This window comes from Gastrolobium bilobum, unplaced genomic scaffold (assembly GCF_033153095.1).
Source record: "Gastrolobium bilobum isolate Gb01-03AN ecotype WA unplaced genomic scaffold, APGP_CSIRO_Gbil_v1 utg27505, whole genome shotgun sequence".
Classification (NCBI taxonomy): Eukaryota; Viridiplantae; Streptophyta; class Magnoliopsida; order Fabales; family Fabaceae; genus Gastrolobium; species Gastrolobium bilobum.
Window position 1 is genome coordinate 275,965 of NW_026898864.1, and position 144,179 is coordinate 420,143.

The 144,179-nt window shown below is 34.5% G+C and overlaps 10 protein-coding genes and 1 pseudogene across 37 annotated transcripts in view; 3 read left to right on the plus strand and 8 right to left on the minus strand.

The window, feature by feature from the left end:
* LOC133284792 (respiratory burst oxidase homolog protein A) overlaps positions 1 to 839 on the plus strand; it is an 8,710-nt gene extending 7,871 nt beyond the window's left edge. For all 19 annotated transcript variants that reach the window (XM_061481885.1, XM_061481891.1, XM_061481878.1 and 16 more), the window contains one exon: positions 41 to 839. In XM_061481885.1, the coding sequence (XP_061337869.1) occupies positions 41 to 150 (110 nt within the window). In that variant the 3' untranslated portion in view covers positions 151 to 839. The remainder of the gene's footprint in view (positions 1 to 40) is intronic.
* A 17,618-nt stretch (positions 840 to 18,457) lies between these two features.
* Positions 18,458 to 19,478, plus strand: LOC133284806 (late embryogenesis abundant protein At1g64065-like). Its single transcript, XM_061481910.1, has one exon. The coding sequence runs from the start codon at positions 18,525 to 18,527 to the stop codon at positions 19,194 to 19,196; it is 672 nt and encodes a 223-aa protein (XP_061337894.1). The 5' UTR covers positions 18,458 to 18,524; the 3' UTR covers positions 19,197 to 19,478.
* Positions 19,479 to 25,477: 5,999 nt separating this feature from the next.
* Positions 25,478 to 26,909, minus strand: LOC133284777 (probable membrane-associated kinase regulator 2). Its single transcript, XM_061481855.1, has 2 exons — positions 25,799 to 26,909; positions 25,478 to 25,668 (listed from the first exon to the last, which is right to left on the minus strand). The coding sequence occupies exons 1-2, from the start codon at positions 26,907 to 26,909 to the stop codon at positions 25,559 to 25,561; spliced, it is 1,221 nt and encodes a 406-aa protein (XP_061337839.1). The 3' UTR covers positions 25,478 to 25,558.
* Positions 26,910 to 41,183: 14,274 nt separating this feature from the next.
* LOC133284760 (reticulon-like protein B2) lies at positions 41,184 to 43,625 on the plus strand. The gene is made up of 5 exons (XM_061481826.1): positions 41,184 to 41,825; positions 42,399 to 42,579; positions 42,666 to 42,807; positions 43,048 to 43,117; positions 43,220 to 43,625. The coding sequence occupies exons 1-5, from the start codon at positions 41,624 to 41,626 to the stop codon at positions 43,387 to 43,389; spliced, it is 765 nt and encodes a 254-aa protein (XP_061337810.1). The 5' UTR covers positions 41,184 to 41,623; the 3' UTR covers positions 43,390 to 43,625.
* Positions 43,626 to 55,087: 11,462 nt separating this feature from the next.
* LOC133284778 (uncharacterized) lies at positions 55,088 to 60,516 on the minus strand. Its single transcript, XM_061481856.1, has 17 exons — positions 60,293 to 60,516; positions 59,866 to 59,987; positions 59,659 to 59,747; positions 59,535 to 59,570; positions 59,276 to 59,369; positions 58,857 to 58,899; positions 58,654 to 58,754; positions 58,063 to 58,127; positions 57,434 to 57,933; positions 57,270 to 57,357; positions 57,028 to 57,168; positions 56,206 to 56,774; positions 55,837 to 55,975; positions 55,645 to 55,713; positions 55,516 to 55,554; positions 55,387 to 55,479; positions 55,088 to 55,201 (listed from the first exon to the last, which is right to left on the minus strand). Exons 1-17 carry the CDS (start codon positions 60,514 to 60,516, stop codon positions 55,088 to 55,090), a joined length of 2,526 nt encoding a protein of 841 aa, XP_061337840.1.
* An 8,276-nt stretch (positions 60,517 to 68,792) lies between these two features.
* On the minus strand, positions 68,793 to 73,934 carry LOC133284795 (uncharacterized). Its single transcript, XM_061481898.1, has 4 exons — positions 73,638 to 73,934; positions 72,844 to 72,996; positions 69,963 to 70,034; positions 68,793 to 69,851 (listed from the first exon to the last, which is right to left on the minus strand). Exons 1-4 carry the CDS (start codon positions 73,767 to 73,769, stop codon positions 69,183 to 69,185), a joined length of 1,026 nt encoding a protein of 341 aa, XP_061337882.1. The 5' UTR covers positions 73,770 to 73,934; the 3' UTR covers positions 68,793 to 69,182.
* A 1,118-nt stretch (positions 73,935 to 75,052) lies between these two features.
* LOC133284770 (potassium transporter 3) lies at positions 75,053 to 85,155 on the minus strand. Its single transcript, XM_061481848.1, has 9 exons — positions 84,931 to 85,155; positions 83,939 to 84,182; positions 83,580 to 83,828; positions 83,396 to 83,446; positions 80,720 to 80,980; positions 80,588 to 80,640; positions 79,803 to 79,917; positions 77,275 to 77,529; positions 75,053 to 76,688 (listed from the first exon to the last, which is right to left on the minus strand). The coding sequence occupies exons 1-9, from the start codon at positions 84,973 to 84,975 to the stop codon at positions 75,586 to 75,588; spliced, it is 2,376 nt and encodes a 791-aa protein (XP_061337832.1). The 5' UTR covers positions 84,976 to 85,155; the 3' UTR covers positions 75,053 to 75,585.
* A 1,951-nt stretch (positions 85,156 to 87,106) lies between these two features.
* Positions 87,107 to 92,167, minus strand: LOC133284769 (calcium-dependent protein kinase 1-like). 3 transcript variants are annotated; one of them, XM_061481846.1, is made up of 8 exons: positions 91,344 to 92,167; positions 91,079 to 91,242; positions 90,539 to 90,691; positions 89,713 to 89,828; positions 89,158 to 89,325; positions 88,260 to 88,387; positions 88,055 to 88,154; positions 87,107 to 87,627 (listed from the first exon to the last, which is right to left on the minus strand). In XM_061481846.1, exons 1-8 carry the CDS (start codon positions 91,985 to 91,987, stop codon positions 87,547 to 87,549), a joined length of 1,554 nt encoding a protein of 517 aa, XP_061337830.1. In that variant the 5' UTR covers positions 91,988 to 92,167; the 3' UTR covers positions 87,107 to 87,546. The 3 variants fall into 3 exon arrangements, with proteins under 3 accessions (XP_061337830.1, XP_061337828.1, XP_061337829.1); XM_061481844.1 differs by having other exon boundaries at positions 91,079 to 91,222; positions 91,330 to 92,167; XM_061481845.1 differs by having other exon boundaries at positions 90,539 to 90,679; positions 91,049 to 91,222; positions 91,330 to 92,167.
* Positions 92,168 to 96,867: 4,700 nt separating this feature from the next.
* On the minus strand, positions 96,868 to 102,060 carry LOC133284764 (uncharacterized). Of its 8 annotated transcripts, none has more exons than XM_061481837.1 (3): positions 101,871 to 102,060; positions 100,537 to 100,620; positions 96,868 to 99,511 (listed from the first exon to the last, which is right to left on the minus strand). In XM_061481837.1, the coding sequence occupies exon 3, from the start codon at positions 99,238 to 99,240 to the stop codon at positions 97,204 to 97,206; it is 2,037 nt and encodes a 678-aa protein (XP_061337821.1). In that variant the 5' UTR covers positions 99,241 to 99,511; positions 100,537 to 100,620; positions 101,871 to 102,060; the 3' UTR covers positions 96,868 to 97,203. The 8 variants fall into 8 exon arrangements, with proteins under 8 accessions (XP_061337821.1, XP_061337820.1, XP_061337819.1 ...); XM_061481836.1 differs by having other exon boundaries at positions 96,868 to 99,548; XM_061481835.1 differs by having other exon boundaries at positions 96,868 to 99,592.
* Positions 102,061 to 122,441: 20,381 nt separating this feature from the next.
* Positions 122,442 to 123,009, minus strand: LOC133284804 (dirigent protein-like). The gene has a single exon (XM_061481908.1). It carries the CDS (start codon positions 123,000 to 123,002, stop codon positions 122,442 to 122,444), a length of 561 nt encoding a protein of 186 aa, XP_061337892.1. The 5' UTR covers positions 123,003 to 123,009.
* Positions 123,010 to 142,280: 19,271 nt separating this feature from the next.
* The window catches only part of LOC133284809 (uncharacterized), a 3,517-nt pseudogene continuing 1,618 nt past the window's right edge, over positions 142,281 to 144,179 (minus strand).

A 144,179-nucleotide genomic window follows, 5' to 3' on the forward strand; every position in this document is an offset into this window, starting at 1 on the left:
TTTCTTGTACTAATACTATGGCTATCTTAATTGGGATCAGGGGTATTTTATTGTGGCGCACCAGTTTTGGCCAAAGAACTTAGCAAGCTCTGCTACGAGTTCAATGAAAAAGGTCCAACAAAATTCGAGTTCCACAAGGAGCATTTCTAAGGAATTTGGACGTAGCTCTCCCATCTGTACTTAAGAGTTAACACAGTAACATCACAACTTAAACCATTTTAGCAACTTGGCGTGGCCAGATTATATGATTATGTTCAATAAGCTAAAACCTTTTGTATAGAATGTGAAGCATTGTACATACCGGCCAGCAAGATTGCTTGGCATTTATGAAACATGTGGCCGCAGAGCTAAAGAGATTAAGCGCAGCTGATATACCGTGCACCACCTTAGTGTGACAGAGCTAAGTTGGAGACGTTGACCTGATTGGGGAGCCACGTGGATTATTGGCAGAGATTTGAAAAAGATAAAGGAGGTAAGGAGACTAAGGAATGGGATTTTGTGCTTTTTTAAAAGTAACTCTCTCATTTTCCTTCGAGTAGATTTCAGGAATTCTACTAGGAAATTGAGGGTGAAACAGGTGACTCACCTTTGCTCCTGCTTGGATTTCTTACCCGGGTAGGGGTCTACATATCTGTAAATGAGACTGGTATAGTGTTTTCATTTTTCTTATTCTTTTTCCAAAGTGACAACTAGTTTTAACTTCACTTCTTTTTTTTGGTCATATATACATTAGAGAAAACTAGTGGTGAACACGAACTAAACAAATGAGCTGATGGAATGTTAATGTCTCATCTGGTCAATTCCTGCGTTAAAACTATCTGCACATCGTTTAAGATTTACAAGCCAGATCAAAAGTGCATTCAGAATTGGGTTTTGCAATGGCCTTCATTATTATTTTTATTATTTCATTGGCAAAAACTTTGAATATGGTTTAAACCCATTCTCAGTGAATACGTTTTGAAAGGGATGTGCAAGAAAGAAAAAAAGCCCAAATGCATAGCATAATGGAGTATGTGTTAGTTAATTGACAACTGAAGTGAAGTTGTAAAGAACACATGTAATTGATTATTATCAAAGTGAAATTTATATTACACTATTTAAAGTAATATAAAATTGATGTGCAAATTAAATCTAGTATACAAGAATTGAATTAAAAAAAAAAAAAAAAATTACTGAAGAGCACCCATTGTACTTTACAAAGTTACGCGGTTCGCGCCAATATGCAATATACGAAGTCTAGGAAAAACATTACTCAATTACGAAATAAGGCACGCACTTTTTCAATGAAAAAGGTATTTGGATTTTGTTTTTAATTTTTAATTTTTTTTACAGGACATGGGCCATTTCAATATATAAAGTGTTGAAAAGTTGTTTTTAAGAAAAGCTTTAATTTTCTTCGTCATATATTTGTTGGTTTATATATGGGAAATACTATTCTCATTTTACATGCGGTAGTTATCTCATTTTCTCTCACTTTGAAAATCGTGCTCCTTTTTTTTCTTTTTCTTTTTTGCTTTTAAATAGCGGGCCCTACTTGGATTCTCTCTGTAACATGAGAGAACTACTCTCATATTACATGAGAGTAATATTACCCTTTATATATATACTAGTTATTTACCCGTGCGTTGCACGGAGGGAAAAAAAATTCAGTCGGTTGTCGACCGAATCTTGTCGCATCCTTCTAAATGAATTGATGTTTAATAAAAATTATTAACTTATATAACTATAGGTATGAGAATTGTTATCACATAAACAATCAGCCAACATACCACACATATATAAGATGTTCGACAAAATATGAAATGACTACTTAAAAATTATCAGTTTCAATTATGTAGTATAACAAACATTAAAAATCAGAAAATTTCGTTGGACAAAATAACTCACTTTGGTTGGTCATCACTCCAATGTTTGAAAAAAAGAAAAAAAAAATATATAACATTAACGACATTTAAAAATATATAAAAATAATTAAAAAATATAGCATAACTTTATCCCAATCATAACTAAAAAAAATTAGAAGGACATGCACAAAATTAAAAAATAAAAAGATTTTTTCATCATAAATGCATTCAAGTTTGTGAACTGCAAAAAGAAATCAAATCAACTACACTAACCTTTGAAATACTTCTTTATAGACAATGTTATAGGTACTATTTGCAACACAACCATTATCATCAAATATAAGAATCTTCAATCCTTGTTTGCTCTTTACTCTTGATAGCGCCACATATAATTGTCCATGAGTAAAAACAGGTCTAGGAAGATAAATTCCAACATGAGAAAGTGATTGTCCTTGACTCTTGTTGATAGTCATTGCAAATGAAACCACCAAGGGAAATTGTCTTCTTTGGAAATTTATAGGAAACGTATGAGAAGACGGGCTGACAGTGAGCCTAGGGATTAAGACAGTTTCTCCTATATTGCTTCCTGTAAGAACAGTTGCCTCAACAACATGGTTGCCTAATATGGAAATAAGCAGTCTTGTGCCGTTACATAACCCCTTTGATTGATCAATGTTTCTCAAAAGCATAACCGGCACATTAACCTTTAAAGTTAATTTATGATCAGGAAGTTCGGAACATGAGAAGGTATTTAAAATCTCAGGAGAGAATTCAACATCCTCTAGCTCAGAATTTCCATCTTGCTTCAAAACACTATCTGAACTCAAATATGTTCGTTCTTCACCCGGAATAAAACTCATAAGCCGCTCGTTTAAGATAGCAACATCTGCCAATTTAGGAGTCAAAATGGCACGTTCTTTGAAAAAAAAAGGATAAAAAATATGATTCAACATATTCAGATACACAAAATCAACCAACTTGAAAGTGGATCTTCCGATTCTTTGATCAATAGTGCATCTGGAATTGTTATAATAGATTCCATGTCCACATCATCTCCAAGATCACATCTCCTATTTTAAGAAGCCATTTAGAGAATTCTTTTTTTTCATCAAATTTTGATTACTATTTCCTGAAGTTAGACGCATGTTTTTGGTCAGAGTCAATAGATTACAATGCAGCCAAAGATGAGATGAATTAATAGTGGCATGAACTATATCCTGTCTGCTACCATGAGGAATCACAGGTAAAATCTGCCGGAAATCACCTCCTAAAACAACAACTTTTACACCAAATGGATTATCACAGAAACTCGGATTAGAAAATCTAAGAACATCTCTAAGTGTTCTATCAAGAGCCTCAAAGCAAAATCTGTGTACCATTGGGGCCTCATCCCAAATAATTAAGCTTGTTTTCGACAACAACTCAGAAAGAGTAGAATTTTGACTTATGTTACACGTTGAATCTTCGTTGATCTGAATAGGAATACGAAATCTGGAATGTGTTGTACGTCCTCCAGGCAACAGAAGGGAAGCAATTCCGCTCGAAGCAACATTTAGTACAATTTTTCCATTTGATCTAACAGATGCAGACAAAGTATTCCAAATAAATGTTTTTCCTGTGCCTCCAAACCCATAAAGAAAGAAAAACCCCCCTGTGCCTCGGGAAACCGCTGAAATAATCTTCTCGTAGACATCTTTCTGCTCATCAGTTAGGGAATGTAATAATCTCTTATGTTCTTCTATAAAAAATAACCTTGCATACGATAACTCATCAAGCACCAATCTATGTTGTATATCCAGCAATGATTCCATCATTATGCGAGGCATTAACGGGTAATCTGATATAGATCTACCATTGCTCTGCAGTACTTTGTCTATTTCAGCAAGTGTAGAATTCATTATACAATCTTCTGGAAGAGATGCATTTAAACAAAGAATAAAACAGAATACTAAGAAATTGAATTATTAACAAAAAAAAATTAAAAAAAAATTAACTTCAAGATGCGTTAGAATATATATGAAATTCAAAATGACTTATTCTATTAACAGACTTTTTATAATGAATTAAAAAAAAGAGGAGGTTAATATTTTTGAATTTAAGAAAGTATAATTAATTTTTAAAATGACAAATAAAACTCTCTCACCATTGAGATCCGAGAAACAACAATGCTATACTGTAAGGAGCCTAAAAAAAGTTAAATTTTTTTATAATAAATTTAATTCAATGTGAAGTAACAGACTTAAACAGTAACATCAGTAATAAAAAATAATGTTTTCTTTACAAAGGTTATAATATTTTTAAGATTAACATTTATTTCAACTTAAAGTAACAACTTATTTTCAGTATCAACAATAATAACTGAAAATGTTTTAAATTTTTAATAAAAAAGAAAGGTGAAATAATTTATAAAATTTTAATTTTTTTGAACTCAAAGCAAACAGATAATAATGTTGGACTTTATACATATAGTAACATGAAAGTATATGTCATTCTTGAAGTAATCAACATGAAAAACATATCTAACATATTGAAATTGTCGACATTTCTCTTGTTGCAGTAAAACACTGGTCTTTAGAAATAATGCATGAAAATTGTTATAAGCACATACCTGAACATCCGATATTTTTCCTATGTAGATAAAAGATATCGTCAGAGAGGAATTTCCAAGACTTTTCCCAAACAAATTCAGGTCTAGTCATTGAATTGCTAAATAAAAGAAGAGCAAACAGATTACGAAGATAAGAAGCTGACCCCCATGAACTTGCCTCTTTAATAGCATTGATATACTCTCCGTCATCATCGAAAAGACCCAGAAAATAGCATGCATCCTTAAACGAAGGAAAAAGCACACCATTAATTGTTCTCAAATCATAATAGCTCGTACAACCTTTCTGAAAAGTAAGAAGCATCCGAAGATATGAATCTTCTCCATTATTAGCTGAGAAACGATTTATTCTACCGATTGAAAATCCTTTTTTCTAGGGTGTCATTCTTGGGTATCTTCTTTATAAAAAAAATGGGTTGGATACTCAGCATAAGTTAGATATCTTCCTTCTAGATATTTTTTGTTTGCTTCCATCCAAGCCTCAAAAATTGACCTCCTGGACTCAGCTCTTGTCTTCACATCAGATATTGACGCATTATCCCGGAAAACAACATTCTTTGCATTAGGTAAGTGAAATGACAATCTCTGAACAGGAGGATATCTAAAATGAATATCAAAGCCAAAAATTCTCCAAGCAGCCTCGCATGCAGACACATACCTATAATAAAAGAAGAAATTTATTCCAAAGAAAGGAAAAAAAATCGTAATTCAGTTCAAATAAGCGAAAAAAATCACACATTCATATATTTGAAATTCACTACCTGCAATCATAAAACATTTGAATTTCATCATTTTTTCGAGATGCGTCAAGAGTTGGATCTGAATGTTTTATAGCAGCTGTCACGCGATCATTTCCTTTATGGATGTATTTAAAAAGATATTTAATAGCACTGCTCTGACAGGTGTATTCCACATTTATATGAGCTTGATATTTTAAAAGAAGGTTTGCATTGTAAGGCACAACGGAACGATTATCTAGCTCCACACCGTTCCTAATAACAAATCTCCCATTTTTTCTTCTTTTATAATGAGGGAATCCATCATCGTCAATAATTGTACGGGAGTTGAATTTTTTGGGCACTTTCCCTCTTTCATGCAAGGAGACTTGTAATTATTAGGACCACATGGACCGTGCATCATATAACTTGTTACAGCTGAAAATAATGAAGGATCAGAATCTTTATCAGGAATCTTCGTAGAAATCAATTTGTCAATATCGAGAGCACTTTCTGACTTGTTAGAGGAATGCAAGAACAATAGAATATGAGCATGAGGCAACCCACGTTTTTGAAACTCAATTGTACAAACATCTGTTAATTTCAAGCAAAACAAACGACAATAATTTGTATTAAAAAACGTAAAAAAAATAAAAAAATAAAAAAGATACGTACATGCAAAATTAGGAAATATAAAGATATGGTTTTGATTTTAATAAAAAATGCAAAAAAGTTATTCCAAAACAATAACAAATAAAAAAAATACGTACATGCATTAATTTTGCCAAGAATATGTCCGTTTCTTAAATCCTGTAACAACTGGTCCAATTTGAACTTGAATACTCTGCAAAGAATATTTGGACGATCTTCAGCGTTCAGCATTCTAGCCTTAAGAAACCGTGAAATTTCTGGCCACTTAGGATTGCAGGTAATTGTTATGAAAAGATGAGGATATCCAGCCCAACGGCAAATTGCAAATGCATCCTTACAATTTTCTGCCATATATCTTGGGCCGCCCGTGAAAGAAGAAGGTATAATAATACGCCTGCCTGTTTTGACCGCTGTATCTTCTCCTCTGTCAAACGCGTGTACTACATTTTCATACAAATCAGCTCTGAGATTAGCCTGATTGTAACGAATGAAATTAAGACATTCGTGCTCAATCATTGTATAAGCATCAACCAAGAACTGTTGGAAAAGTTTTCTAGATTGATAGTTGATCTTGGGTTTGTCCTACCAGTAGAAATTGAATTACGATGGACATCATCGCGATAACCATCTTCACCGTAAGGAAATAACAAAGAATACTGCAAACCCAAATATAATGGATGTTTAACATCAATGCGCTTTAAAACTCCATCTTGTGTCTCAACAATGATGTCCCTATCACCCATCGCGGTGTCTATATCTCCAACAATTAAAACAGTTACTTCAGATGCGGAAGGAAGATTATAAAGTCTTCCATCATTGCCACGCTTTCGAATAAGCCTCAATCTCACGCCTTTGAGTTGATCTTCGTTATAACGGTCTCTAGCATAGCGAAAATATTGGACAATACTGTTGTGTTTATCTAACATCTCCTTCAATGATAGGACAATGCTTTGATCGAGCAAATCTTCATTATTGTTTGATCTGTAAATTGTATTAAACAATTAAATAACAGATATTTGCTTAAATTCAGGAATTATAATATGATTCATAAATGAATATTTAAAAAATTACATCAACTTATATACCTTAGGAATCCCAATCTGTTTACAACTTCATTTTCAGTATCATATATATAAAGTTGAGCAAATTTTGGAGTATGAAAATCAAGGGGAAGAAGGCTGCCCATTGCATGATAAACTTGTCCTCCAACTCTAAAACAGTAAGGAAATGGTTTGGCTTCGATTACCCACTCTAACGGACCATCATCAAACTTTTCAAAGAAGACACTTTCGTATACATCATCAGATTCTGCAAGTTCGAGGAAGTCCTTGCATGTTAGCTTCATGCTAGTCATGTCTTCCAAAGAACGGGATGCAATCTTCCGAAATATTACTAATATCACTTCGGATGGGAGGCTTGACAGCGACACAGCATTGATCATCTCCATTTTAAGCGCTTGTTTGAGGATGAAGGAGCCATGCAACTTGGCGGTGGCGGTACATTGTAATTATGGGTTATCATTATCCATGTGCAGATAACTTGGAAAATGAAACGCCGCCCTTTTTCATTTTTCAGATATCGGTTTAGAAATACGAAGCATTGGTGGAGTATATAATACCCCAAACTTAAGCATTTAATTGATTAATTTTAATTAAATAATCAAGCATGTTTTAGTGAGTAAAATTAAGTATAGGGCTTAATTAAATGAATTTGAGTCACTTTGGAGTTAAAAAGTGTACTCAGTGGAAATTAAGGGGTATAAATGGGTACTGGCGAAAATGCCCAAAATATAAAAATAAAAATAAAAATATTCCTAGAATAATATTCCAGACTTTTGGGTAAAGTTTGGTAATTAATGGAGTTGAATAGATAGATGAACTAATACCCACATGTTACCACTTAACTTATGTTAAGTGATAAAACAAGAAAGAAACCCAAACCCCCCCCCCCCAAGAAACCGTCGACAGAAAGAAAAGAAGGGGAAAGGAGAAGAAGGAGAAAGGAGGGAGAAGGAAGGGAGGAAGATAGAGAGCTATTCTCAACCGATTGGAGCGATTCAAAAGCCTAAATCACTTAGAATCTCGCCCTCATCATTAATCCTAGCTTAGTTCTTAGTGGGGAGCTTTGTGTGGAGGGATATTGCCCCTCAAAAATCCGCCCCTTTGTGAGAGTTTGGGGTTTTGGGAGCTTCAACCTCCATTGGAGCTTGAGGAGCCATCAATCCTTGGTTGTGTGACCATTGGTGGTAAGATTTTAACCCTTGAACCTTGTTTTCTTGGAAAATTTCATGGTTAGGGTTTAATGAATAGTGTTTTAGGGTTTTTATGAAATGTTGAGTAAATTAGCTATGTTCAAGGAAGAATGAGGCTTAGAGTATGTTGTGAAAAATGCTAGGAATGACATTTAATCGGTAGAAATGAGTTTATAGTGTTATTTTAGTATGCTTTGATGTTTGGAGAAATCTAGGCTTGGAACTATGGATTTCCTTGCATTGTTTGCATTGTTTGATTGTATTCCTTGTGTTGATAGGATTGAGGCAAGAGGACCAAGTGGAGTGACCAACCCTTGGGGTTGTGTGCAATTGAGGAAAGCTCAAGAGCAAGGTAAACCTTTGGACCTTGGGGTTGATCCCATTGAGTGTTCCACCATACTCCGTTGAGGAGAAATGGTTTATGAGATGTGATATGTAATTATGATAGTAATTGTATGCTCATGCATTGATTCATGCATTGATACATGTTATGATTGATTGATGATTATTGGTTGATGTTTGATTGTTTAAGAGTAATTGAGGAATGGTTATAGAAGTAGCAATAATGAATGAGGTAATGGTTGAGGATTGTGATTGAGGTTATGAGTGATAGTATTATGATGAGGATGATTGGTAGGAACTTCCCTTGGAAACAGCCCTATGTGGATCTCCATGTGGTTAGAGCCTAAGAGGAACAGCCCTATGTGGATCCCTCTTGGAGGTTCCTAGATTGAGGAAAGGACTTCCCTTGGAAACAGCCCTAGGTGGATCTCCATGTGGTAAGAGCCTAAGAGAAACAGCCCTTTGAGGATCTCTCTTGGAATAGATTGAGGAAAGGACTTCCCTTGGAAATAGCCCTATGTGGATCTCCATGTGGTAAGAGCCTAAGAGAAACAGCCCTTAGTGGATCTCTCTTGGAAGTCCATGTGATGCTTGTGGATAAGAATGTGTTAAGCTATTATGATTATGTGTACATCGAAGTGGACCTTAGGGTGGAGTGATCTCCAAGGACCTCTGGTTTACTGTGATATATTCGTATATCTCACCCCGTGTTGTGGGGCATCATTTCAGGTACTGATAGAGGTGAGGTTGATCGAGGCAAGAAGCATGAGTAGACTGTACCTGATAGCTGGACATGTTGAGTTGCATGCCATTTAGCATTGCTATATGTATATTTTGATGTCACATGATGTATTTTGGAGGACTTAGTGCATGATCATTGTAGTAGTAATGGGTATCTGATACATGGTTACTTGCTTTGATCATGTTCATTTTGTAGCTAAGTCCTTTGGCATGTATATGAGATTTGTAATTAAGACATGATGTAATATTGTAAGTAATGAAGATATTTGTGTATGATGCTTACTGTAAGTTAAATGCATGAATGTATTTTTATGTATTGGATATGTTGAGCTGGAAAGTCAATTAGGTACCTTGTGCTAAGTTGGGAAACGTTGAGAAAACAAAGATTATGCTGCCCAATTTCCGTTAAATCAATGATGAGAGGATGAGAGTTAAGCAATGATATAGGGATATCACAAGCTTGTTAAATAGGTTGTAAAATGTGTAGGATTGATTCCCCAAGAAAGATGCATGAAAAATATGAGTATAGGAAATTGCCCAGAAGAGGGGGCTTAAGCCTGCAAATGGAGGCTTAAGCCTGCTCAGGGGGCTTAAGCGCCCATGAGGGGGCTTAAGCGCCCATGAGGGGGCTTAAGCGCCCTGATGCACCTGTGAAGACCAAAAGCTTTCTGCCGCCTGGGGCTTTAGCGCCCAAAATGGGGGCTTAAGCGCCCAGGTAGCGCGCTTAAGCTCCCTGGAGCGAGCTTAAGCGCCCTTGGTGGCTAAAAAATGTAAATTCCCTCTGTCTGTGGGCGCTTAAGCGCCCTGGAGAGCGCTTAAGCGCCCTGCCCGCGTAGTTTTTCAGCATACACCTGAGTTAGTAAAATTGTCATAACTTGAGCTACAGAGCTCCAAATGAGGAGCGGTTTGAAACCACGCGTAGCTAACGAAGAAATCTACAATATAGTAGAAGTTGGGAAATAAATAAGAATTAAATTAATGTTTTAAAAATGGAATAAGAACATGATATTAAGCTTGATTTATCTGATTCCGCAAAGTAATATGGTTATGATCACGCAATTGGGCATTATAAATTCGGCATGTTTTAAAATGAAAAATTTAACCGGATTTTAATTGAACCCATGTGATTGTAACTGCGCTTAATATCATAATGCGATGTTAACAAACCGGTTCTAGAACGGGGTGTTACAGAGTAGGTAATCAGTCAAATGGGGTTATCAGAAAAGAAAAAAAAATCAATAAATATACAATCTGAATGAGACAGATGGATGATGGAACGTCATCTTCTTCCTTCCAGGTTCTTCTTCCACATTATTTTTTGTTTTTTATTTTTATTTTTTCAAACAACATATATAGCCATAATTAATTAAACATTACTTACAACTGTTACAATGTTATCTGATACATTATGAATCTTTATTTTTTGAAAAAAATATTTGTTAATGCATAAAATTTTGTATTTTGTTTATTTTTTGAATCAAAATTAATCAAATTTATATAAAAATTCAGACACGGAAGTGGTATAAAAATAAATCTTATATTTTTTGTTTATTTTAAATAGCCAAAAAATCAGTATTATTAATAGCATTTAGAGAAAAAAAAAGCAATTATTTAATGAAATAAGCATATTCATCATTTGTTGGGAAACCAACTTTTTGAAAAAAATACCATATTTAACGCTCTTTAAAAAAAATTGTATTTAATTTTGTTGGTAACAGGACTTTAATGAGTGGTATAAAAATAAATCTTTTATTTTTTTTAATTTAAGTAGCTAATAATTCAGTATTATTAATACCATTTTGAAAAAAAAAAGTAATTACTTAATGAAATAAGCATATTCATCATTTGTTGGGAAACCAATTTTTTGAAAAAAATACCATATCCAATGCTGATTGTTTAATTTATTCCAATAAATCGATATTTGAATTTAAAAAAAAAATGTATTTATTTTTGTTGGTAACAGAAGTTTAATGGTATAATTAATATTTTTAATTAGGTTATATAATTTTTTTATTTAATTTATTTATTATACAGAACCTTAAATATATACACACATGAGGTGTATAAAATCATTAGTTGAATTTAAATTCAAAATGTATTTGTTTTTGTTGGTAACAGAAGTTTAATGGTATAATTAATATTTTTAATTAGGTTATATAATTTTTTTATTTAATTTATTTATTATACAGAACCTTAAATATATACACACATGAGGTGTATAAAATCATTAGTTGAATTTAAATTCAAAATGTATTTGTTTTTGTTGGTAACAGAAGTTTAATGGTATAATTAATATTTTTAATTTGGTTATATAATTTTTTTATTTAATTTATTTATTATAAAGAACCTTAAATATATACATGAGGTGTATAAAATCATTAGTTGAATTTAAATTCAAAAATGTATTTATACAATATTACAATAAGGAATGATTTTCTACAATAAAAGGTCATATAACGATAAGTCACAAATGCAGGGTTCATGAAGTTTCATTTGTTGTGAAAACTCAAGAGTAATTATGGTGAATTTCCAAACGCACATAATAATATATATTAATATGCATACGGAAATTGTAATCAGAGAAATATTAGCAAAAAAAAATTGGATTAAACAATTCAAAATATTTCAGAAATATAAGATGTTCACCAAAATATGAAATGCATACTTCAAAATTAAATCGTCCAAGATGAAAAAAACCAAACAGCCAAATAAATTAAAAGACAAAACATAACAATGATAATAACACCAGCAAAGTCTAAAGGCAAATACAAAAGACTTGTTCGAAAATAATCTGTCCAAAAATGAAATTTGCCCCTTTCAAAAAATGACTTCATTAATCTGCCAAGTTGTCTTCATTCGCTGCATCAAAACTTACACAATAACAAAAAAAAAATGGTAATATATCAGTAAAGTGCATTACAAAAATTATTATACATTGTTTGGCATGAATACTAACAATTTCTCCAATTTAATTTTTTTAATTGTATGGACAACAGAGCATTCACCAATTTCGTCTATAAATTCACTAGAATTGACCGACGATGTCATCATAGACAGAGAATCATTAACAGGATCTGCACTTTCACATGTTTGACTCGCAAAATCCTGACGGAAAAAAAAATATTATGGGATGATGAAAATCAAGATTGATAAGAATGCATAAAAATATTTAAAGTTAATTTATTTTAACTCACCGCAGCTCTTCCATTTTCAGCAGCAACAATGTCATTGTCGAAAGCTTGATCAAACAGAGTTTCATCCTGTGATTGTTTGGTAGAAGAAAAGGAAGATATAAAAGAAAAATGTATGCAAGGCAACTATATGAAAGAAGCGACAAACACAAAACAAAACAAAAGTACATTTAATTCTGTTGCAGACTTAATGAAGGAAGACATAATAGTTTCATCGGTGCAAACTTTAGAAACTTGATACTTAGACTCACTGTATGAGTCAAAATTGTTTTTTCTAACATTAATCTTGTTGTCAATAAGAACATCAAATTCTTTTGGATAATGTTCCAAATCAGCACCCTAGAAAAAACGAAAAAAAAAGATTCCAACCAATAAAAATATCAGAATTTAGAACTGATTAATATTACAACAGTTGATGAACACAGCGTTGGGCAAAAATAGAATACCAACCCTCTTGTATTGCAATTCACGCAAATCAGAAGCACTCATACCCAACAAAGTAACACAATCTCTATCAAAGAGAATGAACGATGCAGAATCGGTGTTATCAACAACTCTGACTTGAACACTGAATCTATAATAGAATAATTATTATTATCAGCGTCAATTACGTAGTATAAGAAAACATTAAAAATCAAAATAATTTGTTCGACAAAATATCTCACCTTGGTTGATAATCACTCCAACGTTTTTGGCAATTTTTACAAAACCATTTCTCAAAATCTTCACAAACAGAATACGAGCATTTATTTCAGGATTTGTACCACCAGTTGTATTTACTCTTAATTGCTTTGATAGTTCCGTAAGCAATACACGTCATAACCTGAAAAAAAATATATATAACATTAACGACAATTAAAAACAAATAAAAATAATTTAAAAAAGATAGCATAACTTTATCCCAATCACAAATATTCACCTCGGTAGAAATTTTAATATCAGTAATACACTTTTTCTGTATTTTTAAGAAAATCATTCTCAAAGGAATATGTCGATTGAGTAGACAACTGGGACAGTCCACGAATACAATCCGCTGAAACATTTCCAAGCCTAAAAGAAAACAAACGCAACATATAAATTATGAATCCAAACATACACAAATTTCATAACAAAACTTATACTAAATAATAGAGTTGCAACCGTCATAAAAAATATTTCTTACTGTTTCTTGAATTCAATAATTTCTGTTACATTTGAATCCATAATGAGACGCGTTGTATATCTTGTATTAGTTATTGACTTTTGACCTACACAATTAGAAGAGAGAAAAAACGGAAAGAGCTACCGTTAAAATAAAAGTAATAGAAGGAGACAGACAAAATAAATATTTATTGAAATTTTTAATAAAGAATAAAATTAAATATGAAGTCAAATACCTCTGAAATCCTTCATCTTTGCAAGATGAACTATTATAACATTCTGAGATGCCTGATTATTTGCCAAAAAACTCTGCACTTCATCAACATAATGCTCCCACAATGTGCATTCAAGTTTATGACCTCTCTTTTTTCGCAGAGGTTTTTTAAAAAATATACACAACTCATTACGGACATCAATTTACCACACATAAAATAAATTACACATACGTTATTCAAAATTGTTACAACAAAAAATACCTGAGGTTGTCAAGCTCCAACACAATTTTTTTTGCTTTCCTACCAAACACATCATGCTCTTCAACTTCGCTAGTTCCAGTCAGTAAACCGATGACATCTACAGAAAAAATAATTCAGATTAAAGAAAATAATTTTTTCCAAGTAAATAAATTATTTAAAGAAATAACAAAAGAATACATTACCCAATAAATAAGGAGAGATCGTTTTTTGCTGTATAATAAAATCAAACTCGACAAAATTGAAACAATTGACAGGTATGGTAGCATCAACAATGGCCTTAACATCTGTCCTCAAGTTGAAAGAAATTTTGTAAACATGCCTAGTTGCCTTGAAACCTTCACCATTCAATACAACTCCAAAATTTCTAATAAAGTACGCTTGCTTCCCCTTTTATAATTTTTTTTCTAACTTGCAAAGTCCCTCTGACAGTAGCATGGATCGTAGAACCCTACATAATTCAAACATAAATTAGCAAGAAGAATTAGAAAAAAGAGAGAGCAAAATATAAAAATAAGTTTGCAACATAAAAAAATAAATACATGTTCATCTGCCAGAATCATCTTCAGATTGTCATCAAATCCCTTTTTCTCATAATTACGGACCTTCCAAGTCCTAATGGCCCTAACCTTAATCCTCCGATCATCCTTAGAGGAATTTAGATCTTTTATAAAATCGTATTTTGAAAACATGACTAAAGCAGGAAGTAGAAGAAGGGAATAACATCGAATGATAATAAGAAGGAAAAAAAATGCAAGATACTGAAGAAGATGAATGATTCGACCAGAGAAAAATGGAGGGTTCATGTAAAAAACGATAACAATGGGGAGAGAAGGCATTAGAAGTCTGAGAGAGACATTGGGACATTCAAAACATTGAATAATTACTTTCAGTTTCCAATGGGGTACAACAGTAGTAATTATTACGTTCATCAATTACCAATGAAAGAAATAGGAGGGATTTAAATTAGATGTCTGCCACTAATATATTTTCGGACTTACAAATATTTTTATTTTGTATTTATTTATTTAATGTTCGAAATTCAAATTTCAAATGTCTACCAAAACAGGAAACTTTTTAAATTGTTGTAGGTGTGAACACAAACCTCAGATTCAAGGAGAATGCGATACATCATCAAAGTTTCCAAAAAACGGTTTTACTTTAGAATAATATAGATAGATATGGAAGAAGAAGAACAGTGTGGAGTTTAATGGTCAATCAGATTCTCCCCATAAAGTCAGTTTTGCTGCTTTTCAATTTGCTCTTAAGGCTCAGCATGCAGAGAACACTCTTGTTCAAGCGGGTCTAGCAACGAGACCGCGGAATGAAGCTTTCATTAAGTGGATTTTCCCTGATCTTGGTTGGGTTCAGGTTAATACTGATGGTGCTTGTAGTGATAATGGTAGAATATTAGGATGTGGTGGCGTTGTTAGGAATAGTCAAGGGGGCTGGTTGGTTGGGTTCACAATTATGGCTGAGCTTTGGGGAATCATGCAGGGTTTGGAGTTGGCGCGGGGCAGAGGCTTCAGATGTGTTAGGATGGAGTTTGATTCAAGTGCTGCCATAGGAGTGATTAGGAAAGGCTGTGAGGACCATCATCCGTTCGCGAGTCTTGTTGTTAGGATCCAAGATCTTTGTAGCACGAGTTGGTCTGTGAAAATTTCACTTACTTATAGGGAAGCAAATGAGGTTGTTGATTGGTAGGCTTCTAACCTTGTTACGAATGACTAGAATGCCCAAATTTTTTATGTTCCCCCTCAGGGTTGTAGACTTCTGTTAGATAAAGATAGAATGGGGGCGTTGTACCCCAGGATGATTAGTAGTTAGGTTGTTTGCTATTTACTTTCCTTTATGTTTCCCAAAATAAAAATAAAAAATTGAAGCAATGAAAAATGGATGGTGCGGGTGCACCCACATGATAAAGGATATGGGTATGCTAAAGTAAATATACAGCCGAACAACCTATTTACTATAATAAAAAGAAACTCATAATGAAAATTTCTCATATACTATCCCCCTAATGTAATAAGTCTGGTAGGTTTGAGAATGCCACAATGTTATATATAAATAAATTGTATATAGCCATGTGGGACTAGTCTGGCATGAATTGTGTGCGGTGCTTATCAGTAGAGGTGGCAAAGTGGGCGGCCCGTTCCGCCCCGCCAAAAAATGAGTCGGCCCGCCACGACTCGCTTTTGAAAGTGGGCCGAAAAACTTGACCTGCCCAGCCCCGTTTGGTGGGTTGGGCGGGTTAGCCCGCCAGCCCGGACCTATTTTACACTGACCCGCCTATGCCCACCATCAACCCGCCAAAAAATGAGCCCGCCTCGCTTCGTCCCGCTTTTGAGATGGGTTGAAAAACTCAGACCGCCCCGCCCCGTTTGGTGGGCGGGGCGGGTTGGCCTCCAAAACGTATGATAAAGTGGGAACCTCCACCACATGGGTGGGTCAAATTAAATATAGATAGGTCAAGATCTAATAATGGGAGCAGTTCTTCTTGTGGAGGAGTTATAAGGAACAGTGTTGGATCATGGCAGGTTGGATTCACTAAAAGATTGGGGTATGGAAATATTCTTAGAGCTGAAATCTGGGGTGCCTATGTGGGACTCCAGTTGGCTTGGGATCAAGGTTATAAAAACGTTTATCTTGAAGGAGACTCTACAGATGCTTTGCAACTATTTCAGAATTGTGAGGAAGGGCATCCGTTATTTCATTTAGTCCAGAAGATTAGGGAGCTCCTTAGTTGGCCTTGGGTGGTTAGAGTTCAACATGTTCTGAGAGAAGGAAAACAAGTAGCTGATTGGCTTGCAAAACAGAGAATTGCTTGTGGGAGTGCCCAAGGCCACATTAGTTTCCTATACAACTTGTAAATAACCAATTCACCTAAAAGTCTAAGCGATTAGGTGAGGGCCTTTTTAATGGTTTAAATTATTCTCTAACATGTTTCCTCATAGGAGAGTTCATTGTGCTTGAAATGTGAATGATGCATCAGGTCCAACCTACATTAATTGCCTATATAACTAATGTGGAACTACATTGATGCTAAGGGTGAGCTTAGGGGCCGTGGAAAAGAGGAGATAGATTATTTGTCAAACAAGAATTTTAATCCAATTATAGCCACTATGTATTTGCATAATGAAATAATATAATACATGTCTAGATCATAATGTAAATGGCTACGATAATAACAATGTTTATAATAATAAGCACAATTACATGTATGATGTCTTAGAACAAGAAAACCCCTAATAAGACAAAGTAGATATGCACTTGTGAGCAGTAACTCCTGTTGACATTATTCTTATTGAACATTTGGTAGAAAAGAAAAAAAAATTATCCTAGAATCACGATTCCCGAGAATATGATAAAAAAATGAGTTTTCTAATAATATTATCAAAAAATTATTTGGTAGGCTAAAATATTACCGTAAATATTGGCTTAAGTTTAGTCTATATTTTTTATTTTTCTGGAAAAGTGAGAATACCAATATTATTGAAAATATTGGTTTAAGTTTAGTTTATATATTTATTTTTATTTTTCTTGGGTGGAATTTGTTTAAATTTTGCTCACAAAATAAAATTTCAGGAAAATCACAGTTTCGGAAATTTATTTTAGAAATCTTCTACTAAACATTAATAAATTGGATTACCACCTCACTTTTCCTGAAATCTGAAAATAAACCCTCTACCAAATATCCCCTCGTACTGTTATAAATGACCATAATGACAGTCTAAAATTCTCGTCTTTAGATTATAGCCATCTAGATCATTCATCAATGGAACCGCAACCAAACTCTATTAAATGGCCTCGTGCCATAAAGCATTGGTCTTGCCCGTGATTGGTGCACCTTTGTGGACAAACCAAGTATGGCTGCGGAATCCTCAAATGGTGCAGTCTTCCTATGATAACTGCTAACATTAGAATTCTGCTGTCTGAATTTGGTCACTTGAATTCGACTTCCATCTCTTCCGCAGTGTTAAAATCTTATTTTTCGAAAGCCCGGTCTTTCATGACCAAATCAAATAAATATATTTAATTGTGAGAATCACAACCGGTGAAATTCAATAAGATAGTGGGATAGACATGGCCCCTAATTTAATATCGTTAATAACAATATTTGCTAATATCTTATTCTAAACTTCATATTCATATATTGTAATGATGAGGCCGGATAAATCGTTTCCAGCACGACTATTTCTTGATTCATTCCACATTCACTTGTCTTAAATTATTATCTCCATTGTAAAAGACAATCTAAACATAATTTAATCATTCCATTCCCGTTAATTCAAGCAATGTAACCAATTTATTCAACAGTCAAGCCGTGCCATTAGTGGAAACGCGTAAAGGAAAACATCAAACATAGACCGCTGACTCCATGATTAAAGTTGAAGGTCAAGCAAGACACTGAGCTGTCATTATCAGCGTGCAGAATCAACCATTTCGAAACATTAATAAGGAAATGGACCTAAGTACCCAATAACTAATAAACCATAATGTATAGAAGCAGAAGAAGACCACCAAAGTAAACTAGATTCATTCCCCACAACGTTACCACCACAAATCAGGTATGGCTCAGAGTCAGAGGGAGCAGGTCAAGCCCTTAGCTCCATTCATACCATCCTCTCACTTCAGCATCCAAGAACATCAACAAAACATTAACTCCGAGCATCAAATCATTCGCATAAGAAAGTTCGTACGGTGCTGTGGATGTGTCACTGCCCTTGTTTTAATATTTGTAGTCATAATAATAGTCCTTGCCTTCACCGTCTACAATGTCCAAGATCCCGAGGTGAGAATGAACGGGGTTACCCTTCTCAACGGAACTCTCGCAAACGGTGCTACCAATAACATTACACTTGTTGCTGATGTCTCTGTGAAGAATAAAAACGCCTTCACGTTCAGGTTTGGAAACACCACCACATCTGTTTACTATGATGGAACAGGAATAGGTGAGGGTACAACACCACCGGGTAAGGCAAAGGCAAGAAGGACGATGAGGTTCAACGTGACGATGGAGATTATGGCGAAGAAGCTTTTGGCTAACCCAAGCTTGAAGAGCGACCTGATCATCGATCAAGCTTTGAATATAAGCAGCTATACTATGATAGATGGTAAGGTCAAAATACTTAATATGTTTAAGAGGAAGGTTGTGGTTGAGTTGAATTGCACAATTCAATACAACATCACCACTGGTTTAGTCACACATGGTGACAATTGCCTAGGAATCGTTGACATTTAGGTTTCATCTAATTAAGGATTCATTTCTTGCAATATTCCTTGTGAAACCTGATAGTATAGTTTTGTATCGTAGAGCAAATCTCTACACCCCAAAAAAAAACACACACACACACACAACAATAGTGAATATATTAGAGTTTGTTTCATAAAAACTCAATGGAAATGTTTCACCTACACTGAACAATTCGCTCTTTGATTATATTTGGTCATGGATGATTTAAATTTTATGTTAGCAACATTTGTTAACTAAGATTTTACTCAGCGTTAATCAGTTAAAAATTCTCCTACCAAATTACATATCTTTAGTACAATCGGAGTGTGTACTGCTTAAATAAAAATAGAAAGAAAAAAAAAAGTTGATTCATATGACTTCAATCGTAATGGGTAGAATAAATATAATTTTTTCCCCTATCTTTAGTCATTGATATGCCTAATCTCCTGTGTTACCGAAATAGCAAAGATATTTTGTTAGCAAATATTGGAAAAGATGTGCTAACTACTATCTTAAATTATTATTTTTTGAAATATATGTATTGATTGCGTATTTTTGATCCGGATACGGTAAAGGATATAAAACTCTCTCCTAGAGTATTTCTTCCATAATCAAACTTTCGACCTTAAAATTCAAACAATCACTTTTAACCACCAACACCCATTGGATCTTAAATTAATTTCCAAGCAAGTCAACTTGCATACTTTCTCCCCAACTCAAGCTCGAAGGAGCACGATTCATTCGCTTTTTTACATTAATTATTGAACGGGTTGTTGTTCCTCCTTCTCTCTATAAAGAAGTAATATTGCTCTAATTAAGTAACTGGGATCATCTGTATACTTTAGGACTTGTTTGGTGTTATGTATAAGACCTTATTCTATAAGTTTATATTATACGTTATGAGATTTTTAATTTTTTAGTGTGATCATTATATAGTATAAGTTTATACTGCGGGATCTCTTTATATATTAAAATGATGTATAAATTAATCAGGCCTATAGAGATGAGATTAGGCCTGATGAGAGGTTGATGTATAAATCAGTGCAATTTTCAAAAATTAATATATTATTTTAATATTAATATATTAAAATAAAAAATAATTTTTCAATATATAATTTTTTAAAATATTGAAGATTTTTATTTTTATAAAAATTAACATATTTTTTGAACACACTGATCAATAGATTTCTATAAAAATTAATATCATACGACATATTTGGAATAATTATATAAATTTTTTATTAAAAGTTATTTTTGTCAAAAATATTTATTTTTATCCTATATAGTATTATATAGTGCATTACCATACATTGGATGATATTATCTTATATAATATGTTATCTTATACAATACTATGTCAAATGTCGGATAATATTAAAATTTAATCAGATCTTATACTATTAATATCATATACAATATAATCACACTTTCAATTTCCAAAGCAGTTACGTGGCCCGTGATTTATTTCGAACAAAAACAATAGTGGCAAAGGAACAGAGGTAATTAATAGTGGGGTGTGCCATTTATGCATAATGTTTGCATTCAGCTGAGATTTGATCGATAACAAATAATCCATATAACTACGAACTTTAACGAGATGCGAAGAAGACGAGCATAAAGGCGATAATGATCAAATTGTTACTGTTTATACAATTTATTACCAGAATGTCATGATACTGAAAATTTTTACCAAAGTATCACGTCAGCAATCTTGCTGCACTGCGTAGCGTTTTACGGTTTACCACGTGACAGGACCTCGTTGGCCACATAACTAACTGCGTAGTGCAGCGAGTTTACGTGTTAGAAAAGTTCCACATAGACTAGCTATGCAGCACAGCGCGTTAATGAGGTGTCAGAAATTTTTCACGTAGACTAGCTATGAAGCATAGCTAGTTTAACACGTGTCAGAAAAGTTACACGTAGACTAGCTATGCAGCATAGCGCCTTACAGACGTGTCAACCACGGTGGCAGCGGTTGGCAGCCACGTAGACTCGCTGCACTGCGCAGCTAGTTACGTGGCCAACGATGTCCTGCCACGTGGCAAAACGTAAAACGCCATGCACTGCAGTAAGATTGCTGACGTGGCACTTTGGTAAAAAATTTCAAGGTCTGACATTCTGGTAATAAATTGTATAAACAGTGACAATTTGGTCGTTGTCTCAGCATAAGGGTCAAGGGAGACCACGTGGAAAGATTTGGGCACAACTTAGGGGTAGAGGAGAAAAAAAAATTAATCCGAAAATCCTGATTTCCAAGATTATGCTGGGGAAGTCAGTTTACTAAAAATGTTATCAAAAAATTATTTGGTTGCTAAAAATATTTCTCGGTAAAAAAGTCAGTTTTGACCAAGAAAGTCCCAAAAAATAAGTTAAATTTGTCCAAGAAACCGGATTCAGCAAATACCACCTACTTTGTGGTATTTTTTTATGGTACTTTGACTTTATTTTGTATTACAATGAAAATGCTGGACAAACTGAAATTATGGAGAAATTTTTGCAACACGTCTACCAAATGCAGGTTAATTGGAATTCAAAATGAATTTTTTCAGGATTCTAAAAAATATACACCTACCAAACACCCCCTTTACTTCAAAATTCAAATTGAATCCCAGCCTATGTAAATTAGGAAATTTTTTCCAATAAATTTTGTACCTTAGTTTGAGGATGGGACTTTACCATTGAACAGGAAAATGTTCAGAAAAATATCTCCACTAAAATTATGTACAAAAACTACAATTTTAAGGAGAATCTGAAAATAAGGAATAACATAAAATAGTGCAGGTATGATGTATCTTCATTTAACAACTACTTTTGAAAGAGTTGGATGCATTATATGATATTTGTTTCAATAAAACAAAACAAAGGTCGCGTTTCCAAGCTCAAAGTATCCTCGGTGAGAGGGAACTTACTAATAAATCTCTTGCCCCCAAGCTATTAGAAGAATTGGTTGCGTGACATTAGGGTATGTTTGATTGTGTTCTGATTTTTTTTTTTAAATTGTTTTATAAAATAGTTATGGAAACAGTTATTTTATATATTTTTTAATTTTTGAAAGTTAAAAATCAAAACAGAAAACAAAACTCAGACATGTTCCCTAAATTTGATTCTAAAAAAAAAAAAAAGCAGTTATAGTTTTCAAAACAGTTTTTATAAAACAGGCCTTACCAAACGAGTTTTTTTGTTTTTTTGTTCTGAAAACCTAAAAAACTGTTTAAAAACAACAATCAAACACAGTCATGATCACTTTTTTTTGTTCTTTCCATATCCATATTTTCAACCGGAAATTTCTTGTTGTAGTTCCTCCTCAGGTTTTTTTTTTTTTTTTAGAGTAGAATCAATTACTCTTTCGGTTTTAAAATAATTATTAATTTAAGATTTTGTACAAAACTTAAGAAAATCATTAAAAATATTAATTTATAAATTTATAAATATATCTAACTATATCACTCTCTTATTTCATTTATCATATCTCATCTCATTTAATAAAAATATCAAAAGATGAAGATAAATTTTTTAAAAAAAATAAACTGACGGATAATTTAAAATACACTACAACTTTTAAAATCACAATTATTCGAAAGCTCCTTTTCCCCAATAGAACCTTCGGGAAAATACATGTAAACATCATGAGAATTTCTTTACTTTAGAAACAAGTTAACCGTCGAAAGTCAGATTATATACACATATTCTCTTCTTCGCCATCCACAAGACTTGAAACCGGCTAAAACACGTTGCTTTGATTAAACTCTATGAAATAACCAGTTTTGGATTTATTATAATCTAATCTAATCTAGATTGTTGTTAAGTTGTCCCCCTCATAGGAAATTGAAGACAAACTTCAATTGCATTCACAACCTACAAGCTGTAGGAGAAATGTGGGGAAACAATTGGGTTCTCTTGTAAATCAAGATCATGGGCCCCGAAAAACCAAACAAGAAGATCCACGCAAATGTAAACTTGTGGGGCCACTGGGAGATAGAAAAGGATGCATTTTCGAAGGACAAGTAGAGTTATTTTGTGGGGGCAAAAAATGTGGCACAAAAGGACAAATTGAATCTTCCCCCACACTTTGATTCATGACACACAAACCCGATGCACCAACATTAAACAAAACAGTCGGCATCGTTTTCAATACTCCAAAAAATTCATGGTGGAGTATCGATTCTGAATGTTACATGCATACACAGTATGCTCGGTGTGAAAATAAATTAACCTGAGTAATAGCATAATGAAAAACATAATAATAACATAATCTGTTGCCACATGTTATTACAGGTACACAAAACATTGTTTGGAGTATGCCAAACACTTTATTTATTTATTTTTAATAAATCATATGTATCCTTTGCGGGAGGTAATTCTATTCGAGACGGATCCACAATTAAATTTTAAAATCCCTTTCAAAGATGATAGGATCGAATACATGCTTTTATTCCTAAATGCTCAGCTACCATACGCTAAGTGAACTACCATGGTTTGGCATATGTAACACCTTCAAAACAGCCACAAGCTTCACCAAATCTTTTGGAGAGCCAAACCGCACACAGAATTGCAGAAAGGGAAAATATGGCTCTTGCATTTTGCACCTCCAACCCTTCCCTAACCCCTTATCTTTACTCGCTTGTCCTTTTTTCTTAAATTTGGGGTTACAACTTACAAGAACTCACTTGTTGTCTTAGTCAAATATGCAATTTTCCTCTCTTTTCCCAAAAGAAAATCTTACTTTCACTGCTCATGTCCCTATCTTTCCCACATCTCTGACCGCATTTTCCGTTCTCCCGAGTAACTATGATACTCCAAATTATTAAAAGCTTCAAACTTTATCAAATCTACATCAATGATTATAAATTGAAACAAATACTTTTTGTTTCTTTTTTAAAAAAATAAAATAAAATCAACAAGCACCGGATTCCCGAGGAAAACACTGCAAGAGCAAAAAAAAAAAACAATCAATTAGACAAAAATAGAGGATTAATGAAACCTAATCTCACTAGCACTGCTACTAAAGCAATTTTCACATAAGGATCACGAACCTTTTTTTAAAATAAAATGTTAAAAGTTTTTATACATGGGTAATATTAATTAATTAATTTTTTATTTTAAAATTAGTTAGGTTAATGGGTATTTCAAATCTGTTATTTTGATTAGTTCACTGTGATCATGTTGACTGAAACTTATAACAATATAGGCTTTAGTATAACCTGATTTTGATGATGGATAAACCTTGTAAACACACTCTTTTTGATATCTGGTTTAGTCTCCTCTTTAACCTAGTTATATTAAGATTAAGGGCTTATCTAGTCTCATGTTGTATGAGAGAAGAAATCTCATATTATAGATACATAATGGTAGGACCCACCATCTAAAAAATAAAAAAGAAAGAAAAGAAAAACATTGCATGGTTATCGAAGGGTGTGTAGAAAAAAAAACTTACCTCATGTATGACACGAGAATAGTTTTTCCCTAAGATTAAACCTCATAAACAATCATGCTCTCGTTGCACTGAGACTATCACTCTCGAAATAAGTCATAGAAAGAAAAACTTAAGTGCATCAAGTTGCTTCCGCTTTATGATAGTCTAAGGTATCCACATTTACACATTTAATTATAGAAAAATAGTAGTCTCCGTCGTAGGAGAGTACTATCTTATATCATAAACACTTCAATAATTGTGATGTCTTTTTTCTATTTTATTATTTTTTTGCAGTCATCCCTACCACTTTATTTTTTAGGAAATATTTTTCTAATTTTGTTGGAAATTTAGAGATAGTTATCTCATGTTATACACTCATCGAATTTTGTGACAACTTTTTTTATTTCTTTTTTCTTTTGTTTTAAAGTATAGATCCCACATATTTATCTTACACACGTAAGAGAAGTATCTCAAGATTAGTATTTTGCATAAAACATATTCTCTCTTGCAACAGTAGAAAAGCCGTTAATCATACACAATAAATTTTAGATCTTTCAACTCTCACAAGTACTGCTACTAAAGCAATTTTCACAGAAGGATCACGGACCTGTTTGTTCAAAAGTGGTGCCACCCCGATACACAGAAAATATCTGATACTTCTTTCACTTTCTCGGAAAGAAGAGCTTTACAATATAGATAAAAACTCAGTACAAGGAAAAAAGAGCCACAGGCAGAGAGCTAAATGCCAAACGAGCTTCATTCATTCCTCCTAAAACAACCATTATAACTTTGCACCTACCTTCCTTCCAAAATCTAAAATCCTGCTAATGACTCTAAAGCATTAACATTTTCCTTTGTACAGAATGCACATGTGACGTTTGAAAATAGAACTCATTTGTTGCGTTTTTCACAGTAATGCAAGGGGTTATAATTTATTTAAATTAAAAGACAACGAAAATCATATCTCAAAGGCGTCTTTGCTTTCATTTGTAGATTTTCTTGACAATTGAGGGGATATCTCGTGCAATGGATCACTCACAGACCGCGGCAGCTGCGAAGACTGGCATTCTGATTCAATTTCAACAGAACAAATAAATTAAAGTAAAATTCTTCAACCAACACGATTTAATATTACCTGATAAAAAAAAAAATTCAAAAGTATAATAAATAAATAATAACAATAATAATCAAAACTAACCTCTGGAGGCATTGAAGGACCTCTTGCAGTGCAAAATGGCACCTTGAATCCCATCCTGTTGCTGCAGCAGCGAATCATCACGCCGCCGCGAAGATACTAACGGCGCCGTCGACGACGCCGAACGGCTCTTGCCCAAATGCTTGCACACATCTCGTAGCCCCGCAGGCAGAGGCAGAGGCAGATTCCCCTGTTTCTGATTCTGATTCTGATTCTGATTCTGACCCTTCACTTCTGCTTCCGTCTGAGCCTTCTCCGCCACCGCTTTCGCCGGCGACGGAGCAGATTTACCTGACCCGGTAGAGGCTATGTTGAGCTGGCCAGAAAACCTTAGCTTCTCCGCATACCTCCGAGAAACCTTTACGTAGAGAGGCTTAACCTTTTTCAAGTACTTTTGCATCACTTCCTTTGAGAAACGTTTCTCTTCAGAAGGTGACTGAGACTGTGACTGTGATTCCTCTGTGTTCTGGTTGTGGGGGGCTTTGTTAGCTGAAACACTTGTTCCACCTCCTCCTCCTCCTCTTGAGCTGTTATCTCTGGTGAACAAGGACACAATGGGGACTTCTTCAACCTTGAATTTCACCGTGAAAAGCTTTCTCTGTTGCTGCTTCGGATTTGAAGAAACAGAGTCAGAGCCGTTTGACTTGGATTTCTTAAGTCCCAACCTGAAAACACGGAACTTGGTGGCAGATTTCAACAATGACGCAGCTTTGGAGTTTGGTTCGGAGGAATTGAGAACAGGTTCCAACTGCACCACCTTTCCTTTGAAGAAAAGATCATCCGAAGGTGAGAGCGAGAGGTTAGGGTCGCTACGGTCATTGCTTGAAGGGGAAAGCGTAAACTTGAACTCGTCGTCGTCTTCTTCATGATCTTCATCTTCACTGTGGTTGGCGTTTGGATTTTCATTTACATGAGAATCATTAGCTGCTGCTGCTTCTTCTTCTTCTTCTTCGTCGGGTACAGTAAATTCTAAGTCGAAGAAAGGGCCTTCATCATCGTCGGTTTCAACCTCGGCGGAGAGGATAGAGGTGGAGGTGGCATCTGGGGCGGGGGCGGAGGGAGGTGGGAGTGGACCACCCCCTTTCCAGTATTTGAGCAAGCTAAAAGCTTCCATGGTTGGGAGAGCCAGTGAGTATAGAATAGTATAATAATATACAATGAAAACAAAAACTGAAATGCTTTTTAGAGAAAGAGAAGCAAGTTTTTGAGGGCAAAGTAATGGGCTTTGGTGTTTGGTCAATGGAGGTAGCAGTAACTGTAAGTAAGTGAGTAAAGATGAGAGAGAGAGAGAGAGAGATGTGTTTTTGGGTATGCTATTATTTTGTCAGTTTCCTTGGTTGCAGGTTAGTCATGTGAGACCAGTCAGATTAAAAAGCCAACACAGTAAGCAATATAGTAAATTCTATCTCATCTTTTTTCACATAAAAAATTTCATTTTTTTTTTTTACTTTTTAATATTAGGTTTTACCTGACTTTTTTATATAATATAAGATAATTATTTTTATGTAAATGAAAGTAATATTCCTCTTCATTAATGGGAAAAGCTTCTCTCCCGACGATCAAGGACAAAATTATCTATTAAGCCCAAAATCAAAGTTATATTATTTTCGGATTAAAAATTAATATAATTTTAAAATAAATTAAAATTATAGCGATACAATTTTTTAATCCAAAATAATATTATTTTAGACTCATTAAAAATAAAGTATCTTTGTTGATTAGAAATAAATTATCTCCATTTACCATAAATATACTAAACCCATATTCAAGTGATCATTTTAATTGAACATTTGAAAATTACTGTATAAATTATTTATAAAAAATAAAAGGAGGTAAATTTAAGATTATTAATATAAATTCTTACAAGGCTCACATTTTTTTATATTTAGGCTGCAGAGTGCAGACCTACCTACCTGCTACTAAATGGGGTCTGTCTTCCATTGCTCCATTGCATTGTACTATAATATACACACTATGGTGGTGTTACTGTTAACCCTCAATATCCAGAATTATATTTCTTGAGTTCACATGTGAAGAAAACTGCTTAGAGAAAATGGGGACCCTCGAGAGTGCAGGTGTCAAGAATAGAAAATGGGGATCCTCGAGAGTGCAGGTGTGAAGAATAGCAGAGGGGGGGAAAAGTGGAGCCCTTTACATAAGATGAGAGTTGAGAATTGAGATACCGGCGCAGCATTGAAGCATCTATACCAATTACGAAGCCAGTAGTGCAAAGTTCTAATCGAGAAACAAAACAATTTAAACAACCAAAATGTTATATTTATAAAAAAATTTACTTACAAATTATACTATCTTCTTTGAGAAAATATTATTTTCTCACAATAAAAAATAATATAATTTATAAAAAATTATTACAAAAAATTTGTAAAATATCCTGCGATATCATGCAACACGCCCTATCTTCTTTTTATTTATTTTTTATTGTGTGCTACTGATAGGAAATTGACCACATTTTGATATTGCTCCATTTTAGTTCAATAGTACTATGTGCTCTTGAACTAGAAAACAACATATAAGGATGTTGAGCTACTGAACCGGCATTTTTCTGGCACTGGTTTTCGTAATATATTAATGAAAGAAAGTTCGAGTACAATAATATATGTTTGAAAAAACATTATTTGAAAATTTTAAATTTTCCAAAATAGAAGTTATTCGAATAGTGTTGATTAAAATTAGTTTTAACCGTATAATTATAAAAAAAGGCATAACCTAATTTTTGAATTAGATTGTTAATAAATTAATATTATTTCAACCAAAAAAATAAACTAATATTATTTCAACCAAAAAAATAAATTAATATTAAAAATAAATATAAACAAATTGATAGTAAAATAATTGCTTCTCAATTTTAAATATATTTGGGTATTTCCTACATGATTATAATAATATTTTAAACTCTTGGTACTTTAATACGAAAAATTCTTTTTTCAACCCATTATTTTTAAATATCAATTTTCTCTGTTTCGAAAAAATAAGTATACCTTTAAAACATTTTAACTAAGATATTTATTTATTTTTATTTCTTCACTGGTTATCAACTATTTAATTAATTCCGTTCAAGTTCGCTTGGACCGATATAACTCCCAATTATTTGTCAATAGGGGTGTTAACGAGCTGAGCCGAGCCGAACTTTAGTCTTAACGGGTAGAGCTTGTGTTTAAATGTGCCAGACTGCCCTTAGCATGTTACTTGTTACGAATATAATATCAGTCTGTGGTCTGGCTCATTTACAAAAAGTAAAAGTCTTATTTAGCCGGTTTTAAAAAAATAAGACAATAAAAATTTATCCAAACAAAATATACAATCAACAGCACTAGTAATTCCATAAATTTAATATATATCCAAATAGCATAATATAAAATAAAATCATTTAAAAAGTCTGTTTAATTAATAAAATGGGATGAAATGAATTGAGAAGAGAGAGAAGGCTATCACAAGTAGTATAAAAAATAAAAAATAATATATTAGGCAAGTCTGAGAAGCTCTAAGGCCGAGCTTTTGAATTGAAGTCTGATGTCTTTTTATTAAACGAGTTTTTATACAAGTCCAAGCCTGGGTCCAACAATTAATTTTAGACATGTAAGCTCAGGTCTTCACGAGCCGAGCCAAAGACCCCTGTAAAACCCCTGGCTTGTTTAGCACCCCTATTTGCCAATAAATTTTTCACTCAAGCTTTATTTAATCTTTTATATTGGATGTTTTCTTTTCGGTTTTGAAAATTTTATATATTTTTACAAAGGGTTCATTTTTTATACGATCAATGTAAATAACTTATCTACATTCAGCTCAAAATGATGTCATTTTAAGGTAAAAATTAAGGTATTTTTATAATTATAATTTATTTATAATTTTTTAATTTTTCAATTCAAAACGACGTCATTTTAAGAGCAAATATAGATAAATTATTTAGTAGAAACATTAAAGCCTTTTACAAATGTTGCATATACTCCGTTATTCGTATATTTTAATAAGAGAAAAGTATTTGTCATTTTAAATGACAGAATTTTATGTTATTTTATATAAAATATTGTCCTTTTGGTACATAATTTATGATTTACTGATTTTTTACATTATATTTCTTTCATAAAATTAGAAAGAGAGAAAAGTGAAGGAGGAAGAAAATAAAAATCATCAATTATACAATAAAACAATGTCATTTCATTTATGATGACATAAAATTGTGTCATTTATAATCACAAACACTTTATCCTTTTAATTATCATTAGTCAATGTTATATTTAAAGAAGTTATCAAGTATTTAATTATTTTGAAATTTTCTAAAACTGCAATTGTGGTTCTCACACAGTTTCCAACAGACAACTCGTTCTTGTTTTATGATCCGGCGATCCGCTACCTCAACGCAGTAGTTTATTCCTTGATTCTCACAACCCTGTTAAAAAGTAGAGCAATAAACAGGGACAAGAAGTAAAAAAAATTAATAGCTCATTTGGATGCATAAGAGTTAGGTAAATGGGATAAAAATATGTGTTTAATATTTTTCAGTATTATATTTGTGTAGGATTTAAAATTTTAATTCTGTATTCGCTATAAAAAATATGTGATTTATAGAAAAATAAAAATGAAAATAAATTGACTCAGAAAAATCATTAATGATATTGATCTATATATTGTACCCAAAAAATACTCATTAATTCACTATTATAGGTTAAAATAACTTGATCACTTTTTATATGCGGTTACTTTAAGGTGGATCACTTTCTCAACTAGGAAAGAGACGACGTAGCGGCCGCAAGTGAAGTTGAACCTAAAATTAAAAATGGACATCACGTGCCACGCACATTGGTGAGTGGCCTTCGGCCAAACCTGAAATTCCAAAACCCAAATGCTTTTTCCAAATGAAGTTATTGTGTCCCCCTCATTGCTTTGACCTTTTTTTTTCTTTTTTTCTTTTTCCCCCGATTTCAAGTTTTCAACGCAAAGTTGTGTAATCTAAGCCATTGGTTAGTGTCAAGCAAAACAAGGAAGTATCCAACATATGATGCATCGATACCCTGGAAAAAGAAAATGACTGATTGCATGCTTTTGGTTTTTGGGGAACTGATGAAGGGAACTACTCGCCTTCTAATCTTAAATGTTAATCATGAGATGGGGTCATCCGTGTAAACTTCATGTGAATTTCATTTTGCTTCCCCTCCACTTATTCATTCGTATTAATCATAAGACGTAATTTTCATTGTTATTAGGTAAAAAATACATTGATAATTTTATATTTTATTTTTTTAATATATTTCCTCATACATGAGTCTTTTATGTTCTTATAATTTTATATTTTATTTCTCTATAACCTTTTATTTTATTTTAATTTATTATAAATTATTATATCGCTCTCAAGTCTCAAGAGGTTCAGATCCTAACAAGGAATATAATGTTAAGATATTTGCATTTGTTAAATACTATGTAGCACCGATACTGACACGGGACACGTGACACGATACGACACGACACGACACTCCGACACGTTAATTCTAAAAAATATTAGATTTCGACACGTTAGGATACGTTTTGATATTAAATAATATTTTTAATTTATGTAATATATATTATATTTAATACTCAATAATTTAACAAAAAAATGAATCTAAACTTATAATATTCATAAATTTTGCAAAGAAACATAAGATTTCCCAAATATTTATATTAAACTCAATAAAATGGTAATAGTAATCTAACGAATCTAATAGTTGGAACTAAAAACTCAATCCAATGTAATCTTTGAATCTTTTTTGAATTTCTATAATGCGTGTTGGAGTGTCGAGGAGTGTCGGAGTGTCCGAGAGTGTCGGACACGATACGTCAGAATTTTTGAAGTGTCGGTGCTTCATATATGGGTTAAGCAACTTTCAGAATTGAATTACAATGATGCAAAGAATATAAATTGTACAATCGGAACAAGAAATTTATTTAATTAGAATATATCAGGCTTGAATTTAAAATTTAGTATTCTTGCTACGAATTATTTCTGATTACCAAAAAAAAAAAAACTATTTCTACATTATATATATATATATATATATATATATATATATGAAAATGTTATATTTATAAATTTTTGTTTACAAACTACATTGTCTGACCGATCATACTTTAATCAAGAGTGTATGACCGGTTATGCTTAATGTAATTTGCAAAAAAAAATTATAAATGGATCCTTTCTCTCTCTATATATATATTATAATAATAATAATTACGATCATTTCTCAATTTTAGTCGTCAATACTATTCATATTTAAGGGCTCCGACTTATTAAATATTTAAGTCATTGAATCCAAATAAAATAATCATTAGGATTTTGTGTAAAATGTCTTATTGTTACACCAATATAAAAATAATATGTTATATATATTAACCCAAAATAACATCATTTTAGGATTTAAAAAATATTTTAATAAAATTTATAATAAAAAGTAAAGTATAATTTCGTGTTGCAGGGGCAAAATTAGTTAAACAAAAACAAAAACTTTTAGCATGTCATATCAACTATCAAGGATGTTTATCACGATGTAACCAAAAAAAAAAAAAAAGGATGTTTATCACGACCATATGGTGCAGACTATGGTAGTCATTAAACGAATTTATAATTTTTTCTCCTTCTCATCTATTCCCATATAACAAATCAGAAAAGGTTGGCAAATAATAAAAACAAAAAAGCAGACTTTCTAGTAACCATAAAAGACCACTATTTCCCCACCCAACAAACTATCAAACATGTAACGGATCCTAGTGAAAATGGGGATTTGTACAGAAAAACATCGTTTTCTTTAAGCATGAAACAAGTAAAAAGAATAATATTTTCATTGATTTCCACATACTGTGTTCTTTTTAAAGAATGAGCTTCATTGGGCATTGATATGTAAAAGGGCGATGGTCCTGCATGCTATGTCTCCTAACTTTTCTAAAGTTTCTTACTATTTCAAAAGCAAATCCCTTTTTATTCCATCCATTTTTAATTTAGCTAATTATAATTGGAAATTCAAATGCCAGTCAAACACCCTACAGTAGTCTACCGCATCCCAAAATGTAATAGGCTTAGAGTGCTTTAAAGTCGAGTCAAAAGAACAAGTAAATGTATGTGAAAAATTGCAACTTAAATAGTTCTATATAATTAAAAAAAAATGATTTGGCTATGCCTATATTAATCAGTGTTTTTAAAATTGAATCGGCAGACCGATTTGCTCGAAAATTGATCCAATTCTAATAATGGACCGGATATATCATTGACTTTTTATCGACATAGTAGTGAATCGCGATTCAACCGCATTAATTGGTACCAATTTTTATACTTAAACCGATTTTGAAAAAAATATTTCTTATGTTGCATCCACTTGGATTCAATTTTGTGTCTCATGAGGATGTTAATCAACTACTTACCAGTGGGCTATAATTGATTGTTGGTTAATGTGCATCATTTAATATATTTATCAAATCATTTAATAGAATTTTTTCAAAAGTTGCATCTAGTGGGGGATTGAACCATTGTTATGAAGATATAAATCATAGTATTTACCATTAGGTTACATTTGGTTCTTGATTCACTTGCACCAATTAAAATAATTATTATATAATTCAACAAAAATATAAATTTATATACATATTCGAGTTATGTGGCTGAACCATTGATCCACTAACCCAGTACTCTGCCCGAGTTGATGACCAATCCGAGTTTAATAATATTGATATTAAACTCAAACTATAATTTTTATATAATATTTTAAGACACATAGAAGTTATTTTTATCATTATTATTTTTTTGGTCTATAAATGATAGACAATAAATCTTAACCTCTAAAACCAAGTCGTGATTAAGAAAAGCTATAAAGGTGGTTTATTGGAATTCAAATACATATTTGTCAGATTATGTGATGTTAGTTTATGTTGATGATATTGTGTTATAGGGCAATTCATCTTCAGAAATCCAACGAGCATAGACCTTTATGCATGCTCAATTTCACATAAAAGACCTTGGTCCCCTTCGTTTCTTTTTGGGACTAGAAGTTTCCCGAATCAAGAAAGGTATCTTACCCAACTAGTGTATGCTCTTGAAATCCTTTTAGACATGGGCTTCCTAGCTGCAAAACCTTCTTTCACTCTTATAAACTCTTCTTCAAGACTTAGTTGAACACAAGGGACTCCCATGTTAGATCCCTCTTTGTACAGACAATTGGTGGACGTCTTTTGCACCTCACCACGACAAGTCTAGACCTTTGCATCAATTAAGTCAACTTCTGGCTAATCCTGTTGATTCTCATCTTTGAGCTGCTCACCGTAACTTGCGCTACATCAAAGGTTCCCTTGTTGCTGGTTTATTCTTCCCAACTTCTCCTAATATTAGCATTCGAGCCTTTACTGATTCTGATTGGGCATGTTTCCCTCACACTAGGAGATCAATTACAGCTACAGGGCTTTGTGTTTTCATTGGTTCATCTCTTATTGCCTGGAAGTCCAAGAAGCAACCCACAATGTTTCATTCATCTTTTGGAGTTGTGATAACCATTCGGCCATATATTTGACTCACAACCTTATATTTCACGAGCGCTCAAAGCACATTGAGCTGGATTGTCATGTTACTCATGAAAAGATCCAAATTGATCTTCTTTGTCTGCTCCATGGCTGCTCATATGCTCAGCTCGTCGACGCCTTCACCAAGTAGCTTTCAACTTTTGAGATTCTCAGAGCATTTTTTCAAGTTGGACCTTCTTAATGTACATGGTCTAACTTGTGAAGGGGTGTTGTGCTCACGGCAAGTATACAAGTCGATTAAGTAATAAAGTTATCGATCCCACGAGGATTAGGGACTCCAAACACTACTTTACTATTTCTACTTAATTTGGACATCTCAGAAGTGGTTTGGGAAAAGTGATTTTTACTTGTTGGAAAGACAGTTATAAAAGAGAATAAGGAACAATTATCCAGTATGATTAAATGCAAGACTAGAAATCGAACAATTCAAAGATAAATTTAAAATCAAGAATGGGAAGATGCAGTTAAGGTTTACTTCACCTCCGATCCCCTTAATTGATTTAACTCAATTCAATAACTTCTCATCCCTATTGATTCAAATAATTCATCACCTGAAAATTAGTTGGTTGAATTCTAATGTCTTAGTTCTTTAACCCTTTTACCTAATTGGGAATCTAATGTCTTAGAAACCCCCTTTTAGATTAAACCTTACGCGCAATTAATTTCACAAATTCACAATTCCTACATGTCTATGTCTAGAACATAAAAGGGTTGGTGTCTACCACTGTCTAGATTAATATCTCAATATGTCTATTATGAACTATAACCGTCTTTATTCCTCCTATATAGTTGAACAGGTCATACAAGAATTTTAACATGCATATCAAGATAAACACAAGTAATTTGAGACTAATTACTATTGAAAAGAAATTAAATCAGAACATAAAGATTCACTTTGGATCTACATTCCTAACTACAAAGAAAATTAGCCAAACATAACTGACTTAAACAAAGCAAAAGAAGAAAAGAGAACTAGATGAAATCCTGAAGGAGGAATGTCGGTTGATCTCTATGGCTACGCTTCGACCTTCCTTCAATCTTCGTCTTGATCTTTGAAAAACTCTTCATTTTGTGGTCTCCTTCATTTCTTTCCAACGTCCAGCTGAATGTTCGAATTGTTTCCCAAAAGCCTCTTTTTTATATTGAGAAATCAATATCTTTAAGGCCCGTAAAATCTCCAATCAGATCCTTGATCATATCCTTACTTATTTGGTTTACAATTTAAATTTTCAAACTTTAAAAGCTGCACTTAGCATGCTAGCGCTACTAGCGCGGGAAAAATATATAGATTTTGAAGACTTGACGCTAGTGGTGTGAGCTTAGTGCTAGTGGCGCGAGAAGATGATAACCTTGGCGCTTATAGCGCTATTATGGCGCTAACAACGTGGTGATACAAAGGGCAACGCAATTGATGGCGCCAGTAGCGTCAGCTTGCTGACAATTTTGGTACTTTTCCTTGCTTCTTCGTGAATTTTCTCTTGTGCTTTTCCAACTTGACCTTCTTTCAATGGGCCAAAATCTCTATAGAAACACAAGAATTTCATGAAAATACTCCTTAGAGTTAATTAACAATTTAATCATAATTCTTATGTCTTTTGGTTACGTTTAGATTAATTACATACTCAATTTGACCCTTAACACGTAGCAAGTTGGAAGTTCATTAGGGGGTAACGCAGTTCAGTAATGAAAAGTAACTCAACAATAAAAAGCCCAATAATGCAAAGCAGCCTAGCACTGAAAAAGATGACTCATGATACTGATAAAACTCCACAAAGGTGACAGTAAAGCTAGTGACAAAATATTTGTTGGTTCAATTGCCATATACCCAACAAATCATGACAGATCAACATGTAGTCAGTTAGATAAATTGTTATTTTGTTACACACATTTAGTTATAATTTCTTCTTCTTCTGCTAATGTAATTTTTCCTTTTCTCTTCTCCTTCGTTTGATTTATATTCATGTGCAGAGTTCATTCATCAATACTACAATTCATTCTTTCTCAACAATCTTATAAGAACTTTCATCTTTTCTCTGTTTATCAAGAGTCATCTTAAACTAAACATTAATGATTTGTTTTTATTTGTTAATATAATTTATAAGACATTAAATAGATTCTTAATTATCCTATAAAAAAGCACATTTAATTTCTCTTTATTTCCCACACCTAAATCCATTACAAATTAAAACATGATTGAGTATTATAAAAACAGATATTAAGATGGTAGAAATTTTGTTCGGGTCGGGGGGAGGACTGAAGGGTGAAAAAGTTGTGATCCTCACTTATTGCGTGATATTATAAAGGAAAAAAAAGAGAGGCTAAATAAACAGTCCAAAAATAATAATACCACGGTACAGTGAAAAATAGTCAAAGAAAGCAGAGAAGGGTTGTTCAGAACAAAAGAAAAAGAAAAAACGAGAAGACCGATAGATCCCTTTCGGCCCTTTTAAGTTTTAACATAATATCAGCCAACGCGTTATTACATTGGTTTCGTGATTTGGGCTTATGAAACTTGGGCAAGTCTATAAATTAGATGGGTTGGTTTGTGCTTTTGGGCCCATTATGGTGAGTCTATATGAACTTGTAGTGTTGCTCAGTTCCACCGTGCAATAAATAGCTTAGGGTATAGCCAACGCATATTCGTTAAATGTTCGTTCTCAATTTGACGGAAGAATCTGACACCTAACAAGTTCAACTAAATGACCATAATACCCGATTTCCAATGAAGCAATCATTTACAAATCCTTATGGCATTTGTGTCAAGCTACTCAACACAAATACTAAAATATCATCATCGTCGTCCGTGAATGGATCCAGGTTGTTCATCTCTATAGACGACTATAGCAGAAGACCACACAGCATATGCAAGTCATAAAATATGGGTCAGCAACTCCACCCTTTTGCTTCTCTGTCTCTGCTGCATTCTCTGCCTTTTGAGACTAAATAAGGTAATCCTTTTCTACCCCACCATTACTCTCTTGAGCTTTTACATCACTCCTTTAAATCCCTGCATTTTACCTTAATCTCCTTTAGTTTTACGATCTAATACAATTTTAGTGCTATATTTATGGGTATCAATCAAATATTTCATTTTCTTTTTGCTCCTCTTTGAAATTAGAAACATAATATATCAAATTATAATATGATTATAAAGAACAGGCATAGAGGATGATGTTTATTGTTCGTTTTAGCTTGACAAATATTTTTCCTTGATGCCTCTATATTCTACGTTTCTTAGTAATGATAAAACGCATTCGTATTTCGCATTCATCCACATATCTGGCATCTCGGTCTCACACACGCTAGTATAGTCGATGATAGAAATCCTTCACCTTTGTCACACTCTCTGGCTCACCTTCCCCAGTAGTATATACCTCCGATAAATGGTAGCTATTATTGTCCTTATGTTCTTTAGCTAATTTGTTGTTAGCAATATGTTGTACTCGGTAATTTCGCCTCAGTTCAAATATTTGTGGCTTTCTTTCACTTGCATAAATAACTTCCAGTTGATATCATCCCCTTAATCCGCTTTAGGTGGCGTTCTTCTTTGTTTTATCTACAAGTGTTGTTGGGTTGCAAATATTTGACATGCCAACCACTGCAAAAATTTACACACCCATTTGGGGTTTTTTCTCTTGGAGCTGTCGTGTTGATGAATTGGATTGAGTGTAAAACAATAATCAAAGTGACATGCCAACTAATTAATTAAAAACCGTTTTTCTTAGTCGATACCTGAGGCAGACTTTGACATTGTTTTTCTCTGTAGTCTCGGTTGCTCTCTTGTCCGTTCTTGTTGGCTTATATGTTATCTTTATTTCGTCTTTTCTTATGCTCTTATCCTGTGTCCACTGCAATGCTCGATGGGGAAAAGCTAATTGAATACTGGAGAGACTTTGTCAACTCAAGTTTGTAGTCTCTCTGGGTCCAAAAATGTTTATTTGTTTACTCGGTGTTTGGAATCTATTAAATGGAATCATTCGTACATTTATAAAGTGTTCTAAAACATACTAGAAATAATTGGTTAAATTATTTCTTAACTGTTTATAATTTTAATAAATCTTTGAATAGACCTTTATATTTAAAAAAATTTCAATTTATTGAGTTTATATTGTGAATTTTTTTTTAATAAGTTCATACCTACTAACGATTGTTAATGTTTGTTAAATTATGAAGATTTATTTGAAAATTATTTATTCAATAGTTTGCTACAATTTATTTAAGTTTTCAAAAAGGTCTTCGTAATTTAGCAAAATTTAATAGAATTTTAAAAATTATTAGCAAATATTTTTTAATTAACTTTTTTTAAAAAAATAAATAGAAATTTCATTAAAAACTTTTTAAGGTATGCGGACTTATTTAAAAATTTAATAAAATTATAAGAACTTATGGCCGAATAATTTAACTTTTAATAATTTCATCTCTTTCTACTAAAAATTATAATAACAATAATAAATTCATCCTTGTCTAGCTCGATCGATGTATAGTTGTTCGACTCTCTTAAGGTAGAGGAGTGCTTTATAGTTTATACTATCTGTGTATCGGATCTATCTTCCTACGGTAACCTTATTAATTTCGTACTATTATTACAAAAGCTTTATAAGTTAGGAGAAGGGTCAACAAGGATATATATATATATATATATATATATATATATAGACAGGATCCTTTGACACCGGTGTCAAAAAAAAGTTTGACACCTCATCTGAGAGCCGTTAGATTAAAAAAAATCAACGATTCTGATTTGTAAGCATGTGACACCATTGATTTTTTTAAATCTAACGGCTCTAAGATGAGGTGTCAAACTTTTCCTTTGACACCGGTGTCAAAGGATCCTGCCTCATATATATATATATATTTGACACCTCATCTAAGAGCTGTTAGATCCAAAAAGATCAACGACTCTGTGACACCATTGATCTTTTAGGATCTAATGGCTCTCAGATAAGATGTCAAACTTAAAAATTGACACCGGTGTCAAAAGATCCTACCTTATATATATATATAGATATATATATATATATATGAGGTAGGATCCGACACCAGTGTCAAATTTGAAATTTGACACCTCATCTGAGAGCCGTTAGATCAAAAAAGATCAACGATTCTGATTTGTAAGCATGTGACACCATTGATTTTTTTTGATCTAACGACTCTCATATGAGGTGTCGAATTTCAAATTTGACACTGGTGTCAAAGGATCGTACCTCTCTATATATATATATATATAATATTCTAATTGGGACTCTTTCCTGGCGATGATTTACCTAGATTGGATAATTGTTGCATTATATCCCGTAATGTTCTTTCCTCGGGTCTTAAGTTTGTAATTTTTCATTGCGGAAGTGCTGAAATGATTGTTTTCTGCTTTTGGTGCTTTACTTTGTCTTGCTTTCCATACACAATGCTTATTTCTTCTCAAAGAACCTGTGCAAGTTTGATCTTTTTGGTCGTGCACGTACAAGATCTATTAGAAACAAGTTGGACATGGGGTCATGAATTCCTTTTAGGTTTGTGTTGGAGTCTGTAAAGGTTGAGTCCAGAGCTAAGGTGGTAGAAGTGTGTTGTGGGGGTTGACCCTTTCCAGCTTTCGTTATTAGGCTTGCATCTGTTGCTAATGATGGAACTTTTTTCTTGAACATATTGATTATTTGTTCCGGTATTGTCCAAGAATCATTGCCCTTTTTTGGTGTGTCAATGATTTATTATCCAAAAATAAAAGTTTTAAAGAGGAGATTATTTTAATCTAAGGCTAGATATACTACGAGTTTGATTTTTATATATGATTAACCATTGAAAATCCATCAAATTGAATTGAACTCAGAGCCTTTTTGTCAACCCGTTTGATTTTACCAATACCTAATATGTGAATTTTATTTGTTATGATGCCTTCCTTTGTTTGACAATTTAGCTCAAAATTGACAAATTCACATCAATTCATTAATTTTGAATGTGCATGATTAGTTGGTGCTTTGGATTTTAAGGGTCTGACATGTTTGGTTTAAGCTATCGCTCATCTCATTATCTCTTAAATGAAAAAATAAATAGATTCAAACATGCAAAATGTGTTGCGAGTATAATTGGAAATGAAAAAGGATATATAAAATTTGCATAAGCAAGGGGTGGAAAAGGAATAAATAAATAAAAGAGCTTTCTTAAAATCTGCATCAATTACAAGTATATGTGTTTGTGGGAAATAAAAGGCTAAAAGCTATGCATCTGCACTTTTCTTTAATTAATAATTATTCAAAGAAAAAAAACAGTGTTTGGCATTGAATTCTAACCTTTACTTCATGTTTATTGAATTTGTGTCATAAAAAAATAAAGGAAAAACAGGGTGGGTCGGTACGTTATCTGTACACCTTTCCCTTCAACTAAAACATCAACATATGAGGACATCACTCATCTGATTCTTGTCCTGATACGTGTAATTTCATGTTAAATTTCAGCAATGCTATCTATTTCTTTCTGAAATAAAACTACAGGGTTGAGGTGATACCAATTCCAGTGGGCTAATTGAATTGACATTGGGTGGCCCAGTCCAACCAGATCCTCTCCATCAATTGAAATGAATGACGAGACGTTCACATCAAAGTGGGACACGTTTCACGCATGTCGGTCCCACTTTCGGTCGGCATGCCTCGCGATCGCGACTCGCGAGGATTAACATGCAGAGCAAATACTAGAATCTTCTGTCATTGATTACGGGCCGGGCCTGCTATTTTCTTAAATTTCTCCACCGCGTAAGCTCATTCCACTTTTCTTAAGAGTTAAGTTTATATTTTATATTTTATTTTATTTTTTAGAGTCAAATTTTCCGATCTAATTTACACGGGAATTTAGTGACGGATCCCGCAAAATCCTACGTGTTGGAGATCTGTGTGCTGAAATGGGATTTTTTTTGGTTTGTTGAGCTGCATGACTTTTTTTGGAATGGTCATCGTCATGCCACGCGTCCAAATTAAATATAATTTAAGTTTGCGCTTGCGAGAAATGAGAATAAAGTGTGGGTCATTCGGGTGGGTCGCTTATCCGATTCCGGATCCGAACATTTTGAATTTCGGGTCAGACACTTTTGAACGGCCATGATGGCATCAATTAAGATTAAGATTGCTCTCGCTATTTAGAGATCGAAACATAAGGGATACTTTAGCTTTTGCTTTTGCACATTCTTGAGAAAGGGGAGTGTTTCTCATTCCTTCCAGACGCTTCGATTTGAATTGAGTATTTAGGGTTTTGGTTTATCGGCGATTGGAATCGTGAGATTTTTTAGACATGGCGGAGCATCACGAACACGAGGAACCAAAGGGTGAATCACTGTTGGACAAGATTTCGGGGAAGATCCACGACCATGATTCGTCTTCTTCGTCGGATTCCGACAACGAGAAAAGCAGCTCCTCTGCTCCCATCAAGTCCAAGGTTTTCAGGCTCTTCGGCAGGGAAAGGCCACTTCACAATGTCCTTGGTGGCGGAAAACGTATGAGATTGCCTCTTTCTAATTTTTTGTTTTTGTTTTTTGATATACTGTTTTTGTTTTTTAATTTTCTAGCTGTTTGTGTTCTTTCTCTTAAGTGATTCGGGTTTGTTTATAGTGGGTTTAGGGTTTATGAGATTCAAGTGAGATCTTGTTCGTTCTGATTTCTCCGTTCATTACTTTTGTTAAACCTTTTTTAAAATCAAAATGATGTACATAGCATTTGGGTCTAGATCTGCAATCCCCTGTTCCCGATTTGTGTTGTTTTTACAAGATTCTCCCTAAATAATACATGGGCACTCGAAGATCGAATCTCCTAGCTGCGAGAACCGCTGGAGTTTGTGTTGGATAAATTTTTCATTTCTCGCGCATTTAAATTGTCAAGTCAAACATTGACGACTAACTTTGACAATAATTTTGCTCCTTGATTTCCCTTATATTAACTTGATCCAAATTTTAACTTCAAATGTTGACATGGGTTTCTGAGTTTTTGTGATTTTTGTTGTTGGTATGCGCTGCCTCTTTGGTTTGGTTGGTGTGTTTGTACTTTACATTGAATTGCTTGCTATGCAACAGCCGCTGATGTTTTTCTATGGAGAAATAAGAAGATATCAGCAACGGTGCTCGGAGTTGCGACAGCTGTTTGGGTTCTGTTTGAATTGCTTGAATACCACTTCCTCACTTTGGTTTGTCACTTACTGATACTTGCACTGGCGGTATTGTTCTTATGGTCCAATGCATCCACTTTTATCAACAAGTAAAGTTCTAATACTGTAATTCGATTTGGCTTTCTGGTATTCTGCCCTTTCTATTAGTTAATTAGATTACTTTGATTTTGATTAGGATTCCACCGAAGATCCCACAAGTGCACATTCCAGAGGAACCTGTTTTGCAGTTTGCCTCTGCTCTTAGACTTGAGATAAATTGTGCTTTTGCTGTATTAAGGGATATTGCATCAGGAAGGGATCTCAAGAAGTTTCTCTCAGTATGTTGATTTCCTTTTATCATACTTTGTTGTTGTGTTGTCGTATGTTGCATTTGCTCCATTTACCCAGAAATTGGTGGTGGTTAAGGTGGCTTTATGACCAGTAAATAACGTGGCATTTTTTTACTAGTGAATAGGGGTTGGACTACAGTTTATGCGGCCTGCAAAGTTGCAGATTTTTGTGCTAATTTCTAACTTCTTTGCTGGTAATAAATATGGTTTTTGTTTTGAATTAACTAGGTGATTGCTGGATTATGGATTTTCTCTATACTGGGAAGTTGGGCAAATTTCTTGACATTGTTCTACATAGGTAATGAAGTGCCTCTTTGTCCATTGACATTTACTGCCTTGAAAGTTCAAATATTATTTTGAATTGTATGTGATGTGATGTGTTTTCGTAATTTTGTAACAGCTTTTGTTTTGCTTCACACTGTACCCGTGCTTTATGAGAAATATGAAAATCATGTGGACTCTTTTGCTGAGAAGGCAACTGCCGAGATTAAGAAGCAGTATGCAGTGTTTGATGCGAAGGTTTTGAGCAAGATTCCTAGAGGACCTCTGAAAGATAAAAAGAAAGATTGAAGTGATTAAATCAGGCTATTACTATTGTGCTGACAAATATGTCGTGTAGGGTTTCATCAATGTTATGTTGAATTCGGATTCGTGATCAGTTAAAACCCTATCATGTTATATTTTATTATTTTTGGGGTCACTTAGTTGACAATGTGGAAGAAGTATTTTTATTTATTTTTTCTGCTGCTTACCTGTACGCCTCAAAAAATCCTGTATGCTTATGTATGACTTGTTCTTGTGTTGTACTTACATCTTGAATACACGCTCTGTGCATTAATGTTTTCTTAGGAGTTGGTGATAATTATGTCTCCGAACTCATGCGACTCGCCTCCCTTTCCGGTACCAGCCGTTGTTCGATCACTGACCATTTCCCCGCATAATTTCGCAGTTATGCTTCCCAACTTAAGTAGTCTGGAAGCTTTTGTACAGGTTCGTATTTCCTAGTACCTTTCAGTGCTCGGAGTAGATTTCTTGGTGCTTAAATTAGAGTGGGGGTTCATAATAATGATAAAGAAGTGTGGAGAGTAAATGGTGTAGGGGTTAAATGTGTCAAGACAGGGTTATAATGGCCTCTTAAGAAATAAGGTTACGAGCCTATTTTAGAACGTCTGGCTGCCGGGTTTCAGTGACTTGGTGGGATGACCGGTTGGAGAAAAAAATACAACTTTCAGTAATCTATACAACACCCACATGGTTTCAAATCATATCCTTCACCCCATTCCCCAAATGGAACGATTTTGAAGTCATATACGCAACTGGGTAGGTACAAGGATAAAAGGGTTTCAAGCAATTACCTTTTACGATCTTGTTGGTACCTCTGATGGTGCGAGTCCAATTTTTTTTTTTTGCCAGGCCTTGTTTTCGCCATGCGTGTATGGACTCTCTTAGCTCTTTTTCCGATAAAGTGTTGAGGTGGAGAGTTGGAAATGCATAGGGTGAGCTTCAGCAATTGCGAGGAATGGATAAATTTCTCTGAGCCCTAAGATTTTTTTGTTTTGGGGTGAGTAAGAACAGAGGAACCCTAAGTTTTCATTCACTTCCTTTGAGAGAAAAGAAGAGGGCACGAGAGAAGGGAGTGAATGTGATGCTCCCTTTGCCTTCAGTTACAGTGATTTTTGTTATGGTATGTTAATAAGGTCTCTTAGTTCATTGTTAACTCTTGGTAATAGTCATTAATTAAACTTAGCATTAAGGTTTGATATCTTTTATACATTGCCATAACACGTTGACGTTTATTTTGCTTTGACTTGACCATTATTACGTTTACTTTCATTTTTATTTTATTTAATTTTTGCTGTAATCTAGGACACTGTTTTGTCTTTTAATTAAAGCTGGAGAGGAAATGGAGAGGAGGTTTCAAAGAAATAAAAGGGTGGAGCCACATTTGCGCTAATCTAGGACACTGTTTTGTGTAATTTATTGGTTAATTACTTTGATCCACTGTTGTAAAATCTGGCCCAACCCGGAATTTAGTGAACTGGTCATCAGACCGGTTTGGGTCAAACATTATTGATCCGGTCAAAACCGGTGACCCAGTGACCCGATCGGGTCATGTAATTTTTTTTTTAAAAAAAAAAAACCAAAAAATCAAAACTGTTTCATCTTATCAGAAAAAAAATGTAGAATTCATTTTAAAAATTGTTTGTAATTTTATTTGCTAGTATATTATTCTACAATGCCCTCAAAATTTAATTTCCAATACTGAAGCAATTTGAGGAATAATAAATTAGAGAGTGTGACATATGTCATTTTAATGTAGTTGAATTTGAAAAATATGAATTCACTGTCGTTGAGACGTATGTTTATGAGGATTCTGAGTTGCAATTTAAATTGACATAATAATAGCGTACATTTTTATTTATTAAATGTTTCATGTTTTTGAGCTTATTTAGTGAATCTTGTTTAATTCATTTTATGGAAAATATAATTGAATTTATATGTTTAGATTTATATATATTTTTATATATCTAAATATATATATATTCGGGTCAACCGGTTCGACCAGTGACCTACCGGTCCAACCAATGACCCAGTACCCCGACCGGGTCAATACCCGGGTCGGGTTTAATAACACTGCTTTGATTGGGTCGATGCCAGGTTGGATTTAATAATACTGAGTTTGCCTTGTATATTTTAATAAATAATATTTTATTATAAAATAATAAAATAATATCTTTTTTTAATAAACTAATATCTTTTTTTTTAATAAAATAATATTTTGGATTGAGGTGTGGTTGTATTATTTTAACTTTTCATTGACTTAAATATATAAAAGAAATAAAATAAATAAAACAATCATAACTTATATTTTATAGAATGAAACATGTTATTTTTGAAAGCTTGATAGATTAGATCAATTTTTATATTTTTTAAAAATAAGTCAAGCCAATTTTATAAGTCGATTAAAAAGTCATCTCAAACTTAGAATATTTTATATAAGCCCAATTTATTTAAATTAAAGTCTGACTTGATCTAACTTATTTATATGTGTGTTAAATTTGCACAGAATCTTCACTCTTATCCAAGGTTGGAATGCGAACACATATTATTTCTTCATTCTTGTCATCTATCTCCACCCTTAACTCAGATTTTATCTTGGCTTCAGTTTTTTTTTTTTTTTTTTTCATTTTTCAAATAAATTAAAGGATAATTTTCATGCTGGTTGTTGTAATCTGTCAGGGAGAATAAAGGTGGCAAAATGAGATAGGTTCGGCGAGCCAGCCAATCCGCCCACCAAACAGAGCGGGGCGAGTTGAGTTGTTCAACTCGCGAAGCTCGTCCCATCAAACTTTAAGCTTTCTTTGGAAAGAGTCCCATCAACATTAAGGTTCAACCAATCTTGAAGAAGCCAAACCCAGTTCAAAGGAGTCTCATTAAAGATAGGCAGATTTTATCTCACTTTGGAGTTGTGGCTAGCCAGGTTGATCTCCATCATATGCTTTTGAATCACACTTATTTCATTTTCTGGTCTTTTGTAGTCACTCTCATGAATTTCTTTGTTATGTCATAGCTAGAGAAACCAACAAGTAATGAAGAAGTAATCTCTCTGATCCGAAATTCTTCCATCAAAATAACCAATGTTTCTATTCAACCAGCTAAAAAGGTTCTGATTAAAAAAAAAACAGGGGAGAGTGAGGCTTAAATAAAGAGTTTTCCAAATCTTTGTGGTCATAGGGTGGTCTCTAAACATATGAAGAATAGTCTCTAAACATCTATTCCGTTCCCCACTTAACATATATGTTTTTGTTTAGAAATCTTCCTGGCAGATCTTCTAATTCTTTATTTGTTGATAGATGTTCATTCCATTCACATTATCAAAACTCTAAATATGTAAAAAAATCTTATCATAATTCACGTAGTTATACTCTTGTCATGGGCCCAACACCTGTTATTTATTTTAATTTTTTAGGGTTTGTCAGGAGAACACCACTGAATTTTAATTTTTTTGTTTTTATTTTAAACAAATTATCAATTTGGTCATCTCACAAGTCAGAATATTCTAGCTAAGCCCCTAGCGTATTTGTTTTTTCTCCTTATTGTAGTAGCCAGACGAAAGTAAATTTTCAGCTCTAAGACTAATATATTCAACTGGAAATTATCAATTTTAATTCTACAACATAATAAACATTAAATTTTTTTTTTTTTTCTTTCAATTGAAAGTTACAATTAATAAACATTAATTTTAATTTTAATGATGTTGTTAAGGACACCTGGAACTTGCAGGATAACATTCCCACTAGCCTTAGCAACCTGGTGCCTGTCCTGCGTGATTGGAACTAGGTTACCTTTGGTAATATCTTTCGGAAGAAAAGTTCCATTCTTCGTAGGCTTGCTGGTATCTAGAAATGTTTGGAGGATGACCCTAATAGCTTTCTGGAAAACTTAGAGGTGGAGTTGCACATTGAATAGACCGTACTCTTGATCAGGAGGAGAAACTGTGGTTTCACAAGTCTAGAATGCTGTGGCTGAAAGATGGTGACCGTAATACCAAATTCTATCACATACTATCTTTCGAAGGAGGAGAAATAAGATCACAACTCTGAATGATCTGGGGCTGTGGGTTCGAAATGTTGAGCAGTTAAGAAGGCTTGTAATTGAGTTTTACTCAAATCTCTTCACAGAAACTCAGGCTACTAGACCCTGAATTAGTATCGCTGAGTATTGGACTCCTTTGAGCATGCGTGATGTTAATGTTCTCAGCAAACCAATTAGCACTGATGAAATAAAGGTTGCCTTCTCTTGAATATCTGAAAATTCATTGTATTATGAAATCTAAGTTTACATTACAGCTATTCCACCTTATATATCATGGTGTCAAGCAGAAGAATCAATAATGAGTATAACAAACTTCCAACTATACACAACAGATTCCTAACCGTGTAACAAACTGGATACAGTTACAAACTAACTTTAACTGCATCTCTTTCCACGTCAGCGTTAGTTACTTCATTAGGATATATTAACATCCTCCCACAAGTGGGACTATATATGTTGAAGAGTCCCAACTTGGACACAGCTCTTTGAAACGCAGTAACATGTAATGGTTTTGTAAAGACATCCGCAATTTGTGCTGAAGAAGAAACAGGCAACAGATGAACAAGCTTCTGAGCTACTTTTTCGCGAACGACATGACAGTCCAACTCAACATGTTTCGTTCGTTCGTGAAATGTTGGATTGTGTGTGAGATATATCGCGGATTTGTTATCACAATAAACTGATATGGGATGAGATAAAGGAAAGCATAAATCCTTGAGAAGATAGGAGAGCCATTGCAGCTCACAAGAGAGGCTAGCCAATGCTCTGTATTCTGCCTCACATGATGACCTTGAGACAATCGTTTGCTTTTTGGATTTCCAGGAAATAAGAGCGGAGCCTAGGAAGACACATTGTCCAGTGACTGAACGCCTAGTATCTGGGCAGCAAGCCCAATCTGAATCTGAAAACCCTGAAAGCTTCAAGTTATTCTTTGAAGGAAAGAAGAGACCAGTGCCAGGGGAATTCTTAATATATCTGAGAACTCGAAGTGCAGCAGAGTGATGAACGTCCGTAGGATTGGAAACGAATTGACTTAATTGTTGAACTGGAAACATGATATCGGGTCTTGTAGTAGTTAAGTATAGGAGCCTCCCCACAAGACGACGATAGGGAGATGGATCAGTTAAAGGGACACCCAGGGAGCGCTGAAGCTTCGAAGATGCATCCATGGGTGTAGATGATGGTTTGGCAGCAAGAAGACCGCTATCTGACAAAAGTTCCAAGGCATACTTGCGTTGATTCAACACAATCCCCTTATTCGACCGAGAAATCTCCAGGCCAAGAAAGAACCTTAAAGTGCCAAGGTTTTTGATTTTGAACTGATTATCCAGAGAAGTCTTCACACGACGAATTTCATCCATACAATTGCCAGTCAACACAATATCATCAACATATATGAGTAAAGCTGTGAAGAGAGAACCAACCTTAAGCGTAAATAGAGAATAATCAGCGGATGACTGCACATAGCCCAAAGAAGACAAGGCAGATGTAAGTTTAGAATGCCACTGACGACTTGCTTGTTTAAGGCCATAGAGGGACTTTAATAACTTGCAGACTTGATTGGGTTTGCTGGCAGTAACCCCTTGTGGCAGAACCATGTAAACCTCCTCATCCAAATCGCCATGGAGGAAGGCATTATTGACATCCAATTGTTAATATATCCTAATGAAGTAACTAACGCTGACGTGGAAAGATAGATTCATATAGAACAGTATTTCGGGAGAAGAAAACTTGTTTAGAGGTTAAATCATAAAGGATATGGCCTTTGGTATTAGGTGGTTCTCCCAAATACACACATTTTCTTGCTCGAGGAGAGAGTTTATGTCTATGGGAATTAAGGGTAGAGGCATATGTGAAGGAACCAAAAACTCGAAGATTGGATAGTAGGGGTGGTTTAGAGTGAAGAATCTCATATGGAGATTTGTATTTCAACAATGGGGTAGGCAAACTGTTAATGATTAACACAGCTTGTGAAACTGCATAATTCCAAAGTGAGTGAGGGATGGATGCTTGGAAAGCTAGTGCTCTTGTTACATTCATAATGTGCTGGTGTTTTCTTTCCACCAACCCATTTTGTTGTGGTGTCTCTACACAGCTGGTTTGGTGGACAATTTCATGCTGAGAATAAAATTCTGGCATAATGAACTCTTTCCCATTGTCGGTTCTAATGCACTTCAAGGAAGTATTAAATTGGTTCTCAGTGAGTTTGATGAAATTTTGTAAAAGCTGTCTTGTTTCACTTTTGTAGACCATGAAAATGACCCAAGTAAACCGAGAGAATTCATCAACTAAAGTCAAGAAATATCTATATCCATGAATAGCAGGAACCATAAATGGCCCCCAAATATCAACATGTAGTCTTTCAAAAACTTTATTCACAGACGAGTTGCTAACAGGAAATGGTAACTTCTTGTGCTTAGCAAAGTGGCAAATGTCACAGGGTTTGACATGCCTATTTGGTATAAAGGAAAATTGAGAAGCAACATGCTTCAAAATATTCTCTGAAATATGGCCCAATCTAAGGTGCCATAATCGAAAATCATTATTTTTATTACACAAGTAACATCTATGACAATGACAGACTTGGAAACTCGAATTGAGTTGTGCAGATCCAGTTGTCATGACAAACAGTCCTCCTCTTCTTCTAGCTGTACCAATCGTCCTCAAATTGGTTTTCTGTTTAATCAAGCAATGTGTTGCATGAAAAACCAAGAAATAGTCAGCATTTTCAAGCAATCTTGTGACAGATATCAGATTCACCTTGAATTTTGGAATATATAATACATCCGTTAAGGTAAGGGTGGAAGAAATGTCCACATTTCCAGCATATGAAGCAATGACAGATGATCCATCAGGCAAGAAAACAGATATAGGTGTAATCTAGTGAATGGATGTGAATATGGATTGAATATGTGTGATGTGATCTGTGGCCCCTGTATCTAAGAGCCATTGCATCGAAATTTTACCTGTCATAGGAAGGTTCTCATTGACTGCCATGTTGGTGGAATGGACATGATTGTTTTGCTGCATATAAGCCATATAGTCCTCATATTTCTCCTTTGAAACAGACATCAGTGGAGCTGATACATCATGATCTCTGACCACAGTATTTGCATTCTGTTCAGTTAGAACTGCATTACTTGATCCTTGAATGTTCTTTGACCTGTAGCCTTGGGGAAAGCCATGCTTGAAGTAGCATGTGTCAATGGTGTGATTTGTCTTCTTGCAATTAGTACAATACTTGTTGCTATTACTTGAACTGCGTCCACCAATGAATCTTCCTCTTCCTCTGTATGAAGGTCCATGACCACGTGGATTCTCTGATGAACTAGCAAATGCCTTTGCTTCACTTACATTATCACTGTATGAATCAGTTCGCAGCTGTCTTTCTTGTTGTTGCACGAAAGAAAATGCTTTGTTTATATTTGGAAGAGGAGACATGAGCATTATTTGGGATCGAACTTGTGCAAAATTTTCATTAAGGCCTCTTAAGAACCTTATGACCTGATCTGTCTCCCTATGTTCTCGTGATTGAATCAAAGTTCCACATGTGCATTGTGGAAGTGGTCTAAGATTATTCAGTTCATCCCAAAGTGCCTTCAAAACTGTAAAATAATCGGATACTGTTTTATCACCTTGATTAGTTTGAACCAGATCTTCTTGTAAATCTGCAATGCGAAAAGTGTCTGCTTGGGAAAACCGATCTTTCAAGTCATTCCATACATCATAAGCTTTGTCAATCCAAAGAATAGATTGGACAACCGACTGAGCTATAGACTTGTGAAGCCATGAGAGGACCATTGTGTTGCATCTCTCCCAGGAAGGAAAGATTGCATCATCTTCTGCAGGAGCAGTGATAGTGCCATTGACAAACACTATCTTGTTCTTGGAAATCAAAGCCACTTTCATGGCTCTTGACCACGCATGATAGTTCTTTCCATTCATTAATGGAGAAACAAGAACTAAAGATGGTGATTCGTTGGGATGAAGATAGTATGGATCTGATAATTGGTTTTGTTCTGCCATGACTATGAACAGAAACGAAAGATTGATTGAAGAAGAAGATTAGATGAACAAGAAACAGAAAGAAGATGAACAAAGAACAGAGAGCTAAAATTGCATCGCGGAATGTGGTTGATGGCCCAGAGCTATTGCTCTGATACCATCTTGAATATCTGAAAATTCATTGTATTATGAAATCTAAGTTTACATTACAGCTATTCCACCTTATATATCATGGTGTCAAGCAGAAGAATCAATAATGAGTATAACAAACTTCCAACTATACACAACAGATTCCTAACCGTGTAACAAACTGGATAGAGTTACAAACTAACTTTAACTGCATCTCTTTCCACGTCAGCGTTAGTTACTTCATTAGGATATATTAACACCTTCTTCCTAATGGGGCCTCACAAGGCTCCTAGAACCGACAGTTTTCCTGCTAGCTTTTACCTGAAAATTTGGAACCTGCTCTCTGATAGCTTATGCCGAGAAATCAGACGTATATTTGCCAATCCTGAAGAGATCCACACGCTGAATGATACGTTGTTGGCCCTCATTCCTAAAGTTGATAAACCTGAGAGGGTGTATCAACTTAGACCTATTGCCCTCTGCAATGTGGTATATAAGGCCATTACCAAAATCATAGTTAATCGTTTGAAACCTCTTATGGATAAACTTCTCTCCCCGTTTCAAACTAGCTTCGTTCCTGGTAGAGATATCCATGATAACGTGATCATTGCTCAAGAGTTGACTCATTCCATGAACAGATTGGGAGGAAAGCGAGCTTTCATGTAAATCAAAATTGACTTAGCTTGTTATCAAAAAAAAAAAAAATTGACTTAGCTAAGGCTTATGATAGATTAAACTGGGGATTCATCCACAATGTCCTCTTGGAAGCAGGTATTACGCATGATTTAGCCAATGTAATCAAATTTTGTATCACCTCTGCTCGGTTTCAGGTCCTCTGGAATGGTGGAAGATCAAACAGCTTTACTCCTTTTAGAGGGATTCGCCAAGGGGATCCCATCTCCCCTTATATTTTTATGCTATGCATGGACAAGCTTTCTCACCTGATTTCGGAAGCTGTTCGCGGCAATCTCTGGAATCCAATGAAAGTTGGCAGAACTGGTCCCTTTATTTCACAGCTAATGTTCGCAGATGATCTAGTCTTGTTTGGGGAAGCTGCTCTTCAGCAATTGGACTGTATGTTGAACTACCTCAAGAATTTCTGCGACATTTCGGGCCAACTGGTCAGCATTGAGAAATCTTTGATTTATTTTTCTCGGAATACTGATCAGGGGCTCAAAGATGTTATCATCCAAGCTAGTGGTTTCAAGCATGCTGATTCATTGGGAATATACCTAGGCTCGATGTTGAATCACGGAAGGGGAAGATGTAGAAACTTTACCAGAATCCTCAATCGTGTTAGGATGAGACTATCTAATTGGAAGAACAGACTTCTCTCCTTCGTGGGAAGAGTAACCCTAGCCAAATCTGTTATAAGCACTATCCTTACTTACCAAATGCAGCACGACTCCTTACCCATTACCATTTGCAAGGAAATTGAGCAGATGCAGCGTGGGTTAATTTGGGGTGATACTGAGACTAAAAGAAAGGTGCACCTTGTTCCTTGGAATTAGTTGGTGGGCTGGGAATCCGAAGCCTCAGAGAGTATAATGAGGCCTTTCTCTTCAAGGTGGGGTGGCAGATCCTGAATAAGAGAGAGTCCCTCTGGGTGCAAGTCCTTCTTGGAAAGTATGCGAGGAAGATGGATACTAGGAGACAGGTCAAATGCCAAAGCTACGACTCTAACCTGTGGAAAGGTATTTGCAAATTATGGGAGAAGGTCCTGGACAACCTCAAATGGGAAATAGGGAGTGGGAGGGATACTCTCTTCTAGAGTGATAATTGGACCCACCTGGACACACCCCTCAAAGAGCTTGCCTTGTGTCTGGTAAACCATGTTGATCTGCAAACCGAGGTCGTGGAGTTAGTGGACAATTCCACAGGAAACTGGAGATTGGATACTCTTTATAATATCCTTCCTCTTGAGGTGGTTCATCTCATTTGAGCCATTGTCCCTCCGTGTGATGATAGGGGTCAGGATCGTATGCTTTGGAGGAATAAAATGCCTACAAGAGGGGTGGTCAGCTATGCTTATCAGAGAATTATGGAGTTTGATCTAGTAAACCTTAATATAATATGGAAGTCAGTGTGGAAGTGGAGAGGGCCTTATAGGATAAGAACCTTTGCCTGGTTGGTGCTCCATGGCCGAATTCTTTCCAGGGACAACACTTCTAAGTGTTTGGAGGGGGGGTTCCAATTGTTGCCACATCTGTCCAGGTGCTGTTGAGGACCTCTCCCATTTGCTTCGGAGTTGCCCTAATGCTTTGGACATCTGGAAAGCCTAGTTCGCGGGTATCCTACCAGGGGACTTCCTTTCCATCCCATTGGAGGAGTGGCTCAGGAAAAACATTATTCTTGGATGGAATCACGTTCAAATCTTCAACTGGCGTGATATTTTCTTTACCACAATCTGGTTTCTGTGGTTTTGGAGGAATAAGGAAGTGCATGACCCCAATTACTTTCGTCCATTTGACCCTATCATCTTCTTATCCTCCTATATCAGTGATTTTATTCGGGCTGGTCTGAATCATCCTGCGAACCCCGTCACCCAGTCTGATTCCTATCCTGTGATTTGGGTAGCTTCGCCACTGGGAGTTTGGAAACTTAATGTTGACGCTGCCTTTAAAAAGAACTCTAATCATGCCTTTTGTGGGGGGCTCATTAGAGATGATAGAGGTCATTGGGTAGCTAGATTTACTTATAATATAGGCATTTGTTCCCCTTAAATGACTGAGTACTGGGCCATTATTAAGGGGATCCAGTTAGCGTGGAACATGCAAGGCCAAAACATTATTGTTGAGAGTGATTCTCTCCTTGCTATTCAAGCTATATATAATGCCTCCAGGAGTCCTGACACTAATGCCTTCATGCACAACATCTTTCAGTGGCAAGACAAAAACCGGTAGCTCTCTTTCCACATGTTAGAAGAGATGGCAACAAATGCACTGACTGGATCGCTAAATTTGCCACTCAGGCTCAAGATGATTTCTTGTTTCTTGCTTCTTGCCGTAATGGTTTGAGGCAGTTATTGTCTTTTGAGATGCCTTTTAATAGTTAGTTTTTGCTTTTTTGGGACTTCTGCCCCTCCTTTGTACTAAAATTTTTTTTTTACATAAATTGCTCTATATACGTTATATTTTATTGCAGTCTAAAATAATAGGTACTTCCCATCATCAAGTACGAAGGTGTGGACATTGAATCACAACGCATCTCTTTATTTGTATTATACATTACAGGTTTAACAAACACCATATATAATGCTGCTAATCAATAACGCCACTTTCTGCTTCTAGTGATCGACAGCAAACTGGGAAAACACCGTTTTGTACATAAGTGACACTTATAAATAGTAGTATTCGTGGCATACGGGCAAAATACTAAAAGGTAGAGCTTAATTCCCAAGCTGAAGGGAATGAAGCAACAAAATATTCTTCTGGGAAAATATATCACTAACAAACTCTTGATTGCTTGATGGTTGTTTTGTTCAGTGGAAAATGTTTCCCACACTACGATATTTCTTTCTTCTATTCTTCAGTAATTTTTATAGGAAGTAAGACAATTGCTGTTGCTTCCTTGAACCCCCTTCTCCATACAACTCGTTCCACTGCTTCAACTCGCTCATTCCAGCTCCCTCAGCTGAAAAACTTGCAGCAACCTGGCAGGTTCCAAGAACTAGGTCAGATGAAACAGTACACATTAAGATCACAACAAAACTAGACATTCTACAGCAATAAAAAAAGCCAATCTTATCATATCACTTGATTAACTCCACAACTTGGGCTACATATCAGTTATGCTTTCCAATTTCCATAACTCCTGTATTGTTTAGAGTGGTGTTACCTGACTCTTGGCCTCTTTGAAATCCTGCATATTCAATGGCCTAAGGGTGATAACTCTTTCCTGTTTAACTTCCTTTTCTGCATCCAGAGCATCCTGTGCATTTTCTACCGTAGATTGTTCTCCTTGGACATCTTTATTCTGTCCCTTGGCAGCTTTCTGCTTTTTATCCTGCCAAAAAAAAAGCAGCATTCACAGGTCAACATGATGAACGCATAATCAGGATTGCACAAGATATTGATTTTTTTTTTATACAGTTACCAGATTCTTTAGTCTCTCTTGCTGAATTAGCTCTCTAACAGGTCGATAAGCAGCAGTTGTGCACAAGTTCTGCATTTTAACAGTTTATGACAGTGAATAAACGGTATAATCAGAAGCCCAAATATTAAAAAAGCACTGGTATCACGGTAGTCAACGTGTCCATTGTGAACAATATCAGAAAATAGTAGAAACCTTTAGATCACTTCCAGTATATCCTTCTGTCATAGTTGCGAGTTCCTTAAAATCAAGTTCATTGTCCACCTTTTCTTTTGACAAAAGAGTCCTCAATATCTTTTCCCTGTTCTCCACAGATGGTAGTCCTACCATAATTCTGCATTAAAACATATTCAAAATAATCAAACCATTACTCGATTTTGGGGTATTCATTCAGATTGTCATACACATATTATCATAGATAGCTATATTTGACATCATTTCCTTTTGTATTGCCATCTTATCTGTTTTCCCCTCCCTCAACATAAACTCAAATACATGGAGAAAGTAGAAATCTAGTGGGGGGCATTATAATGGAGTAAGTCAAGAACTAGTAGAGGTGCCTACCTCCTTTCAAATCGCCTAATAATGGCTTCATCGAGGTCAAATGGCCTATTGGTTGCAGCAAGAACAAGGATGCGCTCCCCAGGTTTGGTGAGAAGTCCATCCCAGTGGGTCATGAATTCATTCTTTATTTTCCGCATGGCTTCATGCTCCCCAACTCTGGTTCGCTGCCCAAGCATGCTGTCAACCTCATCCACAAATATAATAGTTGGGGAGACCTTGGCTGCAAGTGTGAATAAAGCACGAACATTCTTCTCATCTTCACCAAACCATTTAGAAGTGATGGTAGACATGGACACATTGATGAAACTTGCTCCAGCCTCCTTTGCAATGGCCTTTGCCAGCATTGTCTTCCCAGTGCCTGGAGGTCCAAATAGCAATATTCCTCTACAAGGCTTTAGAAGGCCTCCAGTGAAAAGGTCCGGCCTTCGAAGAGGAAGCATTACTAGTTCTTGAAGGGATTCTTTGGTCTCATCTAAGGCACCAATATCAGAGAATGAAACATTAATCTCATTTGCTGGTATTACCTCAGGCCTTATTCGCTTCTCAAACTCATTATCAGGAGGAACTTCCTGCAAGAGAATAATGGACAGTGAATGTTTGAAAGTGAAATTAACACTACAGACAAAAAAGTGAGAGTCAACAGAATAGAAAGGGGTGTTCCTAAATCCTAAGATATGAAGTCAACACCAATACCTATCTAGCCCACCATTGAGCTTAGAGATGAGGCCCTAGAGGGATAGATATCTATGTCTGAATAATCCTCTTACAGGTATACTTGTAATATTATTAAAAATAAAATTTTGATTCAAAACAAAGCCTTACAGCAGCTTTGGATGTAGGAACTGAATTTTCACCGTCTGCCTTTCTCACTGAAGTTGATACTTCCGCTTCAACCTTTTTTACAGGAGCAGCATTTTCAGACTTCGCTTCTGGTTTCATAACTGTTCCTTCCTTTCCTTGCATCTTTATGTCGGATGACAAGATAGAGAACATTAAAAGCATATTTTACTACCTGTTAGGTATTTTTCTCAACTTAAATGTACAAAATGAAATGTAGAGCAAACCTCAGATTTTACGGCTTGGTCTTCCAATTTTGATGTACCTCTTCCACTGAATTTCCCCTTGTGGAATATACCCAATGCATGGGATAAACTGTTTCATAAACAACAAAGTAAGTACATAAAATTAAGATAGTTCATGCAATTAAGGTTGCAAGTGTCACTCTCACCTATTACAAGAAATAACGAGTTTCCCATTTCTGTATTCAAGGTCTTTGTTTTTCATCAAATGATTAGATATTGCTGACACCATAATCTCTTCTATGTAGTTACTGAGAACCATTGTGTCTTCCACACAGATGGAATCCAGGTCATCACAATCAAGATCATTGGCTGCAAGCACTTCCGTGATATGGTTCTTGTTATCCTGAGCTTGTATCTTCTTCATATCCTCTTCCAATTGAGACTTCCAGCTGACAAGATGTGATTCGTCTTCTGGAGGCCTGATTTCTATGTTGTATGGGAAGAGCAAAGTAAGTCTCTCATCCACCTCTTCGTAGTCATTTCCAGAATCTAAGACTCGTGAGCCAAGAATCAAAATTGGTCCTCCAGATAATTTCTTTAACATATTCTGGAACAAGTTATATATCCTTTGTGATCTATATAACAACTTATCAACATCCCGCAGATATAGCACAATGGGATGGGTTTTTGACACAAAAACCAGAACCTGCAGATAAAAATTCCACTTATCAAATCAATGTCTTTGTGGAGGATATGATCTAAAGCCTTGTTTAGTTCCAAAAAACATGGTAATGCTCCGGTACTGAAATCTCTATATAATCAAAAGTAACATTACCTTGTAAAGAGACTGTATAAGAAGCTTTTCGTCAAAAGACCAGCTGGTTGTGCGCTTCAGAGGAGCTGAAGGGAGATTAAAGGACATAAGAAATCACATAAGAGAGAGAGAGAACAATGGTCAAATGATAAATTTGACAGTTTCGTCTCAGAACGAATATGAAAATGTTTTAACTGTACATTGGACTAGTTGCCACTCTAGAAGATTTTGTATCTAATTCTTAGTAACCAGTTTTATAAATGATGCAGATATTAACTTCAAATTAGAAAGCATCACTTTGAATTATAAATTATGTATAAATTAACCAAGCAATACGGGTATGGTTTTGTTGCCTATTCAAGAAAACATGATGGAATATATCCCTCTTCATTTTCATCTTTTTCTCAAATTGATGCTTCTGGCATTCGTAGCATTCCTTGATTAGATCTCTAAAACAATCACTTTCAATTAAACCCCGACTAACGAGGGTAAGGTGAGAGCAATCTTTATATGCAGCCTTACTCAAAATTAAATCTCCAGCAGATGGTAACAAGTAAATGAATAAAATCAATAGTCATCATCAATATTATTTACATAATTTCTTCAAGAAACCTGAATTTGAAGGATTGCTTTGCAAAGCAAGGCCACTAATGTTTGAAGTGGAAGCAGCATTCCTACGGAGCTTTGGAGGATTACAAGATGCTTCAGCCCCCCTGCAAACCGAAAGGCAAGTACTCAGCAATAGTATTAACTAAACTAGCACGAAAGTTATATTTGTTCTCACAATTATAACATAGTTCATCTACTCTTCTTACATTGATTGGAGGTCCAGTCCACTGCTTTGCCTGTGCATTTTGCCTGCAAAATAATGCTCCTGGTCACTGGTCAGTGATGTGGTTTTTATTGGCCTTCCCTTTTTATAGATTGTTAATGGTCCAAAACGAGAGAAGTTCAAGAGAATTAACCACAAGCTATCCTACTCGGCAAACATGAAACAAAAAACAGTTAAAGCTATTTGCATAACCATACCCTATCTAACCGTCCGCAGGATGTCTTAATCAATTAAAAGCTATCATTGTTATTATTATTATTTTTATCCACAGAAAAAGCAAAACCTGTTCTTGAAACCAAAACAAGGCTGCAAAACCTTGTATTAAAGATTGACAAAGCTTTGGGTTGATTGTGAATCTAGCTCTTTGCCATGGGTCAGAAGATGTTAATAAAGCTGCTGTACCTTTAGGTTGCTCCCTCTGTGGAAAGATTGAAAATGACCCAAATAGTTCAGATAGCCGCTCCAAAGTTGACTCTGAAGTGGATCTTTTGAAAGACTACAATTAGAAACAAAGGAAAAGACGACACAACAGCCAAAAATTAGGTCAAGAAAGAACAGCATATTATCTATGATTTTAATCAGCAGTATTCTGTAAAAAAGACTCTTGGCAGAACACACAAGTGAAAACAATAAAAGATAATCCAGGAAATGAATATCTTACAGATTCTTTGTTGGCAGAACCATATCTACTCTGAATCTGCACAAATGAAAGACCAACCATTATGTACATAGTAACATGAGAAAGCAGAAATTAAGTCACATATGACTCAAAACTTTTTACACACCTTCAATGAAAAGTCAGTTAAATCTAACAAAAGCAACTTCGCCTCAAAGTAATGAGCCAAAGCCTTGGCAAGCATCTGTTGGTAAAGTTCTTTAAGACATGAAAAGGGGGTAGGGGGAGATGTTGGTTAGCTTGATGATGGTGACAGTAGAAACATCAAAGCATATCGATCCCTTGTCAGAAAAACAGAAGATTATAAGAAACTAACCTGCTGGCCCTGAAAGCAGAATAGTCTGGCTTGCAGGAGCAAGATTACGTGTATATTTAGAAACCTCAGCATGCTTCAAATGGACATAAGCAGCACTTGTCAGCAAAACCCGTGTCTGCTCACTGTTATCACATAAAGGATAGGAAGGGTTATATCAGAACATAGATTGAATTAATTAAATATAGTAACCGCTTCAGATATTTGGTCAAACCAAGCCTTCATCGAGTACATCAAATAAACTGTTCTCTTTCAACCATTGTCAGTAACACACATTCGTTAGATGAAAGCTCCAATTTATTAACAAATTATATGTGACATATATGATATATCACCACCATATACTAGATTAAGTATAAAATACAACCATGCTATTTTTCTGCCATAAAGCAAATAGAAATTAATAAAAGAAAGAGGAAACAAGTTATGCCTGAGGTAATAAGGGAATTTATCAAAAGTGATGTTGCTTTCTCTTCCATCAATAACTTGTCGAAGCATTTCCTGCTCCATCTTCTCAGCATTAATGGCGTTTGATGAACGACTATTTGCTCCCCATTTTCCAACGCTTTGTCCTGAAGCCAATCCAATCCCCACTCCCACTCCCACCCCCACCCCAACACTCACCGCCGATATCAGAAAGCTTTTCTGTTCCATCTTATTTAAAAGGATTTACAATTCAAAAAACAATGAAGACTCAACCACAAAAGCAGAGGAACCACTATATATAAGTGAAATTCTCAAGGACAAAAACTGAAACTTTTATAGAAACGATTTCCTCTAATCCTCTCTTTCTTTCTCTCTGACACATAAACACACACCACACAAGTACACTGAACTTTCTGTTATTGGTGTTGTTGTGTTTTGGGGGGAATAACTGACTATATAGTATAGGATATGGTGCAATATAAACGGATCTCGATGCAGTGTTTTTTTTTTTCCTTTGAGTAGGTTGTTTCGGTGACAGCAAGTGGTGGTTAACGGCGGAGGGTAGAGGTGGAATGCATGCTTGTTCAATCAATGTTTATCAGTTCCCGCTTTTTGTGTCTGCCCCTTCGAGTTAGGAGTTTTTAAAGAGGAACATTGTTAATTGTGACTCACTCGCACGTGCAATGTGCTGCGTGTCACTGTTTTGACGGTTTATTTGTCGGTTTGACAGTTTTATTATAATCAACAATTCGAAAAAATCTCTTCTTCCTTCGTTTCTTTCTTCACCCTCAAGTCAACTACAAGTTGTCCTATATAATCCTTATCTTTAAAATTAAAATAGAAAATTGTTATCTTAAAAATATCCAAATCCTATGAACATTGCTAAATAAACAAGTTAAGCTTCTATTGATTGAGCGAAAATACAAAGCGATCAAGGTTTTGAAGTCAGTGACATGTGAACTACGATTACGATTTCTCACCGGTTACCACCGTACATATACCACTTCTTCCTCACTGGACGAGATTCCTACATCAACATTTTTTTTTGTTTTAACAAAGGAGGGGCCCGATTACTTTCATTTGTTAGCTTTGATATTTTAAATGGCTTCTTAATTGTAAGCATTTTTTTTTTTTTTTTAAATTGTTCCAGGGATATCCCCAATCGAAAGCAAGACTAATCCCCTCGAGGCGGAGATATCACGCGATCGTGGGTACTAGTGGCGGACGTAGAAATTTTATTGAGAGAAGGCGAAAAATAAAAATACCTCTTCATAAATAAAAATACTTCAAATACAATATAGATTTAATATGCAAAAAATTGAAAGAAATCTATTACAGAAATTAAGATTATTTCACTTGACTTTTACTCTATGTGTTTTCGTATTGTTAAACCTATCTACAATAAAAATAGATACAGAAAATGTTTAAATAAATTATAGATAAATAAATAAATTAAAAAAAATGTACGAGGAAATTCATTGTACCTAAATGATGCTTGGACAAGCTATTGAATTCAGAAAAATTATTCAAATATAATCGTCAAGATATATTGTAGAACAAACTCCAGCAAGCTAACCAAAAAGTAATAAACACTTCTAGATCTCAAAGTCCAAAAAATAAGAAAATACAGACTAAATAAAATACACTAAATGTTCAGTAAATGAAGCATTGAAAATTTGAAATATTACAAGTCCCCAATAAATATGTGTAACACCCCGTTCTAGAACCGGTTTGTTAACATCGCATTATGATATTAAGCGCAGTTACAATCACATGGGTTCAATTAAAATCCGGATAAATTTTCATTTTAAAACGTACCGAACTTATAATACCCAATTTCGTGATCATAACCATATTACCTTGCGGAAACAGATAAATTAAGCTTAACATCATGTTCATTTTCCATTTTTAAACCATTAATTTACTTCTTGTTTAGTTCAATACTTCTACTATATTGTAGGTTTCTTCATTAGCTACATGTGGCTTCAAACCGTGCTCAAATCGGAGCACTGTAGCCCAAGTTAGGACCATTTGAAGCAACACAAGAGAGTGTTGGTCACAGGCCCAGCGCGCTACCGGGCGCTCAAGCGCGCGCTATCGGGCGCTAAAGCCTCCATCTGGGCGCTTAAGCGCACGGAGGCAGTAAGCATCAGGCATTCCAGTGTGGATGGGCGCTTAAGCGCGCAACAGGGCGCTCAGGCGCACTATCCTGGGCGCTCAAGCCCCCACTGGGACGTTTTAGCGCGCAGAGACAGAAGCATTTCCTCCTACAGTGGCTAAGGGCGCTTAAGCGCGGACCAGGGCACTCAAGCGCGCAACCCTGGGCGCTTAAGCCCCACCCTGGGCGCTAAAACACGAGGGGACAGTAAGCATCCCAACTTTCTGCAGCAAAGGGCGCTTAAGCGCGAGCCAGGGCGCTCCAGCGCGCAATCCTGGGCGCTTAAGCCCCCACTTGGGCGCTCCAGCGTGAGGAGACAGAATGCATTGGCACTCGCAGGGGCAGCAGGGCGCTTGGGCGCACTCCTGGGCGCTTAAGCGCGCCGCCAGGGAATTCCAATTCCCACATTTCTCAAGTCCAAGCCTAGGGGAAAATGCATCCCCATTACAAACCCCAAATGTCCATGCCCCAAAACTAAATCCTAGCACTCATCCAACCTCTCCTCATGAGATTTAGCTAGAATTTGGGCAGCATGACCTTTGTTTTCTCATCGTTTACCAGTTTAAACGAAGAGGGTACCTAATTGATTTTCAGCCCAACCAATTCACAACTCAATACATAACAAGCATGCATATATTGAATTCCAAGTAGGCATCATTTACATTACATATCCTTTACAAATCATAGAACTTAGCTTACAAAACACTATGATCATTCCCTTGGCTCCCATCAACAAAAGGTGTAACCAAAGGCATGAGCATAGGCTAAGTTCATCCAATGAATCAAGATATACAAATGATCATGGGCTTTCAAAATAAAATCCTATACATGTCAACTACAAAAGGCATGCATAAACTCAAAGAAGTGCCATATTTCATGCATAATCTAGGTATGGCCACTTGCCACCAGAGGCTCCTGCAGCATCCTTACCTGAAAGGGGGTCCCCACAACACGGGGTGAGATATACGAATATATCCAGTAAACCAGGGGTCCTTGGAGCATCTCTCCACCCCACAGTTCCATATCAGTGTAATAGCAATAACAATAATAATGCAGTAAATACATATCTATGCAAAGTGCAATACATCTCCAGGAGAAATCCCTCGAGCTCTCAAGCTGTCCTAAGGAAACTCAGATGCAAATAGTCCTACTGGCCAGCTAACTACCAAGTATGATTTACGCATCGTCATGCCACATACCAACATAGGGAAACACCATCCTATGCCACACCAAATGCATACACATACGTATAACAAAGCATTACACTATTTTATTGCATTTATATACACTATAATCACCACTACCCTTTCAGGGCTTGGTGGAACAATCAAGGGAATTACACCCAAGGTCCGAAGACTTACCTCAATGCTTCAGTCAACCTTTGTTCTTCACCAACAGTTTCAGCAATCAACTTTTACAAACATACACCTACACATGGTGTAATGCAATCAACACATTGCATCCAAGAGTATTTCACAATCAACCATCAATTACTCAATTCAAAGCACAACACAAGTATGAGCTTGCCAATTCCAATGAGCTATTCAAGCTCCATAGCTTGCTCCAATGGTTGATCACTCACGGTTGGTCCAAATGTCTCAATCCTAGACATCATAAGGATCCAATCAATCATTCAACTCACTAATTGTTCAACATGCTAGAATACTAACCAATCCAAGCATGAATTTTCCAATATTATGAACAATTATCAAATGACTATCTAGGCTCATTTCCACCGATTAAATGACATTCCTAGCATTTTCCATAACATGCTCTAAACTCCATTCTTCCTAGAACATAGCTAATTCAACTACATTTCATAAAAATCCCAATTTACTATTCACAAACCCTAACTCATGCAAATTTCAAGGAATCATGAGGTTCAAGGGTTAGAATCTTACCACCAATGGTCACACAACCAAGGATTGATGGCTCCTCAAGCTTCAATGGAGGTAGAAACTCTCAAAACCCCAATTTTCACCAAAGGGCCGAATTTTTGAGAGGTAATATCTCTCTCCACAATGCTCCCCACTCAAAACAAAGCTAGGATTATGAAAGAGGGCGAGATTCTAAGCGATTTAGGCTTTTGAATCATCCAAAACCATCAAGGTTTGATCTCTCTCTCTTTTCCTCCCTTCCTTCTCCCTCCTTTCTCCTTCTTCTTCTTCTTCTTTCTGTTTCTGGCTCGACGAAATGGGTGGGAAATGGGGGTTCATTTTGGCTTTTAGTCACTTAACATAGGTTAAGTGGCTTTAAGCGGGTATTGGTTCGTCTATCTACTCAACTCCAATAATTACCAAACTTTACCCAAAAGTCTGGAATATTATTCTAGGAATATTACTATTTTTATTTTTATATTTTGGGTACTTTTGCCAGTACCCATTTATACCCCTTAATTTTCACTGAGTACACTTTTTAACTCCAAAGTGACTCAGATTCATTTAATTAAGCCTTATACTTAATTTCACTCACTAAAACATGTTTAATTAATTAATTACACTCGATTTACTAATTAATTAAGATGGGCTATTATAATATGTTGTTATGCTCTATGGTATTTCACCTTGAGTTTTGATTAATTTTTTTTTTAATTTATTGGTTCATCCATGTTTTGATATTTTTTTTTAATTTATTTGTCCAACACAATTTATTCTTACAGTTTGAAAAGTAATCCTTAATGAAACATTAAAGCATTAAAAAACATTAATGCACCGAACGTTGGTATAAAAAAATATTAATCAATGGAAGATAATAAGTCGAAACAAAACATTCAAAACATGAGGATGATATAAAGGCTTTTTCATCCTTTTACTCTTCATTAATTATTTAATAATCATTTTGCCCCTTATTGCAAACTATCTACCAATCTGCCCCTCTTTAATCGATTAAATTAAATATTTAATCGATTAAATGGTCAAATGAAGATTTAATCGATTAAATCTTCAACTTAATCGATTAAATCTTCATCTTTATCAAAAGAACAACCTTATGCATGGGAGATTTAATCGATTAAATAGGGAGATTTAATCGACTAAATCTTCAAGTCAACGATTTTTGCCTATTTTGACCATTTAATTGATTAAATTTTTGGATTAATCGATTAAAGAGGGGCAGATTGGTAGATAATTCTGAATAAGGAGCAAAATGGTTATTAAATAATTAATGAGGGGCAAAAGGGTGAAAAAGTATGATATAAATAGATTTCGAAACAAAACAATCGAATAATAGTAGCATTGTTAATTTCATAAAAAAAAAAGAGATAATGAAAGACCTGAGCTGAGAAGATTTGTTAAAATTGAGCGAGAGAGCAGTTTTTTTTCATGGGGATGCAAATGGGGCCATGATTGAGTGTAGTGTGATATCTTATAGTGTCATGGAGAATAATTTTATATTATACAATTTTTAAAACAAATAATTTAATAATATTACTAAAATTTTATTTTTTATATATGTTAAAAAAGTTTCTTTAAATTTGGGGGGCGGTGGCCCACCTTAGCCCCCCTAAATCCGCCTTTGGTGGGTACAACCTCTCACAACAAAGTCTTTTCTATACACACATGTGACACACGGCCATGGATCAAACCTTGTCAGCATGCTTGAAGAACCCAACTATCTATCAACTATGCCGTACTTTATTAATTAGTTGTAAACATTTCTGTAAGAAGCATAAGAATCACTTTATTCCTTTTGTGTCATAAAAATTGTTTATTTCTAGACCACTACATTAAATCTTTAAGAAGTAAAAAGACTCTATCACATATCCAGTATATCAATTTTTCTCTTGAAATAAGTAGAACATTTTTCTCCCAACTTTAAGCAACTTTTGCTTTAGGATATTCTATAATTAAGACAGGAAAATAGTTTATACTTGTATCTCGCATCCAGAACACAAATAGTCTTCTAAAATATTTGAACAGATATTAATTGTTTACAGAAATAAGTATTATATAAGTTATTGCAAAAAAATAAAAAAAAGTATAACATAAGTTATATATATATTCAACGAGGGACGTTATTCTTACGACTTCTTTTCACTTATAACTTATTTTTTTCACCGTTGATTTTTGTTAATCCAATGATTATGTTTTATTGAATTATATTTATTAATTAAGTATTAATTTCTAATAAATTATAATTGTTAGATTGATTACAAAATAAATTATAAAAAATTACAAAACTTTTAAATTGTAATAACAACAGGCGTTATATTCAACACTATTTTATTCGATATGAATACAACTATACCCTGGATGCGGAACAGAAACGGATGGATAGGGCACTTGGTTCAGGAAATTAAATTGTGCCGTGGCCCAATTGGCAACTGGGAGGAGAAAGCATCAGGCCATCCATCATGTAAAGAAAGTGGCGAAGTGTTTGCAATTGTTGAATACGAGCACAGTTTTCTATGTGTATAAGGCTGTATTAAAATGGCAGCGGATAGGGGTGTAAATATGTTAAATTATGTTAAGCTTTGAATTAAATAGATTAGATTTATATAAAAAAATTTAGGTCTAGCTTGATTTGTTAGTCTGAGTAAGTTTCAATTACAAGTTTAATTTAACTTATATTTAAAAAATAAAAGTTTTGGCCTAGGTCTATTATCTGCTTAAGTCTATTAAATATTTCATAATTTAAAAAATAATTAAAATGATATTATTTTATTATTCAAAATAATTAAAATAATAATTATATTTATTTTATTTAAAATAAATAAAATAATATAGGCCGATCTATAGGCTTGATATGTACAAAAAAGTTTATGACCTATTTTTCTAAATAAAATTTTTTAGAATCATAGGTCTGTTCTATTTAACTACATATAATAGACCAAATGTAAATTAATATAGACTAAATCATAAGCACCGACTTAACCCATTTACACCATAAACGTTATCTACTACTTTGGTTGGTGGGTGCTTTGTGTAGATGCACCACCTCTGTGTTGCACGTGACATGGAGCGCAGCAGCGTAACTACAACTGCAGGAGATGGATTCGTTGTCTGCCAACTATGGAACAGAATACATAGAGTAATTTGGTCTAATATCACGTATCTTACGTCTTGAAGATCTCAATTTATTGGCTTTGAAGAATAGCTGACATGATTACTTTAAATCTTTTTCTTTACATTTTATAAAGCTTTTTAATTTCATAACCGATCAAGTGGCTTCAAAGTGAAATAGTTTGAGGACTTGAATGATGTTTTGTCAGCTAAAATTCTTTTATAAATGGTGTATATGCCATAATGGTTCTTATAAGCAAATTGTTTCTTTGAAATTAAAATAGACGAACAGTTGAGCGTATCAGTGTATGCGTATTGTATATCCCTTGCAAGGACCTTTACTTGTAAAATATTTATTTGCCCCTTTGTATAAAAATAAATAAATCCCATTTAATTTTTTATTTTAATATTTCTATTTTTACTACAATTTTTTTTTTTTTTGTTACACTTATATAAAAGTGAGTGGGTCAAAAATATTTTTTCCTTAATTTTTTCTCTTTCTTCTCTTCGTAATAAAACTCACTTTTTTTTTTATATTCAACTCACTTTTATGTGAATATAACTTACTACAACAAAATATTTTTCCATCAAAAAATTGGCACCATTTCTCATAAAAAGATTCTTCTGAACTTGAAAATGTAAAATATAATTATAAAATATCTTCTATAACGAAAAGACCATATTAAAAAATTGTGTATACTTCGTCTATAATATTTTTATTTTAATGTTTAATTTTAGCTGAAGTCAATTGCAACTTCAATTTACAAATGTGTAATAATAATATTCTCATTACATCAATATTATTATACTGTAAATTTAATATTTATAATGAATCTTATGAAAATTAAAAAATAGAACGGAAATGATCTCTAATTTTGGCTCTTTAAAGAAACAACGCCACGTGGGCATATTGTGCTGAGTTCTTATTATTCTCATAATTTATATAACAAAATAACATCAATTACCCATGTCACCTGTTGGCATTCAGTCACAATTTTTTGCCTACTTTGTCAATGAACTAAAATCAGCACATCACACCTCTAACTGAATATCTCACGTCTCTCCGTTGATTATCTGACATCAATACATCACACCTCATACTGATGTTAGCCAAATATTTACTCACTTAATTTTCACATAGAACAAAAATGTGTATTGACATGCCTGTCAATCCACAAGTATCAAATTACTACAAAAGACTAACTATAATAAAGAGCACAAAATTTAAAATAACTTTACTATTGAGCCGGTGAACTAAATCTTCTGCACAATGTTCTGGAAAACCCCTTCAATAACCTTATTTTTATTATAATTTTTTTATTTTTCATTTTAAAGGATGAGCTCATTCAGAATATACAGTACAACTGTCCTCCAGCATCATGTTACCCAAAATGAATTTTCACAGCCAAAAAGGGACAGGGAAAAAAAAAAAAAAAGCTGATCAAAATGAATAGTTTCAATTATACCTGTCAAATAATACCCACGTATTCATCACAGATATGAACAAAGTAGGGCATTGATTTTTATAATATACAATTGTATGAGCCCATCAGCTCATGTTACTTCTTGCACATGCACTTACTCAGTGTACCTTCACAATGAGGTTCTGTTCCAGTAAGCATTTGCTTCTGAAGACGCTGATCCAAAGCATAAACCTGCATGTGAATGCCTGCATTGCTAGTTGCTACCTACATAATGGGCTCACTACTTACTAAAGAATCATTACTTTGAAGAAGCTATTTCATCAACTCTAAGAAGACGAAGCCATTCCAAAGACTATGCAAAAGCATTGATGGCAATAAATTCTTTGACCGCGTAAATATGACACCCATTACCATCCCAAGAAACATAAGTGGCAGCATCCTCTGTATATTAAAATGTGCAAGCGCAAAGGCAATTGAACTTACCAGTATTGCACACCACACCGGCATGTATTTGGTAAGGGATGGGAGTAGAAAACCACGGAAAACTATCTCCTCCCACACAGGAGCACAAACTGTTACTACTGCTGCATATAATAACATTGCCACAGGATCCCTTGCCCTTATTGATTGTTCAACACTTGAAAAGGTGACAGGTGTAGAGGGCAAAAGTGGTAGTAAGTGCAGGTTGAACTGTGAGAGCCTATTGACAAGAGGAAACATGAGACATCCCATGATGACATCTAATTGCCAATTCCCCTTTAGGCTAAACTTGAACCAGTCAGGTGGAAGGGGACGAAATCGAGAAAGACAACGAAGAAGAATTGCAATTCCAGCTAGTCCTTCAGTTACATCAGTAACAAGGCTAAATAGTGCTTGTCCTCTAAATGTCAAAGATTCCTTGCTAAAACCAGTTATATGGGCTGCAAAAGGAATCATCCAAGATCCTATAAACCAAAATGCCGTTGTCCATAGAAGCATAACCTGCATCATACATAATTACACGATCTACAACCTCATTCACATTTTATTGTTTAGAATTTTAACACTATTCAACTGGGTCAATTATCATTCCACCTCCATTGAAACACTTACTTGTAATATGGTCATTGCAGTCCATGGTACAGCCCACCGATTGCCAATTACCTTTAAGTATTCATTTGCAGCCTGAAAGGAAACCAAGCCTTTTAGGAAAACAGATTTGGACACAATATAGCATTTAAAATTTAAATCTTATTTCATAAACAATATGGTATAATAATACCACTCTGTTGCCGGTTGACAAAGTAAAGCATGTTTCCATCTTTAGAGATGCAAAGAAAATTGTCTCCAAAAAAAAGAGATGCAAAGAAAATCTGAAGCTTCATATATTTTAACTGAGAACCAAGATGATACAGATGCACTAAAATCAATAAACTATAAGCTTAAAGATCTAATCATCTCAATATTTTAGTTCAGTTTCAAATCTAGTGCTAATTAAAATTTTCCACAACTTTACAAGCGCACAATCATTTAGGGATATTTAATTTTACAGTTTAAGGTAATCTAGGAATTTTCATGTTCCCATGTATTGGTAATTTTGGGCTCAAGGCTATGTCATTAGCTGTTACAGGTTTTGTTTTAGTGTGAGTTTTCCTTTATAGGTTTAGTAACACTTAAAGTCCAACTCCGTGGGATTTGGGTTCACTCCTATTTCTCGCAGGAAAAGTTATAGGAGGTCTATTTAAACAGCTGTAATGTATTATGGACAAAAAATTGCATTCCTCTCGGTAGTGTGATGCAACCAAACACTATGTAATGCCTAGGTTTCTTTTCTGCTCATCTTCAGCCCTAAAGGACATCGTAACATATTCACCACATCAAAGTCTCAATTCAGTCTTCCTTCCTTCATTTTGCCCTAAAAACAAAATCAATATCATTATAACACAGGTACTATTCACAGCACTCAAATAGCCAATAATCGGACCCAAAAACCCCTTCTTATTCTCCGCAAGTTTCCCTTACCCTCACATACATCCATTCATTCCATTGAACCTTCAATCCATCTATAATCCAATATAAATCCACCTGAGAAACCATAATCCTAACCTATCGCAAATCCTAACCATAACCAATTGAATGACAAAAGGAATCTACATTGTCTTCTCTTTCCATCAATTCGCCAATTGACAAATAGAAGCAGATATTCACTTGACATATTTTAAGTTTGTCCAATGTATAATAGATGTTAGGCATGACAAATAAAACGGCGTTCTCTTTTCATTCCATCAATTCACCAGTGGACAAATAATATTCACTTAATATATTGTCCACCACAGAATTTCATATCCAGCCACTTCCTCAGATTGACTATATTCGCACTTGCTTGACAGCGTCTGATCCTAAGGTTGAATTGAGGGTCAAAAGTTGATTGGCACTAGAATGAAATTCATTAGATATCGTGAAATTACTAGAAAAATGCATTTTATTAGTGTTATCAACTTATTATCATCAGCTCTCCAGAGGGGTAACCCACATATTCATGTATTTTAAGCACATTAAATTTGTAGTTTGTAGCCAATAACAGTCAGAATTTTGGCAAGCAAATGCAAACTATACTCTACCACTGGGCCCACTGAAGAGAATATTAATAAATTTCCCTGTACTGCAGACAATACAAAATAATTACATAGCTCAAAATTTCAGAACATGCAAGAGTGGTTGTTCCATCTAACCATCCTAAAATTCTACTAGTCAACAACAGAGAAGAAACAAAATTCAATACAAACCATTATAAATAATGGTTATTGCGGAATTGAATAGTATTTGGAATGCTATCAGTGATCATATACATATTTCAATTTTGTCCAATAGCACATATAATCATTGATATGTGTAAAAAATCAATTCAACCCAAAAGCTTAAACTGTTAAGTAAAAGCCCATCAATAGTTTATATATTTCTCTAACACGCCTTCTCACACGAGAGCCCACTGGGCATGAAGGGTGGATAATGCACAGGCCCCACCTACCTGTGCTAAGAAATTCCACAAAAGAAAGTGGAAAGTGATGAGGATTGAATCCGGACACCGAAGCTCTAATACCCTGTAAAGAACCAAAGCTTTTGGGTTGAACTTGTTTTACATTGTATTAGAGCATCAGTGTCCTAAGTTCAATCCTCATCGCCCCCCACTTTCTCTTGTGGAATTAGTTAGTACAGGTAGGTGGGTTTTTGGATTGAATTGGTTATTTACATGGTATCAAAGCCTTATGTCACAGGTTTGATCTTCACCGCCCCCATTTTATCTTGTAGAATTTCTTAGCACAGGTGGATGAACCTGTGCATTGTCCACCTTTCAAGCCCAGTGGACTCTCGTATGAGAAGGCGTGTTAGAGATATAAATAAACCATTAATGTAGCCTCACCTTAAGTGAAGGCTCATCAATAGTTTATATATTTCTCTAACACATCCACTCACATGAGAGCCCACTGGGCATAAAGGATGGATAATGCACAGACCCACCTACCTGTGCTAGGAAATTCCGCAAGAGAAAGTGGGGGGAGGTGAGGATTGAACCCAGGACACCGATGTGCTCTGATACGATGTAAATAACCAATTCAACCCAGAAGTTTAAGTTGTTGGGTGAGGCTACATTAATGGTTTTATATATCTCTAACACCCCCCCCCCCCCCCACGAGAGTCCATTGGGTTTGAAGGGTGGATGATGCATCAAGCCCATCTTACTTGTGCTAAGAAACTCCACAAGACTTAATTAATTATTAATTAAATGGGAGGCGGTGAAGATTGAACCCAGGACACCGAAGCTCTGATACCATGTAAAGAACCAATTCAACCCAAAAACTTAAGTTGTTGCGTGAGGCTACATGAATAGTTTATATATTTCTCTAACAATATGAATAGTGGTCTTAAAGTAATACAGGATACATCAGCATAGAAAATGGAAAACCATTTGTTATAGTAAACATAGACATATGACCTTCTGGAGGATTGAGTTCCAGTCTCTTTTGGTGACGCTAGAGTCATTGAATTCCGATTGCACCAATTCCTCGTGAAAGTAGTGGTCTATTGCTTCGGGTTTAGGTGTTTCTGGAGAATGATGCTCATGCCTAAAGCATAGAATACTCAATTTCTGCAAGGAAAGCCAAAAAAAATAAAAAATAAAATGAAAACAGCAAAGCAAAAAAGGGGCAACCAATTACTTCAGGTGAAAAATGCTACTGATACACTCTTTTTAAATCTTAACACACTCTTTATTACATACTTTATTATGGGTCCATTCTCACGCTTGCTTAATAAAGTTACTAGTTTACCAGGCAACTAAATTAACATTTAGAGAATGAACCAATAATATTGGAGAGTGTGCTGGTAGTATTCCTCTCCTTCAGGCATATATGTATGTACCATAAAAATACTTGTTTTCCACCACCTTCACTGATAATCACATACATAAAGTAATAAGAACTTAAATCTGAAATGCCGCACTTGAGTCATTCAAAGCCATTTACTTTACTTAAATAACATAAACCCCCAGAAAAACAATTAATTATAGAGGTCTCTGATTCTCAGGTTCATTAGGGATAAAGGTAAGAACTTTTTCAAACCTCTTCTTTTTATCTCGGCAATTGAAAAAAAAAAAAAAAAAAAAAGCAATCCATAACAAAGATTTCCAAAGTCACAATAACACAGATATAAATAATAATAAAAAGGCAACAAAAAGGAGGGGAGAAACAGTGAACAAGTGTTTCAATTAGTCTCGGAAATGATGCTTACGTTTTTTGGAGACTTGACATGGGATTCGAAGATCCGAGGAAAAGGGCGTAGTGCGGTGGGTCGGGGAAAGCCCTTAATTGGAGGAAAGGAGCGAGCAAAGATAGAGTAAGAAGAGGAAGAGGTACTCAACATTTATAAATCTAATCAGGGACGCTGCAAATTAGTTCCTTACATCGACCAGAGGCCAAAACTGGTTTGGTTATGGTACCTACCTAGCCAGCTACCTAGGTTAGGGTAGCTATGCCAATATGATTTGAACTTGTCTTTTCCAGTAAGGAAAGAGGACGACTAAGGTTGTTTTTGTTTCGCGGTTACAAATATAAAATATTGGAAAAACACTTCTCACATTTTCATGTTATGACCTTTAATTTGCGCATAATTTTTTTTTTAATAAGTCTCGTCACTAATTGAGACAGTTCATTTCTCCTGCAACGTTTTGAAGTGTTGTCGTTGTGGCATTCAATTTTAAGTTTTAACCCAGCATATTTATGGGGTTTGGAATAAACTTGGACCCCTTGCCCGCTTATCTAACTATAGGAATAGTAATATTAACACACTAAATACAAAGGTTGACAGCAATAGAAATAGTAATATTTTTTTAAAAAAAATATTAATAATAAGGCACGCTGCTAAAAATATATGTATAAAAAATATTTACTTGCCTTTATCTAATAATATAAGCAGTTGGAAAAATTAATTGTATGACATAATATTCGAACTTTTATAATAGGGGAGGGGCACAAATATGTTCAGGGAGAAAGGCATTTACTATTTAGTATGGTTGACAAACAGGACAGGTATGTTTTTCACATCTCTAACAATTACGTCACACACGAGATTAGCCAATTATCTCTATTCTCTTCCATCCTCTTTACATCAAGTATTTTTTTTTTTAATAAAAAAATATTTTATCCTTCGTATTTTACCAATGACCAAATGATTCAATTTGCTTTAGATTAGTTTCTTTATATGCTTTTCAGTATGGAAAATACTAACTCATGTCATAGACACAAGAGAAAGGTAAAATACTTTAACTCAAGCATGTTAAATCCACTCTTTTTAAAATATTAATAAATAAATAAATGAACCTCGTATATTTTGTGTTTATAACATGAAATAATAATTTCTTATCACATGAGAATAATATTTTCCACTCTATTAATATTTTGATCTGAAATAATAATCTCTAACATGAGAATAATATTAGTCAATTCTCTCACTCTATTAATATTTTGATCTTCAAGCTAAGGATTTATTGTTAACTAACATCTTAGTAATTACATATCAGCAAGTAAAGAAATTCCTTTCCCTGATTGATGACTGAATTGGTCTGACAAAGTTCTTGTTACACAATAGGATAGATGCTTCAGAATTCAGAATATATAGGAAATAATTAAAATAGATGAAGTAAGCCCAGAGAAGCGAACTAACTAGATGGACGAATTTCACAGCAGCCAAAATTAAAAAATAAATAGTAGAATCCAAATTCAAATCTGTATGCTGCTGCGTTCTATAGTTCATGTATGGTTCCGTTCTGAATAAATATCATTTCCTTTTTCGCGGATGAAAGATTACAAAAACGACCCAAAAAATTCCGTACCAGTACAAAGACAGCCGTAGATGCTTACATTAACAAAACAAGTACGAAGCCGTTAAGACAGAAGTCACTCCCAAGGGTAATTTGGGAATCTCAAATTCTACAAACAGGTACGGGTCACGGAACAAACTCCTTATCAAACAAATTAGTAATTTACATACCTTGCCAGCACCATCACAAAATCAAAACATCTTGGCAATTAGATGCAGCTCTTTCTTCAAACATGCCAAGAGGAAACTTGAATCTGCCAAAGTAGCATCATAGTCTTTCCTGTCGTGGAAGCCAAAGGGGGCATTCTATTCTGGCTTGCATAAATTACATCCTCAGTCATGATATTGTCATCGACTTATGCTAGACATGGTAATTCATTCCTACCTTAATTAGACAAATCTGAGGAATGTTTAGGCCTACAGCAGGGGATCGGCAATTTTTTCGGAGAAAAGAGTAGAGGTTGATAGCAAACTTCTTTACGAATGATGAGTTCCATTTGGCCTTCACGTGAGAATGACCTATTACATATGCTGCTCCAGTACGCTTGGCTTCTACAAGTTCCATGAGCTCTTCCTTGACACGTGGGTCTTGATATATTGTATTTAGCAACTCAAATCGAATGCGTCGTCTAGGGTTGAGTTCAGGCGATTCCTGCTCATACATGGACTTTAGCTTCTTCAATGTGGGAGATTTACTGTTGGTAACAGTCAAAGCTCCAGGAAGACTCGTAGTGCTGCCTTCTTCAAAACCAGCAGATTCTGACATTAGCAATCTTGTCCCAAATTTCCCAGAGGTCCTAACCACTGCCATCCTGCCATCCACTGAAGCATCTAGATTTCCAGAACAACCTTCTGCTTCCAATTGAATGAATTCTGCTATGCTCATCACAAGGTCATTTTCAAAATCATCTTCATGGCTATAAACATCTTTATAGCCATTTCGAACAATACACCGATACAATCGATAAGATTTGGGACCAATTCGGCCAATTAGGTAACGTTCCTTATGGGGCACACAAGGCACAGGTACAGTCTTAACACAAACAAAAACAACCACTTGGTAGAAAGCTGGCAGATTTGACAAGAAATGAGTAAAACTAGCAGGGATTCCAGTAGCCAATTCAGTGTAGATAAGGCCCATTCCTGGAACCCTAACAATCCCAAGACTAGGACCCAGTGTAAGGATCGACTTCATTGAAACTTTGTTATGCATGTCAAATAAATACTTTTTTTTAGAACCATAATGCCACACATACATCACAACCATGAAGACTGCAGAAAGCATGAGCGGAACCCAGCCACCTTTTTGGATTTTCATGCAATAGGATGAAAGGAAGAGAACCTCTATCGAACCAAAGAATAAAAGAAATGATAAAGCAGCTATAAGACTCCGATTCCATACAAGGCTGATGACTAGTGATGTCAACCAGGTGGTCACAAACGCCACAATCAGACATGCAATCCCTGCAATTAAGATGATGACATTTGCAATCATCAGCTGAAAAACGGTAGTCAATGATAGTGACCCAGAACATTGGCATTTTCTCTACCACAATCATTGAACCATCTATAACACATAATCAACCATTTAAAAAGTTTATTCTCGATTCACTGTTAGTGTAACTTTTAAATACTAGCATAGTAGCACCCAATAATGTGTTGCCACATCATTGAAAGAGTTTGAGCTCTTAGGTAGCTGTTATCATAGTCAACTCTTTTAATACTGTGATAATACATGATTGGATGATAATCTAAAAAAGTCTTACACTAATAATGGATCAAAATTATGCTAATTTTCACTTTTAGTAAAAGTTTTGACTGTTTTTTAAATAGATGGCATGATATGGTTCACTGATAGTGTAAATTTTTTACAGTGTCAGTGGATCAAAGTTCAATCGTATTTCAATATCACATAATATATAAGAGAATGTAATTTTGACTTAAAAAAAGCAATATAGAAATAAATAGACCTACAATATAAAACGAAACCATGGAGACCCATGAACTCTTAATTAGAGATTTTAAATACTGTGGTTTTAACACAACTTACCATATGCATTTCCAATATGGTTTGTGTCTCCAAAACCAACTGTCACAGCCAGGCTGACTATCAAAAGAATCCAGTTTATCTCTGGTATATATGACTGGCCATGGATCCACCTTCTGGAATGTACTGCCTTAACACGAGGGAAACATTCAAATGCATGGCATTGTTGGACAACTGAGAACGTTGAAGAGATGACAGCCTGACTTGCAACTATTACTGCCAAAGCAGCCACCAAAAATACTGGCCAAAATAGGATATCTACAAAATGACAAAAACATTCTGAAATAAATTAATGAGACTCAAAAAAAGAGTAATGCAATTCTTGTCAAAAACACACTGCAGGACATTCTTGCCAGCACAACTATTTTGCTTATGTTACTGCTGAAGTAAGATTTCTTGCATACTAGTGACCCAAATGCCAACAGGTGATGTTATTCCACTGAAGGTGTATAGCACACTCCAGATTGAAAAGTTAAGAAAAATCAAATATAGGGATTGCTTGAGTGGATCTTTTTATTTTATTTATATATATATATATATATATATATATATATATATATATATATATATATATATATATATATATATCTGTTAGATAGAGTACATGGAGGGATGCTAAGGTACAATAATAAGTTAACAACAACAAACCCATTGGCTAGACTTTAGCTCAAAACTTATCCCCACCAAGTGGGTGGTCTGAGCTAAACCCATTGGGTATGTCATTGATACATAAAAAATTTCGAGCAATAATCAGGTCTACCAATTTGATTGCCAAAAATTACAATAAATTAAAAGTACTAATGTACAAGAAGTTCAATTTATTTTTTTCAAAATATATGAAAATTTTCTGCAGTTATTTTATCAGCAAATACATTTCATCAGGAACTTATATCCTAAAAAATAAAAGTGACATTACTTAGAATGTTGCAACAAGCTCTCAAGATCAATAACATTCAAGTGAGAGGGTTTTTCAGTTAGAAAAGAATAGTGATTATATTGACTAAAATTTCCAAAATCTATCAGTCTAATAGATTAGACTGATAGATTGTTACAACAATCCAGAACCTTGTTCCGGGGAGAGTTCCCGAATTAAGGACTTCCGCAATAGGCCCCGAAAGGCCTACTTGACCTACGGTACCAAGAAAAACCGCAAGCCGCTAAGCCGTCTCATAAAAAATGGAACCCGCCATAGCCCTTTAACCCGGGTCGTGGGGCTGCACCCCACAATCTCTAAGTCATCACCACCTACGGGATTCAAGCTCTGGATCGTCTATCACTCTGAGCATTACCAATACCTATTGTCACACACACACCCCTGATTAGCACCAACGGGCTGTTGTCTGAAGATATTGTGCTACCCCGTGCCAGCCATCTCTACCCTTGTTTCGTAATTGAATTACTAGCTCCATTGCTAGACATCATTGTTCGATACCCGAACAAACCTTAAACAAGAATGATAGATCACTTCTTCCAAACAGGAAATCAAAATGTAATCATAATTATTAATAGTATTAGAACATGTATGAGAAACTAACTTAACGTTGTAGGACTGTGTTGCACCGACACCGACACGCGACACGGGATATGACACGACATACCGAGACGTTAATTCTAAAAAATGTTAGATTTCGACACGTTAGGATACGATTTGATATTAAATAATATTTTTAATATATATAATATAGTTTATATTTAATACATATAGCAGCTCATAATAAGTCATATAATCAATCATAACAGAAAATATTTGATTTATAAATTAATTTTTTATGTTTAGTTAAAAAGATAAAATAAAATAAAATTTGGATTTGTATGAATGTTGACAGTGTGTCGGAAAACATTGACTGTGTCGGAACGTGTCAAAAAACGTTGACTGCGTGTCGGAAAATGTTGACCGCATATCGGATGCATGTCGGAGAATTGACCGCGTGTCTCAAAATGTTGACCACGTGTCGGAGTATGTCGAAATATGTCCGTGTTCGACACATTATTTTTTTTCAAATGTGCGTGTCGGTGCTTCTGAGTTGTAGGACATAGGGATAGAAAAGATTTGGGTTCTTTGAATAACATGCTATGAAGAGAAATATGCAGTCATCCCAAATATAAATCAGCACTAAAACATTCCTCTATGGTTAAAATTATCTATCAAACCCCTCCCACGTAAATTGGCTGCACAATGCCAGAACTTGTATCAAATACTTGTCAATGCCAGCATCAGTTCCTAATTATCAAATTGGGATACATGTAATAGAAAGATAATACTACAAATTTCATAGTATTACTAGGATACAGAACATATGATTATTCAAATAACCCAAATTATCACTAGGTTCAATACTCTGCTACTTTAGAAGTCCAAATACAGCTGAAGCAATCAAATTGGCCAAGTTACAAACTAGAAGTTTAACACAATAGCATTAACTGGATATTTTTTCATCTTTTCAATGCAGATAATTTTGTTCCATGTTTTTTAGAATTTTACTAGATGGCCTATCAGACATTTTTTATTCTTAGCATTTACATTAGCTGACCTGGAATAGAAGCATAAAAGCTTATAGGCACTGCAGATAAATTCTTTGAAAGAAAAGCAGCCTGCCCCATGTATTGAAGAACTAGACATGGGTAAATGACACAACAAAATGCAACCTGCATGGTAACAAGGATGCAATAACAGTTACAACAATCAATTTTAAAAACAAAATTAATCTAAAAGTTGCAACATTCGTTTAAATGAGGATTCACCATTATGGCCTCAATTTGTTAAACCAAGGATCATCATGGATGAAGGTGAATTTATGTGCCATACATTCCCAAACTGGTAAATCAACTCAAAGTTTGATTTCACATATTCGTTCCCCTTAAGCCTGAGATTTCATGGTAACAAATCAAGAATGGCTTTCTAATTTTCACTTAACTCTAACTGCATTTCCTCCTTTGCTTGTAATGCATGTGCATAGTATACTCTAAAACAAAGGTTTGACTTTTATGGTACTAATATATCAGTGAGTAATACAAATTAGTATGCATCATTGAATCAACTGCTCCCATAAATTAATTGACTTCTTTGTGGTAACTTGCCATCTGAAGTCCCGTTCTTTCACGGCATAATATCATCTACTGTCACATATAACAGGCACATCTAATATGTCAATGTCTGAAAAGTATATCACAACTAGGCACATAAACTGACAAAAGTAAATTATCATCACCCTACAGGTTCACCCTTCAGAAACTTGTACAGTACTCAATTATGAACAGAACATTGCTAATTAACCATGAAGCTAAAGCCTACTTAATACTTATTGGCTGCACATACCCTTACAGGTGCTTGTCCATAGTACCCAAGGTCTACAAACATAGCTTCAGTCCCTGAAATTATACAAGAAAACCAAATAAATTTGGCATCAATAAGATTTAGCAGAACTTGAATTTTGAAAGAAACAGAGACCTGTAACACATAGAAATACTCCTCCAAGATTAGTCCAACCATCTTTTCCCGTAACTGAAAAGAACTTGTATATATAATATGGAGAAAGAGCCCGGTATACTCTTGGATTCCACTTGATGACATTGTAAATGCCAACCATGAAAATAGACAGTAACCATAGGATGATTATGGGAGGAAACATGAAGGCAACCTTCTGGGAGCCACGGTGTTGCATAACAAAAAGCCCAACCAGTAGAACACAAGAAATAAGAGGTACCATACCTGTGTAATGAAATATATGTAAGTTTTTATGGCAAAACTACCTAGATTGCATAATATTTCTCAATGAAGAAAAATAGGACTTGTACCATATATATATATGTGTGTGTGTGTGTGTATACGGAGCATATCAGGTGAAAGCGTGAGGGCATGAAAGGAACTAATCTTGACCATTCAATCTTACATAGATGTTAAGTAAAACCAATCTTGACCATCCATGAATGGTTTTATGGTCAACATTAGCTCCTCTCGTGCTCTTACCTTAAACAAACCTCCTCTCTCTATATATCTATACATATATACATATACAGAGAGAGAAACTAACAAACTTCAAACTTTGGGGGAAAATGTAGACTATAAAGTTTCAGAATCTATTCCCATAGTAATTTTGTTTACACTGAGAAAAAAGCTTGGTTCTACTCTTTTGCAGAATCTATCTGGCTCAAGCACACAAAAAAGAAACCCCTGAACCATATGGTTGGGGCCAAGCGGCTTCACTCCCTTTCTTATCACAAAGCAAACCCTTAACCTCCGATTTGTCCATAATAGACTGAACTCTTATCTTGTCAGACGAGCTTCCTATTAAATGATCTTGCCCATTGCCTGGGATTGTGAGTTTGTGTATTGATCTCCCACCTTTGACATTCTATTATCAATTGAATAAGGACAGGGAAAATGGTGGTGGCAAACCTGGCAGTACTAATTTCCATAATCCAAATTCCTTTGAGGTTCACGACTGGGTTAGTCTTTTTACAGAATACTTATTTCAATATGTCTTGACAATTTTTCATTTGTGGAGTAGCCACAGTGAACTTGATAATTTGCTGATACGTGACATGAAGCTGAGGAAACAAGAAAATTTTATAACAATGCCAGGTTTGTAGGGAGATTGTTATATTAGGCTGAATTCTTACACGTGATATATGGATGAGAACTTTTGTCATTGTTAATGATATTTCTTGTGTTGAGAGGGTATTGTTCTTAAACTTCAACCACAATCTCAACTTGCAAAACTAGTGTTCATGATAGTAGAAAGGAATGTGAATACTCAACCTGCTGAAACAACAAACAATCAACATTTGGATAATATCAAGAAGGCGAGTAAAGTCCTGGTAGTAGAGACATTCCATAGGGATGCACTGCTTGCTGCTATGTGGGAACTGGGAAGAGGTTGTCCTAAACGAACTTTGTGGATGGCTCTACTTAAGGCTGTGACGAACTTGAGAGGAGGTGGTTCAGTTATCCGAAGGCTTTTTTCAATAGATTGGTACCGTAAGCATATCATTAAGATCTTTAATGAGAAGCAAGAGGTTATGGGTAAGTATTCTAATTTTGGAAAATATGTTGGTTGTTTTACTGTTGTTTGGGCACTTTACGAAGCTCAAGCGGATGTTGTACCTGCTTTCAATGAGTATGGTTTAAAGGTTAAATTGTTCAATGGCTGTGGAGACAGTATTGGTCATGAACTAATTAGTGGGCTATGTCAGCTAACAAGTTTTTCACGATGATTAGTGGCCATGAGAAACTTCAACAGAGCCTGAGGCGACTGATTCCCATACACATGTTGCAGGGGGGATGTTGTGCAATTCCAACATATTTTGGGGCTAGGCATGCTAACCGTGGCAGCATCAATGGGAAGAGGGCTCCTGTGAGGATACCACTAATGATACATAACCATGCAAGGCCAGTTTTCCAGATTCCAACCTTGGGGACAAGGTTGTTTTGAAGGGGGCGGCATTGTTACGACCTATATTAGGAAGCAGTTAGGGCATTAATTAGTGGCCCGTGTTAGTTGTAACTATTGTATAGGCAGTTAGGCTAGTAACTAGGTGGTTATACAGTTAGGCCTTTAGGGGAGAGGTTTAGTTTGTTGTATAAAAAGGGATATTGGGATGGTAGAAGGGAACTTTTGGTGAATTCATAGTTTGACCGACGCATTGCTCAGTGTAAGGGAGAATTCCCATGTAAGAGAGAAATCTCTTATGTTCTTTCTAAATAAACATCATTCTTTCATTCCCTTTCCTCAATATTTTCCCATCACCCCTACCCCATTATTGTTCATTCATCTTTCAAGAATTCAGAGCCATAACAGCTGCTCAAAAAGTCCCTGAATAGTGTTCAACAAGTCACAATGCAGAACCAAATCCAAGAGACCATGAATTTTTCTTTGAATAAACTCATGAACCACATAATGATCTTCGGGTATAAGAGGGGAAAGTCATCTGGGTTAAGGACATTAACAAAAGTCATCCTTAGTGACGATCATATTTTCTGGAGTTACATTCCATGATTTTATCTTACAATCTAAGTTACCTTCTTTCCCTATAGTCTATATTACTTTAATAATCCATTAGTTTACATTCCACATAAAGAGTATCAGATATGGTTCGGTGGAAGATTAGCATTTTTTCCACTTACTATTGTTTGTAATCTTCGCTTCAATTTTCAGCCCTTCAATAGATGAAAGAACTGCAAGATAGAATTCCAATCAACAAAATTCCAATACAGCAAATACTTGTCAAACAAAAGCACATGGTAAAACAACAGTCGCATAAGTTCTACCAGATACACTAACATATTTGCGAGGAGGAAAAATGTTTACCTGAAATTGCAGGCATGAGGGCACCAACACAAATTACCATGCAAGCACCCAATAATACTACAATAAGCAAAGCAGTTTTTGTACTCTTATGTTTCTCAATGAATCTTTTCAAAGGTGAGGGTGGTATATTTCTATTTGAGCAACCAGGTTTGTGATATGTAGAAAGCTCCTCATCAGATACTTGGTGATTAGGAAGCAAACAAAATTTTGCATTTCTGCAAAGGTGTGAATACAAAGCAACAGTTCCCCCTGCACATGTTGAATGTATTAGCACTACCACACTCAATAGTAATAACAAGGGGCAAAAATAAAACAGAAGGATCTAAACTCACAGAATATTAAAGAAAAATAGCCCTTACCTTCACCATTATCATCTGCATTCAACATGATAATGGCATACTTCAACAAAGAAATAAGAGACAAAGTCCAAAAAATCAAAGAAAATGCGCCAAATATTGCATCCTCATTCTGAACATGTTTCAGTCTTCCAGAAAATATACTTTGATAGACATAAAGAGGGGAGAGGCTCAGGTCACCAAACAGAAAGCCTAAACTCTGGTATGCCAAAAACAAAAGTGCTTTACATTGAGATTTGCATCCTACCTGTTAACAGAGAGAAATCAGACAGTATTCACATATATAATGTCTTTAAGTTCAATTAAACAAACATCAGGTCAAAAAGGAAAGCCAAAAACAATAATATGGACTATATAGGAATTCATTGCTTTTTTTTTTCCTATTTACTTTTTTTCCTGCACAGGCATACAACTGCGATAAGTTGCTCATTTGTCATTTGATAAAATACAGTACACGTGCAGAAGAGCACATTTACAGTGGTAGAAGAAGCCGGGAATTAATTTCAGGAACAGTTTCAGCTTAATTTTCTAAGTTTCTACAAACATAGCATATGTTCATCACACAACAACTCGCACTTTAATTCCATAACCTATTATTTCAGAAACCAATGTGCAAAATATAATATATACTGCCTGTGATCGCCTCCATGCCTTCTAAATTTCAAAATTACACAGAACAACCCTGTCCTGTTTCCGGGTCAGTGATCCAAGTTTATGTTGAGGATCGATTTTGAAGCAACGGATCTCATTTTCTTTTCGCTCATTCTATTTTTGTGGTAAAATTCACTTATTCAATAATTACTACATTACACATACACTAATTAGGTTTGGATCGAAGTTACGTAAATCGAATCTGAAAAGACGATAAACAAGCGCAGAAAAGCCATAGCTAGTTCCGAAAGCATTACAATACATTTATAACCAACTTTGCCGTTAAGTTAGGGTTTGAATTGTGGCGAAAAAGAGGTGGTGATGGAGAAGAAGAGGAAACGTACCAAGGTGGATGCACCTCGTTCTCTATCCGCATCGTGTGAGCTCATTGCGAAGCCAGAACAGAACAGAACAGAGCACGAGTTTTTGGTTTTCAGAGAGAGCGTTGAATTAGTTTAACGTCGTTGTGCTCGTTTCGTTTGGAAAGGGAAAAAAAAAAATCCGACTCCAACAGTGTTAGACCGCGAAATTGCCTCTAACTCTGAGTTGGGGTTGACGTGGAACTATTTAGTTACTTCTCTAGCTATACTCAGTTTTCGCACAGTTCTGTTAAAAACTTGTAACATATGAAATTCGGCAATTATTTCATAATTGCACTTTAACATCTAAAATGTTTATTTTTAAATAGTTTGTTGCGTGAAAGATTGGATAATTTTCTTAATAAATAATATTATTGTCATCAGAATCTAATACATAATAAGGGTTGATCCGAATCTTGCGGGTTCATATTGATTTTTATTTTATATATAACATTAATGCTAGCTGCATCGTGATGCCGAAACATCCGTACCATATGTGGAATTTTGTTAACATTAATGCTAGCTGCATCGTGATGCTGACACATCCGCACCATATGTGGAATTTTGTTATGATGCATTCGCTGCAAATGCATAGTGCCTTCTTGTTTTGTATTTGTTTACTATTGACTTGCGATTGCGAATATAACAGTACCTTTGTCGCAGTGGCTGACAGCTTGGCGCACTTTCCACGGTTGCAAAAACGACAGAGGAGTGCCTCTTATTGAAAACGTTCATACGTGTTGCGAAGTTAACCTAGTAAAATGAAACTGTATTGCCTTTTGATATAAGAAATACAGTGTACTATACAGTATACACCATAATTGGTTGAGTTGTAGAACAATTTTTATCTTGTCAGCGGTAAAATTTTAGTCCTCAAATATTATATTCACTTAAATCATCATACATAGACTTGTGACATAAAAAATTGAAAAAAAATAAGAGTAAAAATGAAATTAGATGAGTTAAAAAATATTCATGCATAAAGACTAAATTTTTTATGGTATCTACAAATAAAATAGAACTTATTATTATATATTTGTGTTACATAATATTTTACTTGAAAAAAATTGATATAATAAAAGAATATAACTTATTGGTCTTCGGACAAGATTATATAACTTTTAGTAGGTAGATTTTTTTTACTATTTGTGTTATTTAATAATTTAAATTTTATGATGTACTTTTTTTTCTGCAAATCAATAGAACTTCTTTTAAGAGAATAAACTTAACCATTATAATAATTATTGCCTGTGGAGAGGGGGGAAAAGAAAAGAAAATCGTTGTTTGAAGCCAAGATTAAAAAAGGAAAAAAAAAAAGGAAATGAAAAGGTCATAACTTCTTCAACCCCAACATATAAATAAGGAAAAAAAAAAAAGTATCTAATGTTACTTCAGACAACTTTGTCTAATGTTCATCGAAACGACGTCGTTTTGGGGTTGAAAAATTAAAAAAATTAGAATGATAAAGACTATTATAACTCTAAAATAAATTAAAATTACAAAAATATCATGATTTTCGCCCCAAAACGACGTCGTTTTAATAAACATTAGATAAAGTTATCTAAAGTAACTTTAGATAAAAAACAAACCCTATAAATAATGTATAAACTCTTTCTATTTTGACTTTAGCGAAAAAGAAAGAGTTAAAAACTATTTTAATAATATAAAAACATATGATTCCGTGATAATATAAAAATAATTAAAACCAAATTAAGATAAGAGAAAGGTGAACGTGAAGCCAATTTGCAACTTTTATCATAACTCGACCCCGTTCATTGGCCCCTCTTGCTCTAATCAAGCCTCCGAGCCACATTCAACAATCAATAGTAAGACAAGAAAAAAGAAAAAAAATCAAACAAGCTGGACCAACTCAATAAATGATTGGATGACAATTAGTAAATTAAGTTATATATTTTATGAATGTCCAATCAACTTAATTAACCACTTATCATTAATCATTTTGATGTAATCTCTAGACTTTTTTTTTTGGAAAATCTAGAGTCTTTGACTTCATTTTACTTTTCAAATATTCTTGCTGAATAATCCGCACATGTGCGCAAATAATGCAGAAAGAGACAGCCGTACTCGGAGATTTTAAAGCAGATAACAGGCATAATAAAGAACAGTAACCGTTTAGCATTGTCTCATTTGATTACGTCCCTATGTACCATACCACAGTAGCCAGAATACCATCTTTGCATATCCATATTCCCACACACTAAATGTCACGATTGACACACTAGTGAATTAAGGAACAATCAATATAATTACAAAACCGCATTAAACCAATAGCCAGCAAGAATAAGATCTCACTTTCTTTTTACCTCACTGGGGAAAAAGGGGTTGATCTGTTTTTCTAAGATTTGTACATATTAATAATGTCTACTCAAGCAGTAGACATAAACTTGTCCAACTAGACCCATAAATATCATGAAAATGCCCAATCTCAGCATGCAAAAGACAACGCAGAAAAACTTTCGTTACAGAAAGAGCTCTCCTGAAACAACAGGCGAGTAAACTGTGATGAATGAAATATAGTCCGAATCAATAAAACGTGTAGAGCCTCTGAACCAAAAAAAAAACAAGCAATTTATGTGGAGCTTATTTGCGACGTCTGTGGGTTATTTCTGGGTTGCCTTTCCTCATCATGGCTACAAACTCATCATAGTTAATTTTTGCATCCTGCAATAAATTTGGGAATTAAAATCTATACAAAGGATAATTAAACAACAATGTACAAAAATCTCCAATATGGCATCAGCATAACCAACAATGAGAACAAGGATGTGTCCACGTGAGATGATACATTTTTATAATAATAAAAAATAAAAAAAATAAAAAACTTGGGGAAAATTCTACTAGACCTGCTCTATTTTCACCATTAATACAAGGTTTGTTAAGAATACATTTTGGTTAGTCTCAGATATAGTAAATTCCCCTGAGAAAAATAACCATATTCAGAATCCAGCATATATCCATATACATTACTACCCAACAATATAATTACAGCATTTTCATGAACGTCATTACTGTTACGTGTAATTATGTTCAAACAATATAGGAGACAGACATACGCTAAAAACAAAGGGGTGAAAAGAAAGCAACATACATTGTCTGTATCAACTTCGGCAATGATCTCCTTTATTGTTTTCTCATCACCCATATTATACTTCTTAAGGGCAAATTCCAACTCTTCCGTTGTGATGTACCTATGAAAGCAGAAGCAACAAGAAGAAAAGCAACACATAAATCAATATCTAAGGTGTTAATGTTTGCTAAACTATAAATTATGAATGAAAAATAAATGAGATTACCCGCTCTTATCCTTGTCAAAATATTCAAAGGCTGTATATAGGTGATCCTCTCTTTCCATTCTATTCATATGCATGGTAGCAGTTATAAATTCAATATAATCAATGGTTCCATTTCCATCTACATCGGCCTGAGAACCAAATAATTATGATCTATTAGTGAATGAAAAGCAATCATAAAATCAAGAGAAGTGGTAAACTAGTAACCACAATATCAAGCAGCTCTAAAGATACTATCCACCTCCTTTCTCATTATTTTTACACACACAATTTCATTCAAAAATCTAGCATATATATATATATATATATATAGAGAGAGAGAGAGAGAGAGAGAGACTTAGCTATGGGAAGCAAAGCTCCTGTAGTTTAGCCATGAAAGAAAATAAAACTTCCAATAAGATCAGCTAAATTTAACTCACAGATACTATAGAAAGGCAAGTTCAAAAAGCAATCCAATTTTAAGTTACTCAAATATTCATTGTAAACCTATAACCAAACATAAGCTATGGACCCAGAAAAACAATAGTCTGAATATTGTAGCCGAGCACTTGTGGGTACAAATAGGTCAGATCAGATGCCAACAGTTTTGGTTGAATTTGTCTCCAGTCTCCGCAAATGAACATATTGATCAGATAACAATTTCATACAACATACTATCTGTTCAATGTTGTCAGATTCTATGCAGAGTCTAAACCCCACTTAGTGTATCAGCTCAAAATTTAGAAACAATATGTAACATAATGTAAAAGTGGACCAGCTTGCAGCAGTGGTAAAGTTGTCCGTTCCTGTACAAGGATTTCCCTCACCCCTACCTTCGCAATCGGGGTTTCGGGGGGATTTTTTTTGGAAGAACCACTAAGCTAAGGTATATAACTAAAGAAGGAAAGAATGATAATCTTACCGCCTCCATCAACTGCCTTACTTCAGACTCAGAAAGTTTGCTACCCAGTTTGGGGAGACCAGCTTTCAACTCTTCAAAAGTGATTGTTCCACTATTATCAGTATCCATGGATTTGAACATTTCCTTCAAGCCAATAATTTCCTCTTCAGAAAGATTTTCAGCTATAACCTGCAATAGAACAAAATACTTCTCACGTCATCCTCAGGATAGTGGATCCAGATGCTGGGAATGAAACCAAACCCTTCAAGACAGCATAATCTTATTTCAGAACTAAAAAATCTGCTGCTTCCAATGCACTTCAATGGTTAGGCTAGCAAATGAGGAAACAGATTGTATAGCAGCCAAAGTAGAAATTGTTTAACAAGAACAATAGCATCCAATCCTTTGATCTAATTCACTTATGAATGCCTTCTTCCTATTTATTTATTTATATTTTGGGTTTTCAATTGATATATACAACTCTTATGGGCAATTGTAGATATTTTACCAAAAGCTTGATTATGATGTTCATGGCAAGAACAACAACAAAAAAAACTATGATAAAAGATAATTTACCTTTAGAGCTACTTTCTTTAGCTTGTTCATTGCCCGGAATTGTTTCATTCTGCTCAAAACAGCAATATCAAGCGGCTTATCAGATGCATCTCCATCTACTCTCATCCAAGGATGATCTGGAGTACATACAACATATTGTTATGACTGGCTGATTCAAATAAGTAAATTGCCAAGAAAGTTATAGCTTAAATGCTATTATGACATGCTAGACAAAAGGTGGCAGTCACTTAGAAAGTAAAATATTAATCAGAGAGTAAACTCACGCACACTACTCTATATAGATAAAATAGCAAATGCATTAAGTGCAAAGTTATCTTATCAAAGGGTTGTGATGAGATACAAAACAAAATCACATTAGACATGAGGCAGGGAGAAAATCTAAAGTTTGGCAATTAGCAGAAACAATACTTGTGTCCTAAACCTACCTTTCTTTTCTCCCTTTCTTTTTCTTGGGAGGGGGATTGAAGTGTTTCTAGATGTGAAAATAAATTTACATTCTCTTCTTTCTCTTATTGAATGAGTCAAGGTACTACCATAGTCCCATGTCCTTAACAATATCACGGATTCATCAAATGAACCTAATTTGAATATTCATACCCTATTTCTTGCCTGTTATCTCAGCCTCACTGTATCATAGAGTTATCTTATCCATCCTACGGGATCAGAATCTCTCTAGGAGAGTAAACAAAGCCAGACTTTTCCTCAGTTTCAACATGATTAAAATAAAATATAAACCACTTGGGCATGACATATTACTTTATGTTTTACAAGAAGAATTTAAAATATGACATATTAATTTATGTTTTACAAGAAGAATTTAACTTACTAAGTACTTCAACTGCTGAAAGGCGTTCCTTAGGGTCAGCTCGTAGCATCTTCTTGACTAGATCTTTGGCACTACTTGATATGGAAGGCCAAGGATCGGATGTGAAATCAATATGTCCACGAAGAATAGCATCAAAGATACCCTGTTCATTTTCTTCATATAAAAGATAAAACAAAGCGTGAAAAACATTGGAAAGTTTCAAATGCAAGTATATCAATGTACAAGAGAAGCAAACTGCCATAGTAAAGCACCACCATAATCATATTGAAGCTCAAAACGAATTAGAAGGCTCAACCAGTTGTTATACATGTTATAAAAGTATAAAAACATTTTTGTACCTTCACTTAACATGTTAAGTTTTTTAGATAATTGATTCATGACATGGTATTAGAACCTCCATTTGATATCCCCATTCTTCCAATAAAAAAAAGTTGGATTTCAGCACAAAGTAAGTTCACTTATGCATCATGTACCATTACTCGACTATCTTAAGCTTTTAAGATAGTTGATATATAATGCATACGAAGGAAGGAGTTTTACCTGCCCAGAAGGGTGGGACACCAGAAAGTAGAATGTATAAGATAACACCAGCACTCCAAATATCAGCTTCGGGACCATAACTTCTACGCAGCACCTCAGGAGCAACATAATAGGCACTCCCAACAAGATCTTTAAATACATCTCCTGCTCTCAAAATCGAACCCCTCAAGTTGAGAACACCATTACTTGAGTAAATGAGTGCAAGAAACATTAATCAATGTTACATTAATCAATGTTAAGAAATTATTAACCTGGCTTAAAAAACACTGAGAGACCAAAATCTGTGGCCTTGAGAGGCGAACTCTCGTCCTTACTGAGAAACAAGAAATTCTCAGGCTTCAAGTCCCTATGCATCACTCCCATGGTGTGACAGTTATGAACCACCGTCACGATCTGCCGGCACAAGTTAGCGGCGGCACGCTCCGAGTAGTGGCCCTTCGTAATGATCCTGTCGAAAAGCTCGCCACCACCGCAGAGCTCCATGATCAGGTTCACGGAGTGGCGGTCCTCGTAAGCACCCTTCAGCTCCACAATGTTGCGGTGGCCGGTGAGGTGGTGCATGATCTGTACCTCGCGCCGAATGTCCTCGATGTCGTCGCGGTTTATCAGTTTGCGCGTGGCGATTGATTTGCACGCGAATTGCTCCTTCGTCACTTTGTGGGTCACCAAGTAGGTGACGCCGAATTGGCCACGGCCAAGTTCGCGGCCGAAGATGTAGATGGAACGAACGTCCTCCATGGGACGGCCGAGGACGCGGCCAACGGCGGCGGAGAGGGGTTGTCTGGGGAGTGGGGGAGAGGGTGAGGGATTGGAGTTGGGAGGGAGGACGGTGAGACCGTTGCTGTGGGAAGGCTCGCCGGAGTATGTGGCGGCGCCGCCGACGCTGGTGCTGCTGCTGCAGTTGCCCATGGGCCAAAGTCAATGGTGGTCGGAGGAACAGGAATCAGAAGAAGTGGGTCGGTCGTGTCTGAAAACGAGGTGGCCGGCACAACACAAGGACTAAAATGGACTTTGTTGCATAATTGTTATTACCTAACGGACAGTGTCTGATCTTCGTCAAGATTTAAAAGACCAAAAACAAATTGGATTAAGGCGTTATCTGTTATGTAATGAATAAATAACTACAAAACCCTTTTAAATTGATTTTTTATTTTATTTTCTTAATATAAAAAGTGAAAGCCACCCAGGCAAACGCGGCGTTTTTACCTCCCTTTTTATTAAGGTATAAACTTTAAACAATTTTTAGAAGTTACGAGAAAATAATTGGATAAAGGATTTTTCCAAAGTTAATGGAGATAAGTTATCTTCCGTGAATTTAAAATGATGTCGTTTTAAGACAAAAATAAAGGTATTTTTATAATTATAATATATTTATTTTAGTATTTATCATTATAATTTTTTAATCTTATAACCTCAAAATAACGTCGTTTTGAGCTCACTGAACATTATCTCCGGAACGAGAAATACTTTTCCCAAGATAATTTTGTAGAGAAGTTACTTTTTCTTTTTAAATTTCATCGGGCATGAAAGTTATTACAAACAGTAACTATATAACGCTATAATTTTTGTGTACAATTATTAATAAATATATTTAAAATTATGTGGATAATAAATAAGATACGTGAGATTTTATTAAAAAGTAAAATAAATTAAAATATTACATTTCTATTGGTCAAAATTAGATTTCAAGTTGAATTCTTACTTAAATTTTTCATAAAAAATTAAAAATGGTTAATGGCCTTAAGTTGCATTGTTAGAGAAAAATATAAAGAAGGTGAGAAGAAGAATCAGAAAGCTAACAAATTTGTCTGTAATGCAGTCAAGCCCATGTCAATTGAGAAGCCTTGCGGATGAGGGTGCCCGTGTCTTTGTTCTGAGTTGTGACCTTTGTACATTTATTTATTGGATTATAAATTTCTCATGTTACAGTGTAGACTCATCAAATTAAAAAAAAAAAAAAAAAAATTGAATGGCCATGTACTACTAAGTCTTTAATATTTGTAACTAATTTAATAGTTTGTTATTTGACATTTTAAAATATATAAACAATATAGAATTGTGTCATTTTAAATGAGAAAAAAATACACAGAAAAAATTATGAAAAGAAAGTAGGTGATTTTTTTAATTTAACTTTTAAATAAAAAATATTAATTTTAACTAAAATCACTATCTTTAAAAAAACAAATATTTTTCTCTTAATTTAATTAATTTCTCAAATTAAGAAGACTTTATGTTAAAATTATAGTTTAACAGAAACATTAAACCTATTAATATACATATAGATAGATAGGTAGACATTGAAAAAACACTAAACCCATGTTGAGATATATAGTTCCACATTGGTTGTATATATAACTAATGTAGTTTATAAGGCCTTGGACACTCCTACCCTTAGAGCTTGAGTGACTGTAAGGTCACAAATCCGATTCTCACCGTCCCCACTTTAAAGTGGAATTAAAATAAAAAACACAAAAAAAAAAAATCAAAAATTGGGTCTGTGCAATATTTACGCTTCTAGCCCAATGGACTCTCGTGTGAGGGGGTGTGTTGAGATATGTAGTCTCACATTGGTTGTATGTGTAACTAATGTGGAGTTTATAAAGCCTTGGACACTCTCACCCTTAGAGTTAGCTTTTGAGGTAGTGTCTCCCAAAATTATTTACAACCCCAAAATATAGAGACACGTAGACATTGAAAAAACATTAAACCCCAACACATAGAGATAGGTAGACATTGAAGAAATTTTCTTCTTTTTTTTGGGGTAAATAAGAAATTTTCTCTCGTGCGCAATTGTTATTAACCTAGTTTATAGAATTAGACTTTTCGCCGCCACCACAAATATTATAAAAACATTAAAGCCCAATAAATAAATATATATATATATATGTCCGTCAAATATACTAAAAATACTAAAATAATAATCGAAATATAAAATAAAACTTTTTATTCTTATACCCAAACCAAAACATCCTTCCATGAATCAAATATAATTCCCACATGTTTGAAATTTTTATCACATTCTTCTTCAAAATTAAAAACAGCACATCACTTTCTTCCTAGGCCGACGTCCACACACAACCGGCATCCACAAAATAATGAATTACTTTTTTATAAAAAAAAAAAAAAAAAACTACAAACATGTATTTTTTAGAGAACTAAAAGAGAAAATAGCGAATATAAAATAAACAATACAATATTATGACTATCTATGATAACAGTAGAAATTGTCAAGTCTTTTGACATATATGTTTAGAGGAATACATTTCTGAGACAAATTATCTCGTGAACAGAAAAAAAAAATTGATAAAGCCCATTTTTTTCTTTTTCATTTTTCCTTAGTGAATCTCAATTATTATTATTATTATTATTTTGTGTACATGAAATAAAATTTATAATGAGAAATGTATTCCCCATATTATTAATATACTTTTTATTAAGTGAAGTTTATCTTGTAAAATTCAGTTCCTCGGAATAAAAGTGCGCATTAGAAAAGCGTTCGTTGCTACCCTTCGTCAATTGGCAAATGGAACAACACTAGCGGAACAACGATCAAATTATCATTATTTACATAAAATATTATCAGAATGTCACGCTCTAGAAATTTTTTATCAAAGTGTCACGTCATCAGTCTCATTACGGCACATGATGAGTTAGGATTGGTCACGTGACAGCATCTTGTTAGCTCCGTAACTAGCTGCGCAGTGCAACTAGATTACGTGGCAAACAACCTCGGCCCCCATCTGTCACGTGGCCTAAAACGCTGAGCTACATGGCATCTTACGTGGCCAAAATCACTGGACTGCGTAACTGTTTATGTAGCAGCTGTTGAAACACTCAACCCATATGTGACACATGTCACACTGTGATAAACCCGTTAGGCTGAGCAGCTAATTATGTGCATGTGTGACACATGTCATTTAAATAAAATTAGATAACATTAATTTAACACTCCTAAATTTAGTTACTTAACATTTACAAATAATTAATTAGTAATATATTGTTAATTAAAATAAAATAATTAACAATCCAAAAAATAAGTAATTAACAGTTATAATATAAATAATTAATCGTTATGAACAATTTAAATTAACATAGATTAAATTAAACTATTTCAATTAACAAACATAAAATATATTACATTAGTTAACAACCCTTGATTAAATTAAGTAACATAACAGTTCACAAATTTTAAACTACATTAAATTATTTTAGTTAACACCCCTAAAAATAACTAATTAATTATTCTAAAATAATTAAAATTAATATACACTGAATTAGGCTTTTTGATCTTTTTACCCTTCATTAATTAATTAATAATTATTTTATCCCTTATTCAAAACTATCTACCAATCTGCCCCTCTTTAATCGATTAACTTGAAGATTTAATCGATTAAAAGGTCAAAACTGACAAAAATAATTATCTTGAAGTTTTAATCATTAAATCTTCAAATTAATCGATTAAATCTTTTAACAAAATCATTTATAAGCGATTTAATCGATTACATGCCATTTTTAATCGATTAACTATTGGTAACTTCCTAACAAAGTCGCAGAACTACAGTGTTTCAGAGAAAGGCATGTGAGAAAGAGCAAAAAGCTCTCAACTTCGCTGCCAACTCTTGTCAAAACCCCCATAAAACATAGTGAGGGGCAGTGAGGCAATTGATTGTTTTCCTATCTGCAATTTCTTGGATGCTGCAGGCCATTGATGGTGAAGTTAAGCTACAAACCACTTAATTGTACATCTTTTATAGGCCACTTTAGTTCTGCAACTTTGTTAGGAAGTTACCAATAGTTAATCGATTAAAAATGATATGTAATCGATTAAATCGCTTATAAAATGATTTTGTTGGAAGATTTAATTGATTAACTTGAAAATTTAATCGATTAAATCTTTAAGTCAACCATTTTTGTCAGTTTTGACCATTTAATCGATTAAATCCTCAAGTTAATCAATTAAATAAGGACAGATTAGTAGATAATTTTGAATAAGAGGCAAAATGATTATTAATTAATTAATGAAAAGTAAAAGGTCAAAAAGCCCATTGAATTAGACTAAAATAATTAACATTAATTTAATTTAGTTTAATTCTTTAACACTACTCAATTATATTAAAAAATTTAACCGTTACAAACAGTTTCAATTAGCATAAATTAATTTAAATTAAATCAAATTAATATAGTTAACACTCCTAAAAATTATCAAATGATAATTGTAAAGTAATTTAATTAAATTTATACTAATTTACACTATATTAATTAACAAACATAAAAACTCCTAAATATATTAACACTCATAACTTATATTATACTCCTAAATTATTTCTAAATGTTAAAGTAATTAAATTTAGGAGTGTTAAATTAATGTTATTTAATTTCTTTTAAATGACATGTGTCACACATGCACGTAACTAGTTGTTCAGCCCAGCGGATTTGCTAGAGTGTGACATGTGTCACACATGCGTTGGATGTTTCAACCGCCACTATGTGAACAATTAGACAGTCAAGCGATTTTGCGCTTTAGGCCACGTGGCAGGGGTTGTCTGTCACGTAATCTAGCTGCACTGCGCAGCTAGTTACGTGGCCAACCAGGTGCTGTCACATGACCAATCCTAACTTGCCATATGGCGTAGCAAGACTCATCATGTGGCACTTTGGTAAAAGAATTTAAGAGGTAAATAGTGATAATTTGGTCATTATCCCCGACACTAGCCCGGTGTCATGTCAAATGGTGGTCGAGCTCGAGGGTAACCATGAACTACATAAGCACTATAATAACAATTATGATCTGAGTAAGGTTTTATTATTAAATAGAATACATGGCACACTACAGACCTTACAGGTAGCATCCTGTATTAACAACATGCTAAACGTTCATCGGATGTAATATTTACAGAGAAAGGAGGAATGGAAAAAAACATCACCAACAACCTAATCCAAGCACAATGTCCTACCTTGATATCCCAACCATGAAATTGTCAAACGACTTGGGTATTCTCTCAATTTCAAAGGATGACAGAATAACTCTAATCGTCAAAAATCTAACAATGAAGGGAGTAACAATGTAACACGATGATAAAATTTGTGAACTACAGAGACTATGACAACAAAAACGATAACTAGCCTTAAATCCAACTCTGGGGCATTATGTAACCTTTGATTGGCTCTGATGGATCGCTAACTAGACCTCTCCCGCTACTTGAGCCACGGCTAGAACTTCCCGTTAGCATTGCCATCAGACTTCCACCATGCACCCTGCCTTCAGGAACAGCAACTGAAATTGGAAAGTGATCATCTTCCTCAGCTGAGACATGAGCACTGGCAACTTCATATTGTTTAAGGTCAGAACAAGCTCTCGGAGCAGCAGTGCTCAGGCTACTACTCATTTTCATCATATCCATATCCATGTCTTTGTCAACGGGTACCTGCTTTAGTTCATCTGGTTTACTAGAATGAGTATCCTGAACAACAGATCCCAATGAGAAACCTCCATGAACCCTCTTATCATGCACTAGTCCACTATGAAGTGCACACAGACCTATTTTCCCCCTTGCGAATGAATTACAGGGACCATCTGGTTGGATACTATACTCTGACCCGGGATGGCCCCAAGAGCATCTCTTGCCTCCCCCATGTGCCTTGCAAAAGTCAGTGCTGCCTTGTGCACTCTTTCCACACCCTTCAAACTTACATCTCTTTCCTCCCCCGTGGCGGACACAATGATCAGTCCTTCCTCTGGCACTCTTTGTACAGCCTGGTACAGCACACCTCTTTCCACCCCCATGTGCCACACAGAAGTTGGTACCTCCATGCACACTTTTGGTGCAAATTCCACCACCCTGGTATGTACAGCGTTTTCCTCCACCGTGGCCCTTGCAAAAGGGGGTGCTCCCCTCAGCACCTTTGGTGCACCCTGGTGCTGTACACCTTTTTCCCCCACCATGTGCTTTACAAAACATTGTGCTACCCTGTGCCCCTTTCGTACATCCAAGAGCTTGGCATCGACGCCCTCCACCATGTGAGATGCAAAGACCAGATAGGCCTTCTGCACTCTTGGTGCAGTTTTCTCTCTGGCACCTCTTGCCACCACCATGCCGGATACATAATCCAGATTTCCCTCTGGCAGCTCGGGTACAACATTCATGACTGCATCTCCGGCCACCACCATGGGCAATACAGAAATCTGTCCGTCCTTCTGCACTCTTTGTGCAACCAAGGTATTCACATCGTCTTCCACCTCCATGGGCCTTGCAGTATACAGTCCGACCTTCAGCTCCTTTGTGGCAGCCAGGTTTCTGACACCTCCTACCACCACCATGAGATATACATCGTCCAGAAGCACCTCTGGCTCCCTTTCCACATCCCTCAACTTGACATATCTTAGAATTACTCAGGCGATGTGGTGGCTGTTGCTGCTGTGTTAGGCCAGAAGTAGAAGTGACTGAACTTTTTGGTATGTCTGACGAGAGGTCCGGAACAATGGGACTATGATCAAACTGCTTTGAAGCCTGATTTAGAAAGAAACTAGTGCCTGTATTTAATGAAGTCTTTGAAGACGGCAAAACAATCCCTTGCTTCCAACTAGATGATGTTGATCCCTCATCTGTATTTTGTGTCCCACGGAATACTGATGGCATCTCCATATTCAATTGAAGAGGTGATGGACTTAGATGAACACTAGTGATATCTGACTCACAGGGGCCAGTGGAAAGGCTCAACTGCAAGTCCAATGTCTTCAAATTTGAACTAACAGGTTTCTTTAGGCTCTGCACCTTCTCACAGCCAAGATGGAGAGTAAAGTCCAGTTCTACATCCATAGAAGATTCCTCATCATTATCTTTGGCTGAAGACATAGCAGTGCAAGCAATAGCTGAACTCCCCTTGCTGTCTGAGGAACTCGTTGAATGCCCAAGCCCAAGAGACAAAGAAGAGCCAACTCTCTGACTCATGCACCCATTAATTAAATCCCACTTCCTTTTTGTTCCCTTAGAAGAGGGCATATAGGAGGGATTTGAAGAACCAGGGGAATCAAGTCGCAAGATGGTGTCTGTACCATAACAATCAGCCCGACTTCCTTCAACTTGCATAGAATTGTCCAAAATCTTGAATGCATTTGCAGAATGATTAGCAGCAAATCCCAAGTGCTGGAACCTCCCGTCCATGAAACAACAGCAGAAACAATATCTAATCCTATTTACAAATTTCAACAGAACAGCCTGCCTTACTTACGAATAAAAAAGAGATGTATATCTACAAAGTTAAAATTAGATGTGTCCACAAGAGAATGCACCCCCGCTGACAAATCCTGAAGTATCGCGGCGATCCATCTAATATATGGAAGATTAGACTGATGTTGAGTTTATCAGCTGTTGCAAGTACAGATTAACCAAACAAGATCCGACTCCTTCCAAAACCCAGCTAGAAGAAATTATTCTGTTCACGACAGATCACGTTGTCAAAACTTGAACTTCTGCCAGAATAAATGTGGTTGCAGTTTGACATTGTTCAGCATCACTTTAAACAAAAATAGGGAATAGATGCTATAAGAAAGCAAAAAAAAAAAAAAAAAATTAAAATTAAAATTATAAACTTAAGATTGTTAAACACCAGAAATTCAATTGCCCAAAATAAAGAAAACGGTATAAATTTAAATCAGAAAAAACATGTCGACAATTGTTCTCACACAAGTTGAAAAATAGGATAACCCATAAAGAACAAAGATTAATCTATTAATACAAAAATAGCAGAAGGGCATGCGTCTCCATTGCATAAGCGCATCATAAGCCAGAACAAATGAACTGTGGTTTAAGTTATATATCAACGGGAAAGGAATAAAATCGCATGTCCGCACTTCTGAAGTCCACTTTTAGGAAACCAAAATACAGGACCATAACAACTTTGGAGTTTACGTATGAATAGTTGCATAAGCATGTCACAACACAACCCAAATCCCAAAGGACGAAATTTTTATTTAAAAAACTGGACTGGATAGCATACCCGAGATATAACTGAGTCACTGTTCAGCCAACTCCAAGTAAACCAGCAGTTAACCAGGCAATAACAGTGTATATATAAGATACTATGTATAATGCAGCACTTAACCAAACAAGCACATTGTCTGAACCATTAGTGTGCTTGTCTCGAACCCCACTGACCACCACTTCTCATTCGTGTTTAGTATATTTCAGGAACAAAAAAAAAGGGTCACGTGAACAGGATGTTCAGTCGTCCACTCCACTTATTTATGACCACTTCCGTATAGAAGGGGCTACGCACTTTAAGCTGTGTTTTGAACCAGCTGGTTCTGAAACACAATTGAGACTTTGTTCATGCCAAATAAGATTTTTAAAAAATAAAAATAAAAAACTGATGACTTCAAAACCTGCCTATTGTTGAAAAAAGGCGTCAAATTTAAGACTGTAAGAGAGAGAGAGGGAGGGGAGACAAGTTGACCGAACCTCTTCTGCTACTCCAGGTAAGACATCTCTCCATAAGAACAGCAGGAGCGGCTTAAGATAAGACAGCAGCCAGACGCCAAATACCTGAAGTATAAGTGCAATCAGTTGAAACAGTTGTGCTGATATAATAAGTAGAACGACTAGGACGCGATTGCAGCATAACAAGCAAAAACTAAGTGCAAGCAGATGCATAGATGAACTAACAAACATTGGATTCTTAAGTAAAGTACACGGGATAATTACAATGCTTCGAATATGGTAATTTTAGGGACCAGATGGGGGTAGCATTACCCAGAATGTGTAGATAGGTTTCTTTGCTTTGTTTTTCTGTTTTCCTTCTTATCAGGAAAAAAAATGAATATGATGATTTTTCAACAAGACGATTGCACATAATTAAATAAACAATAAAGGATAAATAAATGAGAGAGAGAAAGCTTGGGCAACGAACAAGTCTAGTATTCAGTTACACATTAACATCCTTAACTACGAGCATTGGAGAGAAAAAGAGTAGTGCGAAACTTATTTTTTCTTTTTTCTTTTCTGTTTCTGTTCTGATACACCAAAATGAATCCCAACAAAATTTGATTAAAACCAACCAAAAGGAGAAGACGAGTTAACACGATTAACAGTACATACAGGATACAGACCAGGAAAAAACGTGAGAGATAAATAATAAGAAAAATAAAAGCCCTTCAAATATATCGTAGGACGAAACGAGCACAACAAGCATAAAACAAAAAGATAGAGGAGAATTCCAAGACTTTGTTCAAGGTACTTAAAGAGTCAGAAACCCCAACAAAAAAAAGGAAAACATAAAGAAAGATAGAAGCACAGAAGTTGAATTTACAAGTACTAAAACTATGTACCCAAATATGCTGAATTTGATATCATATGGGTAAAATTGAAGTTAATTATGAAAAAAAAAATTGAAGTAGAAAAAATTTATCTGAGTTGGTCCTAAGGTTTTTTATTCGTCTTCCTATCAATTGCAGTAGACACGGAGGGAACAACAAATTTTTGAATTCAATTTTCACCATCATAAAGTTGCTGAACTTTTGTAAACTCCGAATCTTCAATCAAAACCAAAATCCTGTTTTTATAGAGTTGAGAAGAAGAATAAAAATATCATTCATTTCACTGGTTCCAGAGTTCATATGGCCGTCCCTTGAATACAATTCCAGATGCCAACGAAAGAAAATTGAAAAGGAAAACAAAAGGGCACGCAAATGATGATTTATTTACTTGCAGGCGTAGAGGTTCAGGGAGAAATTAAATTAGAGCACATAAGAGAATAGGAATCAAGATTGAATAACAGAGATCTAAGGGAGTGTTACCTAGTCTCTCGATTCGATTGGATTTGGAGTTGAAGAAGCGACTCTAGGGTTTTGAAATCCGACGATATATAGAGAGAGTCAGACAGAGAGAGAGAGAGAGAAGCAAAGAGGCCGACACAGAACGGTGAAGAGATAGAGAAAGCAATAAGGAACGATGGAGAGGCGCGTGGAAGCCGTTCAGATAGTGGGCGTAACGCTACAACCGATTTTAATACTAGGTTCTAGGGTTACGTTTATATTCTTTCCTCTTCTGCTTTTTTTTTTCATTTTTCATTTTTCATTTTTTAAGTTTCTAAGTTTTTAATATAATTATTATTTTATCAAATGATAATGGGATAGGATATTGTGACACACAAATAATGTTACGCACAATGTTACGACCACATCTTAACTGTTGATTTTCGCCAATCAACGGTTATCATTTTTCAAATCAAACTCATTAATTAATTATTAATTCGCAATAAATGATAACCGTTGATTGGCAGAAATCAACGGTTAAGATGTGGTCGTAACATTGTGCGTAACATTATTTGTGTGTCACAATATCCTATCTCAATGATAATAACTCAGTTGACGTATGAGAGTTTTGTGGATAGGGTGATAACATATGTTTGATCCTATCGAGTATCATCTCTAAAGGGATTTAAAGCATTAATCTTGTATCCGTCCGAAACAAAATTGTTTCTTGTCAATGATACATAGGGGTGTTCATCAACCGATCCAAACCGATTCAAATCGCGAAAACCGAACCGAAAAACCGATAACCAAATAAATCGAAAACCGAAAAATCAGAAACCGAAAGAAAACCGCAAATTATAATTGGATTGGATCGGTTTTTGGATGGGTTGATGAAAACCGATCCAATCCAAACCGATCCAATATATTAATTATTCTCTACCTACTTGTCCTTTCTCCGATCATAGCCCAAAAATTTCTAAACTCAAGACTCATTAACTCATCAACTAAACCAAAAAAAAAACTTAGTCACGTCTCATCAACTATAGTATTGTTTAGTGATATTTTTGTATTTCAAATTTCTTTTTTTTTTTTACAAAGCCAATATGTACAAAAGATGTTATTTGTACAATAATCATGAAACTAATTTTAGGATATTCAAAAAACCGAAAACCGATCCAATCCAAACCGAAAAAAATTGGATTGGATCGGATCGGATTTGAAAAAAAATCTAAACCGAATGGATGATTACATGATCAAACCGAAGGGATTGGATCGGATGAGTTTTGCTTCCAAAACCGATCCAATCCAGACCGCGAACACCCCTAATGATACATGTAATTTATAAAAATAATATAATTATTATTTTGCTTTTTTAATAATTTGACAACAGTTTTGCAACTTAACACACACGCAAAAGTTCTCATATGCAAGATTGGCACTTTCTTTCATTTTATTTTTTAAAGAATGGGGGAGGTTATATTAAAAAATTGGTTATTTTATTTGCCATCATATTATTCGAATTATGTTTCATTCATTTTTTTTTTTTTTTTTTTGGTGTGGTTTCATTCATCTCTTTGTTTAAACAAAATCCTTTCAATTTAAAAAATTATATATGAATGTTTTTAGTATTGCTCCCCACAATAAAAATTATATGCAAGACTCACAGGAGATTTTAGTTTACCGATTAAAAGCTTTACAATATCTGTAAGTCAAAAAATTTACTACTTAGTTAATAATGTTTGTCTTAAATAAAACACTGCAATAAAACTTTTTATAAATTTATTCATTTATTTTCATAAACAAAAAAGAAATATATGGATGTAATTTTTGGATTCACTTTTTCTGCAGTTACTGAAGATAAGTTATCTGCAGTAAGCCCAATACGACGTCGTTTTGGAGCAGAAATCATGGTATTTTTATAATTTTAATTTATTTCAAAGTTATGATAGTCTTTATATTTATAATTTTTTAAGATTTCAATATCAAAACGACGTCGTTTTGAGAATAAATGCAGATAACTTATCTGCATTAATTGCAAAAATATTTTTTTCTTGATTAAGTTTCGAGAATCTCACTTTTGCAAAGATTATTGTGAAAACAATTATGATTTCGGCAAACGTGTAAATACCTAAGTAATTAATTCTAATTATTTACAATTCTCATAATGAATGAATGAATATTATAGCTAAAAAAGTGGATATCGGATTATCTTGTACATAGTAATGATCGAAATAATAAAATATTATCAACTTATAAGTAAATAATTCTAATTCCAATATTCAATTGGAACGCGTTAATAATGGATAATTTATGCATTGTGGCGGCTGTAGAATGCGCATGATTAAGAGCGTGCAGCCAAATCGTCCAACTATTACTGTATATATGTGACTCGTGTCCATCTCTAGCTAGATGGCAAAGACAAGCACGTCTTTACGGAAGAAGAGAAGACAAAACCGTTTGACTGCTTGATCTCGAAACCTGCTTTTCCCTATCTGCTGCAACATACGGACATATACATGGTTTTGAATTTGGGTTTTATTCTAGTTGTTCGATTGGAAACAAGGTTACAAGTTTGAACGCGAGCATGTTGTTTGCTAAATTGGAAGAAAGTGTGCTTTTTGCAGGCTTGAAGGCGCAATTTTGAACATCCATTTGAGCGTGATGGGAAGAAAAAAGTGATGGATCATAAAATGCTTTTTGAGGGGGTCAGGTAATGTTTTTATAATGTCCAAAGTGAAAATGAAATTACATGAAATTAAAATTACAATTTTCAATTTTTTTTGAAGTGGCAAATAGCTCTCCCATTTTCTATGAAGATATGTCTTTGCATTAGAACTTTGAAGTAGGAAAGAGAAGCAGGGAGGAGCCTCTCGAACTGCAGCTATAGAAGAGACATTTATTAATATGGAGAGAATTGATCATTTTGTGTAGTTTAATATATAGATTTAATAGTTTTAATTATGTACCGTTTTTTGGACTATTGAACTCAACTAACAATTAACCACGAATATTCTATGAATGTTTTTAAATTTAAAAGATAAATGTTTAAGATTATACAAAAATTAATATAATTGATTTTACATTTAAAAAGTATAAATTACAATAGAGCATTCAAATTTATCATGAAATTAATTCAAAAAATAAAATAAAAAAATAGTTATGAATGACATGTGTTATTTTATAAATTAATAAAACAAAAAAGTTAATCACTCTAAAAACAATATACTATAATTTGATATATAAGAGTGAATTAGATGAGTCCCGAAAAGTTGCTGGCTAATCTAAAATTTATCTCACACACACATGTCATAAAAACTAAATACTTTATATTTCTAATCAATTTATTAAGATATTTTTCTTAAAGAATTACAAAAAAAAAAAAAAAACACTCGCGCCCGAGGAAGCTTCAATTCAATTTTATAATAAATACAAAAAGTTAGACACAGAGAAATGAAAATAATAATAATAAAAAGTACGTAGACTATATAATATCTAATGCAAATTATATATTTCGTTCGACTTATGGAGTGGTGATTTGTAATGGAACTAAAGAGTGTGGAAGGGTAAAAAGGCCTAAGGCTAAGGGTGGCGCGGCGTGGCGATACGAGACCGTGGACACAGCAACACTAGCGGATGCAACCTGCCTCTTTAGTCAACTTGACCTTATTTTTTATTTTTTATTTTTTTTGGGCCAAGACGGCAGCGGCTCGTCTCGTCACGGCTCTCCCTTGGACCCCACGCCAAATCTATATTAATCAATCATGAAAACATTTTTGACGCAGAAAATTGCTGTTAAACATATTCTTTTACAAATATTGTCCCATTAAGAAACCTTCTTCATGACTATATTTTATTTAAACTTTGATTTTTAAGACAAAAGTTCTAGTGCACACAATTTTTATTAATTTTTTCCTAAATTAATTTAAAAAATTTAACAATTTATTTTAAAATGTTTAAATTGTATTTTTTTATTTCTAATGACTATGGATTTTAATTATTTTTTTTTGTAGTCCTATGGATTTTAATTTTAACTACGCTTTTTTTAAATAAATCATGTATTATTTTAATATTATTAGATCATGCGGAAGATATTACTTATTCATTCGTAAATTAATAATGAGCAATTAAAATAACAATTTTTACCAAAAATAAAAATAAATTTTTTTACTTGATTTGTTTATTTATTTTTTGTTAAAATAATAATTGATTTGTGAATGAATAATTGAAATTTTTTGTATAACATGATTATTTTACATCAAGTCATGAAAGGATTCAATCTTGACTTTTTTTTATTGTTCTATTGTTTTAATATAGGCTTAAATAATTTATTAAAGGCAATTGTACGGGGGTAAAAATTGACGCTCACTAAAATGTCATTTTTTGGCAAAAAATTTATTCAAATGCTACGTGAACAATACTTTTATCAGATTGTCACGTGGGCGTAATTCGCTACGACTGGTAGCAAATTATGTTCGTCAATGATTTTATGACATGTGGCACACATTCGCAGGAAAAAAGCTGATGTGTCATAATTCGCTACCAATGGTAGCGAATTTGGTCTGTAATATGGCCACGTGTAGAGCTGACAAAATGAGCCGAGCCCGCCAGGCCGGCCCGTCCCGTCCCGCCGCCGGGCCGGCCCGGCCCGCCCGCCAAACGGGGCGGGGCGGGCTGAGTTTTCTAAACCCGCCAGCCCGCCTGGGCTGATTTGATTTTTTTTTTTATTTTTTAGTGTAAAATGTGACGGGCTTGGCGGGAAGCCCGCCCCGCCCGCCCAAACGGGGCGGGGCAGGCAGAGATATCTAGCCCACCTTCAATGGCGAGGCGGGGGGGGCCAGCCCGCTTTTTGGCGGGCAGGGGCGGGGCAGGGCGGGCAGCCCGCTTTGCCACCTCTAGCCATGTGTCACGAAATTATTGGTCACAAAATTCGCTACCAGTGATAGCGAATTATGACACATGACAGTTTGGTAAAAATTACTGTTCGCGTGGCATTTGTATAAAAAAATTTAGCAAAAAATGGCACTACGTTCACTGTTCCCGAATGTTGTATCATATTAGGATAAGGTGTATCTATCTTAATAGTATTAGATGCATTAATAAAAAATGACGCTCAATATTAAAAATGTAATTTATATAAAATTATCATGTCTCACATAATATATTATTCAATTGTCAAGTTTGATTTTTTTTAAAATAACGTAGCCATGGAACTAAAGAGTGTGAAAGGGGTGCTCACTGTTATAATATATAACACATTATTACTATGGGGATTGTGTTGGTCCTGTTACAGCACAAACACTTCTCATCCTGCACAGACAAAGTATATCGCTGTCAACCTTTGTTTTTATTTGTTTTTGAAACTCTCATGGGACCCATTCCTTTTCGTTAGTGCAGGAAAAACATTTCTCTTTTCTATAACATAACAAATATATTCCCCTATTACTATTGAAAGCATTGTTATTAAAATCGGCTTTACCTATCAGACTGGTTGAACTGGTTAAGTTAATCAACAAGTCATACATGCAACCTGGTTAAGCAGCAGTGATCGGTCATAAATTGGATTCAACTGATGCTAATCGAGTATTAATTTTCTGATTAAACCAACTCTTAGGCTTCCTCCTTCAATGCTAAGCCCAAACTCATTAAGGAGTTTCCTAAAAAACCCTAACCCTAGATTCCACCTCCTCTATATATTCATTAATTGTGGGTGGAGGCTAGGTTAGAGATTTTTAAGAGATTTGTGAGCAAAGCTTTAAGCTTTGTGTTTGAGATATCTCTAGAGAGAGTTTGAGTGAAATCTCTAGGGTAGTTTGATTATCACCATTGTTGGAGAGGTTGTGTTAGCCACCACATTTGTGTAGTTTGATTCTTTGTATCCATTATTTTCATAGTGGACGTTTGATTTGGACTAGGTCTCGTGGGTTTTTACTTCTTCATTGGAGAATGTTTTCCCACATTAAAAATTGTTTATGTTCTCTTTCTCTATCTCCCTTTATATTTTTATTTTCTCGCTACGCTGCCCGATCTGGTGAAGTTCAGGCCAAGGTAAGATTGTCGAGATCCGAAATCCAAGATCTTGTTGACGGACTTCCGCAACAAGTCTTTTGAGCCGAGTTGAGGGAACCGAGTTCCCATCAGTGGTATCAGAGCCCGAGTTCGATGGGTTATGAGGGAGACAAGATGGAGACCAGTGGCATAACTCATAATGGAGATATGTTCAAGCTAACCGCAATCAATTTCACCTATTAGAGACCAATGATGGAAGATCATCTCTACTGCAAAGATTTACATGAGCCCATTACCCTTGATTAGAGACCGGCAGACAAAACCGTCAAGGAGTGGGAGATCCTGAGTCGTAAGGCGGTAGCTACAATAAGAAAATACATTGACAAGAGCCTCTTTAAGAACGTGTCCGAGTTCACGAATGCGCACGAGTTGTGGACAAAGTTAGAGTCCATTATTCAGAAGAAGACTCTCAAGAACAAAGCATACCTGGTTCGCCGACTTGTGAAGCTGGAATACAAGGACGACATGAGCATGATTGAACACCTCAACACCTACAAAGGTATTGTTAATCAACTGTCTAAAGCTGAGATGAAAATTTATGATGAGAAGCAGGTTTTGCTGCTATTGAGCTCACTGTCAGAAAGCTAGGATACTCTGGTGGTGATTTTGAGTAATTCGGCTCCTGAAGGAAAATTGAAGATGGATGTCATAACAGATATATTCCTAAATGAAGAAGCCAGGAGAAGATAATGAGGTGTTTCGAGCACATATGAGACTAACGTTGCAGAGAATAGGGGGAAATCCGACTCCCGAGGTAGAAGCAAGAGCCGAGGTCGATATCGTGACAGAAGAGGAAAACCCAGAGGTCAGTCAAAGCCGAAATATGAGTTGAAGTGCTTCTATTGTGGGAAGACAGGGCATAAGAAGCCAGACTGCTGGACTTTTCAGAATGACGAGAAGAACGACTTTGTGAAGCCGAATCAGATTATTCCCAAGAAGAGGGAAGACAAGAGCACCATTGCGGTGGCTGCCAACTAGGATGCCGATATATTCCTCCTAGGTGAGGATAATTATTTGAATATTGCATATGATGACTGCACCTGTATTGTTGACTCCGGTGCCTCCTTCCACGTTACTCCACACAAAAGTTTTTTCTCTTTTTACCGAGCTGGTGACTTTGGAGTCGTGAAGATGGGAAATCACGTGACCAGCAAGATTGTTGGTGTCGGTGATGTGACATTGACCACAGACGTTGAGAGAAAATTATTTGAGAGATTTGTGAGCAAAATTTTAAGCTTTGTGTTTGAGAGATCTCTAGAGAGAGTTTGAGTGAAACATCTCTAGGGTAGTTTGATTATCACTATCGTTGGAGAGGTTGTATTAACCACCACATTGGTATATTTTGATTATTTGTATCCATTATTTTCATAGTGGACGTTTGATCTGGACTAGGTCCCGTGGGTTTTTACTTCTTTATTTGAGAAGATCTTCCTACGTTAAAAACTGTTTGTGTTCTCTTTCTCTCTCTCCCCTTTATATTTTTGTTTTTCCGCTGCGCTGCCCCAACCTGGTGAAATTCATGCCGAGGTAAGATCGTAGACATTCGAGATCCATGATCTTGTTGACTGACTTCCGCAAAAAGACTTATGAGCCGAGTTGAAGGAACCGAGTTCCCATCACCATCTTTTGAAAATTATGACAAAATATTTCACCACAATCACATTTTTAGAATTCGAACTTGGTATATAAAAGAAGTGAAATTGTAATAGCTTGATAGTTTTCTTATCATATTTTTTTTATTAATATATTTTTATATAAATTTAATTTAAATAATTTAAAATCAGTGTCTGAATGACCCCGTATTCTAACCGTGTCAATTAGGGGTGTTCATCAACCGATCCAAACCGATTCAAACCGCAAAAACCGAACCGAAAAACTGATAACCGAATAAACCGAAAATCGAAAAAAAACCGCAAATTTTAATTGGATTGGATCGGTTTTTGGATGGATTGATGAAAACCGATTAAATCCAAATCGATCCAATATATTAATTTTCCTCTACTTACTTGGTCCTTTCCTCAATCATAGTTCAAAAATTTCTAAACCTAAGACCCATTAACTCATCAACTAATCCCAAGAAAAAATAGTCACGTCTCATCAACAAAATTTAATCCTTGTAGAGCTTCATATCTCATTGCAAAAAAAAAAATAACTATAGTATCGTCTACTGATATTTTTGTATTTCAATATTTTTTTTACAAAACCAATATATACAAAAGATGTTATTTACACAATAATGATAAAACTAATTTTAGGATATTCAAAAAACCAAAAACCGATCCAATCCAAACCGAAAAAAATTGTATTGGATTGGATCGGTTTTGAAAAAAATTCAAACCGAATGGATGATTACATGATCAAACCGAAAGAATTGGATCGGATGAATTTTGCTTCTAAAATCGATCCAATCAAGACCGCGAATACCCCTAGTATCAATGACCCCGTATTCTAACCGTGTCAATGACCCCGTATTCTAACCGTGTCAATGACCATCAATCAAGGTTTACTAACATTGATTGAAAGTGCTGCCATAGAACAATTTTTTTTATTTTTTTTGAGCGGAGGATAAAAAATTCACGGATATTGATTGTTTGAAGGTCTCTTTTCGCTTCTTCCGCAGATTAAGGGACTATGTGTCATAATTTACTAATAAAAAAAAGGCGGGGGGTTGTTTATGTGTCATTGTGTCTCAGTTCCCATCGCCTGAAAAGAAAACAGCAAAGAAGACAAAGCAAAATGGATCGGCTTGGTCTTAGGATCACTTTCAAATGTCAGTATTAGCAATTCATACCTCTTGGCCACGCACAAACATGAGCAATTAGCCGTTAAACATATATTTTTAAAAATACACAAAAAATCTTAAATAAAAAGTCAGAACCTTTATTTAAATTTTTTCAGAAAAACATTATTTGTTTTATTTAATTTTTAAAAAAGGGAGACGGAGTTCGACAAGGGCACGCTCCTCCGTAGAATGTTTAGACCACGCGCACGTGCAAGCTTGAGCTTGCAATATAAAATATATGGGGTCTGGCACCTGCATCGTTGTTCCATTATCTTGGTGGCTCTCTCTAATTCCTGTCTGTTCTATTTAAGGGAATAAATAACAAAAGAGGGAAAAAGCAATGGATGTGGGCTACCTTAGCTTAGCTGTGCCCTTTGTTCTTCTGTCTTCTCTTGTGTCTTGTGCATAGTGAGTGGTGACTACTAAGTGAACCATAGATAAGCCCCTGCCGAAAGACTGGCTGTCCGTTTAGGACTATCTGAAGCGTCAAAATTCCAATCTTTTATTTTTTCGTTTAATATTTAATAGGAAAATAAAAATATAATATTGTAGGATACAACATAAATTATGTTGTACACTCAAAAAAATGAGGCTCTCTTAAAAGAAATTCTCTCTACTGAACAAAGTGAATCCCATATTTTTATTTTTATTTTGAGTTTACAACATGACCTATGCTGCATTCTCTAACATTATAATCATATTTTCCTATATAATAACTATAAAAAGAGGTTAAAAGGGACCTAGACTCTTATCTTCAACACCTCCCAGCCGTTCGATCTTTACACGTAATCCCACGGCACTGGATTTCAGCCGTTGGATGGGATCGTCCACTATAACATGGTCCCACCAGCACTCATCGTATCCTACGCACACCTTTTTGGACAAAACCGAGTAAAGGTGATTCTGGTTTGTTAGCGATCAAGAATCACCATCCAATGGGTGCGCGCATTGCAACAAAAAGTCCACCGCAGTTTATACACCGTTAGATCTGCACTATCAAGTATATGTGCTGTCGATCAACGGTTTCGATCTCTTAAGAGAAAAATTAGATAGGGCAAGTCAATTTGGCCTATTCCTATGTCTTTTTGAAAAAGGAAAAAACTGGTAATTCACTTTGTGCATGAGAATTGAGTAGTGAAAATAAAAGAGTTTTGATTTAATTCTCATATATTATTTTTGATAGAAATTTAAAATTTTTATTCTCAACTCTTTCCTTATTTCAAATTAGTTTTATTGTTGATTCAAAGAATCTAAATTTATAAAAATATCAGAAGAAATTTACACACCTAAAAAAAAATTAGGATATATTAAAAAAAAAAAAACACTTTTGTCATGCGGTAGAGACCTATAAAGTACCGACACTTTAAAAATCTTGACGTGTCGTGTTCGACACTTCTCGACACTCTCGTACACTCCGACATTCCAACACGCGTTGTACAAACTCAAAAAAAGTTTCAAAGATTGCGTTGCGTTGCTTTTTAGTTCAAATTATTAGATTCGTTGAATTACTATTACCATTTTATTGAGTTTAATATAAATATTTAGAATATCTTATGTTTCTTTACAAAATTGATGGGTATTATAAGTTTAACTTCATTTTTTGTTAAATTATTAAGTATTAAATATAATATATATTACATAAATTAAAAATAATATTTAATATCAAAACGTGTCTTAATGTGTTGAAATTCAATATTTTTTAGAATTAACGTGTCAGAGTATCGTGTCGTAATGTGTCTTGTGTCCCGTGTGAATATCAATGCTACACAGAGATAATCTCTGTTTGACGAGTGTGCAGGATAAATTTAACTTCTCCTATTATTCCTTAGAAAAATTGCTAAATTTGGATTAATTATTTAATTATTAAAATTTTCCTGTGTGAATATCAGTGAAAAGATAGGGATTGCTTTCCCTAGGTTTTCGAAGAATATACCCTTTTAATATTCGGTTCCTAGAATGCACGTGCCATGTTTCAAGCATTGGTCATCGCCTCATCGGCTCACACACCAAGTCACCACTCACCAACATAATATTTTTATAAGATAGTAATATTAATTATAATGTTCTTGTCGTTGTCAAGCAAAAACATAAAGAAAATAGGAACATCGCGGATCTCGAGTCTCGACTTCGAGCATGTGCCTCTTTGTCCCACGAGATCTTCACGTTGAATCTTGCCACTTTTTTCAACCCCACTTTCACTTCTAGTCTTTTTGCTCAATATGTACAGGTTACAACTTACAACGACCTGATAAATTTATATCGATGTAAAATTTTGTTTATCTTATTTTAATCATTTATTTTTTTGGTAAATAATCATTTATTAATTTACATATAACGGTTGACTAGTAAATTAAAATTGTTAAATATAAATAAAATAAGAACGAAAATAAAAAATATACATGATTATAAAGTTGGTGTGAACTTAAATTTTTAAGAGAGATAAACACAAATCGGTGAGATTCATACTTATACTTTTTTAAATTAAACTTATATCTTTTTCTGTTTATCTTTCTTTTAAGAGACTGTAAATTTGTATCATTTAAAAAAATATTTATTTGTTTTAAAAAAAAAAACACATATTTTTTCATATATATATATATATTTATTGAATGTGGTTTAATCTATATTAATTTATATTTAATATATAAAAGGAGTGAAAATATAAATTAAAAAAGAAAATAAATGTATGGCTATACAAATTCCAAAAGCACTAATACCCATAATAACCCTGACACCCCCTAAAACCACGTTTAGACCAACAAAGATCTAGTAATAATTAAGGCTTAGGAATTCCAACATTGTTTAATGAGCTGAACGAATAATATTGATCTAGTGATAAATTAAGAAAATAATTTAATCATAAAAATGGAGATGAAAAGGAACATAGAGAAAACTAATAAAGATAAAATACTTATTTGAATATATAGTAAAATTATAAGGTTAAGATGCTTAATTAAGTATATATTTAAATATTATATAGTTTATTGTACTCCGAGGGTGAAATTTGCACTACTGTGACCTAAATTAGTTCAAGAAAACTAAGTCACGTGAATTTCTATATACCATTTAGGAAAAGGGTCTATTACATTAATATATGTAAAAATTTTTGCAGAACTTGAGTAGTAAAAAAAAAGAAGAAGATTATGATCCAATTTACAATTAATAGTTTACAATAAATGAATAAAATTTAATGAACATTGTGTTTCGATTAATAATAATACTCTTATATTTAAATCTATTTATAAAGCGAATTTTAAGGCTTAAATTTGTAGAACATATAAATCCTAATTAATCTTGAACGTCGTTTTTTTTTTTTTTTTAAGAAAATTGAACTTCATGATTTACTAATGTAATAATATAGAAAGTAATCAATTGTGACTGAAAATCATTTATTTGATAGATGTTTGAAAATATGTAATATTTAATTTTGTCGAGCATATTTTTTTTTGTTGGTAAAATGACAAAGTGGGATATTAATATATAAAGGAACCGTACAAACACAAAAAGTGGAAAGACAGAACAAGTGGAGGTAAAGGTTTTGTGCGGGGTAGGACCGGAGGAACAAACCAATGAACAGAGTAGATCGAGAGTGATATTTGTCCATCCCCAATTCTCCACAAACCACAATCGTCCCTTTAAATTCTTTTTTGATTCTTCTAATTCAAAGACCTTACGGATGGGCGAGGCACTGCCACGTATGACTCACATGCGTGTCTTTATCAAAATTCTTGCCAGCAATGAAAGCATATACTTATCTTTATTACAAAGAATTTCCTGAAAGAAATTTCAGAATGTATTTACAGGTGTGAGTTGGTACACGTAAGGAGAAATTGTGCCGCATAATAGAGAAAAAGCTCTAGTTTATAAGTAAACAAATGAGGATTATATTGCACTGCTACATCAAATATTTCTCAAAAAAGCAAAATACGGATTCTACGCTTGAGAATATTATATTAAATTTTATTACCAATTTAATTTCAAGATAAAAAAAATTATAGATATAAATAATTTTACTATAAATCTATTCTTTTGAATATAAAATTAAACTTGTAAATGTTTATCCAAAGATACACGTATTCAATATCCTTCAAAAAGGAATAAGAAGACCGTGTATAGTTTATTACCGGTGCTGCTGCATAGGGTATATTCCAAGATAAATACACAAATGTAGTTTCTTCATACTTCACCCATAGTGCACTATCTACGGAATATGGACTACGGTCAGAAGAGCATCAACATATTCTTATGCTTATAAATAATAATGTATGTTAGCCTCCCCAACCAGAGAAACTGCATTCGGTCCTGTTGAAAGAACATGTTCTTTCCCAATAGTGGCCCGTTTAGAGGAACCTCAACCATGTCGCTACTGTTCATAGCAACCATTTAGATATTTACACATGGTTTCTTTGGCTGAAAATTATGCACAGAAGAAAATTCCACCAGCCTGATTCCATAAGAATCAGATCTCTATAAGCAATACTGTAAAATCTTGGGCCATTTCTTAATGGGCTGAAGTTATAATTCTGAGTTCTAGTTAGCCGATTTAAAACCCACTCCGAATTTGTAACATTGCCCGTTTTAAAAGTACGAGGGCCAAGCTTCTCTACTGGCTGCCCGAAAACCAACACTTATTTTTGCAATTATTCATCTTTTTTAAATTAAAAGGAGGCATTGGCAATTTTTGCCACACATTAGCGGCCGGCCTAACGAAAGTGGAATTGTTAATTAGACTTTCCCAAATCGTTCGTATTCTATTTGTAATTAGAATTAATCAACAGGCTGAAAAACCCATTTGAAGGATTCAAACAGCAAAAAATCCCTTCAATTGATTGTGGTGGACATAATGCCCTTAAAAGAAAAATAATAGTATAATCTCAGCAAAATAAGAAGAAGAAGGAAAAAGCTTCTCAATTGTTAAATAAAAAAATAAATTGGAGACTTAGATAAGAAAAATAAAACCATAAAAATAAGGTTACCAAAAATAAATAAATTATGTGGCCATTATTAATAAGTGACCAACAACCCTCACACAATTTAACGGATTTTAACTTTTCCTTTCACACGAGAAGTTTCAACTTTGCAGTTGTCCCAAAATAAGGTGGGCCCATCTTCAAAAAAAAAAAGGCACACAAAATTAACTGAGTGTGACATAAGGTTGACCCAAAATAAGGTGGGCCCATCTTAAAAAAAAAAGGCACACAAAATTAACTAAGTGTGACATAAGATGACACTTCTCTTGTGAAAGCAGAAGTGTTTTTCCTGCAATTTAATGTCCGGCGAAAATAGACTTCACCCTAAGTCATCTAAGTGGCAATGCATGTGTATCATGTAACTAATTATGTCAAAAGTTGAAGGTGTTAGATGTAGATACATAATTTGTTGAGATATTCAAGTGTACTGATTTTCACATTGGTTGGTAATGGGCTAAGTGAAGTGTATATAAGCGAGAGGACCCATGAACCCAATACTTTAAGGTTTTGGGATGAAACATGATGTCAGATCCATTTGATATGGTGGTGTAGTCTTAACCTATTAGTGGTGGTCTCCTACCACAGACTTCCTCTTGACCCGCCTGACAGAAAGCCTTAAGGTTTTGGGATGTGACATGACTTCAGTCCCACTTGGTGTGGTTGGTCTAGCCTTAGCCCATTGGTGGTGGTCCCCTGCGACGGACTTCCCCTGAACCCGCCTGACAGTGTTATCGGAGCCGAGGTTGGGCTCAAGCTAACCTTGTGATTGGCTAGAGGTGTGTTGAGGATTTGAGTCTGGGTACTCGGAGATAGGGGACATACTAATGTGGGTTTCATCCTTGAGGGGGAGATTGTTGAAATATTCAAGTGTGATGAGTCTCACATTGGTTGATAATGGGCTACGTGAAGTGAATATAAGTGGACGGACATATGAACCTAATGCCTTAAGATTTTGGGTTGAAACATGGTGTCAGATTCATTTGATTTGATAATGTAGCCTTAGCCCATTGGTGGTGGTCCCCCGCCACAGACTTCCTGTTGACATGCCTGACATAATTGATATATCTTTTAATATGTTCCTTATGCTACAATTTTATTTCTTTTTATCTTGTACTGAAATTTAAGTTTTTTGTATTAGAAAATTACGTGGAAAGATCAAACTTTAAATCATTTAATCATAGCCTCTAATCCAATATTATGTAATCAACTTTTTGAAAAGCTTAAGTTATTGGGGAAAGATAATTTTTGGCTTCTCTTTTCTCATGTCAGATGAAATAGTATCTCTCATGTCATAGACATAATAAGTGGTGGGGTTTATCACTTGTTCAAAAAAAGATAACACAAATTTCGATGCCTCACAACATGAAAAAATCTCTTATGGCATGAGAAAATGATTTTCCTAATTTTTGAGTTATTTGTGTTGGTGAACTAGGCTTGTATCTCTTGAAGGGTGAGCATTTAATTATAGAGGTTCTCTTAGAGGTAGACCAAAGCTCTAGATGAGTCACCGTATGAATATCTCAAAGGGACTCAGGGGTGAAAGTGGATTGAGCTGGGCCGAGCTTTGTCCCGAAAAGCTTAAGCCTATGTCAAAAAATTCAATTTGGCCTGGCCCGAGCCTAGTACCAGTATAAATGTTAACCTGGCTTGGCCCGTTTATAAAAAAACAAATGGCATGGCTTGACCCGTTAGCCTGTTAATTTTTAACTTCCAAACAGAACCATGAATCAACTTCACAAAATACTCAAATTGTGTTGCTAAAATAAAAATCACAATTTCAACGTCCAAACAGAATCATGAATCACAACAAAACTCATCACAATCTGCATTTAAGTCACTTTCAAAAGCAAAATGCTCAAACTAAATAACATATATTTCATCAGATCCAACAAACAAATCTATACTATGTAAATTAAAATAACTACATGAATATAACAAACACATCATGATGCTTGTAGTAGCCAAAAAAATAAAGTGACGTGCTGCTTTTAATAGACTCATATAGGCAATCTCACATTCTGAGATGTTGGTTCCTTCTACATAAAAATAAAGTCAAATTTCTATTAAAATTTAATCGAATATAATTAAATTATAAAATAATTTTAATTGATTAAATTTATACCTTTTATTTTTTCTTCAAGTCACACATACTATGTAGCCAATCTCCGCCGTATATTAAAACTTGGATGGTATCTTCAGCCAAGCTAGAACGATAGGCATCAATAACTCTTCCTCCAGCACTAAATATTGATTCTGATGGTACTGTAGAGATTGGTACAGATCTTATGTCACTCTCAAAGATAGTATTGGTGAGGAAACGAACTTAGATCCTTCCACCACCTATTTAGCTCACATGCACTAACACCATTTGGTAGTTCTATGAATAATATTATTTTATTTTATTTTATTTAAAATAAATAATATGATATAGGACGACATTTAGGCTTATAGGTCGGGCATGTAAAAAAAAAGCCTATCACCTACTTTCTAAATAGGCTTCTTTAAAAGTCTGGTCATGTTCTATTTGACTATATGTAATAGGCCAAGCCCAGCCTAATATAGGCTAGGTCATAGGCCTCTGTAGGCCGGGCCGGCCCACTTTCACCTCTATGAGTCACTGTGTCAATATCTCAAAGGTAGTTGAGAGAGGAGGAACATGTTAGGGCATGGTGTCTCAATATTTTAGCTGACTAACAACTCATAAAAATAATAAATGCAAAATGACTCTTCAAAGGGATACATATAGATAGAAAATATTCCTCAATGATTACAGATAGAAAGTCATAATTGTTTTGCCTAAAACTTCACTACTATTATGAGGGAGTGAAAGATCCTTTATTAGTAGTGTCTAAAAATTTTACTTTTAGGGAGATAAGAAAGTAACTACTTAAGCCATTTAGTGACAAAGAGTTTGGGTAGGTTGTATTAGATTAATGTTACGGATCAACCCATTAGTAGGCCCAGAAGGGTTATTAAGAAGCCCAGTTATTTGGATCAGTACAGCTGATGAGAATACTGAATAAGCCTTTTAGTTTTTGTCGTTATTTTAATGTGATAATGCCATTTGGCCTTTCCAATTCTCCATCCACGTTTCAGGCAACCATGAATGAGGTGTTTTCCTCCTATCTTAGCTGTTTTGTGGTTATTTTTTTGATGACATTCTGGTGTATAGTAACAACTTGCAGGAGCATCTTCAACACTTAGCTGCTGTTCTCACTACATTACAACAACACTCCTTCTATGCCAAATTATCTAAGTGCTTGTTCTTCCAGCATACCATCCACTTCTTAGGTCATCTCATTTCAGGGGAGGGTGTCTCGCCTGACCCACAAAAGCTACAGGTCATAGCAGAATGGCCAACACCAAAGTCAGTCACCCAAGTTCGCACGTTTTTAGGCCTCTTCGGTTATTACAGGAGATTCATCAAGCACTATGCCCAAATTGCAAGCCCTCTGACTGTTTACTCACCAAGGATGGCTTCCATTGGTCGGTCCAAGCAACAACAACATTCCACGATCTTAAACATAAGCTCACATCCGTCCCCATTCTGGTTCTCCCTAACTTTAAGGAACCCTTCATCATTGAAACTGATGCTTCCGGTGTTGGAATAAGTGTTGTCTTATTACAAAAAGGCCACCCCATAGCCTTTTACAGCCGCAAATTGTCTCCCACTATGCAAGGCAAATCCACCTACATAAGAGAGATGTTTGCCATTACGTCAGCAGTGGCTAAGTGGCATCAGTATCTTCTCGGCGTCCCTTTCACCATTTGCACTGATCATCATAGTTTACATAACATGATGAACCAGGTGATCCAGACACCTGAGCATCAGCAATTTCTCTCCAAACTGTTGGGTTTTCATTACACCATCGTCCACGAGTCTGGTAGATCCAACAAGGTGGCCGATGCCTTATCCAGACATCCTGATACTCAGCAGGAAGGAGTTGTCCCAGTTTTATGTGCACTCACTAGTCCAACAAGCAACTATGGTTCTGATCTACAGGCAGAACTAACAAGTGTCTCGTATGCTTCCTCCATCATCCATACCCTCAACACCAATCCCGCTGCCCTACCCCAATGGCGCTTCAAAGGCAATTTGCTTTTTCATCGTCGGAGACTGTTTTTACCGGCCAACTCTCAGTTAATTCCACAACTGCTACAGGATTTACACTCTTCAGTACAAGGTGGACATTCGGGAATCAAGGGCACACTGCTACGCATACATCAAAATTTCATATGGAGATCAATCAGAAGAGATGTAACAAAATTTGTGCAGAATTGTGAAATCTGCCAAAAGATCAAACCATCGAATCACTGTCCATTGGGACTGCTACAACCCATTTCCCCCTAATCAAATTTGGACGGATTTGGCGATGGATTTCATTACTCACCTTCCCAGTTCTTCGGGATTTACTGACATCCTAGTTGTGATTGACCATTTTTCAAAGGGTGCCCATTTCGCTCCTCTGCCACCTCACTATACAGCGTCCAAGGTAGCACAGGTCTTCTGGAACACTGTTGGTAAACTGCATGGCAGTCCCAACTCGATCATATTAGACAGGGACCCCATTTTCTTGAGTAACTTCTGGCAATCAATTTTTACCCTGCACGGAACCAATCTCCGGTTCAGCTCAACATACCACCCGCAAACAGATGGGGTCATAGGAAGACTCAACAGAAGTTTACAGTTGTACCTTCGTGCCTTTGCACATGATTATCCTTCTTCTTGGGTAAAGCATTTAGCTTGGGCAGAGTACCACTACAATACCACGAACCACCGCTCTACGGGCATGTCCCCTTATCATGTCATTTTCGGCAAGCCCCCACCGAACATGTTAGATTACACCTTGGGCTCTTCAGCAAATGAGGCGGTTGACACTGAACTGACATCACGAGCCGATATCCTTGCACGCGTAAAGTCAAATTTGATCAGAGCACAACAACATATGAAGGCAGTGGCTGATAAAAAGCAAAAAGACATTACCTTTACAGTGGGTGATTAGGTGCTGTTGTGGCTCCAGCCTTATAGGCAACTGTCAGTCCACCGGAGATCTAACCACAAGCTCAGCCTCAGGTACTATGGCCCTTTCACCGTCACCGCACGCATTGGACCAGTAGCTTACCGGTTGGAACTACCCGCCACTTCACGCATCCATCCGGTGTTTCATGTGGCCTTACTCCGACCCTTTAACTCCGACCAACGCCCTCAGATCCACCAGCTCCCATTTTCTCCAGCCGAGTTTCGACCCATTCATAAACCCAAGGCAGTGGTGGCCACTCGGACTATTTGGCGCAACAACATCCAAATTCCACAAGTGTTGATACAGTGGGATAGTCTACCCCCGGAAGATTCAACCTGGGAGGATGAGAAAGAGGTCCGAGAAAATCCAGCCATGTTACCGGTGCTTCCGCCAAGGCCTCCAAAATCGGAATTTTCTTCCCCAAACACCCAACCAGCCCCACAAAACCATCATAAAGCCCTGAACTTGACCCATCCTACTCGCCTTGACTCAATTTCATCAGAGTCCTCTGTTTCAGACACTACGGTGAGACATAATTCCCCACTTAGCCCCATCGACCAGAAAATATCTCACACCCCCTTTTCATTCTCAACCACACATCGCAATCTTCAGCCACCTAACCCACTAGCTGTCACCCCTTCAGTCCCTGACTCGGACAGCCCATCTTCTACTCACCTCGTGGATGAGGTGCTTTCTTAACCAGGGGGGAATGTTACGGATCAGCCCATTAGTAGACCCAGAAGGGTTATTAAGAAGCCCAGCTATTTGGATCAGTACAGCTGCTGAGAATACTGAATAAGCCTTTTAGTTTTTGTCGTTATTTTAACGTGATAATCCATGAGTTGTAATAGGGTGAACAATCAGGGAATAGTACCCTTGAGTTAGTTACAGACTTGTTAAGTGATATTAAAGCTCTTGGGAGCAAGGAGAAAAGCATGAAAAGTTTGACAATCTTTCCCTCTCAATTCTCTCTTCTCTGTTCTTCTTTCTACTCCCTGTGATAATCTAGAAACAACCTAACAATTAGGTATTTAATTTTTACTTTTATATATATATATATATATATATATATATATATATATATATATATATAAAAGTAACTCCTTAAATAAATTTACCAGAATTATTTCGTAGCTTTGGACTGGGAGACCTGTCCAGAACAATTTTATTATATTTTTTTATCGCTGTAAAGTCGTCAATGGTGCCACCAACCGCAAGTATATCTCTAGTTTTGTTCATCAACGGTCAGCCCAGCCAAGTTTAAGTTTCCTTTGCAGTGTTACGTATTTAACACAAAACAGAATACAAACCACGCAGTAAATAACTAAATATATCTTTATGTAATATGAATGAAAGTTTTATTTGTTTTTCTTTAATTTATTTCAATTGTTATACGAAATCATAATTATTAAATTTCAGAAGGCATTAGACAGGGCATTTTACTTGATTTTGAGCCGAATTTCAAATGTACATTAAGAAAATTGAGATGATGAGAAAAAAATAATAAGAGAAATCAACCTTCCAATAACATACCATCAGACATTATTTAATTTCGAAAAGGAGGATAAGTTACGACATTGACCTTAATTAAGGTGTGGCGCCGTCATACATATCTAGTAAAGTTTGATATGACAAAACGTACTCCAACGTCGTTTCCCTCCAATACATTAAAAAGAAGAAGAAAAAAGATAAATGACAGAACAAAGAGAAGCAATAAAGAAGACATTGTTGTTAATTTCTCTCGGAATAATTGGCTGATTCTTCTCAAGCTAAATTACCAACATTCGAACAAGTTAATTTCCACACGAAGCCTGAAATAAACTTCACCCTCAAAGGCATCCGTTGAGAGAGTAGCAACTCCCCTAGACATGAAGAAGTCACCAGTCCCTCCAATTACGGAAATGTCCCTAGTCTTATTCATCAAAGGGTCAGCACCGGCAAAGTTTATGCTACCCTTGTGCTCTGTAGAGTTGAACACAAAAGAGAAACCAAGCCAAGCAGTGAAAATATCTTTCTTATCGTATATATAAAACCCTTGAGCACGTCCAACAGGAGGTGAGTGTAAATTGTTGTCCAGTGTTATGGGATCATCAAAAACAACCAAATCACCAAAATGGCTCTGCCCTGCTAATATGGTCCTGTTGGCCATTGCGGGTGCACCCACAATGGCTGCAGTGGCATTCTTGGCATTGTGACCATTGTAAACAATGTCATGAAAGTAAAACACCAACCTCTTGCATGGCTCACGAACCCTTTTCCTCCAACTAGTGGGAGAGGCAGAGGAGGATCCCACCGTGATTAGTAGCAAGAGGAGGAGAGTTGAAATGAGCCTCATGAGTTCCGTTGTTAGTATTATTTGGCTCAATGGAAACTATTGGGTCATGAAGTTGAAATTTATAAGCAATGTACGACGGGATGCACAAAGCAAGTTGCGAATAGTTAAATATATTCCCGTGAAGACTTTTTAAGTTCTTCATGCGTTAAGTTTATTCCTTAGGTATTTTAAAGCTAAGCTTGGCTTTAAAGGTATATATATGATTGTTAACACGGAGGGGGGAAATTACATAGAAAAAACCTTATTTTCGTTTAGCTTTATGTCTACGACTTAGGCAAATCATTAGATGCACTAAGATGTAAAGGCCTAACTAAAGGGACCGGAACCGGATAAGCGTGTTTCTGGTGCAACCAGAACTGGACCTAGGGGTAGTTGGAGCTGTGTCGGGAGCCATGTGCCAAGCATTCCAAGTCTAAAAGTAATTTTTTTTTACTTTTAATATATAAAAAATATTTGTCCTTTTAAACGATGATTTTTTAGTTAAAACTATTGTATTTTATTTAAAATTTAAATTAAAAAAACTTTCACTTTCTCCTTCCATGATTTTCAATTACGTGTCTCCTTCTTTTACTTAAAATGACACAATTTTATATCTTTAAAAAGACAAACACTAATCCATTATAATATATAAATAAAGGGTTTTATAATTCTCATGTTGAATGAGAATTGAAATCTTATGTTATAGAGATCAGTGGCGGACCCAAGAAAAAAAGTTCATGTCTGCACATTAAGTGGCGGGGGTTCGGGGACAGCGTCCCCGAAATTTTTTTGATATAACTTTCACATGGAGAAGTTGACTTATCAATGTAAGAAAAACATATACGATAAATAGCAATTCTAGGCAGATAGAAATATAAATTAGTAAAAAATGATGTACAAATTAAGGAAAAAGTATGGATCATTTTAAAGGAGATAAAATTGTATCATTTTAAGTGAGAGAAAGAGATAGATCATGGAGGAGAGAGTGGACAAAAAAAAAGTGTGGGTTCCACCTTTTTGTGAGAGTGAAATGACACAAGTTGTGTCATTTAAAAGGACAAACAATTTTTTCATAAATTAGATGTTACTAGTGAAGCAAGTATGACAGTGAAGTTATGTCCAATGATTATTGAGTTGAGCGATTGAAGTGTGTAAACTCAGAAAATCAAGTCATCCTATCTCTTCAGTTACTAAATGAAAAACATTATTATCCCATAATTGACATTTAATCTCAACACAAAATAAGTATTTAATATCTGTATTGCAAAATTAACATTGACTAATATAAATATTGAACAAGAGACACATAAGGACATATAACAAAAAAAAAAAAAAAATCTAAAATCTAAATTTCATGTTCGCAAGTGCGGACATGTGCCCCTATGTGGGTCCGCCGTCGATAGAGATAAAAAACATGTTGGATCTATATGTTAGAAAAAGTATATATAGGACCCATATCAGCACAGAAATCGAAGGGTGTATAGAAAAATTTGAATTCTCATGTTAAACGAGAATTATAAAACCCATAAATAAACTTGTGATACTCTACCGTTAAAGAGAAATTGAAGTGATATTTCCTCTGAATTATTTAATGTATAACGTACGCAATATAATCAACATTGAAAATGTTATTCAAGTAATACACATCTTGAATGATGTAGAGTAGGAATTTTTCTTGTTCTAATAAAAATATAATATGTGTATAATATTTGCATATCAAGAGGAAATTTTTAAAAATATAAATGAAGTAACCAAAAGAAATACAAAAGTTACATTTTCACTAAATAATAGGACCACAAACACTCAAAAAACTTTATATAAGTTTTATTCTTTAATAAAATTAACCAGTTTTCCTTATGCTAATGATTGAAATAACTCTTGAGTCTAACTGGAGACTTATTAAGGGAAATGAACTCTTTACCAATTAAATTAGTAATTGTTGATTAATGATTGGAGCTTTCTAATAAAATATTGTAGTCAAGGGTGATTTGTTAGTGGTTACACCTACTTAACCAATGAACTATAAATTTTGAGTTGACGCTCGGTGCTTAATCGGTGCCGAAACATATCAACAGTGTGCCTTGTCGGCTCCAATATAGTGATAGGTTTATTAGGTTATAATAAATCATGAAACCAGAAGTCAGAATAAAATTATATGATTCGTTCAATTGTCATATCTTTCACATTCCTAACAAATCGATTGGTAATTAACAGGTACATAAACATCACAATGAAAGAAAAACAAAAAGGTTGAGTACTGATGGCAACCTTTTCTAACTGTAGACCAACATGCACATTTACATCACCAACCACCGTTTTTTTTTTCCTCGTACAAAGGCGAAAGAAAAAGTTTTTTTTTTAAAATATTCCAATCAATTCATCGTTTCGTGACTAATTTGATTCGAGGTATGTCTCAAAATTAAAGCTTTAAACTCAACCCAAAGAGAATTTTAAAGAGGATCGAACATATATTTTTACTCTCATTTTTTTAACGCCAACTGAACTGCCATCGTTTAATCAAAACTGTTTTGTTTTAAATGTAATACTATGTATTATGAAATCTTGATCAATAGATAAAATCTTTTAAAACAATTTAATTTGAACACCCTGTCACTCTAAAAAGATTTTAGGTATCTTGTCATATTGTTTTAAATGTAGACTGTATTATGAAATCTTGATCCAATAGATAAAATCTTTTAAAACAATTTAATTTGAACACCCTGTCACTGTAAAAAGATTTTTCATATCTTATCATATTATTTAACCAAATTTACTTGTTATATAATTTATCTCATTTAATGATATATTATTACATCTTTACATGATAATATAATTTTTTAATATTAACAATGTATTAAAATTAAATTTAAAAAAAAATTAAAATCAAAATGTTGCAAATAGAATATTTTGCTAATTTTTTATATATAAATAAATTTACACGTGCTTTCAATCATATGATAGAGAGACTTATATTTGAAATTTATTAATTGTATAAAATAATTTTGATTTGTTTATTAGTAATAAAATATGAAAAAAATATTTCTGCAGTTACTACATGTAAGTTATCTGCATTTATTCGCAAAACGAAGTAGTTTTGGTATTGAAATCTTAAAAAATTATAAATATAAAGACTATTATAACCCTGAAAATTAAAATTATAAAAATACCATGACTTCCGTCCCAAAACGACGTCGTATTGGACTTAATGCAGATTACTTATCTGCAGTAACTGCAGAAAAAGCGAATCCATAAAATATTTAGGTTTGCTTATTATTTTTCTATACACAATTTAATTTAATATTTATATGTGTATTAAATATACAAAATCATAAAATTATTTTAACATATTTCACTTTTATATAACTTTTATAATTTTATTATAAATTTTATACCTTAATTTCAATTATAATAAATAAATTTTAAAAATTGTATTCTTTTTTCCTCTTTTTTTTGGAGATGTTACAATCGGTTCATCGTTTCGCGACTAATCTGATTCGGAGTGAGTCTCGAGATTAAGGCTTTAACCCCTCCCTAAGACGGGTAGTGGGGAAATCAAACACGAACACATGCTCTCACCATGGTCTCCTCCTGAACTCGCTTGACAGTGATTTCAAAGTCGGGTTGGTCTTGATATAGTTTAGTGTTTGGCAAGAAGGCGGGTGGAGTATTTGGGCCTTGGGGTACTATCGCACCAAGTGGATTCGACATTATGTATCAACCCAAAACCTTAAAGCTTTAAGTACATGGGTCCTTCTACTTATATGGACTTCACTTAGTCCATTATCAACCAATGTGAGACTCATCACACTTAAATAACCAACAATCTCCCCCTCAAGTGTGAAACCCAACATTGACATACTCCCTTCAACCGAGTACCTCAGGCCCAAATACTCAACCCGCCTCTAGCCAATTAACAAGCTATAGCTCGAGCCAATCCCGGAGATACCATTGTCATGCGGGTCCAGGAAAGCCCGTGACGAGGAACCACCACCAATAAGCTAAGGTTAGACTAGTTGCACCAAGTGGATCCGGCACCATGTCTCAATCCAAGACTTTAAAATTTTAGGTAGATGGATCCTTCTACTTATATGGACTTCACTTAACCTATTACTAACAATTATGAGACTCATCAAACTTGAATAACCAACATACCCATACCTGCTCAGTTTTCTGGCACCAACTGAGCTACAATTGTATTTTTTTTTCTTTTGAACGACAAAATTATATATTTATTTGTTTATTTATTAGATATATAAAAGAAATTTAAACGCCCCTAAAATTATAGGCATACAGGGGCACATGCGGGTTAAACCCAGCCTCATCCCATCATTATGCAAAAGAGTCCAGCACCGCAAGGGTGGGAACAAAACTTTGGTCGGGAACGGTGGAGTATTCCTTTTTTCACATTTGAAATTCTTTTTAACACTTCAAAAAAAAATCAGTCACATTTGAAATTTTTCCAAATGTGAAAGAAGAAAGTATCCACTTGGATACTTTCATTCCACCAAAGTTTTGTTCTAAGGGTAGATCCTTGAGTTTCCAATCTTATAAAACTATTCTTCTTGATTAAAAGGAGTTGATTTAAGTAGTACATACTTGATTCCATATAAGTAAGGTCTTGTTCTCAAATTCATATAAATACAAAAAATTTCTTTTAGGAGAGTTAGCCCCACCAGAATATAAATGTTCCTGAATTGAACAATATTGATTGATGTAAAAAATACATGTGATTTATAATTAATAATAAAAAAAAAACCTAACTTGCTTGACTAACTAATCCTCCAGAGTGTTACCTTCCCTAGAAATGCACAATCCAATTCCTCCAACACGCATTTGTGGGCAAAAAAATTAATCTATTACTTTTTTAATAAAAAATTACGGATAAGTTGTCGTTTTGTAAAAAATTACAAATCTATAGCACCCAAACACGCCCACATGGGGCGTGTTCTGATGGAGATAGACACGCCCATGTGGGGCGTGAGCTTGTAAAGGAAACACGCCTAAGTAAGGGCGTGTGCGGTAGGAGAGAGACACGGCCAAAGTAGGGCGTGTTCTAGGAGAGAGACACGCCCACGATAGGGCATGTTATCTGCGGTGTATATAAATCCGTTTTTCACTTTTTTACCTCATTTCCACCCTCCCATCCTCTCTCTAAACCTCCTCCTCCTCCTTCTCTCTAAATTTCTTTTGGAGGGTTTTGCGCAGCGAAGCTCTGTCTCTCTCTAATGTAAGTCCCTATTTATTGTTTTTTTTTATTAACAGCAATTAATATATGATAGTTATTAGCGACTTAGATAATTGTTAGGGGGTTAGAAAAATATTTGTGACTTTATTTAATTGTTAGGGGGTTACAAAAATATTTGTGACTTTATTTAATTGTTAGGGGGGTTAGAAAAATATTAGTGACCTATGTAAGATTGTGATGTGACTTATATATTATATGGACTTACAAATTAATTAGTTACTTCTAAATTGGTATATGTTGGTTTTATGACTTATTTACACACTTAGAAATTAGTTTGTGACAATTAATATTTTTTTATGAATGACACTTGCAAACATATTGACCTTTCAATTAACCACATTATAATTAGGGTTAAAGACGAATGAATAACGTATGCAATATTAATTTAAATTGAATTTGAATTAATATTTGTATTGAAATATATTGATAGAATAATGTAATGTTAAATGAATTAATTGTCAATGATGTTAATTTAATTGAAATTAATATAACAATTGAAGTTATTAGTTAAATGCTATTTAATTAAGTGCAATTAAATTTTATTTAGTGTAAATTAATATAATATCAATAGTAATTTGGGTACATCTTTTTCATCTGTAGTAGTATTCTATTATGGCCCATTCGTCTTCATCAGAGTCCTCGCGCTCTGGATCCGATGGTGATCTTGAGCCATCCGATCCTTGTACGCATGTACTTCCTGGTCCATATAGGTGGGAGGTACTCCATAAGAGGACACAGCGCAGTCACGTTTCACAAGTTGTGTGGAACGAGGATACGGTTAGGGGGTTAAAGACGAGGCGAGGGAAACTTCAGGGGGGACCCCATCACATTTTTGCAATAACTATGACCAGATTCAAGTTGCCTACAAGCCGATTGACCTCTTTGCACGCAATATTGAACCAATCTATTGTATGTAAATTTTACCAGACCAGTAATGGGCATGTTTCTTGCTCCCTTTAACACTCTGTTTATGGATTCTGCCAAGTTTGTTGTCATATGCCCAAATCTTCGTCCATCAAAATCATGTGCACGCGACCACTTTTCCTTAGGGATGGCATCAATCCATTCCGCTACCTGCCTGCTTGTGTCTCGAAATCGTGCTAGCGACCTCTCAAAATCCACCATGCAAGGAGTATATCCTGCGAACAATTTAAAAAACACACAATTGACGCTTAACGAAAAACTACAATTATTTAATTCACCAATCATAGTGTGCAACATACCTATATTCATCAGGCTAGCCTTCAATTTGTCATTTCTAAATCGTTGATTAAAATTGCTTGCAACATGTCGCAGACAAAACACATGAAATGCATGGGGTGGCTGCCATAGGGGATTATTTTCAACAGCCGATAATATGCTAATATGCCGGTCTGAAATTAGACATATATTATCCGCTTGAGTGACGTGCTGACGAAGATTGGCAAGGAAGTATGACCAAGCCTCCAATGTCTCACCCTCAACAACGGCAAATGCAAGTGGCACACATTCATTATTACCATCTTGAGCTGTGGCAATCAATAACTTTCCCTTATATTTTCCGTATAGATGAGTGCCATCAATTTGTATCATTGGTTTGCAAAATTTAAATGCCTCGCAACATTGTCTGAAAGTCTAGAAACAACGAACAAATACACGTTTTCCGGTAACCAACTGCCCCCCAACAAAACAATCCTTTGTTTGAATATTGTAAAAGGAACCTGGTGAAAAACGAAGCATATATTCACACCAGTTGGGTAAAAATGCATAGGACTCCTCCCAATCACCATATAACATTGCCATTGCTTTTTGCTTCGCATACCATGCCTTTCGATATGAAACTTTGAATCCATATGAATGCGTTATCCTCTCCTGAACGAGCGAAATGGCCACTGAAGGTTCCTTTTTTATCATCTCTGAATCACAAAAGCTGGATATAAACATTAACATAACAACAGGTATATCAACTGCAATTTTAATCAGCTTTTTAATTTGAAATTACGTACCTACTACAAGTGCTGCAATAACGTCAGAATCAAGTTATCGATGATCTTGAGAAATATGGTCATTCAAGCAATTGTGCTTCCCACCCCATTTCGTTACCTTCCAATTTTCACCATACGTTGGTTTAATTACCCTGACCCTCCACGGGCAACCTTGGACGTGTGCACAACATTTCATGCTTAATTTTGTGGGAGTGCTCTCAACCACAATTGCTTCTTGATGCTCCTTCATGAGGTAGCGCTTGATTGCCATCTGAGCCTCTTTTTTGGATGTAAATTATTGGTTAACAAACAACTTTTCTCCCAATTGCCAAGGACCCTGGATTGAACCCGAACTCTGCGTCCATGATTGTGCCTCACTCGGATAATCCCAATCAATATATGTGTAATGTGGAATTTCTGACCAAAAAGGATCAACAGGTGCATCGCCTACATGTACTACGTAATAATAATAATAGAATTGAATTATTTTCTTAATCAAAAATTGCAACAACCAAACTGTCAGTATATTAATTGATAGCATACCTTCAGGATGTTCTGGTACTTGACTCGATGTTGTGCCATGATGTACAACGATACGAGACTCCCCCAAATCATGCAATGGTTGAAGTTCAGTACCAGACCTGCCACATTCTTCGTCATTGTCCGATGCACTCGCATCCTCTAAAAGAAGACGATCCTCTATTGCAATATTTTCCTCATCATCTTCGTCATACTCCTCATCCATAAACCAAGTAGGGTCATGTTCATCTTCCTCAGACATGTTAACAGCAGGAACAGCAGGAACATCAGGAGCAGCAGATGATGATGCATTAATAGGAGAAGTAGACCTAACTGACCTCATTGGTATGACAACTTCCTCCGTGGTTGTAGTATCCACATACAACTCTAAGAAATCCTTTCTACACTGGTTCAAGTACTCTTCCATTACCATATCGATGTCTTCGTCACCGACCACTTGCAAGCTAATGTATTGTTCACGTTGCCATAACCTTGTCGTGACAAGAGTGATCAATTGGTTGTCTTGAAGACATAATTTTTGACGTATTTTCTGATGCAGCTCAGCAACCGTTGAGTTTCGTTTAATACGTGATGGCATTCTCTCCCTTACAAAAATAACACCACGAGGACCTTCTTCTTTCCTACCGTTAAAATATAGAACTACACGAATAGTATCAGAATTCACACTCATTTTTAAAATCAAAATTTTAAAAGATAAAACAAAATATGAGTAAACAAGTGCAAACTATAAGAGAGTTTAGCATAACAATGACAGAATTGTGAAGAGTGTGTAGGGGGTGGGTGTTTAAATAGCAGTTAGTTTAGTCACTCACGCCCATATTTGGGCGTGTCTACCCACTGAACACGCCTTATCTTAGGCGTGACCACACATGCCCTACGTTGGGCGTGTTTCCTTCACAAGCTCACGCCCCACATGAGCGTGTCTCTCTCCATCAGAACACGCCCCATGTGGGCGTGTTTGGGTGCTATAAATTCGTAATTTTTGGCAAAACGACAACTTATTCGTAATTTTTTATTAAAAAAGTAATAAATTAATTTTTTTTGCCCGCATTTGTGATCAATAGTTAATAGGAGCATCAATTACTTCTCATTGAAAACAATTTTAAATTTGATTTTGTAGTTAATAATAGGGTTTTATTAGTCGCATTTAACATAAGATAGTTATTTTATGTTGTAGAGAGAAAATAAGTGGGTCCCACCATTACAAGAAAAATAGGATACGAAAATCGAAGTGAAAAAACATGAAAAAAGATATATTATGTAAAAGGAGAGTAATATTTTACTTAATAACATCATTAACCTATGGAAATACAAACAACCTAAATTAAATACATCATATTAAATTTTCTCAAACGTCGTATCTCATTAATCACTTTTTAATTCTATTTTGACAAGAGAGGTCCAAGAGTTCTATGTAAAAAAATACACATTGATTAAACAAATGGGTTAATATTTGATTTAAATTCTGAAAAAACAAAAATGATACCTCTTAAGTCTTGAAACATCTTTCTACCTAAAAAATATGTCTTGGGGATATCCATCTGCTACTAACTTCATAAGTTTGGTATACAAGTTAGGATAACGCCACTCTCAAGTTAGGATTACGCTACTCTCAAGATCCTAACTAATACCATTGAATCCAACATTTACGGCTTTTAAAGGTACATTCAACCATTAAAGGGAAATTGCTTTCTTGGAAGGTGGCTAGATGTAAATAAAGAATTAAACATATTCTATGCTTCGACCACTGCTCCTCATGGACTTGGTACTTCCTTTCTTTTGTCTTTATTATACTAATTGGCTTGTAATTTATAGAAAAAAAAAGTATGATCTGTTCATTGTGATTGGGCTTCAATTCATACATTACCAAAATGTCTTTTTCAACTGGCTAGCTGCATGGACTTTCGAAAGCCCAATGATGACGCTCTCATTTGGCATGAGATTCTAGCAATTGCCCAAAACAAAGAAATCCAGATGCTTGCTTCTTTATACTGTTAGGTGGTGTTTGGCAAGCCTCTTTTTTCAATTTTCCTTCGCATGTGGCACGTGGATTCCAAAAAAGACATGTTTGGTTAGATGGATTCAGATAAAAAACTAGTGATCCAAAATGCATGGGTTTTGAGAAATTGTTAGGAAAAAGACGCTTTGTCCATTGTTTGGAAAGCTCTTTCGTATGTGATTTTTTGAAAAACCATGGCTAAAGCAAATTTTGTGTAACCAATATACCCTTGTGTAGAAGCAAATTTGACAGCTGTGCTCTTTTTTTAAATTTTAAAATCAGGGTTATTTTAGTAATTTAACATTGTTTTCCCATCTATATCTCACCTCCAACCAAACATACATACCCTAAAATTTACCTAATTTTCCCAGTAAAGTTTTTTCCCACCAAACAGCTTTTTTTTACATTTTTCTATCTATCTCACTTTATCTATCTTTCCAATCATTTCTCTGTCTATTACATTTTCCTACTATTCCAAAAAAATTTCCTCAACCAAACGCCCCCTTAGAGTGTTAGTTACACTCTTCCTACTATTCATGCTTGGTTCAAGTTTAATTTTCGTTTCGCTTTCTTCAATTTTGATAACATTTTTGGGGAAAATATTTATGCTTTTTTTGAAAAAATAAATTTTTCTATCACAATCACATAAAAACTGTGTTATTAAACTTGACAGAGGCATATACCTAGTCAGGGTATTGGGTCTAGGGGTGTTCATCAACCGATCCAAACCGCAATAACCGAACCGAAAAACCGATAATCGAATAAACCGAAAACCGAAAAAAAACGCAAATTTTAATTGGATTGGATCGGTTTTCGGATTGGTCAATAAAAATCGATCCAATCCAAATCGATCTAATATATTAGTTTCCCTCTACCTACTTGGATTTTCCCCCAATCATAGCCCAAAAATTTCTAAACCAAAGACTCATTAACTCATCAACTCATCAACTAAACCAAAGAAAAGCTTAGTCACATCTCATTAACAAAATTTAATTTGTGTAGAGCTTCATATCTCATTGCCAAAAAAGAAAAAACTACATTATCGTTTAATGATGCTTTTATATTTTAAAAAAATAAAATTACAAAGTCAATATATACAAAAGATGTTATTTGCACAATAATCATTAAATAAATTTTAGGATTTTCAAAAAACCGAAAATCGATCCAATCCAAATCGAAAAAAATTAGATTGGATCGGATCGGATTTGAAAAAAAATTCAAACCGAATGGATGATTACATGATCAAACCGAAGGGATTGGATCAGATGATTTTTGCTTCCAAAACCGATTTAATCCAGACCGCGAACACCCCTAATTGGGTCACTGATTGGACCAGTAGGTCACAGGTCGAATCGCTTGATCCAGATATATATATATATGAACATATAAATTTAATTATATTCTTTATATCTAAAATGCGTTAAATAAGGTTCATTAAATAAGCTCAAAAATTACTTAATCACACTTTTGCAAGTTCATGAAGCACAAATAAATAAAAATGCACATTATTACTGTGTCAATTTAAATTGCAACTCAGAATCTTGTAAGCATACCTCTCAATAATATCAAAAGGCCAAATATTGTGAGCCAATATTTTTCAAATTCATCTACATTGAAGTCATATTCTCTTAATTTATTGTTCCGCAAATTGTTTCAATATTGGAAGCTGACATTTGATGTCATTGTAGAAGAGTAGATTACTAGCAAATAAAATTACAAAAAAAAATTAAAATGAGATCTACATTATTTTAACCAATTTTTTTTTACATAAAAATGCATGACCCAACCGAGTCATCGGATTTGGCCAATTTTGACTGGATCCAGTACATGGCCGATCTGATGCTTGACTCGAACAGGTCCGATGACCTATTCATCGGATTTCGGATCGACCTGCCTGAGTCAAGCCGAGTTTTATAACATTGCATAAAAATAATTGAGCCCTGTTAATCTGTTATGAAGAGAAGAGAGAGAATTAATTTGTGGGACCCATTCACTTTTATGTGTATATGACAGATAAATATTTTCTATAATTAAAATAGAAATGTTAAACCAACATTTTTTTATAGTAAACTTTCAATAACGTTTTTATCATAATTATTCAGTTAATATAATTAAATCACTTCAATAGTATAATGTGAATGTTGTATTGAATTTGTTAATAAGTAAACATTCTTTTACAGGAATTGAATTTGTTAATAAGTAAACATTATTTTACAGGAATAATACAGTTATTAATATTACGACGCAATGATTTTATTATAAAAAATTATGTTAAAAATATAATATAATTATTATTCTGTTCTAAAAACGGAGATATTTAACACAAAGGACTAGTGAGTTTATCTTGGATCTAAGTGCTCTATAAGGTATCTATGAATTAGATACCCTGAGCATAACAGATCACTATGCACAAGTAAGTAAAGAACAACTTTCGTTAAAGGGGTGTTGTGTGTGCGCAGTGACAACATAACAGTAAATAGAGAGAATGCTCTTATCTGTAGGCTTTTACCTCTTATTTATAGAGTTTACCTGTAGGTTTTGGAATTATGGACATTTTGTGCTTCTTCTAGCAGCCAAAGACTAAGTCTGATGCTGTCGTATTTGGATTAATATTATCCTTTGATTATATCAGATTCTTATTTGAAATGTCTTTATTGGCCATATACTAAATGAGCATCATATACAAGTCCATAACAGTTACCCTTTAAACCAGGCAGTCTGAATGTTCAGGCTATCGAGAATATCTGGGTTTGAATTAAAAATAACCCAGATTTCCATTGAGAATTATCCAAATTTACTATATCAAATTAATTTTTATTCCGAAAAATTGAATCTTTAAATTGCCAGGATATAATTCATATGAATCTAAACCAAGTTTTAATCAACCTTGGATTACCTTTGGTTTCAATAAATCTGTATAACATGATAGGATTTAGGAAATAAATTATACTTACAGTTTATTTTTTCTTATAAAAAATAATATAATCATTTTAATATCGTCTGAATAAAAATTAAGACAATTTTTTGTTGGTAAACAAAATTAAAACAATTTTAAGATATTCATTTACCGTTAGTTTTATTTTATTATATTTCAATAATGAAAATAGTTACAGGAGGTGATAAGCATATTTCTTTTTAAGATATTAAACTTTTGTCAACTTAAGATTAACATTAATTAATAAAAACCTTAAACCAACAAGGAAAATCATACACCAACTTGTACAGATTTAATCAGTGTTGTCGTCCCGCTAATTAAAGCTTTAATTTTTTTATGCATGTATTTATTCTAAATTATTAAAATAATATTATACGTGTAAATATAAATTTAAAAATACTAATTCTTACCCTTATAACATTTTCATGTCTTGTTTCTCTTATACCTTTACCTTTTCATTTTTATAATTATATAAACGAGCGCTAATTTCCTTGAGCGCACCTTTAATTCTATAATTTACATCTCGTTTTGATAATGGAAACCACAAAATTATTCAATCCACGGACTATAAAAGTTATAATAGTGTTTAAAAAGAAGAAGTTAAAATTGTGCACCAAATAATGGTAGTTTATTTGATGCTAGGAACTGAGTATATAGAGATGAGAGCATGTATTTTATTCTTTTTAGTATTATTTTTGGAAGTAATTTAAAGTCTTAATCACGGAACACATTCAAAATCAGACTAAATGTGAAACAATGAATCAATTGGAATATCTTAAATAAATAAAAAAGTTAAAACCGTGCTTATTCTACGTCTTTAGTCCTTAATTCTATTTTAAAATATCCTGGAATTTCAAATGCTTTTTTTGATAGCATAAAGTTAGTAACTGCTAATTCGATCGTGTATGCGTATGGATGGATTTTTTTTTAGAGAATATATTTTTTTAAAAATCCTTTTGAAGGATTAAAAAAATTAGATAGCAAATTTTAGAAAAAGAAAAATTAAAATTTTTTTTTTTTTTTAATTTCCTAAAGGTATTTTCCACCGATAGCTAAAGATTAATTCTTTCAAGAAATACAGATCACCAAAATAAGTTTTGTTTCTCTTAATAAAATCTTTTTCATACGCATAATTAGAGTGTTCAAAGAATCCAACCATTTATCAACATTGCCGGACTTTATTGGTAAATAATGCTTTTTTTGTTGTTGTTGTAAATAATGCTTCTTTTTAAAAGTAATGATTACTTACTTCTAGAAAAAATAGAATTTAAAAATAGAATTTTTTTTAAAAATCTAATTTTACCCCAATCATTTTACTCTGCAACCACCGTTATCATCAACAACTTTAACTTTCAGAAATATTAATTTTAAAAATGCAAGTCATAATTTTTTTTTGTAATTTTAACAGCCATCCAATCATGCCCAAAAGCATTAGTTTTTGCTACACATCGTTTTTGACTTTCTGTACTTGTGTATCATTTCCTGATCTTACTTATTTTCCTAAGCTCATTTCATTTTTTTTTTCTCTTTATAAATATATTAGGGTTGGTGAGTTAGGTGCGAGGTAGGTGTTGTAAGGCAAATGGTGAGTCCCTTTTATTTATATTTTACTATTTTAGGGTTTGTGAGGCCCTTTCCACCGTTGCGAATTCCACAATTGTACAGGCACCACATAAAATTAGGTCCTTTTTAAAATCCGTCTTTTTTGATTAGGCTTAACCTCCCACCAATCATGTTGAGTTGTTAACGAATCTAACACGGCATCAGTACATCACAGAAAATTGTGTGTCGGTGGCTATTGACTAGTTGTACTTACTACTCCAGCAATCACTGTTCCTGAGCACGTGGTCTGCTTGGATTTTATATTGTTATTAAATATTTAATAAGGATTCGCTTTTTCTTTCCTTACTCCATATAAGTTATCTGCAATAAATTTAATATGATGTCATTTTAGGACGAAAATTATAGTATTTTTATAATTTTAATTTATTTTAGGATTATAGTAGTCTTTATATTTATAATTTTTTAACATTTCAATATCAAAACGACGTCGTTTTGAGAAAAAATACAGATAACTTATCTACAGTAACTACATAAATTTTTTTCCATTTAATAATGAATAAAACGAGATGAAATAATATAAAACTATTATATTATTGTTTGAATATTTTAAGATAAAATGAAAAAAATACTGAGGAAATTAATATATGGAAATATGAAGACTAAAGACAAATAAATGTAGGAAAAATATTTGTGTTGAAAAAGTTTTTCTGCCATAATCATATAATAATAAAGATTAAAGGATTTCTCCGGTCAATGGAGATAAGTTATCTCCGATGAACTCAAAATGACGTTGTTTTTGGATGAAAATCACAGTGTTTTTGTAATTATAATCCATTGTAGGAGTATATTAGTCATTATCATTATAATTTTTTAATCTTATAACCAAAAAACAATATTGTTTTGAGCTCACTGGAGATAATTTTATCTCCGGTGACGGGAGAAACACTCTTTCCAATAATAAATGAGTTTCATTGTTAAAAAAATAAATTTATTGACTTTTGACTAAGACAGAATTTTTTTTTTTACAATAAAAATAGAAAGATTAAATTCAAATAAATGAAGGATTTACTATTTTTATCTTTTTTTGGGATTCAATTATTTTTATATGAACGTGGCAAAAAAAAATTTATTATAAAAAAAACAAAAATATTTTTTTCCATAAATAAAAAAAGAAAGAGCGAGAGAAAAGTATCAGCCGAACAAAGATTGGCGATACCACGTAAGAATCAACCAAATCCATATTATAGGAAAGCAGAAAAAGAAAAGCTCTAAAAATAAAAATAAAAAAAGGAAAAGAAATAGAAAAAAAAAACTATTTCTTTTATTTTGGATATACATATCAAACGAAAATAGGTTGATCTTGTTCATGTGTGGCTAATCACACTCATAATAGCTACAGGTTCAACCATATTTGTGGGTTTTTTAACTTAGATTTTTTTGGTATCAAAAGACTCAAAACCATGGAACAGTGATTAAAATGGCACAAATTCAAAAAAGAGTTGACTAAATATCACATGAATAATAAAAAAATTTAAAATGCCATACGTGCAAATTTGTTATAATAGGTAACAAATTTTGTTTACAAATATAATACATTTTTGATAACTACCTAATTTGCTATTAATAATAACGAATTAAATGATCAAAATATCAAAGTACTCTAAAAAAAAGTCAGAATAAGTGGCAATCTGATACGAATTAGGGACCATTATTCAATATGTATATTCATTCCTTGGAAAGCAAGTTTCGGACTTACCAACTTCCTAAAAAGCAAAATCGAACCAATCTTAGCTTTTGTATTGTGCTTGACTGCTTGTAGTGTCTATACTAGCTTTATTATTCAATAGCATCTAAACCAACATGGTCCAGCAATTGCAATTACTTGGCAATAACATAAATGACAGTCATGTTCCAAGCCTAGTCATGACATATTAATTCTCACTATTGTTGTTGTTATGGTTGGTTTATCATTATTATTATTTTATGCTGCACACTCGGACATATTAATATAAGATTTAACACATTTAGATAACTCAACTTTTTTTATAAAAAATAATTTAAATCAATTCTACTATTGAATTGTTGCTATTTGTCATGACGTTATAGCCAGATTTTAACAAAATCAAACAAATATAAATACGTGATCAAATAATTGATGTTTTCTTCTGTTTGAAATGTAAATTATACATAATTTTTAAGGGAAAGGTTATAATTATAATTTATTTTCGTTTACAATCTCTTATAACCATATCTTAACCGTTGATTTCCGTCAATCAACGGTTAAGATTTTCACAAATGAAATTAATTAATTAATTATTAATTCACAATAAATGATAACTGTTGATTGACAGAAATCAACGGTTAAGATATGATTGTAAAAAGTTGTAAACGAAAATAGGTTGTAAGTATAACCTTCCTAGTAGGAACTTTTTGTGTGTGGTAATTTTATAGTAGAAACTTTTAATTCAGTGTATAGTATATTGTGTGAAATGTTTATTTGAAAAATCTATTTGGTATTTAAGATAATTTTAACTTCCTATTATCAAAATACTTGATTATATGATCAAACCGAAAAAAAATTGGATTGGATCGGATCGGATTTGAAAAAAAATCCGAACTGAATGGATGATTATATGATCAAACCGAAAGGATTGAATCAGATAATAATTAGTTAATAAGTGTGACTCAATAAATATTATTAATTCCTGATAAATTATAATCGTTAGATTGACAGAAATCAATAATAATTAAATTAATTATAAAAGTGATAAACTTTTTTTGTGATAAATGAATTTGTTTCCTTATTTTGTTGAATTAAAGAAACTGGATGGTCGAGTGTGAAATATGAAAAGGGGAGGTGTTCAATTTAAAAGTTAGAGAATTGATTGCGCATGTAGATGAGTCAACAACTTGTGCAGAAGGAGAAGCTATTATTTTAAAGAGTGTCTGCAAGTAGGAGTGTTCATCAACCGATCCAAATCGATTCAAACCGCGGTAATCAAACCGAAAAATCGAAAACCGGAAAATCAAAAACCGAAAAAAAACCGCAAATTTTAATTGGATTGGATCGGTTTTTGGATGGGTTGACGAAAACCGATCCAATCCCCGATCCAATATATTAATTACCCTCTACCTACTTGGGTTTTCCCCTAATAATAGCCCAAAAATTTCTAAACTCAAGAAAAAATCTAGTCATATCTCATCAATAAAATTTTATCTTTGTAAACCTTCATATCTCATTGCCCAAAAAAAGTTTTATATTATATTTTACTAATGCTTTTGTATTTCAAAATAAAATAAAATCACAAAGCCAATATATACAAAGATGTAATTTGCACAATAATCAAGAAATAAATTTTGGGATTTTCAAAAAACTGAAAATCGATCAAATCCAAACCGAAAAAAAATTGGATTTGATCGGATCGGATTTGAAAAAAAATCCGAACTGAATGGATGATTATATGATCAAACCGAAAGGATTGGATCAGATAATTTCTACTTCCAAAACTGATCCAATCCAGACCGCAAACACCCCTATCTGCAAGGCTATTTTTTAAGAGTTCAGGCTTTGCACCAAAGGCCAATGCAGAACCGAAACAATAACTGTGTTATGATGTATTCACATTTCAAAAAAATATGATGTTTCTTGTTCGACACTCTCTAACCAGTGGCGGAGTCACTTAGTGACAAGGTGAGGCCTTGACTTGGGCAAAAATTCAAAAATTAGCCACAGTTTTTACTTGGCTAAGTTTCTAACATTTATCTTTAGACCCTATCTAAATTTTTGTTGGTCCTAACTCAATGAACGGGTTGGCTCTGCCACTGTTCCTGACACTCCAACACACCTTGCAGATACTCAAAAAAAGGATTAAAATGTTATGTTGCGTTATGTTTTTAGTTTCACCTATTAGATTCTTTAGATTACGATTACTATTTTATTTGAGTTTAATATAAATATTTGAGATATCTTATGTTTCTTTGTAAAATTAATAGGTATTATGAGTTTACTTTGTTTTTTGTTAAATTATTGAATATTAAATATAATATACATCACATAAATTAAAAATATTATTTAATATCAAAACGTTTCTTAACGTGCCAAAATTTAATATTTAGAATTAATACGTCGAAGTATGTGTCGATGCAACATATCATGTGGTTCCCAACATTGCCAAAAAAAAAGCTATTATTTTTTATTTTAAAGAAATAAGAAATGAGAGAGAGGGGTGAAGAAAAAGTCAGGAAAACCTGCCACAATTATTGGGGAGATTGACGAAATTGATAGCCTTACATGACGTAGAGGCGAAGAACTAGGTGTGATATGTCTCTCTTAAGTTGTTACGCCATGTAGTGAATTTCTCAATGGCTGGCACGAGTAGATTGACATTTTAATAATTCATTTGCACATTTGCAAACTAAGTTTGTTATCTGTTATAACGAATTTGCACGCATATCACTTTGAGAAATTTTATGGTTCAGGTGAAATTTTGAATTTTTTTTTTTTTTTTTTTAAAATTTGTGGCATTTGGGTCTCTGAGCAAAACCATCTCAAGCTGGTCTTTTATATGAAATTTGCCAATATAACTTTAGTTGAATCTTTTTCTAAGGATGGATACATCATACATGTGCACCCAACGGTCAAATTGGGGACTAAATTGATGATAAAGATTTTGGGAGAACTAAAGTAAAGACATTTATGAGTATATTCGATAGATGAAATTAAGGGTCTTTTTTTCTAATTTTTGAAGAGGCGATTGGTTTCAAATATTGTGTGGGGAAGGTTAGCAGTTGATTGTTTCACAGTGACCCGATCATGGAGAAGGGATACTCCTAGCTTCTATCATTTACAGTGACTGACATGAACAGTACAGTGACTAAATTAATGATATTAGGAGCTAAACTAGACAGACGGTCCTATAAAATATGAGATCCATTGAAAGGTAATGATTCATTTCATTTAAGATTTAAAGCTTCATTTTCCAAGCGGCCTCTTATGTTTTGCTTATGATCAGGTAGCAGCTATGCGGTGTATCGACGGGTATATCTTGGGCCTATGAACCAGCATAACATAGGAACTCCAGTTACAAGTTTCTATTCATATTTAGGCTGCTTTAGATTGATTGTCATGGATACTTTTGAGCTCGTTAGGTGAGATAGAGAAAACATGTGTAACATCTCCTTTTTTTGGATTCCCTGAAATAATTGATAGTGTTTGTTCGTCCTGATCGATTACAGCTGTGCAGAACGTGTAAAGTAATGGATATGGACCTGAGAATAGGAAAAATAAAAATAAAAGTTATAATCAAAAGAAGATTGACTAGATGAGATTCATATGTCTCCAAATTACCTGTCACGTAGATGGGGTATTTTTCATCATCCACATCTCCTAGAAGTGACATGAAATCCCCTTTTGATAATTTTTTCAGGACAGCTGCCCTTTTCTGCCTGCTGATTGAATTTTCATCTTGTTCCTTCAATTAAATCCAAGGATGCTTTAGTCATTGAAACAAGACATTTCCATTTCCATGCGGCATGACATGATTAGGTGTTTTTTACGATTGAGTTATTTGTTGATTGTATATACTTTTGTGAGTGTGTGTGTGTGTGTGATTTGGTAAATTTGGTATATGGAAATGCAGTGGTCTAAATCAAATAGCTGCAAAACAGGCTTGTTTATATCACTTGCCTGATTAACATGTAGGTGGAGGTACATGTTTGCATGGAAGAAAGGTGTTTTCCCCACCTCGTAAACTGAAAACCGCTTCCTAGATGCAGTTTCAACATTAACAATCCTGCGCGTCCTTGTTTCAATTAGGTTATAAGAATGCCCCACAGAAACATCTGATGAAAGGATCCTCTGATGAAAAATAAGAGCATAATATGAAAGCATTAAATTCATCATCAAGAGTTCATGAATATGAGGAGGAAAAGGCTGCAAAATCTAACATTCATTGCATCATCTATGCTTGTAGCTTCAAGAATGTCTCGAGAAATGAAGTTGCGCCCAATACCACCAGCCACAATCTCATCTTCAACCAGGGGTACAGAATCCAGAGTGAATGCCTGAGGATCATAAAGTGAGTTTTGTCCTCACATAACATTTTTGCATTCGACCAAAAGGGCTTGGCTTGAACATCAGGCGCAAAAGTACAACTCATGGCTGTTAGATAAACAGAATGTTTGAGAATATTCATTTTAAATAAATGGTAAATACTTAACTTCACTTTTAACTTGTAAGTGACTTTTTTAAAGTGAGAGAATTACTTTGAGAGAAAATAAAATAAAATAAAGAATCTTAATGATTGATTAAAAAATTAAAAATAAATAAATTTTAACAAATTTATGATTACGGATATAAATAGATTGGGTTGGGCGGAGCTGAAATTTGATTTAAATAGGTCAAGTATGTGTAAAATACATTAGGTCTGACCTATTCTGTTAACCTTGTGTAAGTCCAAAATATAAGCTTATGGTCTGGCCTATATTTAAAAAAAACAAAACTCTTGGCCTAGACCTATTTAAATCTATTGGGCATTCAATAATTAAAAAAATAACTACAATAATATTACTTTATTATTCAAATTATTAAAATAATAATTATATTTATTTTATTTAAAATAAATAATATAATAGGTCGTACGTAGATTTATAGACCATATAAAATAAAGCCTATGGACTTTTTAAATAGCCTTCTTTAAAAGCATGAGTTTGTTTTATGGGATTAAAGTTTCTGTTGTTACTTTTGATAAGAGTGTCTGCAGTTCAATCAAACGACATCGTTTTCGTCCTTTTTTAAAATCAAATTGCTTACGGTGCAACCCCTCCGTCGTTCGCCTGCCTTCTCTGTTCTTTTTGTTTCTTCTTTCATAAATGATGGTCATGTTCGTCTCTCTCGTATGTGAATTTATTCATATTTGAATTCCAGTTCTTGAGGATGGAGGTGGCAAAAACC

Coding starts and splice junctions, on each gene's coding strand:
- LOC133284806 (XM_061481910.1), top strand. CDS start 18,525: ATGGCTCAGAGTCAGAGGGAGCAGGTCAAGCCCTTAGCTCCATTCATA.
- LOC133284777 (XM_061481855.1), bottom strand. CDS start 26,909: ATGGAAGCTTTTAGCTTGCTCAAATACTGGAAAGGGGGTGGTCCACTC. Junction 25,669..25,798: donor GTCCTTCAATGCCTCCAGAG/GTTAGTTTTGAT, acceptor AAATTGAATCAG/AATGCCAGTCTTCGCAGCTG.
- LOC133284760 (XM_061481826.1), top strand. CDS start 41,624: ATGGCGGAGCATCACGAACACGAGGAACCAAAGGGTGAATCACTGTTG. Junction 42,808..43,047: donor ATCTCAAGAAGTTTCTCTCA/GTATGTTGATTT, acceptor TGAATTAACTAG/GTGATTGCTGGATTATGGAT. Junction 43,118..43,219: donor CTTGACATTGTTCTACATAG/GTAATGAAGTGC, acceptor ATTTTGTAACAG/CTTTTGTTTTGCTTCACACT.
- LOC133284778 (XM_061481856.1), bottom strand. CDS start 60,516: ATGGAACAGAAAAGCTTTCTGATATCGGCGGTGAGTGTTGGGGTGGGG. Junction 59,370..59,534: donor GTTCTGCCAACAAAGAATCT/GTAAGATATTCA, acceptor TTCTAATTGTAG/TCTTTCAAAAGATCCACTTC. Junction 55,202..55,386: donor TCAAAGAGGCCAAGAGTCAG/GTAACACCACTC, acceptor GGAACCTGCCAG/GTTGCTGCAAGTTTTTCAGC.
- LOC133284795 (XM_061481898.1), bottom strand. CDS start 73,769: ATGTTGAGTACCTCTTCCTCTTCTTACTCTATCTTTGCTCGCTCCTTT. Junction 70,035..72,843: donor GGAACTCAATCCTCCAGAAG/GTCATATGTCTA, acceptor GTTTCCTTTCAG/GCTGCAAATGAATACTTAAA. Junction 69,852..69,962: donor CTGCAATGACCATATTACAA/GTAAGTGTTTCA, acceptor TGTATGATGCAG/GTTATGCTTCTATGGACAAC.
- LOC133284770 (XM_061481848.1), bottom strand. CDS start 84,975: ATGAGCTCACACGATGCGGATAGAGAACGAGGTGCATCCACCTTG. Junction 80,641..80,719: donor AGTATTTCTATGTGTTACAG/GTCTCTGTTTCT, acceptor GTATAATTTCAG/GGACTGAAGCTATGTTTGTA. Junction 77,530..79,802: donor CTTTTATGCTTCTATTCCAG/GTCAGCTAATGT, acceptor GTCATTTTGTAG/ATATCCTATTTTGGCCAGTA.
- LOC133284769 (XM_061481845.1), bottom strand. CDS start 91,987: ATGGGCAACTGCAGCAGCAGCACCAGCGTCGGCGGCGCCGCCACATAC. Junction 89,829..90,538: donor TTCAGCAGTTGAAGTACTTA/GTAAGTTAAATT, acceptor TATGTACTCCAG/ATCATCCTTGGATGAGAGTA. Junction 89,326..89,712: donor TAAAGAAAGTAGCTCTAAAG/GTAAATTATCTT, acceptor GTTCTATTGCAG/GTTATAGCTGAAAATCTTTC.
- LOC133284764 (XM_061481837.1), bottom strand. CDS start 99,240: ATGGACGGGAGGTTCCAGCACTTGGGATTTGCTGCTAATCATTCTGCA.
- LOC133284804 (XM_061481908.1), bottom strand. CDS start 123,002: ATGAGGCTCATTTCAACTCTCCTCCTCTTGCTACTAATCACGGTGGGA.